The sequence below is a fragment of the Lepisosteus oculatus genome, chromosome 6, assembly GCF_040954835.1.
Source record: "Lepisosteus oculatus isolate fLepOcu1 chromosome 6, fLepOcu1.hap2, whole genome shotgun sequence".
Taxonomy (NCBI): domain Eukaryota; kingdom Metazoa; phylum Chordata; class Actinopteri; order Semionotiformes; family Lepisosteidae; genus Lepisosteus; species Lepisosteus oculatus.
Window position 1 is genome coordinate 49,976,669 of NC_090701.1, and position 105,064 is coordinate 50,081,732.

General features: G+C 36.9%; 1 protein-coding gene across 6 annotated transcripts; it reads right to left on the reverse strand.

The window, feature by feature from the left end:
• Window positions 1-9,031: 9,031 nt before the first annotated feature.
• Window positions 9,032-103,227, reverse strand: ca8 (carbonic anhydrase VIII). Of its 6 annotated transcripts, none has more exons than XM_069191530.1 (10): window positions 102,993-103,131; window positions 100,998-101,048; window positions 93,312-93,503; window positions 91,540-91,664; window positions 83,843-83,938; window positions 82,810-82,872; window positions 81,227-81,275; window positions 80,862-80,974; window positions 78,411-78,579; window positions 9,032-9,050 (listed from the first exon to the last, which is right to left on the reverse strand). In XM_069191530.1, the coding sequence occupies exons 1-9, from the start codon at window positions 103,027-103,029 to the stop codon at window positions 78,445-78,447; spliced, it is 861 nt and encodes a 286-aa protein (XP_069047631.1). In that variant the 5' UTR covers window positions 103,030-103,131; the 3' UTR covers window positions 9,032-9,050; window positions 78,411-78,444. The 6 variants fall into 6 exon arrangements, with proteins under 6 accessions (XP_069047631.1, XP_015209076.1, XP_006633972.2 ...); XM_015353590.2 differs by lacking the exon at window positions 9,032-9,050 and adding an exon at window positions 61,975-62,134; XM_006633909.3 differs by lacking the exon at window positions 9,032-9,050 and adding an exon at window positions 73,018-74,054 and having other exon boundaries at window positions 102,993-103,227.
• Between the last annotated feature and the right edge of the window lie 1,837 nt (window positions 103,228-105,064).

Here is a 105,064-nt window from a genome sequence, read left to right on the forward strand (position 1 = left end):
AGTCAGGAAAGATTTTCTTCAAGTGCTACTTTACTTTAACTTTCTTTCCTGTTTAATCTGGTAAATCTATCGTTCAATGCAACATGACGTGTTTGCAGTTCTTTTTGAAATTTCTCACTGCTTGACAATTTCTGGCACTTCCCAAACTTTTCCAAAAACATTTTTGCCAAACAAGTTAGATGGGCCAAAATGCCTCCTGTCATATAAAAACTATGAAATTCTTAGTTGCTTTTGTTTGGAACACAATCAAGTACCACTGAAAAATTTAAGTCACCTCATTTCATGCTACCTACCCATTTTCTAACCACTGCTTCCATTTCAGGGTCGTGGGGTCATTTAATTAATTTGCTTAAAGCAATAACAATTAAGCAACTTACATCTTATCCATTTGAAGTTAAAGAACATCATTTTTCTAAGAAGATGCAAACTGGCCTTTTTCTGCTGTTAAGTATTATTTACCTTTAATTATCTAAATTAAATTAAGTGATTATCTAAAAAAACATTTTAATACAAGTTACAGAGTGGGTCACACAGAGAAATAAAATACATGATTCTTAAACTTAATTGAAAAAACACTTTATTGCCTTGCTAATAAATTGTAGGTTAAGTTAATAATCTGATGCCTATTTTTCAAAGAATACAGAGAGGTAACACTTATGGGCTTATGTAATGAACAAATACAGTTCTTTGCAAAAGTGTTCAGAACTTTGCATTTTGTTTCCTTTTTTATAGCTTGCAATCATTACAGTTTTAAAAAAATATTGGTTATATGCACACCCTACTCTAAACATGCAAATATAAAATGAAAAAGTAAATAATTAATATGAAAGAAAATAGAAATATTGTTATTACACAATTAGGAAAGGCCTTTTACAGCACCCTAAGATAATTTAGGTGTGCAAAAATTACCCCAATGTGCCACACAATCTGCTGGCCTGTGTTCAATAATAGCATAATAATCGAGTTTACCTGATTTCACAATAAATACACCTATATCTGTAAGGTCTCTCAGTCAAGTAGTACATTTCACACAAAGATTCAACCAATAAGACCAAGGAGCTTTCAAAACTACTCAGGGATAAAGCTGTAGAAAAGCACAGATCAGAGGAAATGTATAAAAACCTTTCAAAGACCCTGAATATCTCTTTGAGCATCATAAAGTTGATCATTAAGAAGTGAAAGGCACTCAGACACTGCCTAGATCAGGCTGTCTCTCCAAACTGAGCAGCAAGACTCCTCAAAGGGGGCTTGTATGGAGCTAATAAAAAGCATCTTAAACCCTGCAAGGAGGATGCAAAAAGAAAACACCTAAGTGATACTGCAAACATGTGGCAAAGGGTTTTGTGGCAGAGCAAGAAAAAAAATTGAACTTATTGGTTTAAATACAAAGCATTATATTTAAAGCAAACCCAGCATGTCGCATCCCTCAGTCAACACCATCCCTACTGTAAAACATGGTAGTGGCAGCATTACGTTTAAGGTCAGTCTAGGACTGATGGTAACATTGAGATTGAGCAAAGAACTGGCAAATCTTAGAGGAAACCCGACTTCAGACATAGTATTGGGAGAAATATTCACATTTCAGTAGAGCAATGGTCTAAAGCACCAGGCCGAAGCTACACTTTTAAAAAGCTATTCTTATGTTTAAGAATAAGAAAGTGAATGTCCTTGAGTGACCCAGTCAAACTCCCATAAGAATCCTATTGACAATCTGTGGAATGACATGAAAACTGCTATCCATAAGCAGTCTCCAAGTAACTTTAGAGAGCTTAAGCAAATCTTCCAAGAAGAATGCTCAGACATTGCACCAAAACAGTGTTCAAAGTTTGTATAGACTTAATCCAGAAGACTTGAGACTGTAATGGTTTCCACCAAATCTGTAATTAATGGGTCTGAATACTTATAAAATCCACATAATTAATTTTTTTCTCTTTAGTTTTTGCTGGCATTGACCATAATGTATCTTACCCGTAGAAGTCTTTAGTGTGTGCATTGAAGTTTTTAATCAAATAATACATTAAAATGTGTACATTTCCTACTATGGGTAGGACACCATAAAGGGTCTGAATACTTTTGCAAGACACTGTATTTATTCACAATTATTGACAGAAAGACACACACACAACACCTACTTCTTTTTTTATTTACAAAAACAGTGAGTATCTTGGCTCAGTTTTATCTGGAACCAATAAACCATACGGAGTGAAGGTGTAATGCAGAGGATAAAGGGAATCTGTTATAAAATCAAAAGCCAATGCACTGGAAAAAATAATTCCCAAAATTCCTAAAGGAAGGGAAAGCTTTCTCTGTGTCTGAAATTGTGCATTGGTTAGTATTAGTATTAGTATTGCCACAGCTATGAGACAACAATCCCTTTTCTATTTCCTTATGTCAGTCTCAAATTATTTGGTGGTTTTCTGTTGTCTTGCCTGCAAAAGGGGAAACCCAGTTCAACTTCTTAATCAGCTGGATGATAAGAAAAAAATTTGCAGAGTCTTCTTTATACTTTCTTTCTTGGGGTTCTTCCAGTCTCTGACCTTTGTAGCTGCTTCATTTGATAAGGAAAAGGTGTAAGGTTCCAAACAATCTGCTCTATTCTGACTAAATGTGTCTATACGTGACTAAACTACCTGGAAGTAAGTCCAGTGGTTTTACAAAAAGCATAAGAACTTCATACAAAGCCATACAAAAATCTAATGCAAAAGTGAGTGTTTGTTTACTAAAAGTGCTCCAATGCAAAAAATATTTACATAAGGGAAAAGTCAAAACATTCAACAGAAAAAACTGCAGTTTCTCCAGGGAACTTCCTTCTGACAGTTAAAGATACTGGCCTACTAAAACAAGCTGTGTAAAACACCCAGATAAGGAAACACTCATCACAAAGACTGAGGCAAGTCATAGGTAGACTAAGACATCATGATTACCAAGTTAAATACCCTCACCTCCTTAAGATGGGCAGATAAGTCTCCTTTTAACCCAGAAGTGAGTCAGGTCTGGAACCAGACACAACATAGTGAACAGACAACAGTTTGGATTTCTAAAAGATAAGACACAGATACAATTAACAAAATTACTGACAATAAGCTAAATGTAAATATAAAGATACAATGACCCTTGTTTCCCTTACTCTCAATAATGAAACTTAAGTCATAATTAATATGTACTGTAAGATGAAAGACTTCATCTGAGGTCATACAATAAGGATGCGTCATAGCCCTTCATCTCATACAGATAGTTCTCAATTTCCAAAATCATAATTTGTACTTTTTTGGTTTAAAGCATCTCAAGAATATATACAGTATAACTTGTTAATTTTAGATCCATTAATTCTTATTTTAATGTACTTCAGCTTCAAGAATATACTGTAGTTTGAATATTTAACAATAAATAAGTGCTCACATTAACATGCATGAGCACATCCAGCAATAGAGAACTTAACAGAGGTTTTAAAACAACATATGCAGCACTTGCCCAGTTGCTCACTAGTATGAAAAGAGTTACAATGGACAGTTTCGGTGCTCATCAAGCCACATTTAATCTCCGGTCATCTTGCATTTTCTAAATAAATCTATAAAAAATTATATTGTTTTAGTCTGTACCTTATATAAAATAGTCCTGAACAAAGTAAGCTCATGTCTGAAAAAATAAACTAAAAATTCAATGCAAATAATTTGTAAATTAAACTTTGTTAAAGTTAGGTTTTTATACATCAACAAAAAAACAAATAACATATTTTGAAATTCTCTAAAACAAACAAATCAATAAAAGATTACAATTAATAAAATGATTTGTATTGTTACCTATGGAATTATGCAATGCATTATGGCATTTAAAGGCCCATCAAAGTTTAGATTTCCCATCAAAGCATCCCATTCTGTAATGGTATAACAATGGGCAGCCTCAAATGTTTACACAGCTGTATTTTATCTGCTTGCGTCATTTGAGGCAGTCACATTGGCCAAAAATCCTGCTGGCCGAACAATTCTACTAATATTAAACACTGAGCAGATCGTTTTCAGTTAAATCATTAAATCAGGATAAAATGATTAAGTCAGAAGACAGGGTAAAAAGAACACACACAACCATAGAGTAAAAAATGAAGAGAACAAGAGAAGACATAAGAGAAACTGCTTCCAGAGAGTACCTCTTTCATCAGACCAGAAGACCAGGTACAGTAGTTTGAGTACTAAGAGGACCAGATATCAGACCTCAAGAGGAAAGGGACATGTTGTACTCTTCCCTCCTGTTTGATTTAATTTTTCTGTCAGCTTTCAGGGTAAAATAAATCTTTCATTGTTTATTGATGCATTGTTTTTAATAAGGAAATGCAATAGGTTCCTATTTGTTTATCACTGTTATAGAAAGACTTAGTCCTCAAAAGAATCCTTTTAAGTGCACTTGGTTAGGCAAAGTTAAAGATCTAGTTGGGGAAAAGGCTGGAATGTACAGTGTTATGTTCTGACAGCTCACTTGTTGTGTAACAATTAAATACTAGCAGTTTTGTGTCTTGTGTCTTGTGTCTGTGTTTTACTTTATTTGATACATCTTTGTGTTAATTTGATTCTCCACAACCAAACAACCCGAAACAGATTAATATGACCTCGTTTGGTATGACCTGACAAACAAAGTATATGATTTATCTTGTGTAAAAGTGCTTGCTAGCAAAGCAAGTGTCAGGACTGACAATTATATTTAAACATTCAAGTTTACTATAAATTCTTCAGCCTTTTTCTAAGACTAACACAGCCCCAATGTTTGTAACAATACATAAATCTTCATAAAATGTTTGAAATTCAGATCTATAATTTTCTAAGAAAGCCATGGGAAGAATAACAATAGCTCTTGAGTCAAAATTTTTAGTTTTGTTTGTTGAACACAATGCTTATTTAAGCCTTCAAAATTAACAACTTAAGATACAATATATTTTATTTAATATTAGAAAACATGAGAAAAATGCTATTATTCTTCCACGCGTACACAAAAAGTCTAACATATGAACTAGTAGATGCACAGTGTAATATTACAACTGATTTGCTTTGGATTTTTAATCCTACTCAGAAATAACTCTTTTCAAATGATAACTGTTAGGGATAGAGAGAAAATCAATTATTTGACTACTCAATGTTTATGAGTGTGTATGTTTGTGTTCGTTCAAGCTTTCCGCCAATAAATGCATATTCTGTACTCAATGTTTCTCTGTATGATACAATACACTTATAATATATACACTCTGAACACACACTGGTGACATGAATGGTTGCTTTCTTTTATTAAATCTTAAAATAAGTACAATATGTCACAGAGAAACAAATAACAGTATTTTCTGGAACATTTTTAAAAGTTATACAGTATACTGTATATATATATATTGTTTTTGCTGCACAGTCTATTGTTTTGTCTGTAAATTCCAAGTTTCTATAAATCTTAAATTGTCTTGTAACTGGCAAAAAGTTCACTGCTCATATTAGCATTTGGAAACCCATGCTGCCTACCAAAATGTTAGTAGTATTTTCCTGGACTGATTCATACATAATGCAGTTGTAAGTAATTGGTTGGATGCTGAGTATACAGACAAAAGATGAAAGGATTTGTGGGAAGATGATGCACAATCTCAACCCTCAGTGGTACAAACTGAAGTAGTGTGCAGTACCAGACAGGATAGGCAATTTTATAGATGTACATTCTCTTATTCATCTTTTTTCTCTACCCTCTTCTTTTTAAAAAAAAATCTCCTTTTATTAGCACTGGCACAGCACAACCCTCAAAGGAAATGGATCCGAGTGAATATACAATAGGTTACATTAGCGATATACTAATAACACTAATAATATAAATTTGTTTATGAGTGGCTTTCAACAAACTCAAAGCACTGTACAACAGCACTCACTTAATGCAGAAAAGCAGAAAAAGTAAGCTGGAGAAAAAAATCAGTACTGTAAATGCAAATGACTGTGAATTCAAGGGTACAAAAAAATTACAGAATACAGTAAAAGTCAAATGATTTTTTAGAAAGCCCACATTCACAGAGTCTCTGATGGAACAGGGCCGTAAGTTCCACTGACATGGTACAATACGAGAAGGATCAGTTGACGAAACCGATCTTCCACAGAGTAAGAAGACCTGAATCAAATGACCAGATCTCAAATTAAGAGCTGAACTATACACAGACAATAAATTCTTAAACTAATGTGTAATTGTGTCAGAACTCTCAATGCTTTATACTGTATGTGAGCAGAAAAACCTTAAAATCAACTCAAACTTTTGCTGTGAGCCAGTGCAATTTACAGAGGATTGGCATTACCAATGCAGAGTACTTTTAGTTCACTCACTTCACTGGACATATTGAAGTCTATTTAATAGCTTAAACTTTAGTCCTGTATGTAAGGTATTAAAGTATTCTGATCTTGATGAACTAAAGATCAAACAGGTGGCACAAGGGGGTCTTAACCAATCAGTTTTCTGCAGGTGGAAAAAGATACCTTTGTGACATTGCTAGTATGTAATTTAGATTCAGCAGTGGTACCAGAAGTTGCTAACCCCCATCAAAACTTTGAAGGAGTTGACATCAATACCAAATTCCACAAGCTTACAAAACTGATGTTGACTATGCAGTTGACGATGTCTATGAATATGACCTCAGCCTTGTCACCAACAGTTCTTTTGCATCTATATCTTAATATTGAACAGGCACCTGTAAAGTAAAGAAACTGCAACTTTAGTGTGTGATTTGTTCTAGGAAAAAATCTGAGCGTCACCCAAGAAACAGCCTCGTTCATGAAGGTATACCGTATAAATAATCTGTCCAACAGAAGACATGTAAATACTAAAAAAGTCTAGTACATAACCTTGTGGAACACCCTGGGTAAGTGGGAACATCCGTTCCTCTGCTCCTGGTAGTCAAATAAAAGCCAAACCAGTAAATGACAGAATCGTTAATCCCTACATAATTTCCCATGTGATCAATTAGAATGAAATGATTGACAGTATCAAAAACATCGCTTAAATAAAAAAATATTAAGTGATCCATACTCATCTAAAAATAATCTAAAAGTCATACAGTACCTTGAGAACCGCAGTTATAGTTTTGTATCTCTATCTAAATCCTGACTGAAAAGAATATGAAGCTCCATCTGTGTGCTGTTTAGTTATGCTGGAACTCTCTGAATGCCCCTGTTAAGATACCTGCACCATTCTCCTAAATTATATGTCCAGATGTGCCAGATGTCACTCCAGCTGTGCAGTGGCTCAATCATGGAGAAGAATTTTAAGTTCATTATGTAAGAGAATTGTTTAGGAATTCTAAAGCTCCCACATACTAAATAGTTCAAACAGTACATTTAAATATGATCTTTCTTAATGATTTTAATCAAATTATAAACATTAAATGATGTTCCGAAAGCTCAAACTAAAAACAATTTGTTAACAAAAAACAAAACGATATTATATAATTATATATAATAATTACGGTAGAATATTGGTTGCCACAGTGCTACAGGGAACAAAACAATTCAACTTATTTCTCAGACGAGAACATTTGAGACACAATATTTCCCCACACATACACACGTTCCACCTTTATATCAAGTTAATTGACAATAATATTGTAATCTCATCATGAACAAAAACTACAACACATAGAAGGGAAAAATAAAAACGAAGGAGGTTCACTTTTTAATATTCTCTCGTTGTTAAAGCAGAAACACAAAATGGCATCCACAGCTTCAAGGTATGCATGAATTAATCATATTTTGTGTTTTCTTCAAAAACACATAACCATTGACACACTAACCTTTTTTTTCTGGGTTGCAGAAGGCTGTAACGCCATCAATTATAGTGTGGAAATGAGCAGGGATATTATAAGCTGTGAGTCAGAAATATCAGGAATAAAGATGACTGCATGCAAAGTAATGCTGTTTTATTAATGGGATGCTGTCAGTGTGATGAAAAATTCTCCTTTTTCTGTGAAATAAAGGAATACTGAAAAAGAATTTGCATTAATAAATAATTGAATATGTTAAAAGAAATGAGAATACATCTTTTTTCCAGGCTCCAGCTTTTTTAAGTACCAGTATGTTATCTTTTAAAAGGGTGATTGATGTTTTTAGTATACTATGTTTGCTGTTGAAATTCCAGGTATTAGTAAAATAAACTGCATGTTTATCTTCCTTGATGTCTGGCTTATTCAGATTTGCAGGTTAGTCTCTAGTAATCGCAAAAAATGTTTCTAATATTTTTTCTTGTAATTGAATTTCTTAAGATATAATTTTGTCTTTTCTGTGATTTCTTCTGTATCTTTAAATTGACACTGACCACACCAACTTTAGCTCCAGAACAAGCACTTTTTGAAGCAAGTTTTCAGAACTGATTGGGAGGATGATTTGAGCTGAAGTAAACTACTATTGACTGAGAGCCTTGCCAGGAAAAGTGCTCTCCAAATGTGTTGATGGGCAGGTAGATAAAAAAACAGTACATAGAAACCTGAACAGTTATATTAGACGTACTGTATTAAGAAGCACATGAAAGTTATTTCCTAAAAATAACCCAGTGGAATCTAATATAACTGAAAAATCTATTCTTCTTCTTCGCATTTCCCCACTTATGTTAGGGTTAGGGTTAGGGTTAGGGTTAGGGTTAGGCACCGATTCTTCCACTTCGCACGGTCTGCGGCGTCTCGGCAGGTGACTTTTGCCAGGCGCATGTTGTCTTTCAGCCGATCCAGCCAGCGCGTAATGGTCGTCCACGGGGCCGGCGGCCTTCCACATTCAATTCGAGGGCGGTCTTTGCCATTGATGTGCGGGCGCGATTCCCTCATTTTCTCAGTGATTGGGGCGACTTTGAGTGTGTTTCGCACCTCTTCATTCATGACATGGTCTAGTCTTGTCAAGCCGAGGGTCCATCGCAGCATCTTCATTTCCATCGTAGTGCCTGTTCATGTTTCTTTTTCGCTGGCCAGCATTCAGTTCCGTATAGGGCCACTGGTCAGACCACTAAGCGGTAGGCTTTGGATTTTAGGCGCAAAGGGATCTTCTTGTCGCACAGTACATCAGTGACTGAAAAATAATAGGTAGATATATTGATACACATTAATGTCTTAGACATTTTATATTATTCTGCCCTTTTCAGTCATTTTTCCAATCTATATAAATTAGTTAATCCTTGTAGATCTCTGAATGTTGTACAAAAAGCAGACTTTAAGCTTTATGCATGTGTGAGGAACTAATGTTGTAAATGAGAGGGAATGTATAATGTGTCAATAGGATCTAATTGGGAAACATGAAGGATTAGTTTCCTAAAGATTTCATATCAGCTGCTCATGTGCAGCTTATCTAGGGTAGTCGTGATTAGATATTTGAAGATTCTAATCAATTTGAAATTACAAACTCCATACAAATAGCACCCCAGGAATTGAATCCAGGTCCCTGGCTCTGTGAGGCAGCAATGTTAACCTCAAGCTTAGTTCCTTTTCATCCAAACTATGCAGTATTAATAAATGTCAGACCTGATATAATAATAGAAAACATAAGTAGAAATGTTTGAGTAACGTCTTGATGTTCATATCTTGCTCAACTCCTGATTATATCAAAGAAGTCTTACTCTAACCCTTATCCATCGGTTTCACTTTTGTACCAAAGTGAGTTCCCTCAAAATGAAAGACTGAAAAATAAAAAAGAGCTATAATAATAATAATTCCTTATATTCCACTCAAAGGCTTTCACAGGTAATGGGCACACCATTTTACCACCACCAATGTGTAACCCCACCTGGATATGCCTGTACCACACATCAGCTCTCAGTGGGGAGAAGAACAGAGAATATGTACAGATGGAAAAAAGAAACGCAACACCTCCTCCTCCACACTCTGGCCCTCCCGTCTGCGTGGAACAGGCTGAAGAGTGACTCGTCCGTGAGGAGGACCTTATGCCAGAGGTCCATCGCAGCCTCTGTCTGGCCCAAGCCAGTAGGGTGTGACATCTAGGAGGTGTGAGCAGAGGGCCTCTGACAGGTCGCCGTGCTCTAAGGCCAGCAGCATGGAGCCTGATGCAGGCATTGTGTCTGCCATTTGAATTAAGGCCTTTTTAGAGGTGTTCCACCTGGACCTCGTTGGGTAAAAGTGCACCTAACAAGCTTTCGTGTGATTGGCAAATTGCAATGCTTCACTGCACAAGCTATATTGCTGGTCAGAGGGCTTAAAACAAATTGACAACTTTTTGTGAAAGTACATAAGCTGTAACTGTAGTATTCTCATCCCAGAAAATGTTGAGTTTCTTTCTTCCATCAGTATATTTTATGCTTACTATTTTCGGCTTTTTATTTTCATGAAAATAATATAAAGCAAATATCCCACAGAGATATATTCTCACCGAAGAGTGAACTGGAGATATGTACATTAACAATATGTGTTTTACTCTGTTTATTTTTGTTTATTTTAGCAATTCGATACTTGTATGAGATTTAATTTAATACCTTTGTGAGATATGTGCTGCCTAGGTAACATGAATATAGGAATGTATTCAGGACATCTTGCCTGCTTGGTGGTTTAGAAACTTAATGAAACCAATTATCCAGTGTTTGGGTTTCAACTAACCAGCTTGAAAATCCTACTCCAGAATTCCCAAACACTTTGTTTAAAGAAACAATTACATTTCCCCATTCTAAATGAATTCCCGTTTAGTTTCCAATTCTGACCCCTTGTCCTTATTTCGCTACAGAGTATGAAATAGTCCCCTGGTTTAAAACACTATTTATGCCCTATTGTGTTTTAAAGTGAATCTTTTTCATCAAAATGTAAACAATCAGATTGAACACTTTAAGGGGTTGCATGTCAGCAAAAACTACAAAGAAAAATCAAAAACTAAAATGTGTTGATTACATAAGTATTCATGCTCCTGAGTCAATGCACATAGTATCTGTTACCAGATAGCAGATAATACCAGCAGCTGGACTCTAATTACCCCTGAATTACCCCAAAACCTGCCAGATGGCTGAGGGTGACAGGACAGTCCTCACAGCTTTCTGGAAAATGCAGTTCTTGCAAATGCCACCATCTTGGCTGAAACTGCCATTTCCTCACAATGGAAATCACAGATTCATTAGAATGGCGATACTTTAGACCATTATTGTTTGTTCTTTGGAAAGTGTTGTGATGTACTATCTTTTTATTATTTCTCTGTTTTCTTCCTTCAACTCTACTGTACTGCACCTCCACACACTTCAGCAACAGTGCATTGATTAAATCCATGTAAAGATTGCTGCTCACTGCATAGACTGTGTTAGGTTGGTGAAAGAACCTTAAAAAGATGACTGTCAGGACACAGAGACCAAAGATGCTTACATGGAATAGGAGATTTGCTTTGTTAAAGCCTATGCTGACCACAATGTGAGAACATTTCTAATTTTAGTTTTCTTTTCTTGGAACAAGCTATTTGTGTCGAAGAGACTTCAGGGGAGTAGCTGCGTAGTGCAGGGAGACCTAGAGATGTTTTCGCCAAATGGTAAGGGCAATATGGGGTAAGTCTTGTTGCTATTGCAGCGCCTCCACCATACAGTGATGAGACACCAAACAGACAAGCTGCGGGGCTGGTGATGTCAGCCCTGGGAGAAGGGTGGTGGGAAAGGATGGACCTGGCCAAGTTTGGCAGAGCTGGAGTCGCAGTTTCAGGCAATTTTCCCTGGGGGACGCCTTCAGACGATGTTGCCCAAACAACGCAGGAACGACTTGGAGAAACTCCAGGGGAGTGTGCAGTAGAATGGACTACGTCTTCATGCACACGACCTGCTCCCTGGAGTCCGCAGCTGTGTCCCCAGTGTGGTGTTCCGACCACGACTGTGAGTCGATGGTGGCTAATGCCAACCTGCCGGCTTTCGGTAGTGGGTCCTGTACGAGGAGGTGAGAAAGCAACTGGTCGCCGGAGAGAGGTCGTGGGTTCCCAGACAAGTCTGGGAAAGGGACGCAACCAAGGACACCATCAATTTATAAAAGAGCACCTCCATTCCCACTCTTCTGTGTGTTTATTTCCCACACTACACTATGTTTCAGATCAGACTCTTCCTTTACCACTTACCCATCTACAAAGTGCTGTATTGTGATGTGAGTGGGTCCGTTTCTTTTTTAGATCTAGGATGTTATTGCCTTTATCTTGACTTCGTAAATCAAAAGTAAATGTATGGTTATTATTGGCAGTATTTCTCCTAAAATTTTATAAATGATTTTTCCTCTAGGTTCTCTGGTACTATAATGCAGATTTATATTAATGACAAGACATATTTTATGTTCTGTTAGGCTTTTTTCCTTTATATTGTAAATTTGCATCTCCAACCATGTTTTCCTATTGCAAACAAATGTTGTGGATTTCAGGTCTTCACTTTTTCTTCATAATACCAGATAGAATAGTGAATGTCAATTTTATTTAAATCTATATATCTACTACATATCATTGGAAGGGGGTGAATACTTTTTCAAGGCACTGTACATTTCAAAAAGCATATAATTTATCCTTAATGTATTTAAAAGTACTAAATAGTAGATTATTACAGTATAGGATATGTTGAGATATCATTATCTGATATATACTCTGTATATAATTAATCATTTTAAGATATCTCCTGTTAGGATTTGGATATCTCTAAGTAAGGTAAATCATAAATCGTAACTTCAAATAGCGATCTGGTATGAATGTAGAATTGAATCAATATGAATGTTTAATGAACACCAAATAATCTCAAATCTTAACATCTTGCATATTTAAATGACCGTTTTATCCTTTAATAAACCATGTAAACTATAATAATACATATTGTAAACATAGTATTGCAATAAAAATAAAAGTATTATAAAAATGAGGGATGGAATATAGAGCTCAATCATTTGTATACTTTTTTTTCTTATGTTATGCTGGTGACTCATACAAGTTCATACAAGTTAATAGTATTATCACAACACTTAATACAGTAGCAAATGCATGTCACACAATGAACATAAAAATAACCTATAAAAAATTTTCTACCAAAAGTAACATAATTAAAAGTAAAAGCAATCCATAAACCAAACACAGTTTATCCTTATTTTGCTCAATGTGCCAAACATTTTAAAAAGGTAACTGTTGAAAAAAAACTTCCCATGATAGTTTTTCATCATGATAGTACTTTTCAATATGTGGCAATGTACTAGGACATTTTTATTGGAACTTAAGAAACTCTGTTGTATGGATTTTTGTATTCTTATCTTATAATTGATTCCATTTCAGAAAGGATTTTTTCCATGTTTATCTTCTGCCTACTTCACTGCACTGGGACTTAATGCAAGAGCACAGTCACGTCAATGTGCATCCACAATATGTGGTGGAGTGAAAATGTATACGTGTTATTAAAGTTGCACCCCACACAATATAACAGTACTATTTACTTCTTAACAGTGGGTGTCATATGACAACAGTATAGTTATAATAATGATTATTACTGCACCATCATTTTTGTTCACTTACCTAATAAAAATACAATCAGATTCGGAGCAGTTAATGTAATATACAGCGAGGATAAAGTGTAGTATAAAGCAAGGATCAGATTTTGATGTATTTCCTTTAAAAAACAAAGTAAATATATGTTTTTGTACTCCTTTTTTGTATTTAAAGGTGAGGTAACAAATGCTTACACTACACTGACTCTAAGCACATTTAGTGTTTTGTAACTAAGATTTTTTGGAATATTTTTAAATATTTCTTAACGATATCACCTATTGCATGTGCTGAAGTTCATATCACTTTAAACTCTGTGATAAGAAGGCATAAGCTGCAGTGAGATAAGATGCCAGGCTATTGCTGATACACTGGGATTTGCTCTTTTCTGACAGTATGCAGGAGTGCTAATTGACAGTTGGCTCAAAACAATAACTTTGTAACTCTGACAAAATTAGGCCAAGCAGCTAATGCTGCTGATACAGATATTTATCAACTGTAGCCGCAAATCTAAAACTAATTCATGTTGACAACATCCATTTAAAAGGAAATGGTTTTACAAAAGAAAAAGGAGACATCTACCACTTTGTTATACATTTTTCATTGCTTTTCAGACATATTTGACAGGCTGAGAGTACTTTTGCCCTTCAGATCATCTGCCCATTTGTGTCTTCTGTAAAACCTTGAACAGTGTGTGTGGTAGCTCTAGTGAGTAAGGCTGATACAGCTTCTCAAACGCTCATTCCTTCTAAAGCTATAAAGAAAAAAAATTGCTTCATGTCCCAAATGATTTGCTTGAATTCTCCCATACATCAATTTTCTAACGGTTTTATCCAAAACAGATTCTTGGGGGAGCCAGGACCTGTCCCGGGAAGCAGTGGGCACAAGGCAGGATACACCAAGGACTGGACCCCAGTCCAAAACAGGGCACTCACACAGACAACCACACACACACTCACATTAGGACCACTTTTCCCAGGAGCCAATTCACCTACCAGCATGTCTTTGAACTGTGGGAGGAAACTGGAGCACCCAGAGGAAACCCACATGAACATGGGGAGAACATACAAACTCCATGTTGATAGCACCTCAGGAAATAAACCCAGGCAGCAATGCTAACCACAGCACCTCTGTGCCACCCACTTGAGTCCTTACACTTTGAAATTTTCTTTACTATCAATACAATTTACTAGCATGCATGGACTATATGAAATATGTTTGCTTAAAAAAGTGCAAAGGCTTAAATGTTTTGAAACAGAAATGGCCAATGTGACCCGAAAAGACCTTAATAAATCCCTTCCCTTCTTTCAACCATAGCAGGGGTACCGTCAGTCATCATAGAAAATATATTTTCCAACTCTTTTCTAACTTTTTTGGAATGCTTTGGTCTCCCCTAGTTGGTTTTCAATTCAACTCACGGACTTATCCCAACACCCACACTAGCAGACTCGCGCCCTTCATATGTGCATTCCCGCTTTCTGGTTTCTGGTGGCCCATTTGTAAATTTGTGTTTCACAGAGGTGCTCACGAGCGCCCCCAATGCGCCTGTCTCTGAAGTCCTCATCAGAGTGGACTCCACTGATGGGAACCACCCCCATTTCTCTGCACAATGGTGACCTTTCATGTTACAGCCTATCCCAAAGCGGCTAGAAGTTGCCGTGGGGAATTAAATTAAATACGTGTTAGTAAAACTGAACTTTTTTACGGATTTAAAAAATCATAATATTTTATGTAAAAACAAAATTTCATTAGGCTTCTTTAGATTCATACTGTGTATTCTACGAAGTTTTGGTACAAAGTTTTTATTTCATCACCCTGTTTCCACTGATGATTATTTTGTTTAATGAATATTGGTGTGTTTTGCACATGGAATATTTATAGTACGCATATTTAACAGTACAAAGCTTTGAAGTATTGCCAAATTTATTAAGTTTACCTTGACGGAACGTGAATGAACGTGTTATCTTCCTCGTACTTTCATTTTTGTACTGGGACAGACAATGTGAAACTTGTTTAGTAGTACAAATCTTTGAATAAACAGAGAATGGTATTGCCACGTTTTCCTTAGTTTACTTCACCTCTCTTTTGAGTCGAGCCTGCTCAGCATGAATGAACACGATGTGTCTGTCACAACTATGTATAATGACAAAACGACAGGAAATTGAATTTCATCAAATTTGAAAGAGTGGAGAATGAAAAAATATATTTTTTTAAAATATGTGCCGGCATGTACTGTACTTAGCCACTGTAAAAGAAGCATCAACAAAAGGCAGCATTTTCACCATGAGCTGAGTAACTGAGTATCACGCAACCAGCGAGTGACGTCACGTGAGAGTGGCCGATTATCCTTTTAATAACCTCGAATGTTTGCACGCTTGAAGTCCACACTTGCTCTACATCACAGAAGTGCAGACTTGAAGGATGTACTGTAAGTGTGAGAATTGGTACACAGAGTTAGTCCTTGTACTGTAAATGACTCTGTTGTTTCACACATATCTTATATTGAATCTCATCTGTCTCATCTTTTTGATCACATGGCTGTTTACTTTGATCTAGAATCCCCTACCTCACAATCTTCAACTTTATGTATTGTAACATTTTGCAAACTGGAAATCAGGTGACCAGAATAGTTTTGCTGATTCTACATTGTTTTTCTTTCCTACATCGATACACAGACGACAAGGGACACATATTTAATCTATTTTAGCAACTCTTGATACCTTAGCTCTTCTTAAAACTCGATCTATATTCCATACTCACTGTGCCTCATGGAATCCTGACCAGTTGCATTCATTTTTCATTTATGACAGTTCTAAAACGTAGGTGGCGTCCTTCTGGCTTGAATGTACACCTACAGTCTTCAAAGGAGTAGTAGTTTGAATACAAAGATGCAATGCAGTCTACTAGATACAGCTGTTTATCCCATATCATTCAGAACAACCAAAACAGTCCTACATACCTGTTCTCCACCATCAGTCAATTGCTATATCCTAACTGGTCTACTACATTACCTGCCTCACCCTTAACGTGGAATATCCAGCATCACATTCTCTCCACCACTCTTGCCACTACTGCACCTCCTCCCTGCATATCTGTTTTTGCTGGTTCTCCTCTATCTTTTTTCTTTCAATCTGAAATTGCATGTCTTAGTAAATTGGTATTGAGTATGAAACCCACCTCCTGTTTACCAGATCCTAATCCTTCTGTTTTCAATTTCAATTTTGGTTTTTAACCCTCTGCCCTAAACATCTTCAACAAATGAGCCCTAGAGCTCTGGAGTGGTACCAATGGCCTTTAAAATTCCTGTGCTTGAAAAAACAAACATGGGCCTTTACAACCTAACATAACAACCAAGTCCTAAATCCAGCTTGCCTTTTTATAGAAGATTCTATAATGTGCTGTTGAAATACAGTTTAACAAACAGCTCTTTGCAATAACATTCCGACAACACATTGCAAATAGCAGAGCCTGGAGATAGGCCTAATGGCAGGATTTCTCACCATTGGCCTTCGCTATGGCAATGGAAGTAATCATCAGAGCATCTGAATGGATGAAGATGAGAAAGGTCAGACATTGTCTCAAAAAACAGAATCTGCACAGCACCAAAGCACCCACCTCCAAACTCAAGATGATGGCAAGAGCAGAGAAGTGCTCAAGAACCATCTCTAAGGGGTTGTAACGTCAAGCTCTGTGTGTCAGACGTGTAATAGCTTACACATACAGACCTAACCTAACGTAACCATGTCCAATATTTATTTTAAATCTGTGGCTGTATCCCTAAAGTGTTTCAGTGTGTACTATAACCAATTATATTATATAAGGCAATTAAGGGTTCACATGTTGTGAGATGGAAGCCAGTTAATATTCACTACAAACTAAGCGGTTTTCTGTGAAACACTCTTGGCTTGAGTTAAGAAGGTTTTTTTTAACATACATGTTGTAATTTTGTTAAAGGATAAGGATGTTTATGGGTAATGTACATTTAAACCCCTGTGGGATTACAAATGAGTAAGTACACTCTGCCAGACTCCAGTGAGGCTCTTCTCAAGTCTGTAATTAAACTTCATTGGGACTTACTAAAAAATGCCTAAAAGCTGGCCTGTTTTCCTCAGTGTGTCCTGCAATTAAAGTAAATGAATACATGACTTCATCGTCTTCTTCTCTTTTTTGTAATTCTAGGACAATTTCCAAAGATACATTTTCCCAATCTTTCAAAGCCATCATTCAGAACATGTTTACACTAAGATAACCATGGAAAACATTCACCTGAAACACAGTCATCTTTCTGACTTTTTTCTTAAGGCAATTAATAGAAAGTTGCCATTATCCATCATTTTACTACATCAGATATTCATATTCTCAGGAGAAATTGAAGAAACACAAATAACAGTTGCTTGATTTTGATCTCAAGGTCAGTTGAGTGATCGTCAAGAAATATTAAGAAGTAATGAAATTGCTTATAATTTGTCAGTAATCTTTTTGCAAAATGTCCTACAGATCTTGTAAATCATAGCAATTTCCAGTGGCTGGGATTAGATATTATTAAAGAAGATAGAAATATATGTATTTTGGGATTAAGAAAATTTTGAATAGTTTTATCATGGCAAATATCTGTCAATAATTGATTCATGTGTTGAAACAAATGTTTGATGGGGTAGGAGGAATTCTCCAGCTGTTCTGTGCAGACTTAAGCAGTGACAGAATAATATTATATATTATGCATTGTGAGAGAGTGATAGATGGAGACAAGATGGAGATTCTTGTCAAAACTACATTCCCCAGAATGCAGTGGGAAATAATGTGCCACCCTCAGTCACCTGACCATCTGATGCACTGCATCAGAGAGAATGACTGAAGGATTAGCCCATTAAGAGTGAGTTTTTTTAAACAACCGGGGAGAGAGATTGATACCTCTCTTAGTGCCCAGCTACTTATACACAACACTGAAAAAGCGCAGTTAGAGCTTTGAGAAAGCATCGATTTTTTTATTTGTTTGGGTTCATTTTCCGTGTACTGTAAATAAAGAACACTATTTATGTGTTCTTGTGGGTAGCTGCGTACTGTCCTATATTTCTCACACCTGAAGAAGGCTTCACAGCTGAAATGTTGTGTTTTGTTTCTTCTCTTTTCAGCTTGGAATAAAGCTACTACTATTTATGTGTACCTCACTGATGTAATCACGTGGGTGATTCAGTTAAACAGATATTTTTAATATCTTGTTGCAAACCTAGTTTGGCCACAATTTAATATTATGCCCTAAAGAAGTTTTTTTTTAATCTTTAGCTTTATAGATATGTACAATTAAAACGCAATAGCAAATTTTCTAACAATGATTCTGTAGTATTGTTCCTTGGGATAACAAAATACTGAGCTCAACTCAAGTGATTTCATACAAAAGCTAAGTGTTCCTTGTTTGCTCAAAAATACATGAGTTTAATTGAAGCAAGAATAAGAAAGATATGACCATGCTCCACTAGAGTAATGAGAATTACTTGGTTCATGATGATGATAGCCTGTCTGGATAAGAAATTTTCTAGAGATTGAGGGATTCTGCTTTTATCAGCCTACTAGTTCAGAGCAAACAGGAAACCAGCTCGATGAGGCAGAGGCCATGTTCTAAAAAATAGAGGGTCACTATACTAATTGCTTTCAGACATTAGTGGCTTCTGCAGAAATTCTAAAGGAATAACCAGCAGAATTCTGGTAACATGCAGTCTGCATAAAAATGATCTGCATGATGAGAGGCCATTCAGGGGTAATATGATGACAGTTGAGTGATGGAATTGCCATCTTTAGTGGGCCAGAGGAAATCTGAGGTGACAGCAGAGAGTGGTTTTATTTGGCAATTAATAACATTTTGTCTTTGGCAGACCTGGAAGACAAAGTAGATCATGGTGAGCACCATGCTAAATATTGAACTGTTTAGGCCAACTGGCATAGTGATAGAACTATAAAGTGGAAAGAAACTGCTTTTTAATTAAAAAAAAGCTTTGGTACAGATTGAGAGCCACCTTACTGAACAGTAATAGATTGAGAAAATCCTCATGCCAGTGCCTTTTCTGTTTCTTGGAAGCCAAACCATAAGTATAATTTTTTGAGCAGGACATAAGAACATAGACTGCAAATGAGAGAAGGCTATCTAGCTTGTTTTGTTGCCATCATCTAAAAGATCCAATGATCTCATCCAGCTATTGTCACGAACACGGACTGGAATCCGTGTCAGATCTTGTAGAAGACCCTATGCGATGCGGTAAGAGCTGGAGAAAACAGGAGGCGTGGTAAAAGGGAACACAAAATATAATTTATATAATATAGTTTAATAGTGCACAAAATAATAGTGACAGTCCGTGAGACAGTGAACGGGGAAGACAAAAAGGCATCCAAATCCAAACGGGTCCAAGGGCAGGTCAAAGCAGTCCGAGAGTCCATCAACTAGAAATCCATCCTGGGACGCGACAAAGTTAAATTCCCCGGGAGGGGGGAGCACACGGACAAACGAAACATGTAGGTCCAAGGGTGACGGGACGAGATCCTCCAGACCCCGGGCTCAGGAAGCGGGAGGTGTCGGGGATGAGGCCTATGCCCTCAGGAGACGGACGTAGGGTTTCCTGGTGCTAGGCGGGCCTCGCGGCATCTTACCCTAATGATGAGCCCCGAGGACTGGAGGAGCTGGTCTTTAAATAATAACGCTAACAGGGTACACCTGGAGAGCTTAATCACACGAACAATAATGGGAGCAGTGGAGCGCCCTCTAGGGAGAGATGTCGGGCGTGACAGCCATGTCTTGAAAGAAGCCAGAGCATCGTCTTTTACAACATAGCTGGATAGATTGTTCCTGACTCCCAAAACCCTTTGTGTAAAAATGTGTCCCTGGTCTTTGTTTTAGATTCACTTCTATGTAGTGTCCACTGGTGTTTTTTGGTTTGTGTTCTGAAGAAGTCCATTGGGTGAAACTTTGATTATTTTGAATACTTGAACCCGGTCCTCTCATCTAATTCTCTGTTCAAGACTAAAAAGGCTCAGTTCCATTGGTTTGTCAGTGAAGAAGCTTCGTTAAGCCTCTGCTGATGAAGAGTGCAGTCTGTAGAGAGGCTAATCTTTTCTGGTCATCAGTGTTGTCAGGATTGTATTAATCGTCACGCAGATCTGATATTTCATGGTAAAAGCTTAATTGATTGATTCATCTAGATTGATCTGTTCCGTGATTTCTATCATTTACTGTGATTTTGTGCGATATCAATTTTTATATTATATTAAATAAATATAATTTTAATACGATATTTAATTAAATCTCAAATTTCCAAATATTCATGGAGTTGCAAGTAGTACCAAATGGCAGCATGTTTAGGAAGTACGTTGAGTGTTATATCTGTTATGAAAGATTTTTAAAATCATTGAAGTCATACTTCTGGAAGACTATGTCACTACAGAGCATTTGTTTAATTAACTACTGCATGTGACTAAAATTTGAAAAGGTTATCTGAAAAAGTCAGTGTTGAGGAGAATACATGTCTTTCTTATGACAATACATGCAGAAGCAACAAACTTTGAATTATGCTTAAAAGGTCAATGATGCACTAAATATGGATTTCCTGCTGGACAAATGCTTGTCTTTAAGCTGCCATTAGGAAGCCAAAAGCAAAAGTGGTCACCACATAAATAGTTGTCACAAACAGTAGTTTCTACTTAAAAGTTTACACACAAAGCCTTTGGCTTTGCTCTAACACTCATACGGTATATGCTGTAACACTAAAACTATTTTATTTTCATATAACATACAATACAGATAACTGAGGATTTTTGCCAGAATGTTCACTGTATGACTCTTTACAGATCCAATGCAGGGTCTACAAAACTGGAAGGAAATGCAGAAAATAATTCAAAATGCTCTTTTAATTACCATTATCCAATGATTGTAAAAGGGCTGGTCATTTAAATTGTCTATGCTTGTTTGGATTTCTATGCCATTCAGGAGCACATTATAACATAAAGGAATTTAAGGTAAGATAGATTAGGGAGTTAAAACTATAACTTGTGCATATTAAATTGGTGTGTGACAAACATGTAAACTACTGTTTGATAATTATGTATTTATTGCAGTATTGTAGTATTTCCATAACATCACAGGATGTTACTGTCACGCCCCCTGCAGCCAGAGGGCGCTCCTACTCTGTCCTGTCCCCAGTTTCCTGTGCTTTGCTGTCCTTCCAGTGTCTCTCTTTCTGGGGATATATATTTCCGGGTCACTCATTCACCTTCGCTCAGCATTGACGTTCGGATGTCCTGAGGTCCGCCTAGCATCCAGGTCGCCCCACGTCCACTGCCTGAGGGCCTTGGTTTCTATTCGACTCCTGAACTGCTGAGCTCGGGCTAATCCCCCGTTCCGATGCTACGCACATGGGTCTTTTTCCGCTCTCCTGCCTCTCCGCGGTTTGTCCCTTCCGACATCCGTGACAGTTACTATTGCATTAATGCACTGCAATTTTATTACAATACAGTAGATCAGTATTTTGTTTCAAACCCTTGGCCTTCACATTAGAAAAGTATATTGCATGTATAAAAACTAAATGTAACAAAGTTAAAGCAGGAGACAGCTTTGCAGAGGAGGATAACACAAAATCAGGCCTTTAGAAATCGTGTTTTAAGTGATTTATATCACCAAGTACCGATTTCATTGGTTCACAGTAAATTGGATCTTAATCAATTTTTTTTGCCCAGTAGTGTTATATACACTACTATAGTTCTGCAAAAATATAAAATACTATAAAAGGGATATTTTAATAGATAGGTTTAACAGATAATAATGCATAATAAATCTACTACAAATTAAATATAATTATTTTTATTTCAAACAAAATAAACTTTTAAATAGTTTTTAAAAAATGTTATGAAAAAACTAATTTGGCTTTGACCTTTCAGTATAGTCATGATCTCAAATCTCCTGACTACAAGACCAAGAATTTTGCCAAATTAAGGAGAGGAGAGAGTATCACTAGGTGTTATGTAACTCCTATAGAAAACTGACAATGCTGATCCAAATGACTCGTTATAAAGGAAATCTGCACTGGGGTGATTAAGGGAAGTAGAAAAAAACAGGGTCTAAATTAAAGCAATGGAGTTATTTCCAGTATTATCTCTATTAGGATTGTACAAGTTGAAGATAGCTGAATAAATTGTTATAATTTAGTATCATATGGGATTTCAGGGGAAAAAGTTAAAGTATCATATGATGCAACTTATATTAAAAACTTTTACTCACAATGAAGAATCACAAAGTCTACCATAATAAAGCCTAATGATGCAATTTCAGGTGATAAAGAAAAGCTGGTTGAATTTTTAGGAGGATTTCTATCATCTTAACTATAAAAATTCTTATTTTGTCTCAGGCCAGAGGAAGTTCCCATGATTGAATTAGAAAAAAACATATTACAGCAAATGACATAATGACAATCATAATAAAAATTGAACAAGCCAACATTGTATGCAACACCCCTCTTGCAGGAAATGCCTTTGCAGTGAACAGAAGGCCTTGTGTTTTTTCTCTTTTTTTTTTCTAACCACAGGTATTTCCTGAAAAGATCAGTCAATGAGAATTTTGAGCTGCTGTGCTTTCCTTGGTGTTTGTGTTTACATTTTTCATTTTATCAGCCAAGTAACATTGGATACCAAAAGACGAAATGGTTGCATTGCGATAAAATTCATCATAGGATCATAGAACCAAATGAGCAATGCTGATGCTGAGGAAATACAAGGTTCTATGTTAAACAGAAGTACCATTGATCAGGTAGACGTGCTTAGCTTTATACAGAAAAAGATCCAAGGAAATACATGTATTTGAATTGAAAACTGGTTAATGGATGGAAAACAGTGCAGATAAGAGCTTAATGTACAAATTGGGAAGATATCAACGGAGACTACAGCATTAGAAACACTATTAGTCCTAATTTATATCAACAGTCTAAATGCTAGATTGGTTATTGAACGTGTTAAGGTTGCAGATTATGCCAAATAGGAGGACTGGCAAAAAAAGAATAAGCAGAGGACATTCAGAATGATTTAGACTGGTTAAACACCTGACCGTTGACATTTAAAGTAGACAAATTCAGGGCATTACATGCAGGTAACAAAAACGTTTCTATGATGGAAAACACTGTGCTTAAAATAGGTTTACCAGTTATTTCTTCTAGCCAATGTACTGTAGGTAAGGAGTAAATCTTAACAAAAAATAGGATATTATGATATTAGGATATACATATATAGAAATGCAGAATTTAAAAACTAGCCCGAATTTCTGCAAACTACACTTCGGGAATGCAAATGTGATGTAAACACAGAAATATTGAACAGTAAAATGTCTTGATGGGAAAAGGTGAAAAGGACCTGCACATAAATGTAAAAAGACATATACATGTTTTTCATTTTTTCCATTTGTTGTTAGTCCATTACTTAATTAACATGCTTAAAGACATTCTTTAATTTATGTTTTGATATGAAATTGAAATAAATAATGGTTTTTCTATTAAGTAATGTTTCACTAGTTAAAATACCTGTATTAATAAAGCATTATTAAAGCAAAAAATATATATATTCTCACAGCTATTTTACTAGAAAATACATAAGGATATATGTGTAACAAATGTCCTCATGGCTCCGGCTTTGCTTGAATAACATGGGGAACAGGATCGCCTAAGCAATAGCTGTATTGTTGGGCTAAATAAAGAGTATCACACTGTGGCCAGCTGAAAATGGCAGCCACAGTTTACTGGTGGAAATTCAAATGCAGGAACTCGGCGATCTTCAGCAGCTGGTGGAGAAAGCCAAAGTTAGAGGGGCTCGGGACTCACTGGAGACAGCCAAGTTGGAACATGGTGATGAGTAATGGTAGACGGACGTCTGGTTGTGTGGAAGGCAAACGCTGCAGAGAGGCATATGCTTGAGGGGGAAGAAGCCACTGGGTCGGATTCTGGAGTTCTAGGGAAATGTCAGGAGGCAGGTGATCAAGTTTCAGATTTGGGGCTTCCGGTTCCAGGCTTCAGGTTTCAGGTTTTGGGCTGATGTGTGTTGCATGTCAGTATTGAACCTAGCACTAGCGTGAGTATCTCAACGTCAGAGCACCCTTCCAGTGAAGTAACCTGGTTTAAATAAGGAGACTGAAATTGGGTGATTAATTGCATGACGGAGGCACCAATAAACAGCCTAGGCAGGGTCCGATGGCTCCAGGATGAATGCAGTCACTTGTGCTAATGTTGTGGGTTCCTGGGGCAACCAAGGGCTGACACAAGGACACTAAAATAAGTGGAAATAAAAGATGGGCTGCGTCACACAGGCACAAACTGACAGTCGAGAAAGAGCAGAGAATGGAGCCATTAGAAAAGGGCCAAGAAATAAAATGTGTAGAGAGTTTTAACTAGAAGTAATGAGTTAGTATCTTACAGTTGTATTTTTATCCCAAGTTCTCTAAAGTTTTGGAACTCATTGAAAGATGAAAGAGAGACCTATCACATCCTGAGGACTAGAATGGGACAGTTCTGTACAGGAAGCACTCTGCCTGTATTGTACTCTGAGACTGCTTGGTCTCTTTTAGCTTCACCTTCAGATTCAATTATTCTGGGGGTATGACTGAGAATGTCCTGAGGTTTTGGTTTATATGTGTACTGTATAACCAGTTACTCTGCTCCATGTAAATCTGGCAGAAAAACTTCTGAAAAATATTTCTGTCTCATCATTCTTAGCCACTATTCCTCAAAATACTATGAAAAGAGCTCAGTTACACAATGAAAAGAGTTGAAAAGAGCTCAGTTACACAATGGCTGCTAACTTTTCAATGGATCTTTTCATGGATTTTTATTTTTGTTATTCAATTCCTTCTATCAATTGGATACTCTGGTGTTGAAACCTGGTTTCCAATTTCTGCCAGCTTCCTCTGGTTGGTCTCCAGCAGGGCTGGAGGAGAGGGTCATTTCTATAGAGGCAGTCACTTTTGAACAACAGCCTGTCTGACCTAGGAGTGAAGACTCTTCCCCTGTGTCTACTTGAGCTTCTCTTTCACCTCTGCTGTGGACACCCCAGAATGGAGCTCAGTAATAGAAGTCATCTCTTGTTTGGTCTATTTCCAACTCTGGCTTGAGTTGGTTACAGTGGCTCTGAGACATCCTAATCTCTTTGTTTTCTTCATTTCTTCATTCAGACACTTCTCCATTTCTTTCACTTTCAGGACTGAGGCAATCTGATTTACTTCTCAAAGGGTGCAACCTGGACAGGAGAACAGGTTGCTGTCCTCCAGTCTCTTCCATCGCTACTTCTTTGCCTGCAGGCTGTTGCTATTCTCAGCGCCTGAGCCAGATTGGTGGATTCTTGATTTAGTTTGTCCAGCTCAGCATTTTGCTTGCTTTGCATGGTTCCATGACCTCAGGATATATTTGAACTTCACAGTAGCACAGCAGGTCATTCCGATTCATCTGCCCCTGTCATTCTGGTAGCTCTGGGGATGTTTGCTTGTACCTTTTCCACACTTTCTTGGGAAATTGATTTTCTTTTTCTCCTCTCCCACACTCTCACAACCAGAGTGCAAAATATTTCCCTCGTAACTCCATGTTTATAGCTCCATGTTTTCTTCCACTTTTTCTCCTTTCTTTTTGTAGGAAACTCCAAAGCCTCAGGCATCATCATCACCAGGTCCACATTCATGTGTTACAGCTCTCCCGTTCCTATTAGCATCTTTTCCACATCCCCCTTCTCAGGCTTTTGTGAGGCTCCCGTCTTCCCCATCTTGGACCTTCAGGATCCTCATCCGGTATCTCCAATTCTTTGTCTATGAGAACAGTCAAGTGTGTAGTACCCTTACTCTACGCAATACTAACAAAATGGTACACCCCTCAACCAGAAGACTTTGTTCTTTCTCCCAGGCTCTTTTCTCATTTCTGTCATGACAACAAAGATACCTCATGAGATAGGGAGAGCATTGCTGTATGTCTTTCCCTTGAAAACTCATCTGCCACCAGAACGTTCAGGATCATTGCAGTGGAGCCAGGGGAAAGGTATTTCCTGCTGTCTATCTCCAGCTGAAGTTGAGTTGCTCGTCCACTTTAAAGCCGACATTTTCATTATTTAAAAAAAAAAATCTCCCTCACACTGTTGTCAATAAATATCTACAGTGAAGTGCTCCCAAGACTGCAATCAATGTTGCTTTCTCCATCATACTAAACACATGCAAAATACTGATATCTTTAGATATTCAGGTATTGACTATCACAAACCCTGAGAGGTAAAAAAAAAGCAGTGATCTTTACTCACAGAACAATAATGTCCTCCTTGTACGCCCCCTCTAGACATCAATGAGGCAGCTAAAGCTCCTCACATAAGAATGCAGGTTCCAAATAATTTTTGTTACAGTGTAGTGTAGTTAGCTTTTATAGTTGGCCCCAGAAGTCCTGCAGGGCTCATGGCTAAGGCTTCTTCGGAGGTTCTTATCCCCCTTTTAATTATAGCTGCAAGTTTTCAATCCCACATGGCTAGCTTTCAATACACCTTAATGGCTCTTGTCGTAACAGTAGTGACTGTGTAGCAGCTGTGGTGGTTAGCAGTAGTTTCACTTTCCCAGCAGTTTAGTTTAGTTTTCTTTGCTCTCTCTTTTCAGCATCTCAAGCTCTCGCTCTAACTTTCTTCCAGGTCTAAGGACCTCTTCCTGGTTCAGAGCTCTGCTTATTTGTGCTGGAGAAGGCCGCACAGCTGATACCTGCTCCAGCGTCCACCTTCATGGGTTTGTTGCCCGTAGTCAGCCATCTTAGTGAGGGGAAAAGCATATAAAAATTGTGGGATGCCTCGGGGAAAGTTATGTCCTTCAGGGACTCTGCCCCTCGCAGCATCATACTGCTTACTGGCAAAATCATTTTCCATAAAAGCACAAAATTAATTGCCCATCAAAGGCCCATCCATAAGTTGCTTACTCACTCCCTTCTTCTTCTGGTGCAAGGCATAGCTCAGGTCTCTCAAAAACAGTAGTAGCTGTAGCTTACTGGTTTTTATCTGTCATCGTTTATCCTCAATCATCTTGCCAAATTGAGGAAGATGATTGAGCATATCATTCCCTAGTGCTTTCTGGGAAATGTAGTTCAGACAATACCTGCCATCCTGTCAGAACTTATCATGTCTTCACAAAATGATTGCTGAGCTAAATAGAAACTGTAACTTTTCCAGATTTAACCACCATTCCCTTAACTCTAAAGGAAAGATAAGTAAAGACTTTGCAAAAATGTTGTTTTCTCTTTTCTTTCATGTAAGCAAAATCCACCATCTCCACAAAAATGAATAAATACACTTCATACAAGTTCAACACATACAATACTGAGACATTTCCTTAAAGAAAAAAATTGTGGTCAAATAAGAATAGTTTATTTTCTTGTGAAGCTCCTTGTTCATTAATGCTTTAGTTTGTTCTGTCTGTTATGAGAATATTTGTAAAGTGCAAAAAAATGCACTTTAAATTGATAAATAGTGTGAAAACCTTATGTTAAGAAGATCTCCACAAGTTATAAAGCACACAAAAAAAGCAGCCTAAAATTTAACCTTTATTTCATTAATCAAAGGTATAATATGAAACTGGATCAGTCACAAATTTATTGCTTCAGTCATCTGGTTTCATTCTATTAATGACCTATAACATCTGCAAAAATATTGTGAAAAGCTAATTTTGTTTGCACTGAGGTGGTGCAGAACAGTCTCCGGCTGTCAGGCTAGGATATGCTATAAAATAAAATTGGCCTTCAGGGACCTGGACAAAAACCTACTGTATGGGCTCAATTTAGAACTTGCATTTTAGAGAAAATAGCCAACAGTGCAAAATATATGAGACAGAGAGAAAAATGAATAATATGTGAGACCCCTAAGGTTACCATACAGTTTGCACCAGCAATGATTGGGAATTTGTTGAAGGGTTATCTCATTGGGCTTGGATGCATTCCAGTAAAATGGATGGCCTTAATGGCTACTTTGATCTATGTATTACTATTGGACACTACATGGTAACATCTGAAACCCAAACACTAACTTTAACCTTTTGTTCCAATTGCCTGATGACTGACTGATCTTAAAAATGAAATGTTAAGGGTATTTTATGATCCTCCTTCTCCCTTAGCCCCTTCACCAAGCATTCACATAGTTTGTTTAAATTCTTTATTTAAATTGCAATTTTGATGTTCTTTCTTAATTAGATTTTAGCTGTACATTTTCATACATCAAGTGACTCGATGGACCCAAGTATTTGACTCATAATGTGGCCGTGGTTCTTCAATATTTGTTTAATCTTAGTATGGTGATGAGTTGGCATTCAAGATTAAAAGACTAATATTTCACTTTTGAGGAAATGGGCTAAATGAAATAGCACATTCCATCCTAAAATGAAGGCAAGAAAATTTAACATTCTGCAGCTGTCAGTAAAAAAAAAAGAATATCAATGTTGGAGGAGAAATATTTTCTTAGCTAAGAAAGCAGTATGATTATAGGAATCTCATTGCAAAAAAAGCTTAAGAAGCTTTTACAGTATATTAATTTAGACATAAAACCTGACAACCCAAAAAATTAGGGTCCATGTGAAACAAAAACTTTATATGGTCAGTAAATGTTTAGATATTTTACACATTCGTTGGCCAAAATATTTCAAACCAAATGAATAGACATATTTATAGACATTCACCTTCCCTGACCAGAATGCTCCTCAAATCTCAATCCAATTGCAAACTGGTTTAAACAATGTGCACTTCAGTCACCACATCACAACCTCAACTACAGGCAATGTTTTTTGAAAATGGTATGAGATGAACGAGAAAAAGATAAAGAGATCATTTTTATGGACACTTTTTTATTATTTTATTGCTGGTACACTGCTGGTACACTTGAGCACAACATGTATTTATTTTTCTTGGTTTCACCTATCCCACGCCCCCACCCCCACCTCAGAAATAATTTCATTCAGTTGATTGTGAAACAGCAATCTGGAAGGAAAATAAAAATCACCATTGCAGATGTTAAGATGTTTAGAATTCTGTGGAATATGAAAAGTGGGAATTACATCACTCAAGATCCAAAACAGTCCTTTAATAATGTATTGGATTCTTGACAGGCTTGTTCCCATGTGTCACATATACTTCTCCCTGCCTTATTAAAATCTTACATCCATTCAGAAGTGACTTAATCTTTCAGGTGCTTTCCTAGCATTGAGCATTTATTAGATAAAATTACATTTAAACCATACAAAATCCTGCATGTAAATATTTTCTTTTGCTAGTATTCTTAGATTTAAATAAATGCAAGGCATTCAGGGCTAGGGTAATTGCATAAACCTTTGTATTATGCATATTTTTAATGTTGTGTTATATTTATGTGTTATATTTTTATGTACGTTAATCAAGCCATACTTACTAATACTAATAATGTAGATTTAAAGTGTGTTACGACAATAATAATAATATACACACAATACACAAAAACATTATAAAAAATGGTGAATTACATACGGTATGTAAATGGCTACTTTGTATCAAAATAATGAGAATAATGTTCTTCTGTTTAAGCAAGCTCTTGATTTGTCATAGTTGGACCAGATAAAACAGAAAATTTCTACTATTAACCTGTTTTGAATCCTATTCATGTTGCTTGAGTTTAGAATGTACTTACTGTAATTGTTCCTGCAGTGATTATTTCTAATTGTGTTGGTGCAAATATTCTTCTGAGAGTATTGAAATGCTTTGGTGAGGGTACATTATGTTGGTTTTATTAAGCGCAAAATGAGGAAAAAGCAGGCTTTCTGAAATAAATCAAAGCATATGAATTATTTTAGTAAGACTGCACAGTGTAAACTAATAAAAGAGAAAGAACAAATCTCCACTTGGGCCCAGGTGATTGCTGTCTTTTTATAAATGAAATTAAACTTAGGAGGACAAGGCAGAGAGAAAATAAAGATAACAGCACAATTATAGAGCAGGCTGGTTAAACTCCCCATTGTTTGATGGAGGATCAAGAAATACAACAGCTGTCATGTTCCAGGACTAGTGAAGGCACACCCACTTTGGAAGAAAAACACATTTCTGGACGTTGCTTTCAATAAAGACTATATTTACTGACTATTCAAAAGTGTATAACATCCTGATACATAACCACTTCTTTCCATTAAAACAGGAAAATAAATTGATTGGAAAAGAACAGACAAATAAGAAAATATGTTCATTTTTAATGATTTGTAAAAAAGGATTTCGTTTTATGGGCAAATCTATATTTGACTGAAGAGTCTTTAATGAATATATAGATAATTTTAACTGATTAAATACAATTAATAGTACTCATTTACGTAAAAACATAATGAATGTTGAGTAATAAAAGAGACCATTGCACCAATTATGCTCACTTGATGGTAGCAGTAATCTAAATTGTTTGTTGCTCACCCAGTTGTTTCTTGAACAGTTAGGGTTAGTTTTTCTTGTCTGGATAATTTTTTTCTTAAATTCCCCAAACATTTCTTTTGTGCAAAAAATTACCTTTCATTTTTTCTCCTGCTGTATGTACATTTTTTCATAATTCACAGTTGTGCACTTAAGTCCTTCTACTAATTTCCCCTTGCAATTCAGTTCTTTAAACCAGACTGTATGACATTTCTTAAGCAACACAAAAGTTTTCTGATTGCTTCTCTTTCAACAGCACTGTCATTTGTCTTTCCACATTGCAACTGTAATTGTTAAAATAAGAAAAATATAAAACAATATTAAAAAAGCAGATTAATTTGAAGACTGTTTCACATTCATTGTAATTTATGAGTAGGGCTTCTTATTTTTTAAAGATCTTTTTTTGGTAAATTGGGGTATTTATGTAAATACCTCAAAATGGGTGCTTTTCAGTGCTTTCCTGAATAATTAAAAATCATGTTCTATATACCCAATTGCAGCAATTAGGAAGTATTCAAACCTACATCACCCTCTTCCTGTGACAGAATACGTTCAGTGATGTCATTTAGTTAACTCTTAATTATTGTAAACATCTTTAAATGGTTCTAAAGTGATGCAAAATATTCATTACAGTGCTCTGTCTTTTTGGCTTAATTATTTTTGTCTTTAGGGTTATCCATCATTGCATTGAAGAAATATCTGACATGCAGAGCTTTGATTTTTCAACTGAAGGCAGAAGTGTCCTCCGAGAATATATATTTTGCATTTCTTTGAGAGGGTTCATTTAAATGGAAACCCAAGCTATATATAATTCATGTCAAGCCCCATAACAGCATGTCATGTAAATAGCATTTCAGGCTTAAATTAAAAGATCAAAACCAAAAGTAAAAATTGCAAAATCCTGAAACATTATAAATTATAAAGTCTAAGATTTCAGTTTTGCTTATAATTAAAGATTCAAAGGAATATGAAGGAGACTTGCACTATAAACAGTCTATTGAATGAACCATATTTTTTAAAACTTAACGATTTTCCCCTCAAGGATCTTTGGAAGCAAGGAGAGCTGATAACTCTAAAACATTCAACATGATATATTTATATTTTCAGAAGGCTTTTGATAAGGTCCTTCATTAAAACGTTAATTCTCGAATAAAAACTATAGAAACCCAAGGTAATTACACTAACACAATGAAGATGGGAAACATTAGATGATCACAGGGAAATGGCTGATGTATTAAAATAATATTTCACTCAGGTGTTTACCAAGGAAGGAGAAAGCAACATGCCTCAGGCTGAAGAAAGGCAAAGTTTCACATTAAATAATTTTAGCACAGAAAAGGCATAAATGTTACCAGTATTGGAAACACTTAAGCAAATCTCCAGGGCCTGGTGGTATTTTACCAATTATACATAAGGAAAAAAGAGATTGTATTCACAGGCCATTCACAAAAGTTTTTCAGCAGTCTTTTGAGACAGGGGTAATACCCAATGACCAGAAACCTAGCACTCATTCATAAAAAGAGTGACAAAACTGAAGCAATTATAGAACAATAAATCTTCTATTACATGCACAGTTATAGGAACAATAAATAGACCTAAACAAGAGACTATGAAATATGAGTCATGGTATCGATTTGATGGGCCGCTAGACAGCAACGAACTTTGCGGAACCAAAAGACAGGGGTTTCCTCTACAGCAGAATTCTACACTGTGTAGAATCTCTATGTCACTGTCAAGGGGGTAATGTCTCTTTCTGGAGCATACTCAATGCTCCTGAGCCCTGTGGAATCTGTAGGTTTTCACTCCAACACAGTCCTTATCAACCCAGCTTTTTGAATTTAAGGGAAACTGCAGTGCCAATTTCTCAGACCAGTAAATCATGGTAATGAAATAAATTAATTGACAGTAGTCACGACAAATTAAGTGTAAAATCATGAACTTTCAATCGTGATCAGTCAATCAACACCATCTCTACTGTCGAGCTTGGTGGCCTAATCAATGTCCTTGAATCCTATTGAGGTTCTGAAGAAATCTGTGAAAATCATTGTCCGTAAGGGATCTCAAAGCAACCTTAGAAAGAATAAGTCAATCTGAGAAGAAAAATAGGGAAAAATAAAGACCTGAAGTTGTTGCCAAAGATATTTCTGCCACATATTAAATTCATGGATCTGAATAGGCAATCAATAGATCTAATTTTTTTCTACGCGGTTTATGCTGCCATTTAGTGTCACTTAGCTTATACTTAGAAGTCTTGGGTTTGAGCTTTCATGTTTGAAAAAATACGGCTGCATCATTTTGTAATTTCTCAAAATGAAGCACCATAATAATACTTACATAGGAATACTGAATACTTTTACAAGGCAATGTATCTCACACTGATGCGCACTCATAAGGGCAAATTGGCTGACAGTGGCTGCTAATACAGTATCTACTTTATACAGCAAGTACAGAAAAGCAGAATGAGAAGTTGTAAGAAAGTTGCCTCTCCTGCACCAATGTGACTGGACAAAAAAATCTAATGACATTCATATCTAGATTTTATCCGTCATGACCTGAAAAGTTCCTCTATATTGCATACAAACAGTTGAGACCTTACCACATACTAGAAATTACCCTGTTGCTTAAAAGGAATAAAAACTTTGAATAAATACAGTATCTACAAGAATACATTGTTACTTTTTTTAATAAAATAAAATCACTTTATAAGTGTTCCTAAAAAATATTTCTAATCTTTCTTGAAGTCAGCTGTTTGGCCTTTATTATTAAATGTAATGAAACCCTTTTGAGAGCCTGCACACATCTGATATATGATTGCCTATGGGGCTGGAGACCTAGGGCATAGCCTCTGGCTGCAGAATTCCCTTAGTCATCCAAATTCTGAACATTACAAATTGTGAATTTATGTACATATAGAGTAATGTAACCAGACTGTCAGGATGTGGATTGGAGCAAGTTTTTTTTTTTTCACACCAACCCGCACAACCCAGAAAAGCAATGAAGAGGCCCACCCTGCTAAGACTGCCCCCACACTACAGGGTATTTGAATGCTCTTGAGAGGACTTTGGTCTAACAGTTTTACCTTGCACTAGTGAGAACTTTCCCCAAGTCACGACCTCATCTAGAATGGCCAGTGAGGCCCTATTTCTCTTATTTATATCAAACTGTCATTTCTCAGACATCTCTTAGCACCATAGCCACTGAGCTCACACAAGCAAAGAACAAACCAACCTTCTCACTATCCCATTAGGTCTGAGGTTCTTCAGTGTATTGAGATTTGAGGTTGGTGTCAGCTGGTAAATGAGATCTGTTACACTACATAAAAGTTATTGCTTACATTTAGTCATGTCATGTCACTTGCTAAACCACTTTATAACAAACGGTGTCGCAGGAAGCCAGACCCTAGCCAGCAAGCAACAAGCGCAAGGCAGGGTACACCCTGAATGGGGCACCAGTCCATCGCAGAGCAAGTTCAAGCTCATCATACATGGGGACAATTTGGAGCCCATGGTAAAGGCCGAGGGGGGGAATTTGGCCCAGACACCGGGATAACTCCCTACCCTTATCGAGAAATGCCCAAGAAACTTTCATGACCACTGAGTCAGGACCTCGGTTTAGCATCTAATCCAAAAGACAGCGCCCACTACAGTATTGTTTCCCCGCCTCTATACTGGGGCATTAGGACCCACACTGACCACAGAGTGGGCGCCCTCCGCTAGTCCCACTAACACCTCTTCCAGCAGCAACCATAGCTTCCCAGGTATTTCCAGGTACTGACCAGGCTCAACCCTGCTTAACTTCAATGGGTAGCTAGTTGAGAGCTGCAGGATGATATAGCTCCTTGTATTTAGTCTTTATTTACTGGAATTAATAATTCATTCTGAAGGAGTTTTTATTCTAGAATGCCCATCTTGCTCTTTTTTGACAGCACCTCTGATTAGATTAATTTTTACTTAAATTTGTTAGCTGTTAGATGTGTCAGTTTGCCTGGAGTAAAGTCTGTGAATGGAAGCAGGCATAATCACAATTTTTCTTACCGTCCTTGCTAAAAAAAGACCTGTTTTTTCCTTATAAAGAAACAAAACAAGGAAAGTTAAGACATCACAGAATTATTTTGGGATATTTATTTAAGAACTGTATTTATCTTTTATTCTTATCATTAGGACTTTTTCTTTTTTCTTTTTAAAACATATGTGGAAATATTTACTTTACCTTAAGATTTTATTAATACAGCCCAGTGCTTGAAAATCATACAATATCTGTAACATATATCTGAAAGACATGGGGTGGATATCATCTTGAAATGTTCCTAAAATCCTTGGAAGAAGAGAAGACTAATACAATATAAAAAATTAGTTACATTTTCATTTCTAAAGGAAATTGAAACATTAGATGTATTTTATTGGAATTTACCAAGTGCAGGAAATAAGACACATACATACAGTAACAAATGCTGAAAGAGGAAAATAAAAGAAAAGTTTTTTGAGAGTTCGAGGGTAATTCTTGTTGATTTCTATGTCAGATTAATAATTGTTAAAGGAGGAGGTAAAGTGAATATCCAGGTTTAAGATGAATTATCATCTATTCTTCAAAGTACCTATAGGAACAGGACTTTCTGGTGAATGTTTCTGTTTATTTCAAAATGATAAAGACTCAAAAGATATAAGCTAGACAGTAGCAGAAGAAGCAGAAGTTTCATCTTTAAAGAAGGTGGTTCGTGTGCTTTTCATTCAAAAGGATCCTAAAGTGCTTTGCTTACTATGAGGGGACCAAAATGGGTCATACACAACAGATGTTATGTGGCAGCTGCCCCACTACACATAGAATCAGGTAGAGAATAGACATAAATAAACTTGCTAATGCTCTGTGACAAAATATTTATAACATTTGTGTAACAAGAGCAGCTGTGACTGTCAACCAGAAAGACCAGCAATGAGAAGCTTTGCAGTAAAGCAAACTAGATCCTTTTTTGCATTATCATTGGAAAATCTTATTTTTTTGTTAAAATCAATAATTTATTCTAGTTCTTTCTTTCTTTCTTATTTAGTTGAATTTCAATAAAATACCAACTCATTTAAACAACCAAAGTACAGATGTAGAAATATTTACTGGTATATTTATTGTATTTTTTGTTTTTGTTTTTTTGTAAGGGCTACTATAAGTAACAAGAGCTAACCTTTCTTATCTAAATGTTGAAAAGGGACATTTGTTGGAATTTGAAAGAAGGGTTTTGGAGTATCAGAGTTTTCTTTATTGCTGTGTGATAAAATTAAAATCATGGAATCTAACACTTCGTTTTCAGATCCTTGACTTTCACATGCACATTGTTTATTCTTGGTGATGGAAATTCTCCATTCAAAAGACAAAGTGCAATGTCCCAGAGGTTTTAACCATTTTTTTTTCCTTTCGAAATGTAATGACTCAGCAGATGAAGTGAAGTGAGTCAGCAGATTAAATGAGCTGAATATAACAAAGTAATTGCATACATTAAACAAGATGATTATCCAAGCATGTCCACCTCAGCTCCATTCAAAGAAACACTGAGGCACAACCTAGCGCAATGATAAATCTTAGGTCAAAATAAATAATTTCCTTTGTAGAGGAAAATATAAAGAACACGATTATCATATCTTGCTCTTACATTATATAAACAAAAAGTTTACAGTTCTTTTTTTACACTATTAATTATTATTATTATTATTATTATTATTATTATTATTATTATTATTATTATTATTATTATTATTATTATTATTACTGGATTACAGCAAGGCAGACAGACATTTTTTTTTAATAACCACAATCAGAAATGCTACACTGAAAAAAAATGTGTAAAAGATCTGTAACTTGATGGCCCAGATCGTCACAATGCTCATCAAATTAATTTTGTTTTCAATTTAAATTCTTTGTCCATTAATACTGTTCTAATGGGGTTTCTCAAGTGGCTCAACCAGTTGAGGCTTCTAATTAAATACTAACTACCAAATGGGCTTATGTTCTTATGTTCTTATGTTCTTATGACTGTGACCGGCTTGTGAGTCCCCAAGAAGTGGCATGTAATTAGCTGAATACACAGAGTGTAGGATGGGTTGCTTCACAGATGAATGCGAATAATGCTTTGGTGTTATATGTACCACTCCTCCAAATCGAACCTCTCAGACAAGTCGTTTAGCTTGCGGCACATTAAAAAACAAGTGTCTTGAAAAAGGGGGACGATCGGAAAAGTCTTCCTCGTTCTTTCATTCCTCCTGTTTATAGTTGCACTTTTCACAGCAATTACGAGACATTTTTTAAATGACAAGAGCTATTGCCATGTGGAGGAAAAAAGGTTTTGATGTTTTCGATCAAGGATAGGAAAAAGCGTTCTTACACCGACTGTAAGGCTGCGTGCCAGTAAAACCTACACCTCTCGATAGGAAACACACCTGTTGTATAAATGTATCATCCAGCCATCCTTTTTCTAACTGCTTTATCCAATACAGCATTGCCGGAAAATGGAGCCTATCCTGGCAAGCAACACAAGGCAGGATACAGATACAGACACAGACACAGACAGACCTGGGCCAGTCTTGACAGAAGCCGATTAACCTTGGTTAATTGACTGTGGGTTGAATCGACAGTTGGTTTTTCGACTGTGGGAGGAAACTGGAGCTACCGGAGGAAAACCCATACAAAATGGGGGAGAACGTACAAAGTCCACGCAGATAGCACCCAGGAATTAAACTCACGGCCACAGCGCTGTGAGGCAGCAATGCTAACTACTGCATCATTGTGCCTCCCTATGTCACGGACGTCCAAAGGGACTAACAGTGGGGAGAAGGAGAGCAGAAAAAGACCCATATGCGTAGCGGCGAGACGGGAAAAAGGCCCGGGCTCATTAGTGCAAAGAGTTCAGGAATGCCGTATAGAAACCTATGCCCTCAGGGAGCGGACGTGGGACGCCCTGGTGCTAGGCGGGTCTCAGGACATCCGAACGTCAATGCTGAGCGAGGACAGAGTGCAAGACCCGGAAATATATAGCCCAAGGGAAAGAGAGGGACAGGAAGGACAGCAGACCGGAAACTAGGGACAGGACAGAGAAGGAGCGCCCTCTGGCTGCAGAGGGCGTGACACCCTATTAATGTACCAGTCCTATGTGATTCAAATTTGATAACTGCAAAGGTCATAATGAGCTATCCTGGGTTAATTCACACTTTTTTTGTTTTTATGTTTATGAATGGTCCCATTCAAGAGATGGAATTTCCAGTACTGCATCAGAAAAGGCTACTTTATTCACAACACATATGCAAGAGTAGTGCAGTGGGCTATATCTGTGAGGTAAACCATGTCACCTGGTGCTGTTTATTCTGTAAATTTCACAGTTTTAAGCAGTTGCTAAGGTTCCGCAACAGATATTTAAATTAGTATAATGTCACTCTTCAAATTAACATAATTTCTATTAATTCATAGAGAACTATGTTTTAATGCAAATGTTTAGTTTGCAAACAAAAAGAGAAATTGCAGTATAATTGGGCTAGATGGTATTCATAGATATGTCTTGTTATCTAGCATTTAAGCATATTTCAGATTAATGTTATTACTCTTAATGAAAAAACAATTCTAAATTGAAAAAATCACTTCACAACCCTTGAAAAAATAATTATCTCATTACTTCATTTACAGTATATTTTTTACAGTATTATAGTAGGATACATAGTGTCAAGGATGTCGGAAGTGGCATACCGTGGAATGAGAAGAAGAGCAGTAGAGACCCTGTGCATAGTGGTAAAAGTGGCAATACGGAGGCTCCTGACCCCAAAAAACAAATAAGCTGCACAGCACTGGGGGGAGGAAAAACCTTGTTTATCTGAAAGGAAACCTCCGGGAGTCCACGGCTGAGAGCTACCTCCTCCTCCAGGGTAAAAACTTTTATTGAGTAGAGGAAGGGGGGGACAGGTATGGCTCCGGAGGAGCGAGACAAAAAAACAGACAAAACATGTAAAAAAGCATGCACAACAAAAATAAACCTGGGATGTCAGGAAAGCATGCCACTGAATGACCCACTCACAGCCATGGAAGTCGGGAGTGGCATCCCGCAACAAGAATAGAAGATCTGAAAAAAGCCCAACATTCTGTTACGGATGCCAAGAGTGACATCCTGTGGAAAGCCATCCCACAACAAGAAAAGAAAAGCCAGCTCAACATTCAGTCATGGATGCCAGGAGCGACATTCCATAGAAAGCCAGATATAAGTACGCGGATGTCAGGAAGGCATATCGCTGAATGGCCCGCTCAAAGGCACGGATGTCGGGAGTGGCGTCCCACAACTAGACTAGGAGACATGGAAAAAAAAAGGCCCAAAGCGATGCGGGAAAACAAAAAAATGGAAAAAACACCGCTCACGGGGTCAAAGTATGGCTCAGCATTCTGTCACGGATGTCAGAAGGGGCATGCCGAGGAGTGACAAGGAGAGCAGAAGAGACCCTATGCGTAGTGGCAAAAGTGGCAATACGGAGGTTAGCCCGGGCTCAGGGGGTCAGACGATGTTGGGTAGAAACCTATGCCCTCAAGCTGCGGAAGAGATGACCTGGTGCTAGGCGGGTCTCAAGACATCCGAACCCTCAATGCTGAGCCAGGAACAAAGGGTGACCCGGAAATATATAACCCCACACTAAGACACACCGGAAGGAGTAGAAAAGCACAGGGAAACTAGGAACAGGACAGAGAAGGAGCGCCCTCTAGATGTAGAGGGTGTGACACATAGATTCTGTTTTATGGAAGAAATGCATGCTCCAATGTTATAAAATTGGCTTTAGGAATTTAATTTTGCCATTTTTGAAAATGCATGCAAGCAGAACTCTGAAAATGTAAAATTAATGAATGTTCTGAAAACAGCTTAAAATGATTGCTAAGAACATTTTTAATAACTTAATATTTCCATATACTTTGATCTGCCTTGTCGGAAGATCCCTGATTCAATTTTGCCAAAAAATCAATTCTGTTTCTTTCTCCACAGGGTGTTCCCACATGTATGAATGGTGCAGACTTCTGTTTGACAGACTGATAGTTAAATATCTTTCTAGTTAGGCAAAAAGTGTATTCTGATACTTATTCTACTAACTATCATTCTACACTAAAGCAAGAAAAAAAATGTAGTTTGATCCAATCCAAATAATCAATTCAGCAGTGATCATATGATGGCAAATTTGCTACTTTCTAGGAACAGCTGCTTTGCATTAACACACCTCCTATGGTCCACTGAATCCTACTGGAGCCTTAAGTTAAAGTTTGAGGGGAGATCAAACACTAACCTCTCCCACTTTCATTCAGCTAAATATAGTTTATCTCTGTTCTAACACACCTGCTTTTGCACGATCAGTTTGCATGGTATATTCTTGTTCCTATTCATTTTCTATGCTCTTCCTTCCCATTCCATCCTGTGTGAAGGAAAAATAAGTTCCAGTGTTATTCCCAGATCAGCACATCATTCTTCATCATTCCCCAGCTTCACTGGCCAGTCCCATCTATCTTCTCACTGTTCATGCCAATCTACCCACAAATCATCTGATAGCTGACTCTTGCTTATGGGCCCATGTTTCTCCTTCACATCAGTCACACCACCCCAGTCATGACTCCACCTTCTAGTAGCACACTTCCTCATCACACCTTAGAAAACCCTTTCCATACATCTGTTACCATCTGCTCTAGCTCTCCCAACCGGACAGCTATGCCAACCATTCGTCAGACGCCTTTATCTAAAGTAGCATAAAACTACATAAAACACATTAAAAAGTAAGCACGGTGTTTATCAGGTACTAAGATGTTCCATGTTTCATCTCCCTGCTGTAAATACAGACTATACTCTCACCTGAGATGGTCCCTCTCAGTACAGAATATGTTCATTTTCAGTTCATCACTTTAACACCACAGACTTTAAAGTCCATATTTCCCAAGCTTCAATATACACAAGATAATTATATGTCTTGTAATCCTTGATCTCGTCATCCTCTTTGGCCATGACATCCTTTATGTATAGAATAAACAGTATCAGTTTGGGCCAAAGCCCACTTTAGAAATGGAGCCATCATGTTCCCTAAAGGGAGCTTGTTGCTGAACTCTGTTGTTTCTTATCCAGCTATGAACCCTCACCTGCACCTTGCAACTCTTACTCCCACACCCTGCAATGTAACCTCCCCAGATTCCTGTCTCGCTGTCCTAAGTTTTTGCCACTTATCTTTCATATTTTGTCCTTCACCAACTCTCTTCCATTCCTGCAGACTGAGGATACCCCATCATTGTCATGTCTAACCTCTGTCACCTCTTTGGAGTAAGTTGGCCTAACAATTGTTATTTCACAGTTCATCTTACTTTTGGTTACTGCCAAAACTGGCAACACTGTATTTTTCTGTTGAATTCTCATTTCAAGCTCCCGACAGTACTTCATTGTTTCAAAAACTTTCTACTCATTCATTTTCCAGCAGCCCACCATCCTAGTTCCCTCCATCCAGATCCGTTTTTCAAACTCTTTGAACCCCACAGCACGTAGACAAACTTAAATCCACTCACATCCTTCAAATTTCTGTTCTCTATTCTCACTCCATGTCTCTGTAAAACAGAAGCTTAATCTCATTAAGATGTTCCTCACCACTTTCCTCCATACTCGCCTCTGTTCATCTTGTTAGCTTTCTTCAATATAAACTCCTAGATCTATTTTTGTTCCTTCTCTTCAGGTATAGTACTATCCATTTGAAACTTAAAACTCATATTTTTCCTACTTGCTTGCATAGGTCTTGTGCGTACCCCTGAAGCACTGCTATGCAACTTCATTATAATGCAACAATATCACTTTTCCAAACAAGTTTTATATATGGAAACAGAAAGATCCTGTAGGACCTGGTAGTTAAAAACAGCATTTTTTCCAGGTTATTTCAAACCAGATTCAATTACTACTCATGAATTTCATACGTGACATGTTAAGAACAGGTCCATCCATAAATGTAGCCCATTTCTGACACTTTACAAGTGGAATGCTGCAACTGTATGGGAATCTTATAATGTTCAGCCAGATGTGCTCCAGAAGTGAATCACAACAAATGAGGGTGTACACCATGTATGTATTATTAGAGACAAATAGCAAAGGAGAAATCGTACCATCAGACACAAACATTTAAATGATACATTTAAAACACTTAAAAGAGTTAGTTATATAAGGGCATTTGACTATCATGAGTGTAATAGGAACTGTATGATTTGTAAGATTGCTTTTCACAGCATTACTGCAGGACAAATATGTTCAAATGAAAATCTGTTTAAGGTTGTTGAGTATACTTTTATTCATCTTTTTTTTTGCAGCAAAAGTACCCCGTGAGTGATTAATTACAAAGAAACAAAGAAATGCAGCTGAAACATAATTTATACCGCTGACTTAAAGAGAGCAGTTATACATGTTCCACAGGCATGCAGCCGGTGACTAAAGCCAATTGTTTTTGGAATCTGGAGGTCGATACAAGTTTAGAAAGATTTGTAGTTCGGCAGATTTAGGGTACTGAACTGTATGTGGGTACTGACTGCTGAACAAACACAGAAATCAGAGAAATCTCTGATACATACTCCAGTGAGACCAAACCCACTTTCAGAAAATAAAGCTGTTCAGAATTAGTGTAAACACTATTCAGTAGCTGTCAGTATTCAATTCATCCTTTGCTCTGAGGAAATTGATTGTTTTCTAGTCTAAACAAAAAACATGAAAAACGTCATTCAGGTGGACAAAATGCACTTAAAATAGCTTTGAAATGCATTAAGTAGGAATCCAACAGGCATCAAAGTGCATATCTTGTGGTAACTTCACAATAAAACACTTTAACCCAAACTTATTCAAACCCCCCAAAATATTGAACATATTTACATAGTAAGCATAAACAAAAAGTTAATTCAGTATTAAAACATGCTGAGATAAGAGAGGGATTTAGATATGAAGATTGTAAAATTGGATGAGAAAAAACTCAGAGTCAAGCATACCGAGATATAACCTGTAAATTAAGTGATTAAGTCTATGATTTTAAAGAGGTGTTAAGAAATGAATTCCCAGAATATAAATTAATTTTCAAAAAGATGTTGCGTAGTCAGAATAATTATTGTGATTTTTTTTTTCCACCGAAAGAGGAAAGACAAGAATACCCCTTTTATCTCTTTAGAACTGTTTCCTTGCTGTTGTAAAAGCAAGATATATTTTTTTCCTATCAGTGTCAAACGTGGGATTGTGTGGGTTTACAGGGAAGATATTTTATAACTTTTTGTCACTGGTATAATTAATTTAAGGTTTACCAGCCCTGTACAATAATATTTAGTACAACATACAGGATGACAAATTAATTCACTGATGTCAAGCAAAAACTCTCTTGAGAAGGGGGTAGGCAATGTAAACTATACACATCTCTGTTTAGAGAAAATCATGTAAATAATTGCATGATGGCTGTAAAATAGATAAACAAGGAAAATTGTAGGCTTTATATTGGTATTGGTGACTGTGATCTTAGACATTAATAACACAGTATGTGTTTTATTTTTGTTATTTGCTAAAAGAGAAAAAAGTAAAATGCTGCTTTCTGGACAAACTGGCAGAAACTAATAAATAGATGTGTCCTCAAAAATACAGTGGCACATTCATAAATCCAGGAAATACACAAGAGTCTGGCTCATCTTATGAGAAATACATTTATGCTGGCAGGATTAAAAATAGAAAAACCAAACTGATGAAGTCCATTGGTAGGTTCAGGTGGCCACTTTGAGAATATTAGGGAAAGGAAATGAAGGTTCCCAATGTCTTTATGCACTTCCCAGCGGAACCTATTTTAAGACGCTGAAAACAATTTACATAAAGTATCATTAATATTTTATGAGGAAAAGAATTAGGTATGATATTCAATAATATCAACTGAATTGAAGGTCCACTTGAACTTTCTAGTTTTAATCCACAGATATTATTTGCAGTTACGGTTTGAAGTACACTCTAAAGAACATTGCACTTTCTCTCCGAGCAACCCATCTCCTGAGATAATTGCACTGATTTTATTTTTATCATTCAGGTGCTGAAATTAAAAATAAAACTGGCAGATCATAAAAAAGTCCTTACGGACCGGAGCACAAAAAGATATGCTTTTAATTATGTCAGGATACTGGTTACAGGTTTGATCAACTTTGTGTTCTAAAATCATAGTGGTTTGTTGTTTACCTTTATTTTGTAAACAACGGTCTTTTGGTGCTGTTTTGTACCTTTAACTGAACTGAGTCTGCTGTGACCTATAAAATGTTTTGAGTGCAATTTGGAATTTGATAATGTTGGAAATATTAGTGAAGGTCTCAGGCCTAAGCTCCTGAAAAATAACATTGTATCTCATAACAGGTTGTGGGGTCAAATCCCCACTGTAGACGCTGCTGTTGTACCATTAAGTGAGGACCAGCTTTGCTGTGTGCAATCCCTGTGAAGGACCAGAATCCCTTGGGGCAGTCACATACTCTCAGTACACTATGATAACCAGGAAGAGAATTGGCCCACTAAGCTGCCTTGCTCTGCTATGAACCTTGCCCTTTGCCTTTTGAACAAGCATGTACAGTATATTAGGTTTTAATTCAACAGAAACAATGATGCTTGTATAAGCTGCTGGAGGTCCCCTGCCATGTCTAAATCATAACCCCCTTTTTCATTTTTGTGGGTGAGCTCGCAGCTCTCTGTATGTTTTCGTTTTTATGTTGGTTGTGTTTTGTAAAATAATTGCAATGTCCCAAAACAATATACAAGGATAATACATCTTAGAGCTCCCAGAAGTGCAAAAGTTAAGAAAGCACAAAAGCCAAACAGTCAGGAGGGCAAAGGCAATAAAAGCACTTTTTATTAGAAGGTATCAGAGGTTTTTTCACATTTCATTTTTTTGCGTTCCTCTTATAGATGACCAAAGGGCACCATCAACTATTAACTGGGAAGCAGAAGTGATATCTGGCAGTTTTAGGGAATGTTACCTCAAAACATTCACAAAATTAGACAAATGTGCTGACCTCCCCTACCCACAAAAGCACAGAAACACATCAAATAAAGGAGATGTGAAAAACAAATAGTTTTAGACTTTTCATATTGATGTGCTTTTTTAAACAAATATATTTTTTTCATAAACACTTTGAATGTAGGAAAACAGATGACAAGGAAAGAGATGGAAAAAATTCTACTGACATTCAAATGATGATTCTATTTGCCTTGCTGGTGTTACTGCCACTTTATGTTTAAGCTGCCCTGCTGAATTTCATTCTGTCTGAGCTCCTCCGATGTACCATAATGTTCTGAGGAATATCAGTCATTTGAGATATGCATTTCCTAATCTTAGAAAAACTATTTTAACAGTTTTTTAAACAAAGCCTGGGGAACACACTGCTGTAAAATAAAAAAAAAATGCCAATACAAAAAACTGAGGTATAAATTCCAACCTTAGAATCTTCTGTTTAAGTTCCACTGTCTGCACTTGCACCACAAAGCTCATGAATAGGACATTGTCCTTCCAGTACAGAGTCTCAATAACTGGGCATTTTCTGGGTCCCTGGCTTTGCACAATCAGGTATCAAGTCCAATCTGTGTGCATAATGCTCCAGTGAATACCAGGAATGGCTGCAGTATTGATGCCTTTCAATTTGGATCACATCACTTACAGGACAGCATTCAATAAAACGGTGGTTAACAAGTTTTAAAATAAAACAAGAGTTGGTTGTTTGTGCGTGTTGTAATTCAAAGAAATGGCCAACAAAATACAGAGTCACTTCCTACATTGTTATGTTTATCAGGTCATTTATCTAAACAAACAAAAGCCAAAGCTTTAGGAGAGATTTCATAAATCTTGATTGTAACCTATATTAATGAAATGTTTGGCTTTACATTTCGATAATGAGAGGCTCCATTATGAAAAAAAAGGAGTGCATTATGGTAAGGAGAAAACCTATGAAAGGCAATGGTCTTTGTTCGTGGATAATAAGAAGCAAGGCTCTGTGTCTTACATATTCATAGATCTCCTCAGGCAATTATGCTTTTAAAAAAAGAGATTATGGGGGAGAACTGAGGAAAAGGTAAAAAAAAAAACTATGCTAACACTGGATCCAAATTCCTTCTGCCCCCTGATTCTTAATCATGTTTTGAGGTTTCTAAGGTTTTGTCACTGTAAGAATCAGACATGCGCTTGTCACAGAGGATTCTTTGTAAATGTATTCTTCTATGCATAATTTACAGATAACATTCAGACAGTGAAAGTGCCTTTCCTGTGATTATTTTGTATTTCAAAGAAATCTTTTTTTTTTTTTGCAGTGCATTTATCAGAAAAAACTAAGTTTGTTGCAGGGCAGCACAGTGATGCAGTGGTTAGCATTGCTGCCTGTGAGCACTGGGGCCCTGGGTTCAGCTCCTGGGATGCTTTCTGCATGGTGTGTGTGTATGGTCTCCCTGTGATTGTGTGGGCTTTCTCTTGGTGCTCTGGTTTCCTCCCACTGTCCATGGACATACTGATAGGTTAGCTGGCTTCTGGAAAAATTGACCCTATGTCTGTGTTTGGGTGTGCCCTGCAATGGACTGGCATTCTATCCAGGTTGCATCTTTCCTTGTGCCCATTGCTTCCTGGGATAGACTCTGGTTCCCCCACAGCCTTGTAATAGATAACACTTTTAGAAAATGGATTAAGTTCCTTGCAAGTAATCAAGCAATTGTTTGTAATTTGGTGTATTCTTCTACCCTTTGTGTGTGGCCCATCAAACCATAATATCTAACAAACATCAACCCTTTTTAATATGTTTTCCATTTTTGCCTTCCTTCATCCCATTATGTGGATATGGTTATATTTCACCGATATTGTTTGGATTAAAATTGTACCCTCTGCATCAAAGGTCCATATTTAATTTCTTGAACCATTTGGTTTGCATCTTAATGAACTCTAGGAAATATATTTCATTAAACCACAGAATTTCCTTCTCCTCATATAATTTTATTCAAACAATATTTATGAAGCAGCTCTTAAATATTCAACACTGCTCTCTTCCATTCTCTGCTGTGAGATTAATCATTTTAGGTCAATCCTTGCTCTATTTGTAAAGACAATAGATAATTTGGATTGTCACACAAGCAATTCTGCTTATTATCTGAGGAAGGCCTGTCTCCATATAAATGTTTTATTAAACTCCAGTATTACTTTTAAAATTGTAAAACCTTAATGCTAATTTATGAACATAGCTATTACACTGGTGATCATTTCTGAAGACTGCAAATTGGAAAGACAGTTGAAGTATTCTGAAAAATAAAGTTACCATATTTTTGTAAGGTCAAAGTTTTGTAAGCAAATTTTATGTAGTAGAATGGTTAAAATATGATTCAGAATTAACATTAACTTGTCTTTTACATTTTTGTTTTTGTTTGAACAGATGACAAATTCAATATACAGTACTTCTCTTCAGTTTTGAAATCCCCAGCTTTAGGCAAATAATTACACAATCATACTGCCTTAGAGGTGAAGCAGAAATAATTCTCATCACAATCACTAGTCATGTGTGACATAACAGAACAGTGTAATTTATGTTTCTTGTGTGGGACATTACATTATAGACTCCAAGCAAAAATGTTGAAATTCTTGAAACCAAATGATGAAATTTTATTTTTTTTATCATAGTCAGCCAAGCTGTAATAAGGAAGCGGTAGATAAAAATAAAAGAAGCAGGCAAATAAAACCAGAAAAAAAGTGAAATCAAGAGTAATGGTATCAAAGTAACTGTATTTTTAATGTTTCCTACATTGTGTGAAAGCTGATTTCATCTGTCCTTAAGTTTGAAAAAGAAGATTTAAGTTCTTTCATTTCGATTTCATTGGATAGATGGGATTTTTTAAGAGAACTGCAACAGTTCAGTAGTTTCACTGTATGAAGGGTGTTCTAAACATTGCTAAATTGTTTACTCCTGTAGAGATCAGACTGTGTAATTTTGCTTTTACTACATCTTCTCTATGCCCCATTAGTGTTCTAAAATAGGAAGAGTTAAGGGGCAGGAACAGCTTTCAAAATAATGGTGATGCCCTTGTTTTAAAGTTAGTAAAGAAATACACTTTATTTTAACAGCAGCTGAAAAGGCAGACTTACACATTCATATTAAAATCCAAGCACAGGTTCTCAAAGCTAAAATGTAATAAAAACATATCTGTGTTCAACAACGGGGCAAGGGAGAGCTATTGGTCTTGTCCCAACGTCAGTAGAACCACTGGAAAACTATATCTAAAAGTACTAGGGAACGAGTTTGCAAAACAAGACATGTTTTAAGGGCACATAAAACATGAGCACATAAAAAAATAAAAGTGTTCCATTTTGATTTTGTATTTTATAAATACAATCTTTTTCCTAATGTTACGTTTTCATTTGAATTTGGACTGAAATATTATCTAGATGTGGCGTACAAATCAATGCTGAAAATTTCGTCTCTATTTTAATTGATCTCGGAAACATTGCTTGGACAGATGGACGGACAAACTGAATAAATAAAGTGGGGTTTTAAAAGTGCTTTATAAATTCGTAGAAAAAAATGTTTGACCAACTAGTTTACTTAAGGACGGGAGGAGGAGGAGGGCGCTGATTGCATGATTTGCCCGGGGCGCCAGCTTTGTTCTGGAGCTGTCCCTGTTGAAATTGCATGTTTCGAAATACTGCATCAGTGTACTGCAGAATTGATAGTCCATTTGTAAATAGAACAATATTCAAACAGGCCACACAGAGCAAAGCCAGAAGGTTTTAAGTTCAAATCCAAGGTGGGGTTCTTGACTGTACCCTTGAGAGAAGTTCGAAATGGCTGGCTGACCCCAATGTGTCTAAGTGTTTGTGTGTCAGCTTTCGAAATGAGTATGAAGGTAAGCTGCCTTGGATAAAAGCGTGAACCACCTAAATTACTGATACTAAAGAGGAAGAGTCTCCAAAAACCCACACTAATATTGGGAGAAGAAGAGCTCCAGTCAAAAAGATCCCAACCCTGCATCAAACCTAGGACCCTAGGGCTGTGAGACAGCAGTAATACAGTGGCTGCCAACTGAGTGATCACGTCCATCGTGCTTGTTTTTGAACAGTACGACATTTGAGCCTGCAAAGTGGCTTTTTTTATGGTGGCATCTTTCAAAATAGATTGGTTCCAAGGCTGTTGCAAATCATGATAATGCCTTTTTTGTGTGCTGTAAGCCGCTGAGAATCCAAAGACCCGTTCTGTTTCAGGTTTCGAAATGAACTGCCCATACATTGCATATGTGTGAGAAGACATAGTCTCAGCCTGGTCAGGCAGGTTCTTAGCAACTGATTTGTTTTGCTTATTTGTCCTGAGCCTAGGTACCAGATTAGGTAACAGAGGTCCAGTTAGGGGCAATTATCCAACTCAAATAGGCAAAAGAAATAGCTGAGGGAGGGCGAACTGCCAGTGCTAATGAGGAATGGCCAAAGACTGCTCCAATTACATTAAAAGGTGGGAACATGAAAATGTTTTTGACAGTTTTATTCATCTCCCATAGACTGGCTGCTCTTGATAGCTGATTTCTTGGCATGATTTTATTGTCTGCTGCCTTAACCACATCACAGGTTGGTGACCCATCAATTCTTGTTACAGTTCTTCAGAAATACATTATGTTACATGTTAACATTTTGAGAAGTGCTCTTCATCGCTGCAGAGGTTCACGTGAGACTAAGTGGAAACTTTTATATGCATCAGGTAAAAATATTTCTTCAAATGCAAAGCTTTATTATGGGCTCATTACATTTAATTTTTTTATTCAGCCTATTTTTTAAGTGTAACTAAAGTGCCGCATGTACACTGTGCAGGCTTCTTTTTTAATATTACTATAGTTAATGACAGAGCTTGTTCATCTTAGACTCTGTATTAAAAGGCACTGAGCTGCAGAGAGAAGACAGCCAGCAAGTCATTTCTTATTGTCAGCAGCACTGCTTTGATAGTAGCATTTTGAAATTTAGTTCAAAATGGAACATAGATTTCCACCAGTTACACTGTTATGAATTATTTAGAAAAAATCATTCTCTAAGCTAGCAAAACAAACCAGATGTTAAAAATGGTACTCATAAATGTTTATAACATCTATTATTTATTTAACATTACCCAAACATGTATTTTACAACTGCATTTTATATGGATTTCTAAATCCATGGATGACACATGATAGCACACTATTTGGTGCACATTAAAGATGACTAATGTCAAGCTGTGTGAGGTGTGGGGTCTGGCCAGCTGCTTTTAAACATGGCACTGATACTGCCCTGAAGATAGGGTGTCCTTACTCTCTGCCAACGTGCCTGAGACTTTTCACCCCATTTCTAACCAAGGAAGCTGAAAAGGCCATGTCTTCCCAGATCTGTGACTACAGAAAGTTGATGGCAGAAATACCGGGCCATCTTAAAGTCACACCAGGAGTCCGTACTTCAAGGCCCCCCACCTGGGCCTTCCAACCCAACCTTGAGCTCCAATTGCGTTTGCTCTACTTCATCCACTTGGTGTAGAAGTGACTTCAGCCTGATGTTCAAGATTTTCAAACATGTTACCATGGATCGCAACCTAAGGAGTCTTGTTTCTGAGATGGGACATCCAGGGGGTATCTAAAGGATATAAATACATTTTTCTCCCTTATATACAACATAGGAAAGAGTGAAAGGCAAGAATGCTTATGTTCATTCACAGGTGTTTCTATATTACCTAGCCTATATAATGAGAATAAAACATTTTTGCTCTGCAACAGTAGACAGAAGAAGACATTAATTCAAATTAATCAGGTTCAGGGAAGATTAGTGTCAAAGAGCTAGTGAAGTTCTCAGAAATTGAAGAGTCTCAAGTTTGTATTCACAGAGATAGCAACCAGCATCATACTGCCAAAGCGCAAATCAAAATCAGAGCTGGGACAGAGCTGTTCTTGACTTTCTAAAATTGTGAATTGACTCACAGCGTGCAGGTTTTGATAAAAGACACCAAGACAAAGGAAGGGAATCTGAGGATGATATTTCCCTTCTCAAGGCGTAGATGTTTCTCTCTCGATGGTCAAAGTCAAACAACAAAGCTTGGAGCTTGTCAGGAGAGTTTAGATGCTTGCCAGTATCTGCAGTATTGTGTGATGAGCTGAACACTGAGGAAACCGGATCCTCCACTCAGGGTATCTCAGGGGGACTACTAGGATTCTCAGATATGGGTGTGACCACAGAAATGTTTGGATCAGCCCAGCTCAGGCCCCACATTTGAATTATCCTGATTTGAAGTTCTTAAATGACGAAACTGCTGTGCTGCCAATAGCCCAGCCTTAAAGACATGGAGCAAGATTTAGCTCACGACCAAGTCCATGTCCCATAAAAATGGGATTTTCAGAATGTTCTTTTGGTCCAGCATACAGTAGTTGCACAAATAACTGAGCATCATGCTCCAAGAGTCAAAATCCTGCTCTTTTCTAGCACTTAGAGGGTCTTTGGTTTTGCGCACTGTAGTTGAGTTCCCTTTTGAGAGGACAGTGATGTATTAGGTGGGCCTGTTGGTGAAGTCTGCTAGGTGTACCAAATTATTCTAGTAATATCAGATTACACCCTAACAAATGTTGTCAAAACTAATATTGCCCTTCAGTGGTGTTGGAATTCCCAATGAATTCCTTGCTGATCAGGAGACTCCATTCATTCCAGATTAATAATGATTGTGCATTATTTATTGATGAAAGTTAAATACATCCAGACCTCTCTACAGTATATCAAGAAAGAGGTTCACTGCAGTGACCAGCAACCTGTCACAATACATAAATAACTGGTACATGAAATAGCGATTAATCATTTCAAATAGAAACCCACCTTCACGTAATCTGAGATATACAGTATAATGCCTATTATATTATATGCATATTATGTATACACAGCACCAGTACAGATAAGGTCAACATGTTCGCTTTAAAAAAATCTATTGAGTAAAGGGTAAAATTAAAACCATTATTCATTCATTTTAAATTTTGTAAAAAAATAAACAAGAACAAAACAATACCCAGCCATCTACACACCTTCCACCTTCTGTAATATCCCCTCTGTATAAAATACACTAATATAAAAGGAAGATCTTATTTAGGCACTTTGACCAGAACTGTAAAATCAATAGTCAAGCATCTCGTATTTCCCTTGTAGTTATCCCATTTCCCATAAATCTTTATTAAAACCTCAGAACTGTTAAATTAGATGAGCTCCCCTGGTACTACAATTATATTATTTAATGGGATCGTGAGTTGCTGTCTGGAGCATTACACTAAGAGTCCAAATACGTTATCTAAATATCTACAGTAGGTATCCTTTAGAATATTATTAAACTGTGCTTAAGACTTCATAACAAAGTATTACAGACACGGCAGTCTTAAAAATGTTTTCAAAGAGTTACATTTTTGCAGTTTTCTGGAGAAAATCTTAGTTTCTTGAAATGTAATTTCTTGCATATTTATATGTCTCAGTTTCTTCATTTTATCTGTTAAATTAATTCTATGAAATACTTAGTACCCCCATGTCACCTCTTTAAAGTGTAAGCCTTCTAGGATTAATGCACTAACCCACTAGCAGCCAAATCTACTCCTATATGTCACCCCTAAATCATTTTGTAAAGACCTGAGATGTGTGAGTTCTGATCAATTTATAAATTAATCGGTTCAGTTAATCTAGATATGGTCCTTGTTCCTGCTGTGGTATTTGACAGCTACAGTAAATTGCATCAGCCTTTTCATTTCAAACGATCTCTATATGGGTGGCTCAGTGGAACAGCCTGTCAGTGCCGTTGCCTCAATTACTCTTGGGTCTTGGGTTTGATTGTGGTCTGGAGCTCCTTCTGTGTGGGGTTTAGGAGTTCATGTTGTCCCTTTTTTTGGGCTTTCCTCTGGTGCCCCGGTTTCCTGCTGCAATCCAAAGACATGTTTAAATGACAGCTTTAAATATGTGAGTGTTGCCTGCAATGGACTGGAAACCTATGTGGGTTGTATCTGTGATCCCACTCTTTGCCAGTTTAAGCCCTGGTTCACTGCAACCTACTATTGGACTAAGTGGTTACCAAAAATGGTTGGATGGTCTATAAACTACCAGATTGAACATGTTAGTTGTTTAAGCAGTCGACATGGAATCGCTACAAATATTTAGAAAATAATGATTTAAGGGTTACACACAGAACTTGTTGACTGTTGGACCATAGTTGGCCTTCCCTGCTCTGACCATCTGCAGTCGCTTACAACCATACTAATGGATCAGAGGTGGCAATATAGGTCATGTTAACAATGGCAACAATAAGCTGCTTAATTTGTATAATAAACGTTTATCCAACAAATGTCAAAGAAAATGCATTAAATGGGGCTGCAAGACACTGATTGTCAAGTAATATTTACATTACATGACTTTGCAGAAGTGCGGAAATTGCATAAAATGCATTGAAGGACATTCAAACTTCCATCATGTTCTTCTAACTTAATTTGAACACATTGGTCTATCTTATCCTGTGGACAAACTGGATCTCGCAAAAGTAAATTAATTTGCTGGACAATTTGCCCATAGGCAACATCAAGCTTATCGTATATCTATGGCTTTTACAGACATAATGCGCTTTTGTTGTATATTATGAATCTATTTTTGCCCTTTCTAGAATTCTTAAATTACCAAGGCTGTAAGAGGAACTTTTATATGAACATTTTTATTGATTACTTGAAAATTGTACTGTAATGGCAGAGGTGTTCTTCCTTTGCATTTTTAAAAAAATATTATATATATAAATATATATATACAAACATAAATACATCAGGTGGGTCACATTATGTTTAGGCACAAGAAACATGCTCTTTTAAACAAATACTAATCTACTTCTGAAAATCAGGAGAAATGTAATAATAGAAATGTCAAATGAGACACAGTCTATTGTTGCTGATATTTGCTTTCCGTCCATGAAAGGCCATGCCAGATCAGAAAAGAAGATGCCCTCCAGGCGGTAGCGATTTTACTCTTCAACTGTTTCTGCTACAAATGCGGAGTGTGTTCATTCCGCCCTCTAGCGTGAGAAAATGAGAGCTACAATTTGTAATCGGCAACGAGGGGTTTTATGTTCCTGTAGCAATGTTGGCACATTTATCCCGTATTTATATTTTTAAAAAGTGCAACAGATTAAAGATAATTCGCAGAAGATCGTTTACTACTACAGCTACTTTAAAAGAGCGGAGAAAAGGCAACAAAATCGTTGACATTATCAGTATTTCCATTAGGTTGGATGTTAAATTAGGTTAAAAGTCACTACCAGTGTAATTTGATATTTCAATCCTCTTTCTTCAAGCTGACCACCAAAGTAACACAACTTATTCTTTGATTTGACTGTTGAGTTAGAGAACCAGCTGCTAGATTGTCTTATCTTGTCAAGTCTTGGCTCTGAATTTTTCTTTCATTGTGACATAATATTTAACATTTCAAGACATAACTTCAACTTTATCTTGGCAAGCTCAAAAAGATGTTTTAAGGATTTTTAGCATGTAATAGATTTGTTTCACATCCTTCGCCTTCTAGTTTAATTCTAATTGATTTTTTAGCAGGCTTTAATTTTAGTTGTGCCTCCTAATCTGTTGTAAATGCACTTCTTCATTTCTTTTTGTCTTCTCTGGTTTGCATTTCAATTATTCTAAAAAAAATGTATATAGGGTAGACCTGGTCAATTTGAGGATTTTGAATACTTTAATCAGGTCCCGTCTTGGGCTTCTCTTTTCAAAAATACATTCTCTTAGCCTGTCGTAGTAAAAACCTCATCTTTAATGAGATGTAATCTCGTTAAATCTGTCATTCCACTATTGTTTAAGCTTTTCTATTCTGTCTTGTACTTATTGTTCATCTTGCCCTATTAATAGAGTACAGTAGTGTATTTACATAATAAGACAAATATAATGCTTTTTGTTGTATTATATTCCTCCACTTATGAGATATACTGACATATTTCCCTCTTTCTACCTGAGTTCTTTGAAATTTACAGTGAGATCTTAAAATCTCACTGTCACAATCAGATCAAATATCATATCAAATATATTGATTTTGACCATTTTTTTTGTTTTCTCTCCTCTAATTTGCAGTGGATTCGAGTAGAGGATCTACAAATCCACTGCACTAAGTTATTCCAGGGATGGCAGATCCACACAGGAACAGTTGTTCTCTAAAGCATTTTAATAGACCTCTTAAGGTAAACAACACAACAAAGAAAACAGCTTTTCAAATTTTATATCAGAGCCTAATCCAGCCTAGCTTGCATTAACCACAATTAATGACAATTTCTTGCTTTTATTACAGAGCTTTTCATCCCAAAGGAACTGAAAGCATTGCACACATCTGGTGACCCTGTTCAATTCAAGAATTGCTTCACCAACTGGATGAATGGGGAACGTTAGGTTGGCAAGACTGCACTGTGGAATCTAAATGCCTCTTCTTATTCAAAAAGCATTGTAGGATCTTTCATAAATCAGGACCTTTAACATCTCATTCAAAGAACAGCACTTCCCACAACCCAGTCTCCAGCCACTATATTGGGGCATTGGTGTGGAAATCCAGGGCTAGAATGGGGAAGAGTGCCACCTACTGGTTCAATAATACCATTTGCAGCAGTAGTTTTCATTGGTTTCTCATTCCAATCTCAGCCAGACAAAGCTTTGCTTACCTTTACAGATCTGATGAGATGAGGTTACAAGATGATAATGCCACTACTGTTCACTGAAATAAATTATTGTATCAATAATACAATGGCCTAGATTGTACTATACATAACTGCTCTTAGCTGTAGTGACCTCTTTGCTATAGACTAGAACCAGGCACCTACTGTACTTATACTTCCAAGGGAAAATGTGGTATATGTACCTTCTAAAAGCAATTTGAAAATAAATTAGACCTAATTCCTTAGGCAAAACTCAATTAACTCTTTAAGAATTTACAAAGGTTTTTTAAATGAATGTCAGCATGTTACTGATCAGAAAATCAGTATTTTTAGTCAAATTAATATTTTTGGAGGGTCCTGGGAAATCTGTGTGAACAACATGGCTTATTACCTTGTCCCAGATACATTTTAATTTAGAAATGTTCTCCCTCTTAATTGCCCTTGTGTCCACATGTTCCTCTGTCACTGTTGCTCCTGAAGTAATCTCCTTGGTTGATTTTAGTAGTGCCTTTCAGATTTATTTTGAATGTATGTATTTCATTTCCCTTACAGTGCCTCTATTGAGGGCTAAAGAGTTTCACTTCTTCTCACCAATATGTGTAAATAATTAACAATTAAAAAATTAATCTGGTCAATCTTTGTACTGAGCAGAAGGTCCCTTTTAGCAAAATGGTAACTGTACACAGTATTGTAAATGGGGTATTTTTAATGGATTATACAATCTTAAAATGCTTTCCTTTAATTCTACACTTGGCTGTGTATCCACTCAAGCGCCTACTACAAAAATGTTGCAACTGAAGCTCATCTACAGAGCCAAACCTTTCTGTTTATATTTTCTTGCTTGATATTAATTATTCCCTTGTTTGAAATTATGGCTATTTTTATTTCTTTTGCTGCTTCTTCAGTTTTCCACCCCTTCCCTGTGCTTTTATGTCATTTGCAAACTGAACTATTATGCTAACTATACTAGAATATCAATCATTGATCACGTAAATAGTCCATGGACACTTTTATGGTATGAGATATTGTGGCAAACACTGGCTTGCTACTACACTATACCACCCAATGCCAATGTGTGAAAAAAGATTAGGTACTTTATTATAAGTGATCAGAAAATTCCAGTGATGTCAGAAAGAAGAACCTCTTTCTGATACAAAATTAACTTCATCTTTCTCTGGGAAGAAAATTAACAGATTTTTTTATGACTTGTTGTCTTTCACTGTGTTTAGATACATATTCCCTACTTTGTGAGTGAGAAGATTAAAGAATTGAGAGCCTTAATTTCCTTCACCTGGGTATACAAAAAAATTAAAAATATCAGTTCAACAGTTTATTTATACATCACATCATAGAATTTCATATTTTAGAAGAGGGTGTATTAAATACGGCTTATCACTCTTAAAAAAAAGGAACATGAGTCCAGATGTGTATAGCCAAATCATTCCCAAGGCAATAGGATAATAGAGATCAACCTTTTTAGTCATGAACAAATAAGGGATTGGCAAATTTTGATCAAAATGATTGTGGACAGGTCTAGGTCTGTAGAACAGTTAGCTAACATATTTCAAAGTCATATTTGTTTTCATCATTTGTCATTATTCTCTCTAGTCATGATATCAGTAAATTGTAGGAAAAAGATAGCATTGAAAGGTTCCCATGTTTCTTAAATAAAATAATCCTGGACTCATTGTCAGGCAACGATATGAGTCATGCCCTTTAGGTGGGTGTCAACAGCAGATAAGAGCACAGTGCACAAGACAAAAAGGTAGCATCTCTATTTTCTATTGGCAGATATTTCCAGAGATGTTATGAAGCACATCTAAAACAAGCACCCATAGTAGAACACCAAGCCACGGGAAAAGATAAGGAATTCAAGGAACCAATGAAGAGACAAGCCTCTTCCTCACTCGCAGGTTGTCAGCAATTTGACTCTTAATCTGATCATTCATCCATGTTGCTTTCGTTGGGTTCCTAATTGATTTTGTCTGAATCGCCCTCCATAAAAAGAATAAATGGAAAAAAAAGAAATCTGGAAAATAGCGCAGGGCACTGTGGCAGGATGAATGGTGTCTTTGGTGGTGTTTGTCTTCTTCCCTGGACTCACTGCTGCTGCAGCTCTCATAAGGACCGGTATGGGGTCAGCTGCACTAGTGCCAGGCATATGAGGCAGGAGAAAAGGGAAAATGGATGGACTGGTGCTACTCTCTTCCTCTCTTCCACAGTCCAGAATACTATTCATGGAATCACGGTATTGGTGAGGTCCTAGGCAGGTGGGGGAATGCTCACACTTCAGAAAGAACCTAAAACATAAGAGCTAAAGTCTTACCCATGAAAAAGCTTAAACAAGGTTCATCATGACCCAAGATGCCCAAGATGTTTACAGGATTAAAATCTGGATGAGTCTAGTAGCATTAGTCCCTTTGACCTTATTCCTACTTACAGAATCTGTTAGTTAATCCAAATAGGTTGAGCTTGGATATGACTGTAACTTTAGGTTTTAAATATGAAGAAAGGTGTATGTTTTTTAACAATTTCGGACTCTGTTTTTCCGATTATGTGCTATGAAGACAAGTTCTGCCCTAACCTGCTGCCTTTTCTAAACTACACTCATGTTTTGAATATCATTTTCTGTCATTTTTTTATTTAGTATTTAATTTTGCATTAAGTAAGCAAGGATTTTTCAATGTATGAATTTTTGCACTATAATTAAACCTTTATAAAATATGTTTTATAATCTATATCATCAGCTTGACTAACCACATCCCTCACTAGACAGGCCTTTGACCTATAAATAGAAATGTGCATTAACATGGTGTTTAAAAATGTAATACATATTTATGTACTGTAGGATAAAATCATATCACTGCATAAAAGACACCATGCATTGTTATGTGTACATAACAACACATTCAGTAATTTTGCTAATCTATAATATCAACAGATATGATATAATATAATGTACAGAATGTTTCATTTTCAGTAATAATTCTTAGGGAGATTTCAGTAGGGTTGGGTATCCATGGAGATGGTTAATGAAAAATGTTGTTGTACTGTATATATTTATGTTTGCTGTGTAGTGTTACTGTGCTGAATAAGAAGCCTAATTACAGTATGTGATTGGAGGTAAAAAGTGAATTATTGGCACTAATGCTTCATGTAACTCGTATTCTACCTCCTACAAAAGCATTTTTGTATTTCCCCTAATTTCTTTATAATTAAGACTTTACGATGATAAGAGGAGAGAGGAATTAGTTATGAAATGAACATAGCATAAATGCTCATGGTAATATATGAATGAAGTACTTAATTTAGCATGACATATGAGGTCACATTAATACGGGTACCCAATTAAGCACTCTCTATAAAGGCAGACTAATAAAAAGGCTCTCATTAAGCACGCAATACGGTGAAAGGGCAGGTTAAAGTAATTGTATTTTTTTTTCAACAAAGTGAAGCACGCCAATAAAAGGACAGTATTTTAGAAACACCACATCAATAAGAAATTCTATTTTTTTCATTTGTAAGGTGATTATTGGTAGTATTGGTTATTGTGGTTGTACACTTGTTTTTACGACTGTATTGGTATAATACTCATTATGTTTTGATAAATGTGTTAGAAAGCTTATGAATACCTATGATAGAAATTTCTCAGAGATCACACATCACCCGGTGGAGTTTAATGTACAGAATGTCTTATTAGACACTCCTCGAGCAGAAGTCTCTGAAGTCTCGTACAGCTTTAGAGTTCGTTATTTCCTATCGGATTATACATCTTCAAGATGTGAAAACAGTTTAAAGCCTAGTGTTAATGTGTTATTACAATGTCATGTTCAGGAGAATCAAATGCTAGCACACCTGCAGACAGCTTCTTCAGTTTCCCCTTCTCTACTACAGCATTCTGTTGAGTGAAGAATGACATCATATGATGCTGGCAAAGTAATTTGTGCATTAACACCACAAATGCATTCCCTTACAGCAGAATCAAGCTACCTTTGCTTGCGCAAAGTAATTAGTGTCATTACAGAGCTAAACATCTGCATAAAGAATGATTCCATGCTTGTCATCCTGTTCAATGACCAAATCTTACTCTCAGACATTTCAAAGCTCAACATATTGGATTAACATATTGTTGGAATCAGATTCAGTGGACTAATACTGTTCTTTAGTCACATTCATCAAGATTTAAATCCCATTGATCAATGTTATTGCAATTAGAAAGAGAAAGAGCTAAAAGAGCCATATATTATACTATATATTATTACCTTATATTAAGATCTGGAGTGTTCAAATTTCAAAGATCATTAAAAGTATAAACCAAAATGGTTACTTTTTTTTAAGTTACTGTAGTAAAGCAAAGAAGGGAAAGTTACCTGAAAGGAGTGTATTATTATGGAAAATAGGAGAATATTGTGTTTACTAGGACTTCATGAATTGTACTTGCTGCCTAAATGCAATCTATATAATGTCTAGGGGGAGCTCAAGTATAAATCAGGTCTTTTCATGGGGAGACAAGACATTCTTCAGGTGAGTGTCAATTTATAGGAGTGTCACGGTTAAACTAGACAATGATCACATAACAAAGGAGTAGAAATAACATTGACAGTTTTAAATAATTAATACCCCTGCAGATGTTTCACATTCCAGAAGGGGGAATTTATAATACACAATTGCTACCATTTCTTTGTGAATTTGTAAACTCTGGTATGTAATCTCTCTCATTGCCCAAAAGGGTGAGACAATGGAATCATACAACTAAAACAATTCAAGCAAGAAAGCAAATTCATTTTTAATATGGAACCATGATCTTGAAGAGAATTGCAAAAATGGGTCTCACCTTTTGATTTCAGTCTATCCATCTAAAGTGTCATTAAAGTTCTTTACTGTGATCAAATATAAAGAAGAATTAACACAGTCCATCAGCCATTACGTACCAACAGCCCCATTACACAGCAGATCAGATGAAGTGAAAAATGACTTCATCTGTTGCATTAATAGGAATCTTTAGGGAGGCCACAATTTACAGGTCCAAAATGGAGCTGACCATGACACTGGGATTACCACCCCTCTCCTATGGCACTGCTCGACAGTCTTTCATAGTGAAGTAGTCAGGATGTCAGTTTAACATCCCATCTGAAGATGGCACTAGTTTTGAATTTCTGATTGCAACAGTGCTGTCACTATAATACTGGAGTTCCTGCATTCGAGGCTGATCAATCCCTTTCTCTGGAGGAAAATACAGGACCAGTGGATCTTCGTGGATCTGCTTTTTCAGCCTGGTAAGGGCGAGATTGCACAGGTAATCCTGTATTATATGCAAAGGTGAGAGGAAAAGTAGATCAGACTAAATTTTCTTATCCTTCCCGGTAAGGGAACGTTTCGTCTATGGACTGAGAGTTCTGAATGGAACGCTGAGATAGCCGTGTGAGTTTCCTTTATAGTTGTCTCTATTAGGTGGCATAGTTGTCACTGATCTCATTGAGGGAAAACTCCCACGTGGCTATGGGCGCACTAAAAGCATTTCTTCATCTTCCAGCGTGCCCTAGTGGATCTAAAAATAATCCCTGTGCTCCATTATTTTTTTACAGACCACCCATCCCAGTAGTGTCTAGGCCCAACCTTTTGGCACCTTGACTACAGCTGCCTCTGCAGGAGAAATCCTAGTTAAATTAACAGAATGGAGAACACTCACACAAGTTTCTGGATCATACTGAGTGTATGATATAATTCTAAACCGTATATTTTAGAATTAAGGTCTTCATCTAAAAGGAGGTCTGTGCTGGCATAGTTGTTAGGAATGTTTGCAAAGCAATATCTGTGCTGAGGAATTTCAGAGCTATTACATGGTTGGAATGGCAGATGTGCATAATCTAAATTCCATCTGATATTTAATCATCATGTTTGGTGATTTAGTAATAAGGTCAGTTTCCAATGTCATGACTCATGAAAAAGCAAGCTGTTGAGCATGCTCTAAAAAACACCACCTTGTTTTTCAATTCAATGGTTTTACAAATGTGAGATTTATGCAGCTGTGAAGCAAACACATTAGGATGAACCTTTTTGAAGCCTTTGACTGAGTCTCAAATGTGAAAGTCGTCAACTGATCCAGAAGTAAAAGAAAAAAAGAAAAACAGGAGCGTCCCTCCACTGCCACTAGATGTGGAAGATCCCTCTTTCTGATAACATGGCAAGAGAACTATCCCACATAAATTGTAACTGTATAATTCCTCTAATAGCAGTGGCAAGAGCCTCACTCGGTTGATTGCCAGGTAGGCTCATAAAATGCCTTCACACTTCTTGACGTCCAAACCTGGAAAACAACCAAGGCTGCTACCAATATTGCCCAGCTATAATCTTTCTGTGATTTGTTGTAAAAGATTGCTCTTACCACCATCTCTTCCTTTAAATGCTCCTTGTTCTCCTTAACCATGAGGGTCTGTGCAAAAGACAAGCTCTGAATGCCCCTGGAACTGCTTTTATAGGGAGCTTGAGGTTCCAGGTTCACCCACTTCAGTGACTTCCACAATGAGATGACCCCGCTCCTTGGTGAATCAGATGTGGACAGTGCTAGGAAAATGACATATGGTCATGCAAAACATGCAACTGTCATAGACATGCTTGTGCCTGCCTCCACAAAGAAGTGTGTGCATGATTTAAAAACCCATATGGTTCCAGATGAAAGTGCACCACTGCTTTTCTGTTCCATTGCTCCCAATGCTTCAAATCATGGCCTTACAACACTTGTTCCTCTGGATTTGTGATAAGGGATGTCTTATCATGGTCTACAAAAGAAGTTGTTGGATTTACTGTATATGATGAATTACTACAAGGCTACAAGAAGATAGTCTTCACTCACTGACGATTTCTGCCTACACACCTGACAAAGTTTGTGTAAACTATGGTAAACACAGTTCCTTTTTTCCATAATCTTTTTTTGATTTTGTGAAGGAAGATTACTTGGCTCTCCGACAAGCTACATTTGTGGCCAGCTGTCAAAAGGCTAAATGATTGCTGGCCAACTCTCAAGAGCTACTGTCTGTCAAGGGGAGAAGAGCAGAGCCGAAATTACTGTGGAAATATTTGAAAAATGACAAGGATGGTGAGGGAGTGTGAGTATGTGAGCTTAAGATGTACTTGACATTCCAACAAAATCTACTGAAGCTCTCCTGTGATGTTGTGCTCAATATTGAAGGAAGTCAGGTAATGGCCTGTGATCTTTACAAGTTCATGTTTACACTGAGACATAAACTCCAACAGAGAAAAACTGACTTTTTTTTTGCTTTTGAGACAAGCACTTTACTCAAACAATTTCTCTAACCACAGGTGGCAGCAACTGAAGAGAATTTTTTAATGTTCCGTCTAGATGCTTCAACTTATTTGCCAAAGTGGATTGATTTCTCTCATGCTGATGATAATTACATAAAGCAGCTGCCATGCTTAGCACTTAAGACAAACGGGACATGAATGCACTTTATGTTGAGTTTCTTTGTCATTTTCCCAATTTCTAAGAAATAGTCACGACAAATACACACTGTCACAACAAACAAGGCAATTTTACTGCACAAGAAAAAAAGAACAACAACTGCTGTTTTGTTTTAAGCATCCAAGTCAGTAATGTTTTCATTGAAAGTTTGAACTTGAACAACTAGTGCACAGAATGAACAACTGAACCAGAGCAGAGAGGCTCTCGTTAAAAGTGAAATCCAAAGTGAAGTGAACTACTATATAGACTCAGCTACCAAGTTTTCTATACTCACATATGCAAGGAGAGGCACTGCTGGAACCTGACTGACGCAGAAAGAAGTACAAGCAAAATTAAAATTGGGTAAGTTCTCTTGATGATTAGATGGCTATTTTAACATAATGGTATGTCAGAAACTATGCATTTTATATTTCTGTGGCAATTGTATGCATGCCTGCTTCACATTCTGATGATATTACAGAATGTTGTTGAATATGTAAAGATCTGAACAAGATTCAAACAATAATGTGCTGAATTTAGTACAGGTAATATCTGATAGGTGTTCCAGGCCAACTCACTGCTCCCTTATAATATAAAGCAAAATCAAAAGTATTAAATAAAACTGCAGTACACTAGCTGTTATTAATACTTTTAAATAAAAGTATGGGCAGTACATGCATTATTGTAAGTGTGATTGAACAAAGAAACATTAGTTGTAATTTTTATTGAATCCTATGCTTTTTTGCTTGGTGTCCTGCAGTGTCCTTCCTAAGAGGCCAAATGTCTGTGTCCTTCAGTTGGTTTGGTTAGATGTTGTCACACCACCTACTCTACTTCCTGCACCAAGGTAAACAGTTACTGACAGTAACTTCTTCACTTCTAGGAAAGATGTATCTCTGCTGGACTGTGAACTGGGTAAAAGCTCAGGACAGATCCCTCAACTCAGCAGCTCAGGGCTTGTTGTGGTTTCTAGAAGAGCCATCTCCTTTTATTGTGGGTCCTTCTACACTTCAACCAGGCTTTCCATCAGTCAGACTGTACAGACTGTATAAGAAAGCACTCTGAGTTTGTTTTTTCCAAGAATCCAACTGTATTATCACTGGAGCACTCACGTCTTTCTGGTAGACACACGACATGGATGTGATTGTTATCCATGGCACTGGAAGCAGTCTTCCAGCCCAGGAACTTTGCATTCCAAACTGTACAGTTTTTCTGCAGGAGTATTTGGTGTGTATTGGTGTTCTGTGTGTGCTCCTCAAGACCAAATCCAGTTTCAACATTTCAGCATTTAGGTCTTCCCCTGTTGCAGCAAACCTGAAGGTCACTGGTTTTTACAAGCTGCAACATCAAGCATGCTCTTCCATTGAGTTCAAGGGAATCCAATTAGTTCAGCTGCTCCTTAATTGATCAAACATGCGAAGAATCAGTCTTTCTTCTCATCTCAGATGGATCATGACAAGACCAATAAAATAAAGACAAGAAGGATAACAAACACAAAATTGGGGTGGCTGTAGGATCTTTAAATTTAGCCTACCCTTCCAGCACACCAGTCATGTGATTCTTCCATGTCACTCTTTCCCAAACCTCAGTAGAACTCATCAGAGTATGGAATGTCATTCCTCAGAGTCCAATTTTGGATCTGGTTAGCTCAATGATGGTGTTAATTAAGGTGGTCATTCCTGTATGAGATAAGCTTTTTCATCCTGGTTTCTCCAGGTACACAACATTCAATTGGAAATGCAAGTGCTTGTAAATGGTTGAGGTGTGAGCAGAACTCCAGTAACATGAGTTGCTGTTAAAAAGTATAGGTTCAATTTTCTTTTACAGCAAAGTACAATTGCGGTAATAAAAGTAGTAACAGACTACATAAAATATTAATTACTAAAATAATAAAATATCTTCAAAATTAACACAAACTCATTGAAAGAGGGGCAGTTATATAGGCTATATAGGTTATTTTCAGTTTAATTCTTATTTTTCAAAAGTAAATCATAATCATTAAATGATAATGTAGTATAATATCTTCTTTAGAAGTGTCTTCTGATATACTGAACGTGTTGCTGTATATCACCTGCAGCTGATGGCATTGTAAGGTTTCTTTTATTTGCTTTACATCTCAGTTCATATCAGTACATCTGTTTATGCAATTAACAGATTGGACAGTTTTACAGCCATTCAGTAAAGTAATATATTATTGTGGTTATTGTTTGAATATACTGTACCCTTTAATGAAATGGATGTACTTGCCAAATGACATAAAATGTGGCCTGATGAATGTTATCATGGATAATGTTCTGTTTCCTTATGTATGAGTTTATGCCAGACCCAGGTAGATCTTATTCAGATATAAAAACTACACAGAATGGTAGTTCTGTGATCACAAACAAATTGCCCTCTTGTTCTAGTGCTAACTCTGAGCAGTCTAACCTGGGTTGCCTCATTTGTTGACAGCCCAGAGTTACCCTTTGAAGGTGGAGGGCACCTTCAAACATCATGAATGGAATGATTCACAATGGAACTTGTGAATCATCTAAAGACAAATACAGCAGGCAATTTGTATTACTAGAAAAAATCAGGCTCATATCAAAATGTGCTTTTATAAAATAGCTATTGAATGCATATATACTGCTGTCATATGACCTTAGCTATAAAGTGCTATCCTACGGATTAAATCTGTTGGACCATTCGTGGCACCACAAATAATGTTTTAAATATTCCTTATTTCATAATCTTTGTCTGATATGCTCATTTGTCATAATGATTTCTCTTAGTGAGGAATACCATGTTTATTGTGTGTTTCTGTTCGAGTTAACATAACACTGTTTTTTATTACTGTTTTAGATTAATTTCAGAATAGAGTGAGTATGATGGTTTGCATGTGAGAATAACTATTTTAAGAACTGAAAGTTCTAAACAAATCTGTCGGTTTAAGAAATGGATTTAGTCAAGATCCCTTTTCCTTGTTTCATCCACAGAATCATTTTTTTTAATCAAGTAGAGCTTGTTGCAGATGCTGAAGAGCAGGCATAAACTGCCCTCTAGTGTTCATAAATGTTTATGATAGGTGTATCTACAGACGACATTAACGAATAAAGTTATTTGACTTTCTCAATTCTACTACTGTACAAGTCATTTCATATACTCCCTCAAGTTACATTGAAATGTAGCATGGGAGACTAACTCTTATGCCACAGGAAGCGAAAACCAGAGAGTTCTGTGAAAGGTGTGGTTAATTAAAATGCATGGAAAGAAAATACTTAATCACAGCCTTCATATGATGATAACAGATATTTTAATTTAAACTTGTATCACCTTGTGAATGATGTCTTATGTACGGCTGTACAGCTTTACTGCAGCTTTAAGACTTAATTGAGTTCCAGTGTTTATTTTTTTTAATTAAATTTTGCACTGTATATATTAACCCACAGATTCAGTAAACAAAAAGGTTTGTTTCAATATTCTCATAACACATAAACATATGTTCACTCTATTGACATACATTTCCCAGATACTGCAGCACTGCTGTAAAAGTGTTCCTCATCATAAAAGCATCATCATCATTGAAGAGTGAAATCATTGTGGAATATTAATTCCTCACAAAAGTGAAATTAAAAGCTATGCCTGAGGACAGAAAACATCTGGCCTTCTTTTGAAAACTCTACTTATCAAAAGAAAAGTTTGATAAGGTAAAGACAAGGCAAAAAGAAGCAATACACACCCAATTTGATATAGATTATACCTATAGTTTTATTTTCATTAAATATCGTAATTCATCTTTGTGATAAAGTCCTGCTGCATGGATTGGTGCATTAAATAAAAAGCCCTGCATGATTTGCTGCAATGGCTGATTTGCTATATTGTTAAACCACTTAAATTTGATTCATTTCACTGTCTTGATGTTCTCAAATTCAGTCGTGAAAAATCACTCGTCTAGCTTTCTTTGTTACTAATTGTTTTTTAGTTAACATTTATGTACTGTAAACTTTTTAATTAAACTACAAGTTAATCCAGTGCCCTTTCAAGAACTGCTTCAGATCTGACCAATTCTATGACTAGTGATATAAAACAAAAATGTGTGAGTGTGTCTGTCTGTGGACTGCGATGAAATGGCATCCCATCCAGGATGTATCCTCCCTCGCACATAAAGGCTCTGCCTCCACTGCTAACCCTGTTTAGGAGAAAGTGGCTAGAAAATTGATGGACAGTATTTTGTGTCTGATGTTAACCACCAGAGGGCAAAAAAGTGACAGATTCCTAATTGTCTTTTTATTGAGAATCTGAAATATACAGTGTATCTAAAACAATCATTTTTTCTCTCTGTGTTCCTAAAAATTCACATTTCCAAAACAGGGATATGAACAGTTCAACAGCAGTACTGATTTCTTTTTTCTTGCTCATGGAAAGAAATTTGAATAGCCTTAGGAAGCCTGCATTTTCAATCCGATTAGATTTGATTCAATGTGTATACCATCTTTGACCGTAGCAGACACCAGAAATTCAATTGCAACAAAAGACGGCCATGTGGTGCGATAGCCCAGATTCCAGTAAGCATCAAATCACTCTCTACATCAACTTCTGAAGACAGAGGAGTCACAGAGACCTCACAAACAAGACAGAAACACACACAACCAGCCTCACGTGCACGCCACTTCATTGTCACATGATTCATTACCAACAGGCCAGGCCTGTGGAAAGAAGAGGAGAATCAGATTAAATCATCACAGGCACACATACAGTACATTTCACATGAACAGGATCCCCTCCCACAAATGCAAATACTAGATTTGCCATGTTTTGTTTTACTCCTGTTCAGGAGTGTTTGTGAATGTTTTGTAGGTGACATTATAGACTCCCATGTACACCTACCATTCAATAAATAACCATGTATAATTCATTTCTCACTGTTTCTCAAGATTCAATATGTTATTTTTCCTTTAACCACCAACATTACAACCCTGCATGATGAAAAATCATTTAGGAAGCTGCCATCTTTTCTTTTCCTCCTTCTCTGTATTTGTCCCGATATCATTACTTATTTAAATGGCTTTTAGTGTACACCGCCAACACTGTTGCACAGTTATTACTCACTGTCACAGGACTGAAGTAAATTACTGACACAGATCACATTTACATAGTTCTGTATATGCGGACCTCTTAAATGTGCTGATTTGTTCCTTATTGTGGAGAGGATCAACTCACAAGAATAACTGGTTAACACAGTTCCACTCAAAATACCCTACCTAATCAGGATTACGTGCTAAGAAAAGGCACATTTGTTTTTTAACTGCTGTGGTACATTGAAAGGCTTAGAGAGGAGTTTTCCTGTATAAATGTTTCTCCAGAACTGATTTCAGTCCAGTACAAAAAATCTTGAACTTGCTTTGAGTTCATAATCACTGAAACACATAAACATGCATTATAACTTTTAAAATGTATGTTTTACATTAGATGAAAATCTTAAATCTTAAATCGGCAAATGTTTACTCATTATCTTCATGGTATACCCAAATGGCTGATTTAATCATGTCAAAGCTGAATGGTAAAAATATTTTTTGCTACCGTTTCCTTTATACTGTACATCTGAGTTCACCCAAGTGATGTTAGTGCAGTTACGCTTCTAGAGAAGCATAAACCTATACTTGTGCTATCATCTGTGCTAGGACATCCATAATAAAAACACCATATGAGTCTGACAGAAATGGATACACATTGAAATTAATGCAAATGAGTAAATGGTTACTTAATAAAATTCCTTTGCCAAGTGATGTTTTAACATTACAGCGTACAGGGAAAGGCTCTAGGCAAGAGAAAAACATGGGTCTCTTCAGATTTGAATGACAAATACATAATAATGTCCTCGCTAATAAAAAACTCACAAGTGATTTCATTATTGTTTTCTTAGTATGAGTAGCAAACAGATACAAAATTAATTACATTTATGAGTTTCTTAATGTTAATATGAGCTACTGGCGTACTATTCCGTTGTCAAAATCTAATAACGTGGCAATGTTTCAATAAAGTGCGAATGTTTTATGGCTGTGTCCTAAATCATGGCATTTTGAAACTAGGTGATCATATCATATCCTAAAGAATTCAGAAACCTGTTGGATGGGGTTGGATTCAATTCATTAATACAGGCAAAATATGGCATATTTACGTTTTAGAAAGTTTTAGATTAAGTTTCTTATATTAGCACAATTCTTAAATAGCACACAGATGTTATTCAAGGTAATACTTCAATAGTTCAAGGTAAATGCTCAGATTGGTGTGATTTAATTTATGGAGTAACACTGTGATTTATATTGGGACCTCTGCTTTTCCAAACGTGAACTATCTACAGTACATCTACATTTTGCATACTTAGCAAAAAAGTCAAAGATTACAGATTATACCAAAATAAGTGGATAAAGTGAATAAGTAAACAAGGCAGAAGCTGCATAGGAAAACCATAGACAGAATTCAAAATTTGGCAAACAATTGGCAGATCACAAATATAAATATATAAAAATACAAGAGACAAAACACCATGTTTGAAGAGCCTGCTTACGATATAATCTGACATCATAACATCATCATCATAAAATTGAAAATTGGAAACTGTGAGGAACCAATAAATAGCAAATGGATAGCTAGGCTTTATAACTGAGAGTGTAGACTCAAAATCAAAGAGATGTTCTGTTAAAATTGTACAACATACAATGTGCCATACTAGCATAGAACCTGTAAAAGTAGTGAACCAACACACTATATTTCCAGTGCAGTGTGGTCAATGTGTAGTGAATGTTGCAACATCTGGGAAGAAACTATCACCTTTGAAGCATGTAGAATTTTTAGCCCATCAAATGGAGATCATTGAAGTGATTGGTAGTTATATGCTATTTAGTAAGTTTGACAGCAATCCTCTCCGTGGATGAAATGTGGTACAGTATACAGTATTTGCCACAATACTCCATAAAATGTGATATGTTAACAAAGTGTGATGAAACGTAGAGACTAGATGTCATGCTATATGCAAGGCAAAATACTAAGGAACTCTACTGCTTAGACATGTTGTATTTATTTAAAAATGCATTGTGTATGCAATAAAAATGTATTAGTTGTGGTTACATGTTATTGTGATTCTTGCTTATAATCCTGCACATGTTTCTGTAACCCAATCCCCATAGCAGGCAGTAGTGGCTAGAATACTCTGCCTGCCAGGACACAGGGGTTTACTCAACCGTGGAGAGCTGGTACAGAAAACTGGCCAGTATAGCTCAGAAACACCGCATCGCCCGTACAAACTACGCTTCCCATCTGGCCAAATTCTTGAAGTTTATCTACATTGGGAGTCATTAAGTCATTAAGCTGCCTGTCAAGTGTGACATCCCACAGATCCCGCTGGTAGGTGGTCTGTGTGACTAGCACACTCTGAGAATCAACCCACACAGGATCAAGCATTTGGCTTTATTCTGGTATCCGAGTTCTAGATGTCACACGTCACCCAAGGTCATCCCACAAATGTAGAACAGAGCTGAAGTCTGTGGAGTAGGGCATCCATAACATTGCCATCTTGCAAGAAAGACGTTGTTATATAAGAACCATGAGGGCATGTTGACCCGCCGGAATGTTGTCACCCCACAATGTGTCCACAGGAAGGGTATGAACAATGTAGCACCCTGCAGTCAGGTTGACATCAATCACTTAAATAGGTGTTCTGCGCTACACACTGTTGCCACATCACGTATAAGAACGTTCTACACACTGTATCTACACCAAGCTCACAGACATTCATGAGTTTGGTCCATATAAGAATGATGATTCACTGCTGGCAAGTCTGTTGGAGTTGCTTCTCCAAAATACTAATGGGATCAGACCATAAGGTTGTGGGTTCATACACCAGATAGGATGCTACTGTATCGCTGAGCAAAAGTGCTTTGCCCAAATCACTCCAGCAAAAATCAGAGCTGTAAGAATGGGTCTCCACATAATCATTACCAATGAGAATTTGTTCTATGTTGATTTATCTGGTGAAACAGGAACAGCAATAAAGAAACTAAACAAAGCTTATTTGGTTCTTTTCTGTGTTTATCTTTCTTGACATTTAGCAGGCTTGACATTCAACAGATTATATTACCGCATCACCTGTGCTCAATCCACTCCCAAACTAATGGAGTGATTTAGTGCCTTAAGCATGTCATGGTCAGTGATGACTGATTGGTTAATCAACATGGTGCCAAAAATAATTAATTAATAGCTCGTATCTGAATGCTTTTGTTCTCTAAAGATATGTGTGCATAAATAGAAAGATGTTTCTTTTGATGTAATTATATATATATAGATTATATGTATGTGTGTAATTTGTTTTGAAGAAAGTTAGAAGAGGTTAGACAAGAGTTGTATTCTTCATTTTGGGAAAAGCAGACTCAGATTAAATACAACCATGAGAGATGGCAAAAAACCATCTGTTACATTACTACTGTAATGTTTGGGATGGAAATGATTCCATTTTAAGAAGACAAGATCAAACAGTACTTTCATGTATTAACAATTTGATACAATGCAACCTACGTACATTGCTTTCAGAATGTAGTTTTTACATTGTGGCTGACCTATTCCCTGTTGTGACACAGTTCGTAGTGGATAGTAGTCAATCTGAAATACAGTTATTGACAATGACAATGGATCTATTCAATTAGTTATTAATATAATTGTTATTGTGAGTGTAGAATTCATCTATGTTAGGTGACAAATGTTTTCACTTTCAGTTTGTTACCAAAGATGCGTGCTCTAGTATAACCAATGGTCACAACGTTTTTGTGCAATACTAACCCCGGCTGGATGTAATGCTTTTACCTCACTTTTTACCTTTTCATTATTAGTTTAAAAGGAAGCCTTTTTCATTCACAGATGGGTTCACATACAGTATCAATTTTTTATCACATGCTTGTCATAAGATGATAGATGCATTGGTAGATGCAGCCTCAACAATGCAAATAAAGCAATGAGTACATTGTATCATAATGTTTAGTAAATTATAAAGTAAAGTAATTCGAACTTGTTCCTGTGTTTAAGCAATGTTTAGCCAGAGGAAGTGCTGGCCTCACCTGTACCATGTTCAATTGTCTTCTTGAAGTTGTATGTTAAAAATAAAATGTTTTTTTCTCAGCCATGATGCTGTTCCAGTAATGCACATTGTACACAGAATAACACATACTGTGCCTTAAGCCAGCAGTCATATCACCCTATAACTCAAAACTGCCATCCCACTGAAACTCACCAGGTGTGAGCCCAGTCAGTAATAATCCCCAATAATCCCCATCTATGCACTGGCTTCATCACCCTGATCTCTTCCACACTGATAGCTGAAGTCTGGTGAGTGTACTGGTGCCCTATGGCTGCTGTCACATCATCAAGGTAGGGCTGCACATTGGTGGTGGTGGAGGGAAGTCCCCATTACCTATAAAATGCTTTGAGTGGAGTGTCCAGAAAAGTGCTATATAACTGTAAGGAATTATTAATATTAATACCTAAAAGAAGTTGGGCAGTTGGCTTTATTTTGGGTTTATAGATGTCTTATTATGGATTCGTAATAGAAGGGTTTTCTTGCTTAAAAGTGTTATAAACAAGTTCATTTAATTATGATTTTTTTTATCAAAAGACATTTGAGAGTTGTTTATGACATGCATAATAATTTATTAGATTCTTTAGGGTATATACTGTATTCATCCAGTCGAAGCCCAGCTCTTCTGTCTCCTGCAAGGATAGCTTAAGCTGAAAGCTAGATTCAAGTATACAGTTGTGTAATAAAGAGCCCTCATCCATTTCATGCAAACTGAGGTGATTACAGGCAATAGGATGCACGTCTTACAGAGACATGCCAGTCTTTGTTTCTTCAAATGTAGTTCCCGGAAAGCAACTCTTACACTGTTTTTCTAGTCAGCCTCCTGTTTCTCAAGACAAGGCAGGGTATGGTATAGTCAGCTGAAATGACAACAAGACTACCCACTGAGAGCAAAGAAAACATGTTTAACACAGGAAATATTAATAAACACAGGAAGCACAAAGGAAGGGCAAGTATATATCTTTTAAAATAAATACACTGCATACAGTATTTAATCTTGTAATTCTATAGCTCATACATTTTACTCAAGACTATAGCTTACAATAAGCTTTCTCAAATTAATATTTTCTAAATCCTTTCAAAAATTCCATAGTTATAACAGAATAATCCACCCTAAGAACATTGATTTTCTTATTACACATTTTCTATAAGCATAGATTACATTTACTTAAAAGATAATAATAACAGCAGATGTCCATTTCTTTTCATGTAATGTAGAGCAAAGTACCTTTATGACTTCATACGGACATTAGCATTGTTTGTAGAAAGATTATCACGTGAAACTGTTTTCAAAAGAAAAGGCAGCATTTTTGAAACAATGGAAAAATTGAGGCTACATTTTGGATGAATTTGTACAGGTTGAACATTAAATTCCTCTTGTAAAAAAACACCAGTACATTTTAGCTAAATTAGCAGCTGTCTCTGGAGTGTATTTGTATATGAAAATCCTTTTATTTAAATATACAAATTGAGATCCTTCCAATGCTAAATGTTTACATAAAAGCAGACTTTCCTGATGAAACCACACTAATGTCATCGCAACCTCTAAAACTTTTTTTATGAAGTACACTGTGTACTAAACAATACAAATAGAAACACCAGTAAATTGTAAAATATCTTACGCATAATTCAAGCACCTTATAACCTGCAATAATAACTCTTCTAAATACATGATTAGTATCTAACAAAATATAGTGTAATGGAAGGTGTGGTGCCAGTTCTAGGTGTCTGGCAGTGGGTGACCAGGCCACAGATCTCATTTCACTGGGTCGTGGATCAAGGCCTCTGCCACAGCTGTCTTTCAGGACTGTATTAATTAGCTTAAACAATACAATGCGGTCTTTGTACAAGGAGCCGAGCAGCAATTCAGAGAGATCCATTTCACATCCAGCAGGGCACTGTAGGACCATTGTCTCCAACCTCTGAGAAAACAGAAAGGCATGCTGATATTGGAGACCTTCAGGAATGCAGTATTCTCTCGATTTATGGCCAGCAATGTCGACAGCTACAGAAACACCACCAGAGGATTTACAGTCAGTGTTGTTTTGTGATTCATCCTAGCACATTAGCTTGAGCAAGAGGACTGTCTTTGCAGATTCCTGAGACACCCTAAGATATCAGCAAGACACACCCATTCACTGTACCTGTACTGTTTCAATCATGACCAGAGTTTTAGAAAACACTCAAATTTAGCACTTGTACAGAACGCATATGCAGTTCAATCCTGGGCCTGTAGTCTTACATTTGTATCGATACTTTCTTATGCAGTCTTAACAGATCAATTCAAAGAGGACATTGTTCATTGTTGGACGTTATCCATGCATACTTCACTACTGCTCTCTACACATTTTTCATTTGAAGAAAAAACAAATTGGTCTCACAGTTCAGGATGCACCTGGCAGTTCCTTCATTGTTATAGGTTTCCTATGATCTGACACTAGGGCAGCAAGCTGGGTTTTAAATAAACTCCTTAAAACCTTTTCTGATGTTCTGACGTTATCAGTGTTTGGAAATTTACCATAAACATCCTTTGGCAGCCCTTGCAAAAACATTCACTACTAAAAAATATGAAACAGAATGACTTTTCATATTGAAGCATTTTCCCCATCATGAACAGATATCACAAGGAACCATTGCAATTTGCAAAGGACAGGAGTTATGTGCTGATGCAGAGTACTTTGTTGCTAGTACACAGGCAGCTGAATTCTGGACAGAAGTATATTGTCACGATAGTTCCCCCTCCTTAAGGGTGCTCCAGCCCTTTCATTAAGACTTTATTCTGTGCACCTGCTCCCTATCCCCAGCCCACCTTAAAAGCCAGGCGCTGACGCTCATCCGGGCTCTGCATCTGATTTCCATATCATGCGAGTCCGGGACCTGGAAGCGCCTGGTCCTGTAAAGGTTTTAATCTCTGTTCCCGTTCCTGTTCTCCGTCCGCCGGTTCCGACCCGGCCTTCGTGGTTTTTAATTCTTGTTCTGATGGATCTCCTGGTTTTGGACTTACTCATGTGTTTTTGGATACTCTAAGGGCTTCTCTTTTGGATTGTTCGCCTCGGCCACACCTCCCCCGTGCACCAGCGCACCTTGGACACGCCCCCCTGTCTTCAGCCCCGTTTTCCTGCATGACGTTTCCCCAGTGTTTCCCCACTCCATCGGACTGTGTCGTCCGCATAGGGTCCGGAAAGAAATGTTCGTTACATATATTTAATAGCTTAGAAGTTATGATAAGTAAGATGTTACTGCAGTCTCATCACAAACAAACAAAACTATGTATTATTGTTTCACTGTCAGAGTAAGAGTCTGAGAAATGTAAAGTACATAGAAGAAGGATATCCATCATGAGGTTTCATGCATGTGCTTCAAAAATTTCATGGAGACAACAGTAGCACCAAGCTTTTGAACTTTTGTTCAAGGATTTGATTTGAGCAACATTAACAATTTAGCAGTCAGCAACTTAGCAAATTGATGTTGGGAGCCTAAGAATATAACCCCAGTTACATGTATATTCATATTTGTCTCCTGGTAGCCAAATAGAAACCAAACCATCTTATTGATAGTGAAACTGCTCCATTTCTTTTCAAACTGAAGTCTCAGTCAGACACTAGTTCCTTATTGGAAAAATTAGTTCGAAAATAATCTTTACAAATACTCAAGAAGATCTATTGCATGTTATTGGGATATTGTAAACACATTTTTCAAAACAGATCCAAAAGGACAGAAATACAGTGGTGGAAATAGGAATGCACAACAAGTATGTAATTTTGAACTGGTTTCATTGCTTAATTATGTCTTGATTGACACAGAGGACTTATTTTATTGTGCCCAAAGTTTCTCAGGCATGGGTACTAGAAAACACTCAAAGCCAGCTATATATAAAGAAATAGGCTAAAACCTGCGGTCTTCATTGGTGTGAACATTATGCTAACAGAAACCTGGCAGGCCCAAAGAAGTAATGCATGTATACCTCACCCTTATTTTTCACTTTCTAATGAACGATGACCACAGTTATCAATGGGATATTGTTTCTATTTTGAATGTAAGTGAAATGGTTTCAGCGATAGTCTTACAAGTGGTTTAAATGTGAACACCTTTTATTTTTATTTTTTTTATTTCTTTTACTGTATGGAAAGTAATATAAATTAAATTGCATTTCATGTGCTGCATTTCAACATGCATTTTAAACAAATATACATAGTATATTTATATACTATATATGAAATCTAAATAATGTATATAACTATATATTGTAAATTGAATATTGAATGCAGAAAGTCCTCTGTTTGCAAATAAGAAGGCAATGTAGCGTAATACAGACGCTTATAACTACTAGCTTTTACCTACCATTTCTGTTAATGTATAAACTGCTAGAACATGTTAGAACCCTTCAGAATTTTAAACACAATTAAATGCAGTATATCAGAAAAAGTCTGATATATTATCCGATATAAGTCTGATATATGGCACAAAATCATTGTGGAAATTTCACTTTACAGTGTTAGAAGCTGTGATATCTAATAAAACCTTTTCTCGGCTGAGTATATGCAATACTGTGCAATAACATAGCATACATAATTTGAATTATTTTAACAGCATATGAACTGAAAATAAGGGAAATACTGTATTCTATCATTTTAATTGAATTACTATAAAGTTGATTATAAATTATACAATTGATTTAAATTGAAGTAATTTTGTAACAGATCTATAGGCATTCAGTTAAAAGAGTGTATACTCCAAAGTCTATCTTATACACCTGCCAAAGACAACAGATGACTTATTCGTGCCGTCAACAGGTTTAAAGACATCTGGCGTTAGTTGGGAGAGCACGGCCTCATACGCCTCCTCATATCCAAGATATTTTCATTCAGAAGACAAAAACAAATAATACCTGGTCTTTTTATTGTGGTTTTTTAACCAGACAATCGGCAGTACCACTGCAATGTCCAGTCTCATTCTTCCAACACGGGTACAGAAATCTTTAACAGTGGCACTCAATCTACCTCCTTGAGGGAAATGTGCATTTCCAGCCAGACGCCCCAAAAGGAGTCAGCAGACCGAATCTCAGCCACTATAGTACCCTGAGTTGCCTTTTCCTTGTAATTCATTCCTTTTTAGAGTCAATTGTTTAGAGAACAATTAAATACTCCTTTTGCTCTTGATTTATTAACTGCTGTTTATCTACTACTGCATAAAAAATAACACCTTCCCCATTTTGTGAAATTAAGTGTTTTTAATTTATGTCATGTTGCTTTATGCCCTGTTTTACTGTAATTTAACAGTTGTAATCTTATACATAGATTTTACATATTCCCACATGATCACTAAAATAGCTCTTAATATAGCACACAGGCAATTCAAACAATGTCCTATATTAAAAAAATGGGTTATTCTTTAATTCACTAGCTGACCGTGATACATTGTGTGGAAGTCTTAAAGACCACAGGGCTCTCATGCCCTATTTCTCTCTTTTTTTAGAACCTGGTCTGTAGGAAAAAGTAAATTATGTCAATAGTAAATCATACTGTATTTGTCCCAGAAATCTGGTACCTCAGAAATACTTCGAATTATCTTTCCAAGAAACCCAGAAGCATTTGTTGTATTTTTAACACTGTGCGTTTCAAACGTATACTGTAGATATGTTTTTACAAAGAGCACCTCATGCTTTGAGAAGCCAATACAGGTGTTCCAGTTTGTTTGGCTGCTAAGAGCCAACGGTTCCAAGAATCTCTTCCAGCCGTTAATTAAAAGCCACCTGGGTACCATCTTCAGCACCATGGCTGTGTAGCACGTTCCAGATTCCAGCTAGCCTTTGTACGCAAAGTGCTCCCTGTTCCCAGTTTTGAAGGCATTTCCCTTACTTTCCCCTGGTCTGTGTTTAACTCTAGATTCTGAAGTCCAATGGGTTGCCTGTGTCGATGCTTTTGTGGATTTCGAGGCCATGAATTACCAAAGCGAGAGCAATAATTAAGAGCACAACTAAAAACTATAATCAAGAGCATCAATCAATGAGTTGATTGAACCTTCTGCATTGTGGCTTCGCATTTGAGGAACCCCCTTCCACAGTCATTTAATAAGTTCTAATTCAGTAACTGAGCTCAATATTTAACTTTAGCTTTTCAGTAGCACATATCTACTAAGTGGATGTGACGTGGTGCTTTATTTCTCTTGTTTGTACAGCAACTGATTTGATAACAAATGGTGTGTTTTAAATTCAGTTCCTTGTTATTAAAAGCTAATGCTGGAAGCTTCGACTGTCTAGGTTCTGGAAACTTACATACCTGTAGACAGTAAGACTCCACACTGGCAGTGACACTACTGGAAAGCAGCTCTGACGACTCTGTCGCTGAGGGGCTGTGTGGGCCTGAAGTTATCCCCCAACATCCCATCGCTGCCCTCCGGCAGCTCAGCGCCTTTGATGTGGGATCTCAGCCTTCGAAACTCCTCTATCTGAAACAACACAAATAAGAAAAACCACTTCAGTCTGGTCATGTCACTGTGCATTTCAGGATCGGTGTTCTAGCTTTGCAGCACAGCTGTGCTTCCATTTAATGATTATTTAATTTATTTGTATTTTACTGTGCTTGGTTGTTATCACCTATACCTACTGTACAGGTACACTTAATGCAAATAATGTATGCATTATAAATCACCCTGGATAAGGGTAGTTACTAGGAACCTATACTTATAATAAAAACTAGTACTTTCTTTATCATAGAAAGCATTGTTCAGATAAACAAAGTGTCTGAGTGTTATAAAAATAGTTACAAAGCCCTGTGCATTAAATCTTTGAATAATATTTACAATCTGTTTTCTCAAGACTTTTACAAATTGTACAAAACAGCATGAATGATAAAATCATTATTGTAAATTTGATTTCCATTATGATGGATTTTTGCAAAGTTAGAGGAACATGATACTTGAACAAGTTGCTGTTCAAATCTTTAATGGCTGAATCATTCAGTCATCTTAAAACCCTTCCAATCATTAAATTGGTCAATTTAAATTGGTAAATGGATATAGGATTGTCTATAATATTATATACACTTTATTCATCTAAACTCAATTAATCCATAACTGTTATTTAGTAGCACACCATGGTAAGACTATAAACATACGAGTCACTTTATAAGGTTGTTTCTGTTACAGACCATAGATTTTGAACCATAGAATGGGATATACAGTATTCCACAAACAGCGAAAAAAATCATTCTCTGCAATATCCTGCAATTCAACAATAAAATATTTTCAAACAGTAGGTGTGACATTCTCTTGACACAAGATAGTTTGAAGGCTAATATTTAACAAAGAGAACAGTCAACCTGATCAGATGGAAAGGTAAAGAGAGAATCCTTATGAATGCCAATGTTCATAGTAACCAACCAATAAAAACATAATCTCCAAGGTAAACTCTTAAACAAATTTAGACAAATTTTACTGGCTGCACCTGTGTGTCTATTGGTATCTTACACTTGCAGTGTCAGTCACTATAAAACACTGAAGTCCCTTTATTTTCAGCAAGTTAAAAATGTTGTGTATTTCACCTGGATTTCCATTTGTCTTGTTTCCTAGCTTGTTACTCAGATTCTAATGATTATCAGCTCCTTTCATTCCTTGTTATTTAGAAAAACAACTGTAAGTATTATGTCAAAGATATCTTCTTAAAGGATCTCTCAGAGGTGAATTGAAGGAACTCTGGAGCCAAAAAGCCTTAGCGTCATTGTAATTTAACTATGCTGCAGATTTCCTGGCAACTAACATTGAAAAGCATGTTTAGAATATAACTGATGTGGAATACATAATGATTCTAGGAAATAATTCTTATGGTACTAAATGTAAAGAACCATACAGGACATTATAATGACAGCTGCAGGAAGAGAAAAAAACAAACAAAAAAAATGAGATAATGTAAACAATTACTTTAATAATCCATTATCTCACATGTCTTGGATTGGGAAAGCAAATGGCTTTTATATTGACTCTTTAAGACAGCATTATTGTCCTAGCAGTATGTTTTCATTATACATGTGATATCCTCCTGATTTCCTGTGATGATGAATCTGCACTTGAACTGAAATTCAGTTTAATTCCATAATTATTTAACCAGATAAGACTGAGCTGTCTGTTGTCATAAATGCCACCAACAGAGTGGGATTCTGGCCTGGAATATGTCAGTCTGTGACCCTAATATTACCGAAGTTTCTTATATTACAACCCAACATAAAACAGATATCAAGAACTGTATTTTTCATTTCAAATCGGCTGTTTCATTTAGTCCAGGCCACAGCCTAGAAAACTCATATCAAGTTTTTATTAATTCCTACATTAACCGTATGTGACTCTGTGGCTTCTGCTTTGAGCTTTTTTCAAGGGGAATCAGAGATGTTGTTCTGCCATCCTCACAATAACAGATCTACAGTATTTTTCCTGATCTGCTATTTTGGTGTTTTGGTGTCTAGAGCTGTTCATTGACCCCTTTTCTGGGCTTCTCCAATGAACTGTTTAAAATATACATGAAAAAAGTACCTGGCGTTTATTTTATCTGTGACCTTTGTGCTGTTTTCTCCTACAGCTGGGCAGCTCAAAGGGCTGCCTGTAACCTTTACTTGAAAGAGGAGGAAGGCTGTGAAGTGTTTTAAAGAGGCTTCTCATTAGCAAGACATGCATGTGCCCAGTATCGCGTCACCTTTGAGTTACAGCGACAGATCTTGGGGATCTGGCTGTGAACTTACCTGCATCTGTGACACTGTCAATGGATATCGGTATAATATCCAAGTGACATTTTCACTGCAAGGAGGCATGGTGAGAGAGCCCTCGTAAACCCAGTAATCTCGAAGGAGAGGGTCTGGGGAACAACACACAGGCAGTTCAAAAGGAAATCCCTGGGGTATCCTTTTCTTTCATTTTTTGATCTTTATTACTGTAACGAACATGCAAATGTTGAGACTATTCTGTGATCGTTATTGTACTTCTGCACATGATCAAAAGAATAAGAAGATAAAAGTGCAGCCGTATTGGGTGCATTTTAGCTTTAGAAATGATGATATCGACATTATAGTTAGAAAATACAAACATTTATGCTCCATAAATCACTAACCAGGCAGCAATGTGTTGGGATTAAAACATGGTATGATTTTTGTCTTCCCCTGCAAAATAAAAGAAAGAAAGACCGAAATATAAACACTTTTACCAATGAAGATCAGCTGAGTTAAAGGCAAAACTATCTTGTGTTGAAAGTAGATCTTGAAATTACCTTTTCAGGTGTACCTTCAGAACAGTAAGAAACCGTAGATTTAACATTGTATTTTTTCCATGGGTGGTTACAGAACTACAGGTACACAAGCTAGTTCAGATTGTTCCTTGATACAAATTTAACTGAGAAAGAAACTCCTGCATTTTCATCTTAATAAGCCATTAATAATCAAGGCTGGAAGGATGCCCAGTGAAAAAATATCAGTGATTCTTAAGGAAATATCTGTGGATTTTTTTATCACACATTTTCTAAAGTGGAGATAATAGCATAACCCATCTATAAAAACATCCATACACAGATCCAGTTGCCACATTATAAAACTATTGTCTTTTTTTCCAGTTTGACTCCACCTTCAAATAAATCACACATAAAGAATTAGAATTTCTACATTCAGAATTGTTTATAAAGTTATTTTCTTTTGTATTTGTGAGTGTGACAAGGTGTCAGCTATTATTCACTTGGCAATTCACAGCTGCTCCAGTTATGGCCTTCACAGACAACAGATGGGATTTTCTACAAAACCACAGGTTCTGGTCTGGAAGCTGAGACCAGGAGAGCCAGTGAAAAGCAGCTCAAGAATGTGGCTGAGATGCTGATGGCTGTGTAGTAGAAAAAGACTACTGAACCACACTAGAAAAGACAGAATTCTTCTATTTTTGTTTTTCCTAAGAATACAGTATAAAGGGAACTACAGTGCTATAGAACTAGTTATTTTTAAAAGGGACTTTCGGTCTCATCCTTTCCCCAGTTTGTCACTGTACGTGCTTCATGCAGATGGTCTCTCTTCGTTTAACAACCCTTCCCTGTGCAATAAAATACAGGACCATGAATATACCATGATTTACTGCAGTAAATTTTATAAAGGGTTACATCTTTTAGACCTCAATACTACATTGCAAAGTAACTGTCTCATTTAATTTAGTTTCTATGATTAATATACTCATCTCGGGTTTTAACTATACAGTACACTATACTATTTTTAGAACTGCAATAAAATGATTAATGGCTATATTTGGAACAGTATGCATTTCCTTATTTTCCTTTAGTATTTGAATAACATGCAGGTAGTATTTCTAATCATTGCGTAACAATTAAAATAAGGTATCTTTCTCTTGAAATGTTTCTGTTGTATCATATTTATGATATCATACATTCAGATGGCACCCCAGGAACTGACCCCAGACCTACTTTCTACTTTTTTACCATACTACTTTTTATATACTTTTTTCTTTTTTTTTCTTTTCAAGGAATTGCCATTTTCAATATAAGCCACACGGCTATTGTCTTTTTACTGTAATCTAACAGCATACACATTTAAAGATCACAGGCTCCTTGCTGTGGACTGCTACAGTTGCTTTTCTTAAAATCTAGACAACTGTGTTCCCACAGATCACCTGCTGTAACAATCAAGGGAAGCAGTAGGTCACCTTGTATTGTATGTCCTGGAGGACCTCTGTAATTGCTTTCAGTCCTAGATGTTCTTTACCAATCTGCAATAAAGTCAACCAAGGAAAAACATAAATATGAGCACACAATAGCATAGTAGCCTAATACAACACTCAACCAATTAGATACATCCACTAATTCTGAATAGTGGTCGTAAGTATTGCATTTCAGTTCATAGTGACCAGTATTAACTGTACCACTCAAAGGCTGTGTTCAGTTTATTGTAATATTATTTTATTATATCAATACCCAAATTAAGTTTCTCGATAGAAGAGTCGTACATTACAACAAAAAAGACTCTCCAACAGATTGAAGAATCATCTGACAGGTCAATACATCTGTTCTTTGTATTGATGTCCGACCGTGATGTCTGGTCTCATTTTTTACATGACTTAGTTTGGAGGAGGGTTATCAGGTTGTGCCAAGGCTCACGTTGCAAGAATAAACAAGGGTTTATATTAACTAACATAAAGATTTTACAGTTTACAAACAGACTGACAGTATTGGGTACCACACTTCATCTTGACTTTGAACTGAGAGTTGAGGTAGAGGGAGTAATTATGTGGGACAATGTGGGACAACGTCTTCAGCCATTTCCAGCCTTCAGAGGATGAACAACCGTCTCATTGTTGAAATGACTAGGATGGCCTTTTCTGGACACTATCAAGATCTGCAATGTCAGCATCTTTGATGGCTCTTTTTGATCTAGTGCGAAAATTCCCCCCAAGCCATTGTTACAAAACAAATGTGTAATCAGCGGAGAAACTCCATGGTCTCTACTATTAAACTAAGATGAAATAAGAGCTGATTTTTTTAAAACCAGCCAAAGTATGTTTGAGATGTGATCATCAGCAGTTAAGTTTCTGCCTAATAACTGCATGTACTTAAGAGAACTGATGCAAGAGGCATATGAAAAAAGTTATTTAATATTTTTTCATTTGGTTTGAATTTGTCATTTGTAATTTATACATAACCAAATTGGAAATACTTTCTACACAGAAAAGCAAACAATACCTGTACAAATAAAGCAATGATAAGTATCCCACTTCTTTTACCCAGAGCCTCTTCAATGCTGCTGAACAGAGTAGAATTCCAATGAATTAGATGAAGCTGAAAAACAAGTTTAAAATACATTTTAAAATTATTGTTTTACTTAGGAATATACAATGTTTTTAATGTTTCATTACTATAAATTAAATTGTAAATGTGTGCAAGTTTTTCTATATTCTACTAAAAATCATACTGCAAATGTTTTCAACCCCAAAAGCACCTGTAGTTTTTTTAAAGAATTCCCCGACAAGAGTATTTTTCTTTTACTTTCTGCCAAAAACGAGCAATAACCAAGAGCATCAATCAATGAGTTGATTGAACCTTCTGCATTGTGGCTTCACACTTGAAGAACCCCCTTCCACAGTCTTTTAATAGGTTCTAATTCAGTAACTGAGCTAAAGTAAATTTAAAATTATTATTATATTTTCTTTAACATTCCAACCAAAATGCACCTTATAGATTCAGAATCTATTGTATATTGCGGTTGCGAACAAAAAAATGAAACAATCTGGGTTTTAGAAATACATGGAAAATTACTATTAGCTTCACCAGGAGACCCAAAAGGAGTTATTGATACTGTCATTAGATACATGTATAGGCTTGTTTAAATTCATTTCTACAGCTGACAGTTGTTTTCTACAATTTCACTTTTAGCTCTCTGTACATCCATGTCCATAATTGTCTCGTGATAATACCTACACTTTACAATACCGAAAAACCTTTATTGAATTGATACTAATGTTGTACAGTGTAGCGCCACACGGAGCGCTTTAGCCGTGCGCACGCAGGGCGGGTTGAGAACAGCGCCCGAGGGGCGGGACTATCGGACTGTGCAGAGTGGACGGAGGCTGGGAGACAGCCTCTTCCTTTCCGTGTCTGTATTAGTGTACACGGTTCTGGTTAATAAATGTGTTGTTCTACCCCTTTTCCTGAATCCTACGCCTGCTCCATTCCGTACCGAACCCCGCGGTTGTTATAATATCTTGAATTGTGGCTACCGATACTGAGACTTACAAGACGAGCCACATAAGTAATTGAAGGTTCATAATCCTTGAAATCTTTGAAGAACTTGGAAGATTTTAGTTATTTAACCAGGGTAGCCTTCCAAACAAAAGCGAAATGTGTCTATTGAGGCTTTATAAGTACATTTTTCGGTGAGCGACTGATTAACTCCATAAGACTAGCAACAGAATTTGTTCATCAAATCAAAAGCTAACGATGTGCCATGTTAATACCGGGAGAGGAGACTTCAAAGGAAACCAGGTTGCAGTAGACAGCACACCAGCAGCTGGTCACCTTTGCTCTGGACCACAATTTCCTTACAAATGCCTCAGTATAGTCAGAGGCATTAGTGCTACAGAAAGTGCTGTCGTAAGAACACAAAGTTTGCAAATGAGACAAGGCTGTTCAGCCCATAATAATCAATTGTTTGTTCTACTCCATGCTTAATGACTTCTTAAAACTACCAGCATGTGTACGTTCATTTAAGATGAATGTGAGGCGTCAAGCAAGTATTTTGTCTTATTTTAATGATATTATAGAATTTTAATAATCATACAAACTCCAAACACACAAGGCACCCCAGTATGGACCTAAAGAACTTTGAGGTAGTAACCACAATGACTAAATAATTCCAATTAATTATAACAATGTATGGTACACATTACAGGTATTCCCATATGTACATACAGTACTGTATGTAGAGGAACAAGCTGAGATTAATTCCTACTTGCTGCATTGAAGCTTCCACACGAATGCATAAATATAGAAAGCTGTGAGCAGGGACGTACTTGGTGTGAACTGGCCTAGTTTCACTATAAAAAACTCTCTTTGGATCTCAGAGGTCTAGGGGTTGTCTTTTATTGGAGCTGTATGTATTATATGGTCCTAAGACTGCACTGTCTAGGTGTGCTTCTGAGCATCTATTTAATCTGTGCTCTTTGTTATGGTGAGTCTGCTTGTGCTTATGTGTGACAGGCTGTTGCAGTCATGAAGAGAACTTTCTAGTCACATCAGCACCTACAATGTCACCCCCAAACATCTCAATTTTACTATGAATAAAGTGTCTGTAAAACGTGTACCATATGTGTGCCTTCATTTGTATATTAGATCGATTTTTTTCCTCCACATATTTTCAGACAATATCTGGCAAAAGCATAAACTCTAAATTCGAATTGGCAGACCTCAGCTAAACTTTAAACTTAAAAAAAATCTAAAGAATGCATTCATCTGAGGACTCCTGATAACAAATGAACCAGGAAGAACACAATGCTCTTTCGATTGCAATATGTTCTGTTGCTTATGATTTATGGAGCCTTGATAAAAACTTCATGGCCAAGGTCACCACTTCAGGCTAACACACATCTGTTTTATTATACTGTGAAACGAGCAGAACAATATTTTTTTTTGCTTTGTAAATATAAGCTTTTTTCCTGTGCGCCAGTTGATTTATTATAATACTGTTGTTCTGAATTAAATATCCAAGCACAAAGTATTTTGAGAAGCTACAATTCATCTCAAATTAAAAGAAGAAGTCTCCAATTATTTAGAGGAAGAATTCTACATACACTTTAATTTACTTGAAATCATTATTACTGTTTGCAAATAAACTTTGGAATTCAAACTAGATATAGTCTAATAATATGTAGTGCTTATCACTAGAAATAACATTGGTTTATAAGTATAATATACTGTATATTACATGCTTAATATACTGTATATTAAACCTGGCATATATTGTCATCAGCATTTCAAACTTGAAGCTAGATCTTATAAGTTAAGCATGGTTGGATCTAGTCAGTTTTGGGATGGACAACCTATTTGCTTCTAAAAATGGTATTGGAAAACCAGTGAGGAGTCTCTTTCCCCTCCAGATAACAGTGAGATTTTAATTAAAAGTTACTACTTGGTCACTAAACTTCCCATGGGGCTGTTCGTTAAGCTAATGGGTGTTAACCCCGATGTCAACGTTAAATTCCATCCTGGCCTCGTACAATGTGGTCTCTCTAAACATCCTCCCTACTTAAATTGCTAGAGTAATTTCTCACTTTCCCACGTGATCTGCTGTGTAATGGAACCAATGGTGCAGAATGTCCTCCACATGTCACCCAGGTGTTGCACTTAAGTGATGAACAAAGTGGGTTCCCTCATATGTTTTCTTTGAGATCATTGAGATCATTAGGGTAAAAGTGGTATATAAACGTATGTACTGTACTTGGTAGCTTTGTGCCTACGGACAAATGTGATTCTGCCATATTGCACATAAACCAGCTTAAAATTTTCAATGATACTCGTACACAACAAATAAAAGGGTATATACTGCGTGTTCTGTATAGCTAGTAGTTGGCAATTTTTTGACTAAGTAATGAAAGAAACTCTATCTGCTGATCTCTATTGTTATCAGTCTGTCTTCCTAGTAGTTTCCCAAACTTGTGTCAGGAAACCATCTGATGGGAAAGCACAAATAAGAGTTCTAATTTTGTCTTCATGAGGGTAAACATGCTGCCTTTAACTGCTGTTAAAACCCGGATTATGTCTTTTGTGCGGATTTTCTGCACATTTAATTTGTTTTTAAAGGTTATGATTTTGTTTTTATTTCAAGAGAATTTACAAGGATGAAATGAGAGCAGAAGCTACATAAAAACACAGTAGATCCCAGTAGAGTACCAGTAATAGAAAATATAATATAATATAAAATATTTGCTTTAATATGGACTCCTCACTGTCAAAATCACAGTTCATTTTGTAATATCAGGTATTTACATGTGTTTTAAAAATTAGTGATGAACTAAAAGCTGTTATCAAAGACCTAGGGTAAGCAGTCTGCTTTAGACAGCTTTAGGTAGTGTTTTCATACTTAAAAGCATCTGCTGAAGGCAGGTTTGTCTTTGCCTTGGTGCAGACCCATCTTGAAAATGCAAAATAAAAAGACCAATGATGCACTTGATTTGCTCCTACAGCTCAAAGGCAGCTGTAAAATCATTTTTCAAACGGCTCACCCCTGCTGATACGCAGAAATACAGTACATTTTATTGTACTGTACATTTTGTGAAGAGTATGAGGCCTCCAACAAATACCAGCAAGTGAATTTACTGTAATTTACAATTGCCTGCTTCTAATTCAGAAGACCTAAGCTGCACCCCTGCTGAAGCACCTTATGACTTTTCATTTCTATTTGAGAAATGCCTCTTAAGTGTGGTATGGCTAACTTTGCTCTTGCAATGCAGCTGTTATACAAACCATCTACAGAACCCTGTTACCCAGAATGTTATAAAAGCAGCCCAGGTGAAACATGTCTGAACGTACTTGTTCATCTTTTTTGACAATTTAAAAATACTTTCTAAAAAAATGCAAGTGACAGAGTGAATACATCATCGCGTAACCTGTGCACTATTGCAATGTACACATTCTATGAGATTCCAGTAATGAATCAGTATCTTCAGTATTAGATTTGAGATAACAATTGCTGCTGCCAGCTTGTTAGGCTTCACATGAAATGTAACTTTCGTGACTAAGATTTTTGTGACACATGAGCCCACTCATGCAGTAACTTGGTTTTTCTTCATTCAATTTTACTGCTTGTTTCAATTTCTGTAACTGACATCATACCGTTTTCTGCAGTTTTTCCATAAGAGTCATAGATGACATTTCCAAACTAGCTAATACATCCATTTTTTAACTGCTTCTTTCCAAGAAACACAGTATAAAGACGAAATAAAGAAAGAGACCTATTTTACCACTACAATTAATAGTATATTTATTGTGACAGAAAGATAATACAAAGTTCCTGATGAATTAGTTAAGTGGAGCAAACTAACATTCCGTTCTGATATTTCCAAAATTCTTAATGATAGAGTTTATTCTGGGGTGCAATGGCTAAACTTATCTGGGAGAGTGGAAGTATCAGCAGGCAGACTGGCTTAGGGAAAACAATTAACTGTGAAAGAAAAGTAAAGGAAACTAACATTTTCCACTCAATAGTTTCATATTCTTCTATATTTTTCGTATTCATAGAAAAAAAATGAGATGTCTAGAGATGACATGCAGATATATCACTGGAAACAGAATATGTAAATACTCTTAGACTGGGAAACTGTGCAGCACATATCCACAGTTAAGCTCCTGCCAACTGTAGTGAGTATTCTGGTCTTTGTTTCAGTGTTGTATGTCCAGTTTAAGAGTCTGTAAAAAATGCAGGTTAATCCAGTAAGTGCTTAAATTTACAAGACATAAGACATCTAGCAACTGTAGCATTGTGGTATGACCGAAACACAACCGCAATTTAATTCCCTTTAACTTTTTTAACTCCTAAATGACCTAGCTGTATAAAAACCATGGTTTGAGTCAAAACTTTGATATACCAGGTACTGTAACTTACAATGCCTCTGGACAAGAAAAAAGTGAGGGCTCATGTTCTAGGCTTTTAATTTACCAAAAATAAAAATCATTATAACTTTGAAACGCTGTGGGTGATTGTATCTACTCAAAAGCGAAACCGCGTAGCCCTGGAAAAAGATGGGTCAAGTCAAGAACCATTTCAAACTCTTTTCATCATTAATGTGTTGTCACTCTCAAAGGGCTTCCAGAGCTCCCTGTAGCAACAGACAACTCTTACTGAAGACTGGTTTAGTAGGTTTAGGGACTCACTGAGCTAAAATCTCCCTTACACCACCTTGCTGCCACGACCCAAAACACCCAAAAAACAAGTCTCAGTAATGCACTTCTCACCAAAGATTTGAAGAAACAAATCAGAATTTGGATTGAATCAAGTGCAGTCAATAGCAATTCGCTTAAAGCATCACAAGCTATTTGTCCTTATCAAAATGTTTTATGTTTCAGTGACCGTGTATGGGTTTTGTCATATTCATTTCAACTACCATGGCCATGAACCCAGTTTATGTATCTACAGAAAGCACAACAGGGTTGTAACTCCCCCTACCACAATGATACTGTCTATGGCATATCTCCCTCTTACACACAAAAACATGAACTACAGTAAAATCACTTGGCTTCACTAGTATAATAAACTCACTTCACAAAAATCCTTTCTAGTGGTGTAAGCTAATGACAATAATTTTCCCACCAAAGAAAAGAATTCCACTGTGGTTACCTTAATAGGTGCTTTAAAAAGCATGCACTCTTGTGGTTTGTATTCCAACACGCAAAAGGCCTTAAATGACTTTACATATATATATATTTCTACATCAGGTAATATCAAAAAACATCCCAGGGCAGCACAGTCATTTCTTGCAATTTCTTTGACAGTTCCAGATGAAACTATACGCTATATAAGGGGGAGACTTCTGGTATGCTCTAAAGAGCCATACCAGTACAACAGCACAATCTGGAAAAAAATGTGCTGAAAGTAAAATTTTCAGTAGAAATATACATTTTATTGGCAAAATTCACTTGGTATAAATCATGTTTATAATTTAATACGGCCGCTTTCGTGTCACCACAAGTTTTGTTGCCCCGTTCTGAATCGCAGACAATGACGGCAATATAGTGCTATGCATACATTGAAACTTCCTCTCTTTTGTGATGTAAATTGGAGGTTGTATACCTTACCATGTACTTGGTAGCTTCATTGTGGTTTGAAATGCACTCATCATTGATTCACTATAACCCCGAAATGTAAAAATAGCATTGCAGTTCCCCTTTAAGGGCCTGGGCACTGTTGTCAACAGGTACAGAAAAGTTTAGACTTGTGTCTTGGTTTGAGTTGTTGAATCTCATCTCAGGCTGACGGGAACAAAAGAATGTTCTGTCCCAAGTCAAGAAGGGGTATTCCTGCTTGCAATATTTCAAAAAGCTAGGCTTTGTTTGTACAGTTGTTTGCATTGTGATTGAAATCTGTGTCAGGTTTAATGAAAGAGCTAAAGGGCACTTACACAAAAGAGTAAATTGGACCAAACAGAGATTTGAATGCAGTTCTTTGTGCTTCAATTAAGGACTTTTTCAACAGAGTGGAGTCCACCAAAATATAAAAATCAGGCAATTAAAAATGTCTTAACATTTTCACATTCGATAAAAATGCAAAAAAAACTTTTAAATATATTTGAATTCTCTCCCTTCTTACATGAAACATTTGGTTGAATACATTAAGACACATTAGGTTTTACAGACATACTTTCTTGGGCCTCACTTGCAGACCACAGCAGCTTTTCACCTGCTCTTCTCTTAAATTACTGTACCTATCAACAGTATTGCCTGCAATAAGATAGCAGAAAGTACTATTGGCAACCTTTATTCAAATGGTAAACATTGTCCTCAGAATATCCAGGGTTTAATTAACTCACCCAAAAATACAAGAATTTGGTAGGGTTTTTTGGGGGGGGAATTCATGCAGGTGTTGAGTAAAAATCCAAGGAGTTTCATAAAAAAGATCATGTTTAGATACCAAGATGTAGTGAACTAGGAAGTATATTTCCAAAAACACCGAAAAGAATAATAAATCACTTCAGAATCATAATATTCTGAGTCTGTCCTGTTTCAGAGATTTTTCATGCTTTGAAGTTAATGATATATTTGACATGTGAATCATTACTTTTTTCAAAGATTTCAAACTGACTCTTCCTTAATGCTGTGGTATAATGTGCTCAATTAATGAGGGGAGAAAAGAAAATTTGATTTTGAGAGAAAGAAAGCGCCACACACTGTACCTCCATTGGAAAGGCTTTGAAATTCACTGTGTGCTCAGAGCCACGCTGGTTCTCTCTGCCCCAGTGAAAGCGAACCTCATGCAGCTCATACTCATGGTCGCTGGGTAAAGGGCCTCCTGTCACAACTGAAACAGTGACACAGGGATACAAACTGAAGGGATACACACAGACAGAGATCACATCATGGCTTTCCAGTGAGAAACGCATACAATACGTACTAAAAAAAAAAAATCTGAATTATAAGAAGCAAATTTTAATTGGTTATCTGGTAACAAATTTAAAAACATGTCACAATGCCAGTTCCATAACCATCTCAGAAGAGGTTGAAGACATTTCAGGAGCCTCTGTAATACAGCGATAGACCTCACAGTAATATTTTACTAAACTCTGTTTATGTCTACTGTAAATCCTGGCCATAAATGGAGCTCTAACGAAATCAGGTCGGGCTTATCAACCTCGTTAAAGACCTTGCACACTTTTTAAACCCTGAGGAACCATTCTTCAGGGCTCTGACATGGAGTTGACTAACAACAGTGTGTATATGTTCTTTGTTTTAGGTTTTCGTGTTCACAGCCTTCTGATTCCTGTTTGCAACACTACCACTCACTCACTCACTATCTATCATCCCCTCTTGTCTCCAGCCTAGAACCGACATCTTCCCCCGCGCACCTCAGCTGCCAGCTGTTCTTTTCTGCTTCCCCTGCGCATCTCAGCTGCCAGGCGTTCTTTTCTGCTTCCCCTGCGCATCTCAGCTGCCTGCCGTTCTTTTCTGCTTCCCATTACTATATTATTATCACCCTATCACATAATAAACTCTGTAATCTTCACTGCTAATCAGACTCTGTGAACAATTACTTCGACGGGCCCTTTTTTCTTTCACCTGCGGGCTGGAGTAACACAGAGCTGGACATTTACTGTGTCATGGACTCAATCTTGTGACCTTTCAGCTACAGCAACGAGAGCAGCATCAGTCCTCAGCTCAAGTGAGTGCTGTAAGTGCTTAGTTGTTATAAATATGGCAGGCAGCCATGAAATGTCTTGGACAGACGTGCGCGCTTTCCATTTAACCAAAGGTGACGTCTGTGGGACAAGGCGACAGGCAATTGGTGCTTCAAAAATGAAGCTGAAGTACAGAGGGGAAAATATTTGGTCATTTCAGATTTATGAAATACATAATGTCATTGAAAACTCAATACAGGTAGGTGCACATTTTAATTATGCTATTTTGCGAGACCTAAAGGGAAATAAAGTGCTCTTTCCAGTTTCTGCAAACTACCTGAACTTCTGATTCTGTCATCTCAGACTGATCTCATTTGATAACCACCTGTACTGATGGGAGCTACGACAAAATAATTTTTTATTTTGGCAGATATAGTAAATCACAAAACACTTTACTTAGGACCTCACTTATTCAAGTTAAAATATAATCTTGTGTTGCTAAGAAATATACTAGAAACAATTAGGCTTTGGTAAGATTATTTTTTTAAATAATGTTGAACATACATTTTTAAAGAATTGTTAATACTACATTGGAGCATATGTAACAATTCTGTATGGTTAATATAATTTTAGATGGATCGGTATTGCCAGGTTTAAATTTTCACACACAGTAATTAGGCATTACAATATTTCATTATTGATTCGAATGTGCAGGTAAACGCTACAAGCTGTTGGCTATTCATCATCTCTTCAGGGATCTACAGAACTTTAATCCTTTATTCTCTAATTGTTTCTATCAAAAACGTGATTACGTTCAGAAAAGCTCAGCCTACCCGATTTTGATCGGAGAAGTATCCGAACGGTGTGGCCGTCATTGATGACCTCACAGTCGCGGCACACCACGTAGTTTGGGTTCAGTCGCCTCTCTAGGAGCTTGGCGTCATATCTGGCCTCCCTTGAGTTGAGGTTTATGGGAGACTGATATTCCCCATTAGCTTCGGGGAAGAGCAAACCCCATTCCACACCTGAAAAAGATAGCATGTTTAACTTAATAAAGGTGCCAAAAATGATTCTTGCATTTTTGATCTTTCCAAAATCAATTTCAATTTCATTATCCTCCAGAGAGGGGGGCATTGCGCATTGTTTGCATCGTTGCCTCGTGGTGCTAGGGTCAATGGCTCAATTTATGGAGTGCCATCTGTGTGCAGTTTGTATGTTCCCCCTGTATTCACCTGACTTTCCTTCAGGTGCTTCCGTTTACTCCCACAGTTCAAAGACATACTGGTGGGTTAACTGGCTCCTAGGAACACTGGCCCTTCTGTGTGTGTTTGTGTGTGCGTTGTGTCAGTGTGTGCCCTGTGATGGACTTGTGTCCTGCCTTGCGCCCGCTGCTTGTGAGGATAGACTCTGGCACATCCACAGAAAACGAATGCATGGATGGAACCCCCGCGATTGCTCTCCTAGAATGTGTGTGTGTGTGTGTGTGTGTTTTGACATTGGCTGGCAATTAAGAAAAAAAGACAAGGCATTGAGCTATCTGATTAAGAAAAACATATTACATCAGTCACATAATCCCTGGCCCCAGGGTCTATCTGCTGTTATTTTATTCAATCAACAGAAAAATGTTTCCTTCACACAACAGATTTATAAGATGCATTCAGATGTTAATCAACTACTTACAACAGCATCTAAACATGATCAATATCTTAACCTTTTTGCAAAGTATTGCAAGATTAATATGTCATGGATGAATTTTCACAAATTTCTAATGCAAGATCTGACATAATAAAAAAGGAATTCGTTTGACCTGTTTTCTGTGCTGTTAAACAACTATGTATAAAAAAAGTGTTAGATGTTTTGAGGGATCAGCTTATCTCTTGTTAACCGGATTGAATTTATGAGTAACACTACTTCTACATCTTTGATCCCAGACGTCAGTCTGTCTGCAGGAACTATAAATGTATGTAATGCCGTAGAGATTAAATAAATATGTATTTAGGCAAATAAGGACAGGCAACTGTTCTCCTCGGTTGTGACAGGGCCTGAAATGGCTTTCTATTTTTATTTTTCTACACATACTTCAGAGTATCCTGAAGCAGAAATAGGTTTTCCCGCATTTCTGCAGAAAGGGCAGTATTACCTTTTGGGCATATCTTCCCATATTGAGTCAATGCAATATGGTTTTGCGGTTGTTTTTTGTTGTCACAATTTTACCATTAAAAAGTCAGAATTAACAAGAAACAATTAACAATGCTCCCAGAGGCCAGCAATGGCCTATTACATAATGATGCAGCACTGAGTAAAGGTCTTACACAATACAGAACAACTGCTGCCCATGGTTAATTATCCCTTTGTTGTACAAAAGTGATTTGCAGTACAAATCCATCACATTGCCTGTGCAAGCGTTTTTCCACAGCTTGAAGCAACTATCTACAGCTAACTGTTGCTATGTTGATACAGTATTATGATAAAGGGCCGAATTACTTTTCAGTAGAGTGATAAAACACCAAGGCTGACTCTCATGGGTGGCTGACCTCTTTTATTTATTTTTAAGAGCCAATGAACACACTGAACCTGCCTGGTTCAAGGGTAAAGAAGAAGGTCTCAGTCATGACATAGAAAAAGCCTTAGAAAAAAAAAGTGTTCATGGCTCTCAATAAGCTCATATAAAGATAATTAAAACAATTGTAGACAAGGTAGTTCCTCATGGAATTTTATAAAATCATCCCTCCTGGCCCGGATTGGATGTCATATTACTTTTTAGGTGTTATATTTCTTTCCCTCTCTCGCTTTGTTTGCAGAAGGGACATGCCTGGTTTCACTTTGGAAGACATTGAGTAATTTAAAATATAGGAGAAACAAAAAGGCGAAGAAACACTTCAAGCCAAGGAGATTTTTATCTTCCATGTCATTCTATTCTTACAAAGTCAAGTAACAAAACTGGTGTAATACAGACTTCACCTGATATCTTTATTAAAATAGCCACTGCCCATAAAAACAAAAACATCTGCCCCCACTACAGAGAAAGGCCTGGCAATTGTTGAACACACAGTACTATTTCTCACAGTGTAATTTTATCTAAGCTAAGATTGGACTCAAACAAGGAAAACAACTGAGATTAAAAACCATATAAATAAATCTGCACATCACAAAACAACTAAAGCACATCAGTCAAATTGTTGCAGATTTTAAGGTACTACTATAACGAAAAATTTGATAAAGAGATAAGCACAATTCTATCCTTTATTTCTGTTAAAATGCTGGGATTTCATTTTGAAGACATACTTTTCCTGTTTAAAAATTGTTATAAAGTAAATATGATTTTTAAAAGGTTTTGTTTGTATAAAACCGCCTGAATATAACCCTGTTATAACTGAATTACAGCACAACAAGTAATTCATTGTTTTATAATCTTCCAGTTGCTATGTTTGTTGGCATCTTTTTCTAGTTTCTACCTCCACAACACAATCTCTTTGACTAGAAGCCCAGGAGTTGAACACAACGCTTGAGACATTCATTCAGAAATGTCTTCGGTTACAGACACTATCAGTTACAGTCCTTTACCCATTAATACTCACTATCCTCCAAAAATAAAAACATTGTTAACGTTGTTCAGTGTAGATAAAACAAAGATATTCATCTTATAGTACAAAATAGTATTAGTATTTAGAAAGAAATACACAAACTATTTTAAAATTATGTTTTCATTTATTCTTTCTAAAGGAATTCTTCCCAGCTTGCAATGTTAGAATGCATAGAGAAACAATTGATCAGAGATTAATGTAGCTTCCTACTCAAACCTCTTTAATCAGAGATTGTCTACATCAGTACAGACTTAAATGAGAACAGCCCTATTACTTTGGATAGTAAAAGCACAACATTCATTTTTAGCATTTTTTTATAATCCTGCACAATGAACTAACACAAATATTAGAGTTCCTGATCTCTTTGTGTGTTTTCATCTGTCTTTAACTTCTAAGCCTGCTGATTCCTGTGCTGAGGAAGGCCAAGGTTAAAGTCCACATTGTCTTTAGGTAGGGTCTACTAGTTTGGAAGTTCTAGGGATCCCATAAGGATTGAAATTTAAAAATGTCACTCCTGATAAATAAGCCAGAACTCTCATGAGTGAGCTACACATTAAAACCAATGAAAAACATAATGTCATGCATATCATTTTTCCAGTAAAACAATGCCCCCGACAGAATTGTTTAATTTGATTAATTTCAAACAATGGGAAATGTAATGGTTTTCTTTTTCTTCACATACAGTAGATACTATGGTAATTGAAAAGGATTAGAAATCAAGCATGTTCTTTGGTTTGTTTGGCACAAATCAACTGTTGTTGTAATGCAAGGCTTTTATTGTTTTTCTTACAGTTATTTCTTGGTCAGTGCTTCTGACTTGTGTCCTGATTTATGATACCCATTTAGTTTGCTACTAGCTATATGCATGAAATAGCAATGACATGAAATGAAACAGTGGTAAGGATTGCTGCCTTGCAGCACTGGGGCACTGTGTTCAATTCCAGTGCTATCTGTGTGGAATTTGTATGTTCTCCTCGTGTTCATGTGGGTTTCCTCTTGGTGCTCCAGTGTCCTCACAAAACTGACATACTGGTAGGTTAACTGCCTTATGTGAGAATTGGCCCTGGTCTGAGGGAACTGAAAAGTGTCTGTGTTTGTGTCTCGTCTCTGTGGCTAGTAGCCCTGGGTTCAATTCCTGGGGTGCCATTTGCATGGCGTTTGTATGTTTTCCCTGTGTTTGCGTGTGTTTCCTCTAAAAATATACTGGTAGGTTAATTTGTTTCTGGGAAAACTGGTCCACTTGTGTGTGTTTGTGTGATGGACTGGCGTCCTTTCCGGTGGTGTAGCCTGCCTTACTTGCTGGGGTAGATCCTAGCTCCCCTGAAGGCCTGTATTAGATAAAAGGATAAAAAAATGGATGGATGGATGTAACAGAGAATGACATAAGATTTCTCCTGCAACCCAGAGTTGTAGATTAGTAGAATAACTGGAGAGTGTTTGCATATGACATATCATTCTGTGTATTGTGACACACCCAGGAGTGGCGTGCCGTAGCGATCTTTTTATAGGTGGGTCCAGGTAAACAGACAAACACAGCTGAAAGGAAGAAAACCAGTGCTTTGTATTTACAGCGTATTGAACAGTGTGAGGAAAATAATCAAAACCTCAAACACAAAACAAAAACCTTTGCGCTACAAACTAGACTTCTTCTGTTCCCTCACTAAGCAGCTAAGCTGCTTTCCCGCTTCCAAACGCTGCTTCTCAAAACCTCCACTCTTCCAAAAGAACTCAGTCTCCCTCCAAGACTCTTTAGAAAAACTCATGTGCATGAGTCAAAAGGTTCCAGTATCCAAACTTCTGGCACTCCCTTGATCACTTCCTTCTCCCTTTGCAGAAATCACAAAAATAGCAGTTCATGCCAACAACTGGAAGCCTCAGATTTCGGGTTTTTAAATAACGACCTAACCAATTCACGTGTAATGAGGGCAGCAAGTCATTTCCCACAGCATTCTGGGGAACATAGTTCAGACAAGGATCTCCATCTTCTGTGAACCAACTCCCCTATTGCAGTGTAACTGTATACAAAGACAAGGGACTCATATTGCACACATTTTACAAAATGCATTGTTGTTGTTATCCATCCATACATTATCAAGTTCAAGTTCAAGTTCAAGTTCATTGTCATTACACTCATATACATGGTATATGGTGTAACGAAATGCTATTTAGCTAGCTCTCGGACATAAGTAGTACAAAGAGAAAAAAACAACAACAATACAATTGTGTAGCAAAAGAAAGACAGAGACAACAGGCAGTGTGCAAAAAACAACAACAGACGATGTGAAAAAAAAACAACAACAACAGGCAATGTGCAAAAAACAACAACAGGCAATGTGCAAAAAAACAACAACAGGCAACGTGCAAAACAACAAACTGCCTATCCAAATACAGGGTCATGGGGGAGCCAGAGCCTATCCCAGCAAGCTGCGGGGGTGTGGCAGGACAAACCCTGTGCAGGATGCCAGTCCATCACATTGCGTCTTACACAAACACACCCACACTCACAGCAGGGCCAATTTTCCCAGAAGCCAATTGACCTACCAGCAGGTTTTTGGACTGTGGGAGAAAACCAATCGGAGAAAACCCATGTGAACACAGGAAAAATCTAAAACTCCAAGCAAATAGCACCCTAAGGCCCCAGTGCAGAATGTTAAGATCTGCACCTCCATGCCACCACCATTATTAGTATTATTACTATTATTAAAGAATAATAAACTTTTACGTTCACACTGATATTTCATGTCATATATGGAATACATTATGAGCCTTTTTCTTTTTTTCATTTTTAACTTTGTTCAGTCCGTGGTGTTTCCACTCCCATGAAGTTTAATAGTATGCTGTTAAAGTTTAATAATATTCTGTTTACCTATCACCTTCAGTAGACACCCTCTATTTGCTATTGAAAATCTTTTGTTGATTCAGAGCTCTGTATGTCTTTATATGTGCAAACAACACTGAAACCAATGTTAAAGCCCATTAGTGTAAGAAGATATCACTTTTGTTTAGATTTGTTAATGGAAGAGAGAGAGAGAGGGTGTAAATAAATCAATAGCTTAATTTCCACCACAAGAAACAGCAATGGATCACAGTTTCTCTGCATGGTCTCTCACTTACCTGTTAAAATGGAGCCAGAGACTCTTATCTATGGAGTTAGATAAGAAATAAAAGCATGTCATTTAGCATTGAGGTGTGCTGTGAGGCTGTAATTGTAAAGTGTAAAGTGCTTATTATATACCGTAACTTATCAATCTGATTTTATTATTTAGCTTTTGTATGCCTCTCTGCTCGAAGAAATCTGTGTATGGTAACGGACTATGAAAATAGACTTATTACTCTCTTTTCTCTACAAATGTCTCTGGGGTTGCAAGGTTTGTATCAATCCTGTCAACACTTGGTGCACCTCGGTAAAAGGGAATAAAGCAGAATTTTGGATTTCAGCACTCTCCCAAAAAATTATGTTGTGCCTTGAAATAAGCCACAAATTCCTAAGGCAATAGATTTTGCTTAAGGAACCTCTTGGTACTTATTTTTATACTGTACATATTTTAAAAATTAGCATGATCACCCCACATCTCAAAGGCAAGTCCTTAATTGTACCTAATCAACTAAGCTAAACAACTAATTACAAAATACTAGATCATACAAGTCTATAATTTCACTTACACAGGCATTTAGACTTTGACACTTAGAGGTATATTAAATATTTCACTCTCCACACTTACCTTCAGTTTACTCCAACCTTGCTTTTACCTTGCTTTCATTATGCTTTCCTGTCATTCTACCCCACTTTCACTGTTTATAACTATATAATATTGCCATAAATTGTCCCTAATAATATTACTCATAACACTATACTGTAACTTCAGATAGAAAGAAGAAATTTGATATTTGATGTTGAATCTCCACATATCAAAATCTCTGTAACAAACAGTCAGATAACAGTGTCACGATTCAAGGAATTGTCTGGCAGCCTGAGGCCACATCAGAGTAGAAGCAATAACAAGACAAAGATAGACATTTGCTTAAGATGTGTTGTGACAGACTGTCACTACATAGCAGTTCCTGATTAAGTGTGAAGATACTGTGTAAAATATCAACAAAGATGATACACAAAAACAGACTGACAGCTATAATATAGTTTATTTTTCTGTATTTGTTCAAAGGAAATTACTAAAGTGATATGTTGCATCTGTCACCAAAATTTGAAGTGACTCAATTTTCAGTAAGATGATCATTGTTAGACAATGCTATTTTTAGCACAGACAGCTTTCTTCAAAATCTTAACTTTATTACATTCAATAGGATGACATGTTTCCCAAAATGACACCTCCTATACATCTATGTTAAGACTGAGTGTAGTATACAAGAAACAAAGCAGTTTAAAAAAGCATGCACTTTACAATTATAAACTTACACTTCTCAATGAGCAGATAACTTTCCTTTTAATTTCTGTTCACAATAAGGCAGAATATAACAGAAATAATGCTTATAAATTCACATTTTTGAAGTACAGTTAACTTTTGTTCACACTTCCTTAAATAACCTATTGAAAAACCTTTAATGCACTAAAGAAAAGTAAAGCTAATTTACAAATTAGATTTTAATAAGTAGTAAATAAAAAATAAACAAGACTATTGTCTTGAACTCATTAGTCCAGGGGATTAAGATAAGTATTTTATCACATATAAAGCACAGAACATTTAGCTTTTAATAGAACTATCTGCTTTATTGAAGCCAGAGATTTTACTGCAATCATGTGGTAGCACTTTGAACTTTAACAAACAAAGCAGGATAGAAAACCAAGCTATATAACTCTATGGTAAACAAATTGGTGGGTGTCACTGTTGTACAGTTATTTTACCCTTCAAGGAGCAGAGCATGGAACATCATTTCCAGAGAGCAGTTGAAAAAATTAAATGGAAAACACAAACTCACCTTCTTCATATCCCCACTCCAGATCGTCTTTCTCGGGATAGTAATCAGAGTCTTCAATCATATTATCAGCCATTGGGGAAAAATACGTTTCGGATTATTTTATGTGCAAACCTGAACCTGAAAATTTAAATTCAGTTTCCCTTATTTAACTAAGGGTAACAGGACCTTAAAATCTCTCTAGAAGTCTATAGAACAGCTACACGCTTTATAATTCATGCAAAGACAATCTTAGGATTCTGTCTTCCTGAGTGCAGATGTCCTAACAAAGAATGAGCTAGTGTGTGCTGGCTTCGGCTCAGGTACCCGTCATATACACCTGTGCAAGAATTATTCGGTCCAGAGAGTGACGAGAGAATGCAGAGATGCTGACAATGTAACAACGATCCGCTGTAAGTGTGTCTCGCCACCTCTATCTCAGTGTCTAAAGTTGAGTCAAGGCTGCTGCGCAAGCTCCTCTCTGGTTAGTGAAGACACGGCACACAACCTGCGCCGAGAGTTTAAGGCTGCAGCTGAGGCGATCGCCTGCACTCTGCCACTAGAGACTGTGACCGGGGCTTCGCTCTGATTGGCTCGTTCGCAGATCTGCTTCTGAAGAAAAAAAAATCTGTCGTTTAAAATAACTCGTGGATATCCTTAACTACGTACATTCACATGTAAAATACTGCCAACACGTAGATTATCACAGTTTTGTTTGGGTTTTATCCTGCTAGCAGGAAAACGTAAAGTACTCATGTAAAGGGGAAATGTGTCATATTCATGAAAGCAGCATTTAGAGTTAATCTTCAAAACAATTGCTAGTCTTGATACCCTAGCATGTCTCGCATTAGATTACTTTAGATTGGCAAATTAATTTGTGGTATTATTTTTAATAAATGATTTAATCCCCTTTTATGAACTAGAACTTTATGCTTGAATATTATAGGAATTTGACCAAGTTAAGGTGAAATTATGTATTGACATCAATACCTACAATCACTCAAGTTCTGATTAAATGCACTTCAATAAGATATTAAAATTATGTTTCAAGACGAGACTATAAGAAGATCATTGTAATTTTTAAAACCACACATTTTCAACACTGACTTCTAGTGTTTTTTTTTTTATTATTTTCTCATCTGTGAGACAAAGAAAAAGATGACAGTCTGTATTTAGGAAATGTACTGTGGAAACATATTAAACTGGTGTAATTTGTTACTTTAACTAACTATAACCTGACACTACTATCACAGCTCACAACAGCAAACCACCAAGGACATGCGGTACCTTAAATTGCCTAGAAATAGGAATATGTGTTAATGCCTCAAAAAAGTGGGTCTGTTAAACACAGCATTAAACTACAGCACATGCTTTTCTTTTAACACATTGACTGTTGTATTTACTGTAATGCAAAAATTACATGGAATACAACACTACAAATTGTTTCTCAGTAGACTCCTAATTATTTATGTAATTGTATTAATTAGTCCTGAATTATTAGTTCAGTGATGAGTGCAGAGTGGCGCACAATTCATCAGTCTCTGCATCACACCACAGGTGGAACAGAACACACATGGTGCATGCATCTGGAAGAGAAATAAACGGCTGTAAAAACCTACAGCAATGTAAGCCATCTTGGGAGGAGATGAAAAACCCCAGCACATGCTGTCAGGAGAAATAAAAACCTGTGTGCTTGACAGGGCAGTGGTTTTTAACGTCAGAATTAACAGTACATGTGCAGTATAAGTGCACATGTACAAATACTTCTTCAGCTGCTATCGCAAGAAACAGCAATGGGGTCAGTATATTGCAGCATTAAAGCTGACTGGAGTCTGGCACTCACTCCATTTTAAGATGGACCAGATGTGTTGTGAGGTATTAGAGCAGACAAACCAAAACAGTCATAGCTCCGGACAACATAGCAGAGAAACAACCTGACTTAAAGCAGTCCCAGGTAGAAAGAAGAAAACCAGCCCGGCACCTCCCTGTTGTTTGAGGGCCAGGGGAACAGTTACTTACACTGGGGACTCCCTGGCTCACCCTTCTGTCCCACCATCTTGGGCAAGGAGGAACAAGGGAAGGTCCAAGGGGAAGCCAGCCTAAGCACAGGGATTCTTCCTCCCAGCTCCTATCCCTGGGAAAGTCAACTGCTGCAGTTCTGCAAAAGACAAAAACAGATATGACTAATATCGTCATGTTGGCTGAGGGATACGAAGATATTAGTCAATCTTGGGACAAAATCAGATATATTGCCTCAGCCTCTCTGTATATGTTGCTTCCTAGCTTTTGAATAACACTGTTTATCTGAAGCACCGAAAGAAGCATGAAATGACGTAAGAATAACAGATTAACAGGCTGCAGACAATGAATGGGCTGAAGGCTGAGATGGGCACTTGCACAACAATGGGCATCAAATGCAGCAAGAAGAATGGTTTATTGTTGGACCAAAATATGCTAAACTGTCTGAACTGGATCCCAAGGCACAGAAAGTCATCAAGACAAAGTCCTCCAGGAAGACAGCAACTTGAAATCATCATGTTTGCAGGTCCATGATAGAACAGGACAGAAAAAGATAATAGCATGCAGAAGAAGCTGAGAGACCTTCAAAACGGATGTGGGACAACAGAGAATAATGAACCAGTCCATTACAAATGCATTAATTAACTATGTACTGTTATGCAGAACTAATAACCAAAAAATAAATCAGCTTCTAAGAAAAGAAACCCAGTTTACCATACAATCATAGCCTTTTTACCTCCGTATTTCCTCTGTCTCCAAAGTCACATTCATCAGAGAATAGACGGTCATCACAAATACTTCTCTTCAGTTGCTCCTGCCTGCAAATGAACAGGTGAAGATTTATTCCATGCTGAAAGGCAAAGAAGAGACACGTTTCAGCTGTGGAGCCTTCTTCAGGTGTGCCATGTTACAGAAGGCTCTACAGCCGAAATGTTGTGTCTCTTTTCTTTGCATTTCAGTATGAAATAAACTTTTACCTGTTAAGTTGCAGCCTATGCATGCTGATGCAGCTACCTACTTGATTTTCTTCAACCTATCTGCAAAATGCTTCTTTATTTAGATGCAATTAGCAAAAAACAAACTGCTTTGTACAAGTCTATTTTGAGCCTGTTTAAAGACCAACCTATTTACATGTTGCACATTTTTCTATTTTTGCCTATTGCAGAAACTGGAAGAGTGACAGCTCTCGCTCACTGTATTGCAGGACCCCATCTAGGAGCTTAGCACATCCCACACGTCTCCATGGAGCAGCATTAAAACCCTGGCTGCTTTCAGTACACCCAACCTCAGTGGTGCTACTACTAGAACCCACTTAGTCACAGTCAGATAAAGGTATAGCCCATACTCAGTTATGACTGAAATATAGAGTCCATTTGAACAAAAGCGTTTACCAGTCAACTCACTAGTTAAGCTTCGTCTTTGAAGTAGCCTAGGTAAGCAGGGGTACTGTGTAACAGGGCTCATTCAGTTTTAACCCGTTACAGAGTTACAGGTGGTGCAACTCGCCAGGCCACATGTCACTGCCAGTCTTTCAGCTCACTGGGTTTCTTAGCCTGCCTGTCAGTCCCGCGCCAGGGAAGGTGCCCAAGAGATGGCAGAACGAATCCCAGCCAGATACAAACTGCACGTTTCCATTACATGCCATTCCTCACTGAAAAGTGAATTAAACCATAATGTGCATTGAGCAAAGGTGCCTGTCACAATCGTCATCCCTCCTCTAGAGGGCGTTCCGGCCCTTTTGTAATTTAGTTTCACTATCACATTTACCTGCCCCTTGTTCCATCTGTTATTTGTTCCTCCGAAGCTCAGGGCTCTGCATTGGAAGATGGATGCCTGGAGGCCCGCCTAGCATCAAGTCGCCCCAGGACCGTGGCTTGAGGTCATAGGCTTCAGAACGGCGTCCTGACCAGCTGAATCCGGGGCTCGGAGCGCCTGGCCTCGTTACTCTTCTTATAGCTTCCATGTTCCTGTTTCCGTGTCCCCGTTCCTTGTTTTTATTCTTGTCGTTATCTTGGATGGAGCTCCCGGTTTTGGATATTGGACTGTGCCCTGGTTTCCCTATTTGGACTGTT

Bases quoted from the DNA above. Each gene is read 5' to 3' on its own strand.
- ca8 (XM_069191530.1), bottom strand. From the start codon at position 103,029: ATGGTGGGACAGAAGGGTGAGCCAGGGAGTCCCCAGT. The intron at 83,939-91,539 runs GTACAGTGTGTG...CTTGTTTTTCAG, and splicing joins TCAAAGCCTTTCCAATGGAG to CTTCATCTAATTCATTGGAA. The intron at 80,975-81,226 runs GTTAGTGATTTA...GTTGTTCCCCAG, and splicing joins TCCCAACACATTGCTGCCTG to ACCCTCTCCTTCGAGATTAC.